The sequence below is a fragment of the Emydura macquarii genome, unplaced genomic scaffold (genome assembly GCF_026122565.2).
Source record: "Emydura macquarii macquarii isolate MOO-44397 ecotype Brisbane River unplaced genomic scaffold, CSIRO-AGI_Emac_v2 contig_2422, whole genome shotgun sequence".
NCBI lineage: Eukaryota > Metazoa > Chordata > Testudines > Chelidae > Emydura > Emydura macquarii.
This window is the reverse complement of record NW_027132559.1, coordinates 25,901,051-26,045,229: the sequence shown is the minus strand read 5'-3', so window position 1 is coordinate 26,045,229 and position 144,179 is coordinate 25,901,051. Positions and strand designations below refer to the sequence as shown.

The window sequence follows — 144,179 nt, the reverse complement described above, 5'->3', positions numbered from 1 at the left end:
GCTTGCGGAATCATTAATGATGATTTTCAAAAAGTCTTGGTGCACTGGGGAAGTTCCAGTAGACTGCAAGAAAGCTAATGTTGTGCCAATATTTTAAAAAAGTAAATGGGATGACCTGAGTAATGATAGGCCTGGCAGTCTGGGCAACATAATGAAGCAGCTGATACAGTACAGAACTGTGATACAGTACAGCACTGGATATGTAATCAGTGCTAAACACATGCAAAACAACCATTAATCAGATGCATGTTTTTTTGCCAGGGGTTAAAATACCTGCGAGTAGAAAATCCCACAATGCTCACCACTAGTTGTAAAGGCAAACAGCCCACCTTTTCTTTTGAAAGAAGAATCAAATTTTCTGCACACCTGGATTTGGCCTTTGCACAGAATCAAAGTTTTGTGCAGCAGCTCCGAGCCACCACACAGACAGATATATGGCAAAAACAGCCACCCGATTTTAGCTACAAACTCTATAAATCTTCCAGGCCTCCACGAAAGCCACCAGGAAAATTAAAGGAAGAACTGAAGAAGGTGAACAGCACAGAATCTGAAACGAAGCAACAGCTGCCAAGGATAAAGATCGGCCAGTTCCACCCTACTTTGGAAAGGAAGAAAGAGTTGCCCAAGCTCGTCACAAGGTTTCCACGTGTGGGTTCATATGAAGCGGAGATAATGTTTGTGGAGAACGGAAAATATAAGACTGGCATGTACCAAGATCCCAAACCACATGATTTTAGGCAGGTAAGATATGTAAGGGCATGTCATGGTGGTCTGTCTACACAGCATTTTGGAGTAAGTGGGAACAAGCTTTCCAGCCAAGGTCAACAGAGTTGGCCTGATGTGGCCCGTGTTGGCACTCATGCATAGAGCGCGCTGAAGCTGCAGCTTGAGCGCCGAAGCCCACTCACTTCTCTAGGCTTCAGAGTCTAGAGTTGCAACTTCAAAGCACCGTCTACACACCTATTTTGGAGTGCTAGCCCAGGTCCTGCAAACCTGAGTCATTTGACCTGGGCTGGGAGGCTTGCTCTAAAATGCTGTGTGGACATACCCTTAGACTATTTGAAGCAATTTCTCTCTCAGTAGCCAGAAAATCCATGATAATTAACTTACTAGGCCACTAGATTGACAAGGTGGGTGAGGTAATATCTTTTATGGGACCAACCTGGGTGCGAGAGACAAAGTGAAGAAGAGCTGTGTGTAAGCTTGTCTCGCTCATCAAGAGAAGTAAGTCCAATAAAAGATATTTAATAACCTCACCTACCCAGTCTCTCTAATATCCTGGGACAGACATGGTTGCAACAACACTGCATAGGTCACTAGATGTCACTCTCGCAGCAAAAACTTTGACCAAAGTGCAGTACTAAACATCCAACTTTGGTGTACGCTGGATACAAGCTATACAATCTAAAAAATAAATTAGTCTCTGAAAAGCTTTGTTGAAAGCATAGTGGTTCCCTGATGAATCGAGCTTTTTGGAGCGCTCCATAAATTTTGCATAAGTGATTTTAAATGAAAAAAAAGAACATGACTAGTTCATGACTAATTCACTCATCCTTACCTTATGATTTTTCCTCCCTCCTTACTGTGTATGGCTGCAGTGTCTGGTCTTCAAAAACACCATGCCTGGGTTGCTCAACTAGCTGGAGAGGAAAGTTATTCTCACATTTATTTTTATTTATTATTTATTTGCATCAGAATAGAAAGGGGTGAAATTTTTCAGCCAAAACTTTGCTTTTTTTTTTTTTTTTTTTTTTTGTTAAAGTCTAGGTCTACTGAAACATTTTGTAAATTCATGTCATTTTTGGCCAATTGCTTTGGTCAAAACAAAAAAAGAAAAGAACTGGAAAATGTAGAAATGAATTGTTTCAATTGTTCAGGCTAGATTTACCCTGAGATGCCAATCACAAAAGTCATTGTGGTGGTGCCAGTGACCGAATATGTACTCAAGTATTTTATACCAAGTGGAATAGCTTCAGTAGGCAAGATTAAGGCCTACTCTACACTACAAAGTTGTGTCAGCATAGCTACGTCACCTTTCAGGAGTGTGAAAAAGTCCACCAGCAAAAATGGGAGTAGTAATTTCTAAAGTGAAAAACAGCAATACACTCTCTTTCCGAAAGAAACTTTTAAACCTTTGTTATAAAACAAAGAAACCAAAAAAAGCAGCACATTGTTTTTTCTTTTTCAAGTCACATTTACCAGGAAAACAATAAATAACTTTTCCCCGTTTTCCTTCAGTCAGAGCTATAACCAGGGCCAAATTCCTTTGCCAAGTTGCTTTCACGGGAATTTATCTTCCCTATTCTTTGTTTAATGAGGTTGATTGAAAGCCCATTCTCAGGCCTATGTTAGCACTTGGAGCATTTAAGGAATACTTGTCTATTCTACCAGCAAAGTGCTCCTAGCATGGACACAACTACACCGGCAAAGCTACACTTTGTACCAGCATAGTAAAAGCACCGCTTATGAGTGAAACAAGCTAGATTGGTGAAAATACAGTTTTGCCAGAATAGCTGCATCTACCGTAGGAGCTTTGAGAATGTGTAGTGTAGACCTGGCTTCCCTCCCCTCCTATTGGCAAAGGAAAACTGTCTGTCTAAGGCTTTGACTACACTACAGAAATTTGTTGACATTCAGCTACCGCTATGGCTGATGTCCACACTGCTCTCCTTGGGTCAGTGGAGTCTGTCTTCACCAGGACCACTTCCACCAACTTAAGGGGCAGTGTGGGGGGAGCTGAGTCATCCCGGGCTCCCTGTGGGCTGACCTCCACCTATCCCAGCTGGGGTGTGGGGACTTCCCTGCTCCCAGGCTGGGAGCCGGCTGCAGCCCCCTGCGGCTTGCCTTGTACCAGCTTGTTAGGGCTGCAGCCTCCTGTGTCCTGCTGCGAGCCCAGCAGCAGCCTCCCACACCATGGCTGGAAGCTCGGGGTTCCCGGGGCTCGCAGCCAGGCAGCTGGGAGCTCTAAGAGCATGACAAGCATGACAGCTCCTCCACCACTCTAAGAGAACAGTGTCTACACTGACACTGTGTCGCCAGTCAGAGGCTCTATGCCTCTCCTCTAGGTGGTTTTATTTTGTCGACAAAACAATGGTCATCGTAGTGTGTACGCCAGAAGGGTTTTGTCAACAAAAGCTGACTTTTGTGGACAAAACTTCCTAGTGTAGACAAGGCCTAACTGAATCCTGACTCAAGGGAAATCCCCTTTTGCTTCAACACTTTCATTCTACAGGAATCCTAGTGAAAAACTGATGTCCATTAAAATCCTCAAATCCAAACTTTTCTCCTTCCACTAAAAAGTTTAGGGAGGAAGGCTTTTTCTCAAACCTCTGCCTCCCCTGCAAAACTCTACCACTGACCGAAGGAAAACGCATTCACCCTGCCACTTGGATTCCAACCTGGCACTGAGGGTTAGTTCCTGGGAGCTGCTAAGAGCTCAATAGCCTCAACACCCATTGTCTTCAGGTTCAGGCCCAGAGACAGAGAGAGGATTCGCCACCCTAACAGTCTGAGAAATACAGTAGTGAGCGTCTAAGGGTATGTTCACCCCGCAGATGGGGGCGTGATTCCTAGCTCAAGCAGATGTATGCATGCTACTACTGCTCAAGTTAGCACGCTCAAAATAGCAGTGTGACCATGGCAGCATGGTCAGTGGCTTGGGCTAGCCACCCACGTATGTGCCCAGGGGCTTGGGTGGGATTGTGCTCAGGCAGCTTGCTGGAGCCACTGTGCTGCCATGGCCCCGCACTGCTTTTTTCATGCTCTAGTTTGAGCAGAGCTAGCGTACGTGTGTGCATCCATGCTGGGAATCACCTTCCCAGCTACTGTGTAGGTGTACCCTAATTGGCTAAACTTTATCATGCCACCAGTTTCAGCCAATTGGCAAACGAACTGCATGAGTCTAGTGAGCCCTAGAAATTCTTCTGGACAGCAATGCAAGTTTGAGAGATATGAAGGGCTTATCTGCACAGGGAATTTTACTGGCATGATTATACTGACGTAATTATACCAGTAAAACCTCCATGTAGACAAGCCCTTACCTTCTCAGTCCTGGGTACACTCCTATGTCAGGACTGCTTTGTGCATTGCCATCAGTGGAAAGCCACCTTTAAGCCATGGAAGAATCACACCAGCATATAGTGGTAAAGAGCTGGTTTAGGGGTTTAAAGCCACATTTGCATCCGGTTCTCCTGAGTTGTACTGAGTTTTCCTAGAATCGAGGCAAGGATCAGGATGGCTTATGCCTTGTCCATTGATGTAGCTGCACGAGTTTGGGAATGAGTTAAGTGACACTGGTGCAAGTTACTTTTTTTTTTTTTGCAGCAGCAGCAGTGCAGTGCATCTACATTAACAATTTGCAGGGACATAGCTATCTTGGTCCCAAAGTCTTCAGCGTTGACAGGGTCTGAGACAAAAGAATGAGGTACAAAATTCAGAGGTGAGGTAAATGGTGATGCAGACTGTATAAATGGGTGTAAATGGCTTTAATTTGGTGTCATTTACACACACAGTCCAATTACCCTCACTTACATGGTGTAACTCCCATTGAAATCAGTAGGAGTTGCCCCCAGTAACTGAAGGCAGAATTGGGCCCCCTAGGATTAGAAAGGGGGGGCAGCGTATAAAGTTTAAAGAAGTACTCCTATTGGTAGCTCTTACTGCTGTCCCCCATTCAGGCCATCTAGTGTGTATGTTACACTAAATTCCATCAATCCACAGTTACGCATCTGCTTTCATCAAATTACGAGCCTGTAGTTTACACCACTAGTTCGGTGATCTCTGAATTTGTCCCTAGGACTATTTCATTGCATAAGACCTCACTATTTCCATTTTTGCATGTCCAGTTCACTCATTCACAATGTCCTCATACTTTATACAGATCATTAATCCAGACACCACTAAACCGGGTTTCTTCCAAAATACTGGATCGCTCATTTGTAATCTGACCAGGAAATTACTGCCTAGCCTCGGGTATGTTTATATCATTACAGTCTGTGGAGGTCTGAGAAAGTTGTGAATTTGGTTTGTGTTTCTAGCTAAGGCCTTGATCTACACTACAAAGTTAGATTGACGTAAGTCACCTTGCATCAACCTATGTGCACTCAAATTTGTCTCCGGCCGACATAAATGCCCTATTACGGTGATGCTGTAAAACCACTTCCGTGAATGGAGCAGAGCTATGGTCGATCTACTTAGGTCAATGCAGTGCCAGCGTAGAAACCGTGAGACCTGCATCTACCCTAACAGTCCTTCAGGAGCTGTCCCACAATGCCCCATCCCTGTGACAGTGATCACTCTGGTCCTAATGGTAAACTCTACTGCCCAGGGGTCACTGACACCAGAAGCTACCCTCCCTTTAAAGCCCCGTGTGTGAATTTTTTAAAATGTCTTTTCTAAATGCCCACCTTGGCAAGCACACCTAGCAGCTCCCCCTTGTTGTATGCTGCTGCCTGGTCAACCATGTCAGCAATTCAGCAGGCAGCAGCAGGCTACAACAAGGAACTGTTCTTATTCCCTTTCTAGCTTTGCTTTCCACAGAACTTCAAATTAGGTGAAAGGGTCACCCTAACAAAGTCTTTTTTTCCCTCCAGACTTCTAAAGCCACTTTATTAGGCCAAATCTTGTTCTATGCACAGGAGGACTCTGTTTGAAGAAAGGCTAATAGTTCAGTCAAAAGCTGCCAACCATCAGCTACCTTCATGACCTCTTGTTGCAAAATCCAGAGCATTTTATTTATTTTAAATCTGGTCTATTTTGAACCCAGAGTCCTTTTTGATAAATACATCCTTTACAATAAAGAATTTCTTTGAAGCTCCTTGGCTGCTTTGTTCCAGCATTGTTTCTAGTCAGTCTTAGTTCTCCAGCAACCAGAATCCCTTACACATGCTCACTGGAGAACAAATTGGAGCTGGGTGGGAAATAGTTTCCCGTTCTTTGAATTTTTTTGAGATTTCTGATATTTTTCCCAGTCTTTACTGGAACAAAACTAAGATATTTCACAATTTGCCATGATCAGAAATCCCATCCTGGACCTTAGAAAATTTCATCAAAACTAATACATTTCTGCAAAAAGTTTTTGGTTTCAATGAACCACATTCTTTGAGTGGAAAAAACCATTTTGTTTGAAAAGTCCCTGACCAGCTGTAGTACATGATGCCGATTCATGATGCTCCTTAGTCAACCAATTGGGGTTGATTGAAAGTGATCCTAAGTACTATTTCTGTACCGAGAGCTCATCATATTGACTCCAAGACATCCTCATCCCTAGCTGTTTTAGGACCTGGACTCCCTTCTGTGGAAAAATGCTGCACTGCTATTCATTATATTGTGGTAGTGCTTAGGAACCCCATTCACGGACCAGGACCCCCTTGTGGTAGGTGCAGTGCAAAGCGAATTTAAAAAAAAAGGCTCCTACCCGAGAGATCTTCTCTCTAGGCAACTAAACTAATGGCCAGATGTCTAGCTAGTGTAGCTCCATGGAAGTCAATGGCACTATGCCAATTTAGCTCGCTGGAGATCTAACCCTAAATTGTCTGCTTAATGAATTCTTGATATACTGGCATATCTTGCCCTTTATCGAATTTCAGCACATAAGGGCTGCACTGACTCTTGGTTTCAATATGATCACACATCTGATGTTGCTATGTTACCTTGTCTTGTGCAGTATGAAACTAACATACCGGACTTTGTGACGAGTTACCCCAGAGACCCTTTCAATTTAAAGTTCAAATCACAGCATTTAAATGCAGGTAAGTCTTTACTGACGTGCGAACTCCTTGTACTGTAGAAGTTAGCTATTGATGCAATAACTTCAGAGGGCATGAATAAGGCTGCGAGACAACTGGCTTTGTGGGAGGGTTAAGTATCCTCAAATGGAGCATAAGGCACTGAATACCAATATGTTGGGGGCAATTAGTATACAAACAGAAGTTTATTTCCCTAGTTAAAATATGGGTTTTATCTCACAGACCTGACTCATGCAAATAATCTCATTATCTCAGGATACCTCACAGGAGCAGGGTTGGGCCCTATATCACTAGATTGGGGGAGGGGAGAGAAGCATTCTTGCATGAAAGCAACAGCAGATGGAGAAATTGCTTCTAGGCATAGGTTTACTGTGGGTAGTGGTTCCTGAGTCAGCTAAATTTCATTTTGAGCCAGATTATGCATGGCCCATGTGAATGTGGGGGGGAAGGGCACAAGGGATCTTTGACTCACTTGCAGGGCCTGCATAACGGAGAGATGCAATTGCAGTCCCTGCCCTTGGGGGAGCATAGGGACTGATCCTTCTCCTCCACCCTCCTGGGGCACCCACAACCCCAGAGAGCAGTGGGGAGGCATGGCCAGGCCTCCCTGCTCATCACCAGAGGCCCTCTGAATGAGGCCTGCCCAGCAGAGGTGCAAGCTGACTTGCTGGAGACAGGGAGCTGTAGGTGTGCTTTCCTGCATGTGGGGAAGTTCAGGGAAGAATTCCCCAGGGGCACTACAGCTCCAGGCGCTCCTAATGGTGGGATGTCCCTACATGGCACAGCTGAGGCTTAGAATTTGCTATCTGTGGATTTGAACTGTTTGCGGACTCTGCCCAGTATTTGGTTGTGCTATCTTATGTTAAGCAGATGGAACATGGGAAGAGTGCTCTTACTGTAATTGCCATAGCTCTCAACTAACAGAGTCACATGTTTTTGCCAACAATTACACCGGAGTTATGGCCACAATATATTGATCCTGTACAGTAAAACATTAATATAATCAACCATGTACAGCAATAAGATGGGCAGGGAGATCACAAGGGTTATGCTATTAAGCGTATACATATTTTATGTACCGGTATTCCACTTTCTGGGACTCACTCCCAAATTTCCATCTGCTTACAGCTCTCCAAACACTGATGATCCTAGAGCACACAGGTGATAATGATGTAGGATATAACTACAGAGCACAGACTGCCTGTTTTATAGCTACTAGCTTGTTTACTTAACTTCTTCAGTTCATGGACTTCAACCATTGAAAGACAAGCAAAAGGACACCAAGCGGAGATTCATTACGTATAAGCCTCATGAATGCAAATGGGAATCCGGGCTCATTCTACCAAAGAACCCTTGGCCACCTAAGTCTGCTTCATTTACGGTTAGTTGTACCCTGAGCTAACCTCTGTGTGGTTCAAAACCGTAACTCCAATGGGCTTCAGATCATGCTATTACGGACTTCGTAGTGGTTTTGATGCAGCTAATGAGAGCATCAGACTGCTGGAGGGTTGAGAAAACTCAGTAGATGGATTGCCAGGTTCTCCCCTGTCCCCAGATGTAATTTGTACCTGGAGGGCCTAGGTGTGGGACTCCCACTGTTCATGATGGGAGTTGGAGGGATAATTACCTTGGTCTGCTTTGAAAATTAAGCCTCAATGTTAAATTATACAACACAGCACATGGCAATGACACACATCCTTACACCTTCAAACTGCCAGGGGAACCATGTAGAAGGAAATTCATTACTGGGGAAGAGGGGTCAAAATCCCTGTGCAAGACACTGTTTCAGAAGGAATATGCAGTATGTGTGGGCAGGGGAAATTGAGGGGGAATGATATTGGGATGGTTTACAAACACAAACCAAGCACTTAAAGCTAAAATTTCTCTAAACATAAAAGGATCTCTGCTCCCAAGGCATGTACTCAACTTCCATTAATGTTAATGGGCATTGAACAAGGCTATTGTATGAGTAACAGATGCATTTAGTTATGAATTTATCCTCTTGTGTAATGATGAGACATTAAATCATCGTTGTGACCCTTCCGTGCCCAGGGTAGCTACCTGAAAATGCCCAGGTCATGGCAGGCTGTAAAAGGAGAGCAGATTCTCCCAACACTGGTGGGTGACACTGAAGTCAGACTTCCCAACCAGCCACAAACAGTGCTTCTGATTCCCCACACTGGTTATCAAGAAGCCAAAATAAAAATCTACACAGCCCCCTTTACTGCATTTCAGTCTCTGGCTCCCAATCAGCCACCAGGTCCAGTAAAGAGACCAGTTATTTAAACTCTATACTCTTTACCAAAAAGGTTCCTCCTGACCCCAAAGTGTCAGCCAGAGTACCTGATCAATATAAGTTTGGATCTTACCCAAAATACCACACTGCCAGCCAGTCCTTTAGTGACTAAAAAAAGGTTTATTATAAAAAGAAAGGAACAAACAATAAGAGAAACGTGAAAGGATTAAAGCAATCAGATACATACAAATGATTTGAAAGTCCATATTTATCAGGTTTCTAGTAGAATTGTGGAGTTTGCAGGCTTGCATAATCCCTCTGGTGTACATCCAGTACCTGGATGGGTCTCAGTCCTTTGTTTCACAGCTTCAGTTCTGTTGTGGATGAGATGATCCAGAGGTAGAGAGAGACTGAAAGATAGACTGAAAATGGACAAAATGGATCCCGGGCACCTGCCTTTTATGTCCTCTGGCCCTTGTGGAATTTCACAGGAACCAAAATGGAGTCCAGAGTCACATGAGCAAGTCCTGGTAACTCATCAGGTATATCCCTGGCTTCTCCCCCTGGGCATCTTGCACCTGTGAATTTCTTAATGAGCCATCAAGCAGGATTTTGTTCTGCAGCCATCCTGTCTGGGGTGTGACCCAGACACAGCACAATTTGAAATACAGACATAGCAACCATACCCATAACTTCCATTACACATATAACACATGAACATAAACATCATCATCTCACTTTGGCTATAATGTGCTTTCTAACAGTACCTGAGATGGCATATCTCACATGAATTATTATGATTTTGACATACTGATGTAGAACAATATAATAGCCTCCCTCCCTCCCCCCCATCTAGCCAGCATGACAATCTACACCTAATCTATTTGCAGTAATAGTTTTATTTAAAAGTAATGCTTGTAACATTTGCACATGCAGATAAGGTGATTGCACATACAAACGTGCCTAGATAACTTTGGATGCCCTATTTCCTGATTCAGATGTGTAAGTATATCTGAGGTTCTGGTTCTTCCGCCCTCCCATCAAAGACCATAAGCACATTCTCATGTCCTGTGTCATTTAGTTGCTCTAATTTATCTTTACTATTCTGTTGTTAGAGGCACAGAAGGCGACGTGGTGCTCACACTGCGTTCCTAGATCGTGTGGATGAAAAGCTACGTACAATATGGCAGGAGGAAGTAGGTGGTGATCTACTGTTCCCTATGGAGCAGACCCACTGTCTCCTTAGGGTCACATGATGGTTGCTTTTGCAGTGGGTAGTCATGATACAATTACTTGCTTTCCATGAACTCAAGGAGAAAAGGGGATGCTTGTGCTGCCAGAAGCATTTCCCAGCTCAGCAGGGGGAGTGGTTGGGTAGAGTGAAGGGAGGTTAAACGTAACAAATACAAACCCCTCCTGGGGGATGGAGATGAGAGCTTCAGAAACCCTCAGGATATTTAGAATATGAGAGGTACTCCGGTACAATGGTGCACAATACAGTAGCATACTTCGACTGCTACTGGTAGTTATGTTCTCAACGCTCTACACACTGGCAGAGAAAGGGAACAGCAAGGGCTCCTGGTGACTGAATTTCCTATAATGCTCTGGGAGAATGTGAAGTGTCGTGGGAGACATTATGCTTGTTCTGTCCTACAAAGGCATGTCTCCATCCATTAACATGCATGCAAGACACCTCCTTCCCTCTTGCAGTGGCTCTCAGAACCATAAATGCGCTATTAAGAAGCTCAGCTGGGTGACCTGCTGATCAAGGTAGGTGACTTATGACCAGTCACTTGTTTTCAGCTGCAAATTCACCTTCCAGTCAAATGCATTCTTATATTTCTAGCCAGAATGATTCAGAGGAGCTGCTCTCGGTGACGAGAGAACTGCTGAAAAGAATTTTGCTTATTTACTTGCATTCCAAACTGACAAGGGGAATCGAATCCAAAAACAAGGGCATCTTTTATATCCTAAAACACTGCCAGGTACTCTTTCAAAGAGAGGGCACCTTTCTAGTGACAGTTTTTAGTATTTTTATCTAATGTTGGTTGTGATTAACTCAATTAAAATTCTTTTTTTACTATGTATTTGGGATGAAAGCTCACCCCAGTGTTGAGAGGGCCTGCAAAGCCCATATCCCACTTATGCCCTTAACATGGGTTTTCCATCGTCCATAAAGCCTTATCCAGTTCTGCTGGATAGGAGCGAATTTCACCCGGGTATATTAGTGTCCCCATTTTTGTCCTTGCAATCTCCTGAAGCTAAAGCCACGGTAACCTTGTGCCGTGCTGAATAATGAGTCAGAAATGCTGGTGGAACCATCTTGCTGATCCTTTTCACTGCAGTATCAATGCTTCAGTGATTCTCTTAAGTGCCCAAATGGCTGCACTGGAGTTGTGCTTAGCTCCACGTACATTTTTTTTGCCCTGATCAGTTAGGGTGGCATCACAGCACTTTTAAAAACAAAAATTTTGTCTCCTGAGGTATTACTCCTAGCATGCCTTCCTGCTGTGTTCCCAGTCTGGGGACCTTTCAGGAGTCCTCCCCAAGTTGTAACAAGCTGCCTGTGTCCAGCTGGTAGGCCTCCTGAGAGGAACAGAACATTCCAACACATACTTTGAATGTAGTGCTTGGGTGTTCCCACAGAGCTGTGATCATTAACATCTCAAAAGCAAATTTTTGATCTTTCAGCAGATGCAATCATAGAATCATAGACATGCAGGACTGGAAGGGACCTCAGTAGGTCATCTAGTTCAGTCCCCTGCATGGAGGCTGGACTAAGTATTACCTAGACCATCCCTGACAGGTGTTTGTCTAACCTGCTCTTAAAAACCTCCAGTGGTGGAGATCCCATAACCTCCTTTGTAATTAGTTCCAGTGCTCAACTACCCTTACAGTTAGGAAATTTTTCCTAATGTCTAACCTAAATCTTCCTCACTGCAATTTAAGCCCATTATTTCTTGTCCTGTCCTCAGTGTGTAAGAACAATTTATCACCTTCCTTTTTATAACAACCTTTTATATACTTGAAACATGTCCCCTCTTGGTTTTTTTCTTCTCCAGATTAAACAAACTCAATTTTTTTCACTCTTTCCTCATAGGTCATGTTTTCTAGACATTTAATCATTTTTGTTGCTCTTTTCTGGACTTTCTCCAATTTTTCCATATCTTTCCCAAAGTGTGGTGCCCAAAATTGGGCACAGTACTCCAGTTGAGACCTTATCAGTGCTGAGTAGAGTGAAAGAATTATTTCTCATGCCTTAATTACTACACTCCTGCTAAAACATCCTAGAATGATGATCACTTTCTTTCCTATAGGATTACATTGTTGACTCATACTTAGTTTGTGATCCACTAGAACACTCAAGTGCTTTTCTCCAGTTCTTCTTCATAGGTAGTTGTTTCCCACTCTTTATTTGTGCAATAGATTATTCCTTCTGAAGTGAGTGCTTTGCATTTGTCCTTATTAAATTTCATCCTAGCTATATCAGACCAGTTTCTCCAGTTTGTCAAGATCATTTTGAATTCTAATCCTGTCCTCCAAAGCACTTGCAACCCCACCCAGTTTGGAATTATCCACAAATTTTGTAAGTGTACTCTCTGCCATTATCCAAATCATTTTTTAAGATATTGAATAGAACTGGATCCAGGACAGATTCCTGCAGGACTCCACTTATTATGCCCTTCCATCTTGACTGTGAATCAGTGATGATTACTCTGAGTACAGTTTTCCAACCAGTTGTGTACCCACCTTATAGTAGGTTCATGTAGGCTATAGTTTCCTAGCTTGTGTATAAGATCATGTTAGACGGTATCAAAAGCCTTACTAAAATCAAAATATATCACATCTACTATTTTTTCCCAATCCACAGGTTTGTTACCCTGTCAAAGAAGTATATTAGGTTGGTTTCGCATAATGTGTTCTTGACAAATCCACGTTGACTGTTGATTATCACCTTAATATCTTCTAGGTGCTTATAAATTGATTGTTTAATTATTTGCTCCATTATCTATCGTTCCATTCCTTCGTATTTGTTCCAAAGGTACTGAAGTCAAGGTGACTAGTCTATAATTCTCAGGTTGTCCTTATTCCCCTTTTTATAGATTAGTCCTTTGTAAATATTCCATTCTGCCTTTGCTTTCAATTTCATGAGGTCTAATGCAAAGCTGATGCAGCTTTATATTTGTATATTTCATTAAAAATAATATATTAATTTCACAGGCATGCCAGTCCAAATAGCAGGAAGAGGAAAAAGCAAAGCAATGGAAGTTTTCTAGCAGGATCCAAGTCAATGTACCAAGTCCAGTCCTATGAAATGTATAAATCTCAGCAAATCCTGTAAAAGATGCTAGTGGTGCTTAGTTGCATTTCTTGTATGTTCTGTTGTGTTGGATGTCAAATTTTTGAGAAATCTGACCTGGAGTAACAAATGAAGGCCAGATCCTGAGCTGCTCTAAATTGGCATAGATATAACTCCATTGCATCTGGATCTGGAATATCTTTAGCACAATACAGCAGATATAACTTTAAAATGATACTGGTATAAAATGGAAATACTAAATGTACTCCAGTTTTGCTAAGCTTTGTCTCCTACGATCTTTATAAATGAACATGGGAACTTTCTTCCTTATGGTGTTTTTATTCCTGAAGGAATGAAGTGGGTGATACTATGACTTTCTCTTCCCTAAGAATGTCTTTTTTTTTTTTTTTTTTTTCCCTTCCTCCTCTAACTCCTCAGTCTCTTTCCCTTCTCACTAACCCACATTCCACTAATATTTACTTCCCACATTTTCCCAACAAATACTCACTCTTCTCTCTATCCAGACTTTCCTTTTTTTATTGCCTGTCCAAATTATTCTCCTTTTGTGAAAGGGGATGAAGGCAGAGAGCACACAGTCCCTTCTGTTGTCTGCCTATGGCACTCAATAGTTTAATCTCCTTGGGTTTGTTATATTTTGGTCTAAGTTCAGATGTGGGGTTTAGTGGATGGGTGCTGGGTGGTGTTGACAGCCTGTGATGCATATGAGGTCAGACTAGATGATCTGGCCTTAAACTCTTGACTGTCTCTGACCCCTGGTGCGAGCCAGAATGCCCCGTAGTAACTTATCTTCTGCAACCCTCTCCAAAGTGAAAAGTTTGGAATCCATGCCCTGTACCAAAGTGATCCCACAATCCCTTCCTATCTTCACCCATTGGAAAGAGTGGAAGTTTTGACACTGACTCCCATGGGAGGAGAATCAAGCCCGGAGGACTGGATGCTGTGATGGGGGTTCAATTCTCTTTTAAGTTGGTGATCAGCACTTCAGAGGGTCAGGCTCTCTGACTGTGAATTTCTGAGGGGTGGGGCTTGTCTCTTTAAAAGGCTTTAAAGGCACCAGGAGAAGAACAGTTGCAGCAACCTATAAATAACACTGTGACAATCCTGCATTTGTCACTTTGACATATTCTGGAGGCAGTGGTGTTTGGTAGGCAATGTTGTAATATTGGAAGATTTATGAGTTAGGTAAAATATTAAAAAAGAAAGGATGCCCCGATGGATTCCACAGGAGTTCTAGCTGAAACATTCTAACTTCTCTTTTAAACCAGCTGTCACAGTTTAGGGCAAGGGCACCTGTGTTCCCTCTCTGCATCCAACAAGGGCACCCACTCTAGGCACTCGGCTCTTCAGCTGTCATCTCTTGTGGGCAGAGACCTGCATCTCTCTCCCTCCTGACTGGGGTTACTCCAGGCTGCATGGTTCTGTGCCTACAGCGTGATATCCCCAGCAGACAGGTCCTCTTCTCAGGATGAAGCTTAAAAAGGCTGAGGACACTGTTTCAAATAGTCCTATGAAGCTCCTAACACTGCCCAGGGTTTACATTAGGCATGTATTGCAGCTAGAGATGTTACAGACAATCCCCCAATATACATAAACATTTGCATTTTTAATACAATGAACTTCTAAAATACTTAAACATAATGCAACAAGGTTTGTCCAGGATATTTCAGGAAATGGCCATATCTGTCACACCTGCTTCTCACAGCGGGATTTGCAGCGGACTATTGATCTTGACTCAGAAATAGACTAAAGCCATAAGTAATCAGTGTAGGATGAGATACACCAAAGGTGATTTAGTATGAGAAAATTGCATTCTGGATTGAATTGCACTTTCCGGATGATGGCAATGCACATGATGCTTTGGAAAGCTGGAAACCCTCATTTAACTCCCATCAATGATTCTCCCCTGTGCAATGATCTCATAGCTCTGCATGTATTGCTGTCTCATTAAGCATCTCTCCAATACTTCCCAGATGCACAAGTGTGTATTAAATGACCTTTTACATATTAAATACTATCCTCTTCCTTCAGATAATACTGGGCAGGAAGACAATTCATTACATCTCCAGACCCTGGTCTGGTTTGAAATGTGGAATTCACTGGTTAACTTTCAAGAGTTGAATCTGGACTCGGGATGAACCATATTCCAGGCATGTTTGGGATTTCTCTTCCTCTCTGTGTGCTAAATAAGCACAATGCCATTCATTTTTTTCAATTTGCTTTGTATAGTTCTTGCACCGCACTACAAGGCCTTGGTAAAAACTGAGTCAGGACCTCAGGATTTGACTTCATGCTTGTAAATATAATAAAACTTAGCACTCATATTCCACTTGGCAAATGTTAAGTGGGCCTTCTCAAACCCTGTGAACTAAGAAAATAATATAGAGTAGTTGTGGTGTGCCTAGCACTCCTCCAGCATTATAATCACTCATTTACAGATGGGGAAACAGGCACAGAGGCATTAAATGACTTGCCCATGGCCACAGAAAGAATCCATTTCAGATCCTGGATTAGAAAGTTCTCAGCTGTCAAAGTGATGCTCGGTCCATTAAACCATAGTGCTCTTGCATAATGTATACCTTATAACAGACCTCTAAGAAATAAGACTGAGATTTGGACACCTATCTCCATTACATGCCTTTGGGAAAATGCAGCTCAAATCCTGTTCTTGCTGTGTTCTTGCTTTGATATAATTACAATATGCGAGGGGGGGTAGGGGAAGCACCTGTTTCTGTTAAGAACACACTAGAAAAAAGATACAGAACTCAAACTTTCTGTTTTTTCCCCCGAGTTCCAACACCAGCACTGCTATGCAACAACTGTGAGCTTCAAGAGAGCTCTGGATGTCCACAGGCCAGTAAACACACCAAATCATTCACTTAGTATCCAAATTTTCATATCAATAGAGCCAGAATGAATGGCTTTTGAAATGGAGCAGGAGTTACCAAGGCCAGGTGTCCAGCCATGAACACATCTAACTCTGCAGGCCTCATCAGTATAATACAATAACTTGATCTGGAGGATGGGAGTGGTATGTTACAACATATGACCCAAACACTCTGGTGCTAATTGGAAAGAGCCTTCCACAATTACAATTTGTAAAGTGCAGATAGAAGAACATGGTGCTCCCTCATGTTTAGCAGACCACAGAAAAAAGCAAGCGTTTCAGAAGGTTTTCGCTGCTTTCTCATACACACAGGAAAACCACTGAAAAGAAAAAACTGCAAAATGCAAAAACCACTGAAAAGGAAAAAATGCAAAGAACTGTCAGCTGTTAGCGGCGTCACTGAAACACTTTGTCCTTGTATTCCATGTCTGTATCCACTCGTAACACAAAGGATCCTGTGATACCACCTCAAAGATGTTTGCCACTCAGACTGGCCTCCATCTCCAGTGACATGCTTCACAAGCCTTTAAACCTCAAAGTGCAGTATGTTTTGTGTAGCAAGCACTGACTAGTGCATGTTGTTCTTATGTCTCAACAAGTGTTGGTACTGGAGATTCTAGCAAAACCTTGTAATCCTTTTTTACTTTTTCATTCTCACTGAGCAAGTGTAAATGCACTGTAAATCTTGCTGACAGCTAGGCCCATTCTGGGATGTAGTCAGCTGCAGTGTGGATACCTTTTTGCACAATTTAGGAAGAACAGTCACTATCCATTACTGTTCCAGTACTCTCTGGAAATAGGGCCTGATCCAAAGTCCATTGCCGTCAGCGAGTCTTTCCATTGACTTTAATGGGCTGTGGATTAGGCTCACAGAAGATGAATTTACTCCTTTGATTTGTTTGGGACGGTACCGGTATTATCCACATGGCATAAATCTGAGATGAGTTGCATTTTCTGATATTTTGACACAGTGCTTTTATACAAACCTCTGCAGCCTCATAATTCATAATCATATATGTAGAGTACATCTGAAAAGTCTTGTTTTGGGTCTGTTTTAAAAGATTGAAGTAAAGTAACTTCCAGACACGTGAATTAATTTTATATGATATGAGCTGAAACCAGAGTGCTGACAAGAGTATGGGTAAATCTGCCATCCAAGAAAACTTCCCATTTAAAAGGAAAAATCAGCAGGCTCGTGATCTTACTAATACTTGCCAGTTAGATAGTACTTTTTCTGTAGATCTTCATGTACTGCACAAATCTTTAATAACTCCATTCTAGAGACAGGAAAACAGAGGAGGAGAGATTTTAAGGCCTCATTTCAGGAAAACATCCCTATTTAGGACAGTCCTTAAGCAGATGTTTAAAGTAAAGCATGCGCTTAAATGCTGTCCTAATCAGGGCTGGACATAAGAATGTGTTTAAGTGCTTTCTTGAATTGGGGCATAAGGCCCAAAGCCTTAAAGATATTTAGGCACCTAACTTCCGTTGATATGTGACTTGCCCAAGATAACAAAGCATGTTGGTGTCCGGGCCTAGATCAGAACCTAGGTGTCTTAACTCCCAGTTCATATTGGATTCAATTTAACCATTTGTACTATATCAGTTTTCATATGTAACAGACATCTAGGATCACTTGAAAGAGACAGGCATAGTCTCCACCCATCTCAACCATTTGATATTTAAAAATCAAAACACATGTAAAATTCTGTTTCTCTATTGCTAACTACCAACGTCAGTTTTGGTCTGTTTTTGACTATTGTGAATTTGTTTTTGTCTGTTCCGTCCCAGAGGACGTGCTGGCTGATCTCTCGAGATTGCATCTCTGTCCTAACACAGGAGAAGCGACAGCCTGTGTAACCATCTTGGGCACAGCTAAGGCTGCAGTCTTCCCTCTTGAACAGGGCCAGGAAAGGACATGGGAGAATCGCTGTGAGCACAGTGGCCCACATCCTTAAAAGTATGCGTGTCTAACTCTTATTTACGTCAATGGAAGTTACATATTTATTTTTGAGGATCTGAGTTAAACAGATTAACCACCTGGTAGCTCAAGAAGCCACCATAGTTTTTAATTATATGATTTAGATGAGTTAAATAGCTAGCTCCTTATGATTAGGAATCCTGAGGACTTAATTTGCCAACACTTACAATATTTATTGCAGATTTTCTTGGGCGGAGGGCCTATGTGGCATGTTCTAAATCTGCATTTACTTTGAGTGAATAATACTGTAATAGTGACTGTTTTGTTGCCTGTCACTATGCTAGAATAGAAAATACCATTTGTATCTTTCTGTGCTGTACACTACTGGTGGTGGTGGTGGTGGTTTTTGTTGTTTTCTTAAAAATTAACTTGTATCTCACACACGTACGCCAGATGCTTCCTATAAGACAGAAAGGGAGATCCCTGCCTCAAAGACTTTACTGTCAGAGGCCTATTCCTGCACTGAGAACCACAGAGGCACGGTGCAGAGCTCAACGCAGGGTTGGGGGCCTAAGGAAGAAATGCTTTGGGCCTAAGCCTCCTTTCACTTACAAGTTTTACACCCTATAACAACATGGACTTAAGTGGAGCTATTTACCAGAGCTGAGAACTGGGTCTTTTAAGACCCTCATCCCTAGGGCAGTCAGTAGGTACTGGAAATACTCTTGCTGAATTGTACATGTCTACATTGCAGAGGACCTGCACTGCAGCCACTTAACGCAGAAAGATTTATAAATAGACAAGTGCTGTGTTTCTTAAGAAAATACTGAATCTTCTTAGCGTGAAAAATATAACAAGGAAATGTCGGTCATGTAGGTTGTACTAAAATTATACTCTGTCCAAGGCACTTCAGCGTGTGCACTCGTTGACTTTTGTTAACTGATCATCTTTGACTTTCTAAATTGAAACTGCTGCAGTTTCTTTTCAATGTGCATCCTTGGTTAACCCAAGAGAATTGTATCTGAGCAATGGTTTTATACTCTGTTTCCTTGTTTGCAAATGGTTAGGAACACAACAATCCCATGGCTCACAGTGCAGTAAACATATGTTCTGGTGCATATTTTTCCAGAGGAAAAGTCCCTCCTGTTGACAGTTATACATTTTTTGGAAGAAAGATCACTGTTAATAGTCAAGCCTAATTACAACCAGACGTATTCTTTGGCTTTAACATTTTTTTTTTTTCTCAAATAAGAAAATTGTCTGGCCTTGTGAAAGAGACCAAGTAAAAGGAAAAATAGTGGTCTGATTTATCCTAAAGTACCAGGAAGTTTGTGTACAATATCCACGATCACTCCTGTAGAATATGGCTGATATGTTATACATACAACATGAGGCTAGATACAGGTCTTGGGGGAGGCAGGAGGGTTGTGCAATATTTTACTAGTCCATTAACTAGTTCTTCTTGCATCAAAGTCTGTGGAAGAACTTCTATTAAATTCAATAAGAATTAGATCAAGTCCTAGGGCAGCGTTAGCCACATGACTTGGGCCTAAGACACAGTCCATCCTCATGGTGCTGTGTTGTAGTTTAAGCATTGTTCAAAAATACTATATAAATCTAACAAGTGTATTTATTGAATTTGTTGGGCTCCTGTTTTTACTACCTATTTCTATAGTCATTAGCACTGTACCAGAGCATGTTGGGCCCTGTCAGAGTGTACACCAGCAACCTGGCATTAGTGGGGATTTGGCTCTCCACGGTGGAGGAGTACTGGGAAATGCCATCCTAGAGGGAAGTCAGAAACTTCTGCAATTCTGTGTAAAGCAAGCATGAGGCTCCATTTAAAAGTGGTTTTGCTGGAGGTAAAATTTAGGGTTGGTCGCTTTGCAGTGGCTAGGCAGGAAGGCTTGAGGAATGGACCCTGGGGAGCTAAGGTAGGATTAAGAAAGACTCCTGGAATGGATAATGAGAGAAGAAAAAGACCCTGAAAGGAGAGTGCAGGGTGTCTTCAGGCATGAGTTGATACTTTCATTCACTTAGAGGCCCAGGACATGGCCGCTGGTGAGGATGAGAGAAAGTCCCTCTTCTCTGGCATCCTGAACAAACAGGGCAAATGAGCTGCTGAGCCAGGGAAAAGATCTACATGTACTACTCAGATCTAGTCTACGCTTAAAACTTAGTGGCACCACTATATTTGTACAACTGTGCTGCTGTAAGAGCGCTTGGGTAGCCGCATCATGTCAACGGAAGAGAGCTCTCCCGCCAACACAATAAAACCACCAAAACAAGCAGCGGTAGCTATGTCAGTGGGAGACACTCTCCTGCCGACATAGCTCTGTACACACAAGCGCTTTTGCCGGCAAAACTTATGTCGCTCAGGGGAGTGGTTTTTTTCACACCCCTGAGTGACGAAAATTTTGCCCACATAAGTGTTAATGTAGACAATGCCTGAGTGTGGACAGGAGCTGAAGAGACTATTGTAGCCTGGAGAAGGCACAAAGAGGAGCTGCAATCTGAGGAGGACGCACTCTTTGACGACAGGAGTGAAGAACTACTGATGCCTGAGAGGCAGATTGATGGTGTTGGGCTTTTGCTGAACTCTGGAAGTGGTGGATGCTTTGGGCTTTTGACCAGAGGCCTATTAGCCCATGGAAGATTGAAAATGAGGGAAGGGAAAATGAGGTGCAGGTATGTGATGGATACTGTAGACATAAGTCCCTTGCTTACATCCACAAATTATTAATTCTGGTGCCTGGGCACAGTGCTAGTCAAGAAGGCTGTGTTTCATAGAATACTAGGGTTGGAAGGGTCCACAGGAGGTCATCTATCCAACCCCCTGCTCAAAGCAGGACCAACTCCAACTAAATCATCCCAGTCAGGGCTTTGTCAAGCTGGCCCTTAAAAACCTCTAAGGATGGAGATTCCACCACCTCCCCAGGTAACTCATTCCAGTGCTTCACCACCCTCCTACTGAAAAAGGTTTCCTAATATCCTACCTAGACCTTCCCCACTGCAACTTGAGACCATTACTCCTAGTTCTGTCATCTACTACCACTGAGTACAGCCTAGCTCCATCCACCCTGGAACCTCCTTTTAAATAGTTAAAGGCTGCTATCAAATTCCCCCTCATTCTTCTCAGCTGCAGACTAAACAAACCTACTTCCTTCAGCGTCTCTTCATAAGTCATGTACTCCAGCCCCCTAATAATTTTTGTTGCCCTCCTCTGGACTCTCTGCAATTTGTCCACATCCTTTATGTAGAGAGGGGCCCAAAACTGGACACACTATTCCAAATGAGGCCTCATCAGTGCCAAATAGAGGGGAATAATCACTTCCCTCAATCTGCTGGCAATGCTCCTACTAATGCAGCCCAATATGCCATTAGCCTTCTTGTCAATGAGGGCACACTGTTAACTCATATTCAGCTCCTTGTCCACTGTAACCCCCAGGTCCTTTCTGCAGAACTGCTGCCTAGCCAGTCGGTCCCCAGGCTGTAGCACTGCTTGAGATTCTTCCCTCCTAAGTGCAGGACTCTGCACTTGTCCTTGTTGAATCTTATCAGATTTTTTTTTTTTGGTCCAACCCTACAATTTGTCTATATCCTATCCCTACCCTCCAGTATATCTACCAATCCACCCATCTTAGTGTCATCTGCACACTTGCTGTGGGTACAATCCATCCAATCATCCAGATAATTTAATGAAGATGTTGAACAAAACTGGTCCCAGCACCGACCTCTAAGGCACTCCGCTGGTTACTGACTGCCAACTAGACATTGAGCCGTTGATCACTACCCGTTGAGCCCGATGATCTAACCAGCTTTCTATACATCTTATAGTCCATTCATCCAACCCATACTTCTTTAACTTGCTGATAAAAATATTGTGGGAGACCATAACAAAAGCTTTGCTGAAGTCAAGGTATATTAGGTCCACCGCTTTCCCCCACATCCACAGAGCCCGTCATCTCACCGTACCATTTGTATCACTGGAAAAGCCTTCACATCAGGGCTGTGCACAGGAGAGCAGGGAACATTCCAGAAGGTATGTCTCTGTGTTGTGTTATTAAGCATTCTGATATTTGTACCTGTTGGCTGGTTATCAGCATACACAGTGAAATAGAAAGGGGACAGTCAGAACAAAGGAATTGGCTGAAAAGACACATTTATGCACCAGAGGGTTTGTCTTCGGTAGAAAATTAGGTTGTGCTAGAACATGAGCTTAAGGAGATGCATCCACTAACATGATGCTAACTGTATGACCTTGCAACCAGCGCAGATAAGGCCAAGTTGGGTTTAATATTTTATCAGCTGGTACTGGATAAACTGTGATTCCAGTAGAATTGACCTACGAATGGCTGACAGTATTAAACATGACCGCAAGACTATGCTGAACATACTGTTGTCCCTAATTTATAGGTTTTATTATTTAATTCTGGTACATGGGTCTGGAGTACAGGATGGATGCATTATGAAACCTACAAATCAAAAGAAGCCCTCTTAACATGCCGTGATATATCCCGGTGACCCCACTTGTCATTTAAGCCTGTGCAATAAACTTGAAAAGGGTTTTATTTTGACAATGTGCCTTCCAACATGAGAGCACCTTCCCCATGCTTCTGAGTGTGACAGTCAAAAAAGGGACAGGAAAAAATGTGTCTTTTTCCACTAAATGTGTTTATCAGTATCTGGAAACAGGAACCAATCCCCAGTTTTGATTTAAAATAGAACTTCCTCTGGGTTAAAGTGTTTGCCTTCACTATATCCTGTCAATAGGCTTGGAAGAATTAGATTTTTATCAGTAAATGTCCATTTCATTGTACACATCCAAATGAAGGAAAAAATATCTCCATTGATGATGATCAAAAATTTACAGATAAGCCAAAGTCAGAAAAATCCTGCTATTAGAGTTTGATTTTAAAATATTTACTTTGTATATTTTTACATGTTATGTTGACAATTTGGGTTTGAATGGTTATATAAAGCTTTAACTTTTTTGTTTCAATGCTGTCTGTCATTACATGATTATCTGACACCCCTTTTCCCCCATTGTTTCCAGCAAATGTGAAAAATTTAAATCAATAAAACGATAAAAATGCTTAAAAATAAACACCTGTCGAAATTATAAAATAAATAAAAATGGACTTCTGCCACACCTGCCTATCTTAGAATCATGGAATGGACCTAAGGAGGTCATCTAGTCCAAACCCCTCCTCAAAACTGGCCCAACCTCAACTAACTCATCCCAGCCAGGTCTTTGTCAAGCCGGACCTTAAGGACCTTTAACGGTGGAGATTCCACCATCTCCCTAGGTGTAACCCATTCCAGTGCTTCACCACCTTCCTAGTGAAAATGTTTTTCCTAATATCCAACCTAGACCTCTCCTGTCAATAGAGGTTTGCTTCAGAAGCTGCTCCGAGCAGCTCTAGAGCACGCCAAGCAGTTCTGCAGAAGAAAACCACTGTTTTATTGTGCCCACAGAGGGACAGGAGGGGCAGTTTCCCTCCAAATTATATTTCAGGCTGATTTAGTCTGGAAATAGAAATGTCCATCTCTAGTCTGGCGGATTGTGTGGACCACTTTTGGGCCTGACTCAAAGCCCATTGAATGCAATGGAAGGACTCGCGTTAACTTCAGCAGGCTCTGAATCAGATCCTTAAAAGGGGAGGCTGATTAGTGGGACTGAGTTCATTTCCTGTCTCATTCCAAGTGGAATCAAAATAACCCAAAACTCAATGTGTCTATTCATGCTAAGAGGCTCTCTGTTAGGAGAGCAGTGCTCAGCAGAGCTCCTCTCAACCAGCTGTCAGCATTCTGTGCGTCTATAACTAACTTGGCTGTTAACATTCATTTCCAGGCTGACACTTAGCATCAAAGTTCACAATTCATCTCTACATTTTTAAAACAGTATTTTTTACGTGTCATTTGAAACCATTTTGACCTTTATTAGTTGAAGATGGCCAAAAACACAATAGTATTTTAGCGAAACAAATGTGAGTCTGAAACTAGCTTCTTTAAATGCTGGGTGTAAGAATTCTGATGCCTTAAGCAAACTGTAGGACTGATCGGAGGAACATTTTCCAGTCACCCGCACATTATAAAGAGCTTCTAAGTAACTTCTGCCCACGCTCTCTAGTCGCAGTTCACAAACTTTTACACAAACTTACTTACTGCACCGACACCCCTGGAGTCTGGAGTTACAATGGTATGTGAGTGATCACTCAGCCCATGTTGTTTGTGTTTCTAGAAAGATCTGCAAAAATGTAACAGAAGCTCCTAAATTTCAGAAAGGGTCATATTAAATGTTTACAACATACCAAGTACTAAACCCACGTACTTCATATTGTCCAGAAAATAAAATCTCTCCCCTGCCAGGGAGTGGTGTAGGTTTCATCATGACACATGCTGTTTTCTTGTTGGCCTTTTTACATAAAAGGATGGAATTTATTCATTGTGTGAAATAAAATTCTCAATGGAACAATAACTTTGAAGCCTCCATGGATTATTATAAAATAGAACGATCTGTAAACTGATGTTTCTAATTTGCTAGTTTAAGACTCATACAAATGTTACAAGGGCTAAAAAGAAGAGAACAAAGGCCGTGGAGAAAAGCTAAGTGTAAAATTAAATACGATGAAACCAAAAGTTAGTTGAAATGATTTTTTGAGGTTAACGTGAACATTTGTCGACATCAGCTAGCAAGGACCTAGCTATGTGTTTAAAGGGCCAGATACACCATTCCATTACACAATGGCTGCTTTCGGGTGATGCAAAACAGTTGAACACCCGGTTTACCTGGCCAGTTAACTAAGCTTACAGTTGCTTTGCATCACCAGACCATACTGGTGAATCTAACTCAGATTTTTTAAACTGACCTTTCTTTCCAATTGCAAATAAACTAACACAAACAAGCTTGTTTCTTGTATCAGTGCCTTGGACCTAAATGATGAATAGTGAAAAACATACTTCATGTACCTTTCATTCAAATGTGTGCAGACATTGATCTAGCACCTTCTGCCAGAAGGATGCTGAAACATTTCACAGAAAGTAAATAGGATTAATCCAGCTATTTCTGAAATGTAGCCACCTCTAGGGAACATCAACACACCTGAGTTTGAGAAGAGAAAGTGAAGAACAGTTTCTTCATTTGAAAATAAAAAGCTGTGTTGGCATTCTCAGTGGCTATTAGCATTGACACTAATAAGTATTGTTCCCCAGCACTTTGGGTTATTGTTGAAGTAAGAAATCTGATATTTCTTTCATAGTAAAGCAATTAGATTCCTATTTTCCAGTAACCTCCATAACTGTTAATCTACACTGCAGCATTTTGCAATTTTATAACATAGTGGTGAATCTTGGATTACTCCTGTGTAAGACTGTATATTATTTTTAATCACATGAAAAAGCTTTGACAGAGAAGGCGCTACACAAGAGAGCTTATAATTATTATTTTCATACAGCAAAACTAGATAAAATTAGGATATTTTTCTGTAATTGTCTCTTTAATGCCATCATGTGGCTATATCTCAAGAACTACAGTATTGCTGATTGGAATAAACTAGAGTTCATGAGCTGTTGCAGAATATGAAGCAAGCTGCTTAGTGCTGGATGAAAACTTTTTGTCAGAAATAGGGGTTTGTTGAAAACGAACTTTTTTCAGGAAAATGAATTTTTCCATTTATTCAAAAGAGAAATTTTAAGAAAAGAATCTTCAAAAACTAAAATGTTTTGTTTTGAAATAGATCTTTTCCCCACTTTCCCACACTTTACTATTTTTCAACTTTTGTCAGTTGAGTAAACAATTACAAAGTGTTGGGAAAGTGCAGGGAAAACCTGCTTTTCACATCTTTTTACTGATTTAATTAAACAGTAAAAGGAGTGAACACTGAAGTTTTCTCTATTTTCTCACATTTCCCCTTCCTTTTTCCAGTTGAGAGAAAGTAAAAATAAAGGCACCTCCAAACTTAAAAAAAAAAAATTTAATTTAAAAAAAATGAAATTAAATGGCATGGGAAATCTACATGAACCTTTTTGTTGGTTGGTTTGTTAAACAAATTTGTCATTTTATTTTGAAATTATGCATAGAAAGTTGAAATTTTTTGTTTAAAAATATGTGGCTGGGGAAACTTTTCCCACAGGAAAAAATCAGGGCAAAAAAAGCCTGTTTTTTCAACTTGCTCTACAGCTGCTAAAAAACGCCCAAGAAAATAGTATTGAATCTGTTCATTTGTTCCAGGATTTACTTCCTACTCTAAGACAGAATAGTACTGGAATATAAGATCCTTGGACAGAAGTTCCCTTCTTAATATTTTGAGATTCATTGTCTCTGATGATTTAAAACTCCATTAGGGCTGGAGAAGCTTGTTTCTTTTTTTTCCTATTTAATGCTTGCATCATTACCAGAACAGAGTAAAGGCTGTTTTTAGTGGACAGTTGATTTGAGTCAGATGGATGTGTCATTGAATAGGTCTGGAAGAAGACTGTACTTTATATAAATTGTTGTTGATTGTTATGTATTGTGTTTGCTAGAACTTCATTATATTTCTTGGGGTTAGTCTTTAAAGTGCTACAGGACTCTCGTTGTTTTATGGTAGTTCTTTTACAACAACGAGTTTGTGTTGAAATGTTTATAAAAAGCAGAGCACTGTGACAATTTCCCCATGTCTAAGTCTCGAGACTAGAGAAGTAGAAAGAGAAATAACCAAATTTGCATAAAACCTATATAGATAGATAGATAGAAATGGGGAACTTCAATAGCACATAACCCCTCTGGAAAACTTATGCCAGACAAAAGTCTGTAACAGTCATATACAAACTCTGGGACCTAGAAATGATACTGGAAATCAGTCTGCTCCAACTGTTTCTGGAAATTATCCTAGACATTATTCTTAGACTGAGAATGGATATTCACTCAAGAAACACAGAAATCTGGCCCTGATTCCCCACTGCTCTGCAACCTGTGAAGTCATTTTCTCCTGTGCATAGAGGAAATAAAATATTGCCAGTCTGATTTGGTATTTGCAGTGTTGTAACTGTGTTGATCCCAGGATATTAGAGACAAGGTGGATGAGGTGATATCTTTTACTGGATCAACTTCTGTTGGTGAAAGAGACAGGCTTTCAAGCTCTTCTTCAGAGCTCTGTGTAGCTTGAAAGCTTGTCTCTTTCACCAACAGAAGTTGGTCCAGTAAAAGATGTCACCTCATCTACCTTGTCCATCTTATTTGATGATGTATTACACACACCTGGAAAAGTAGATTAATAATTAATGGAGTCAATGGCTACAGGTCCCTGCTATGTAAGCCTGACCCACATCATGTGACCAGGCACTAAGGATCAGTCTCTTACTTGATCTCTTATCTGTTGCACCCTTATTATTCAAGACATTAGAAAATAAGGCCCCAGGTGACACTTTGGTCAACAAACGAAGGGGAAGGAAGGCCTGTAATAATGGACCAAATCCTAAGCAGATGTAAATTGTTTTAGCTCCACTGATGTCAATGCAAATATGCTGAATTACACAAGATGAGGATCTGGCCTAGTGCCCTGAATCTTTCTCAAATCAGACCAATTAATTTTCCATTTTTCTTTATTTCCTGTCTTTCCTCCAAGTTTCATGTTAAGAAACGCTATCTCACTGTAAGCTTGATCTTCCCTGTGGCAAAGATCTCCTGGCTTTTCCAATAGAACTTGGGACAGCTGTGTCATATGCAAACAAGCAAACTCCACACCTGCTGGGATGCTTTTGGTGAAATGTTTTTAAACTAACTGCAGTTAACACCATATCTCAATGCAGCATTTAGTACTATGATAGGACAACTGAGCTGGAAACCTGTATGATGTGATAACTTACTGCAGTGACCATAACCAGATTTCTCTGGTTTGTAAACAGGTTGTCCAAGAATATTTGTAAACAGGTTGTCCAAGAATGTTTCCTGTTATCTAATGTCTTGTGACCACATAATGAAAGACTCTGTTGTAACACATAAAAGCAAGGGAGGCAGATATATGGGGAGGAGAACAGTGACCAAGGCAATTCTCTGATTCCTTATCTCTGACCTCCTGTGTTTTTAAATATTGGTCTTAACAGTCAATTACATTTGTTTTTATGAGTTGGGTTGAACATATAATTGTAATTTATTAACCAAACTATTAATGAAGAAAAGTCTTCAGGGGTAAAACCAACCCACACCAAAACAATTCCTTGGAACTGGAGGAAATTGAGGCATTGTTACCAGACTTGCCCATCACCTTGGGGTATGCTCATTTATTAGAGTTATCTGCCTGGAAGGGGTGTGTGTGTGATTCTGTTAATGTACTGCTTGTGTTACTTATGTGTTCATATGGCTACACGTCCCCTCCCACTGGAGCTATCCTGCAGGACCTAAGGTTTTCAGGACTGGGTTCCTCCAGCCCCAGATTCAAATAAACCCCCCACAGCTACGCGCACACATTCCAGATTAACCGAGTGCGTCTGAGCGGACCGGGCTATCAGCACTCTCAGCTGACCCCTTATATGTCCCTGAACTCAGCAGGCTGGGTGACACTACACTTTCAGCGGCCACCCTTATATGCCCCTTTGCACCGCAACAGAATAGAGTGCACTTCTGAGCAGGCTGGGTTCAAACAGCACTTTTCAGCTGCCCCCCTTATTTGCCCCTGGACTCAATCAGGCTGGGTCAAACAGCACTTTCAGCTGCCATCCTTATATGCCCCTGGACTCCATAGGCTAGGCAGAGCCAAACTTCTCAGCTGCCTTCCCCCTCACTCTACAATTATTCTAGCAGTAACCCCCTGGATGAGCAAACCCCATAAGATTTTTGGGCACTCCAGGGATCTTTGGCTTAGGTAAAAGAAGTGTTGCTGCAGAGCAAGATAGGGAAGTCAAGAACACAAGGGAGTAAATGAAGTTGGGAGAGAGAGAGACTGGCAACCAGCTTGATTATAACAGTTAGTTTATTGCCAGGTATATAAAACTTATGATACTAACAGTGATACCATGCAAGGAGAGAAAAACAATCAAGCGCTTACAATGCTACACAATTACAGTTGGGGTATTGGAGAAAGCTATCCCAGGTTTGATTATAAAAGTAGAAAGTTATGCCTGGACTAACAGAGAGAGAGAGCGAGAGAGAGAGTGTGTGTTGGGGGGGAGATGGAGGGGGTCTCACCACTCCGTGCAGCTCAGAGGTTCCCAGGAGACAGGCTGTTCAGCTTCAGGTCCGGAGCGCTTGAGATAGGCAGAGCCCCCAACACGATCAGTCACGGAAAGGGGGAAGTTCCAGTGGAACTGATGCAGAATTTCGATTCAGGCATCAGAACAGGGTTTGAACTTGGGTAGGGGTTTTTGTAGACACCAGGTTTATTTATGGGTAAGCAATGTCTCAAAAAAGTATCCCAGAGTGGTTTTCTTTATGCTGGACAAAAGGAGCTGATCATTCTGGCTATGGGCAGTGTTCCTTGAGGGAGCTCACAATGCAAGCAGGAAGATTCAGTGTTTTGCATATCAATAACTAGAATGGTCTGATAACTGCTGAGCCGGATGTGTACAGGTATGGGTTCATTTACATCAGGTGCAGAGATCTCCCATCATGCAGTGCATCCCTGCTTTGCCAATCCCAGAGTTCAGTGCAGTCCCTGCTTTGGAGCTTGGTTCTCCATTCGCTATGCTAATTCTTGTTCCATCTTCGATGTAGATGAGGCTAGGGGAGTTGTCTTAATCCTATTGTTACCCTTGTTTGGAGGGTTTTAGGTATGTCTTCCACTGCCTTTTCATATTGAGATGGCTTTGGTTTCTGGTTCAAGCAGGGGCTGGTGGGGGATTCAGGGGAGCCAGAGAGAGTAGGGGTTTTGCTCCCTGGTTCCCCAAGAACACAGAGCTGCCAGGTAACAGCATTGATATACCATACTCAAATCCTGACATTTCACTCCCTCTGTTATAGTCCAGACTTCTAGACTTAGATTAAAATGGTCAAATAATTCATATTTTAGTGGCAATTGACATTGTTCAAATTAGATGTAGTTTAAGATCTGATCATGGACAGCTTTTTTTTTTTTTTTAACTTTAAAGAATTGCATATACAGATTAAGGCTCAAATTCATTTTTCATTAAATATTAAGTAGCTCTTATATAGCACTTTTGATGAGTTGATCTCAAAGTGCTTTACAAAAGAGGTCAGTATCATTATCACTATTTTACAGATTAGGAGATTGCAGCTGAAGAAAGGAAAGTGACTTGTCCAAGGTCACTTAGCAGGCCAGCAGCAGAGCTGGGACTATCACCCAGGTCTCCTCACTCCCAGTCCAGCATGCTGTCTGCTGGGCTGCAGTACCCCTAATGCACATCATGGAAATCTCTGACTATTACATTGGAAAGGAGAATTTGGCCCATCCATTTCTGAACCAGCATTTTCTCTTTATACTGGTGTAAATCCAGAGTAACTCCATTGACTTCCAGGGAATTACCTTGGATTGACAGCAGTGTAACTGAGAGCAGAAATTGACCTGTGTGTTTTGTGTTTGGCCAACTTCACGCCTTTACCTGAGTAAATATGTGTAACTGTAAAGGAGAACCAGTGGTCAAAATGGGAAGACAAAGGAGGAAGTTCATGAATGTCCTCTCACAACTCAGATTTGGAACTATGGAGCAGAGTACAGGCAATATGTGGTGAAGTAGAACAGAGCTCTGCAGACCTTTGAATGACCTCTGTCTTAACCTCTCTTTTTCTTGCCTTCAGTTATTTACTTTTACCTTCTTGGTTCATCCAGTGAATTCTTCCTCCTTGTTCAGTAGAAAAACAAAATGACTACCTATCAAAACAAAGCTTGAGGTGCTTGAGATACTTGGCTTCTGCTGGGGAAGGTGCTAGCGTTGAGTTCCTGCTCACTTTGGGCACTAGCACGTCTAGAACACTCTACAACAAAGCAAGATTTTGTTTCCACCTTGGCACCTATAAAGCTTAGTGTGCAATAACAGCACTTCAAGGAGAAATGGTCCTTCTGAAGATGCAACATACGGATTGGGAAAACAAAGCTTCAGGAAAGAAAAAGGCAAATTCTATAAAGTTAAATTAAGCCCCGGTGTAATGCCATTGACTTCAATGCTGTTGCACCTATTTATGAATTTGGCCCATAATGTCTCAGTTGGAATTCTCAGAATTGTAAAATGTCTAAGGGTTTGCTTGTCCCTTGAACTAGGCCCTTGTGCAGGGCCTACGAGGGGTAAACAAGCCCTCTTACATTTCTGTGTAGGCTAATCTGATATTGGGTGTGGGTGCACAGGAGAAAGCAGGTACTGCATAATTACTACATCCCAATGAGCAGGGAACACTTGAATCCTTGGCCGCTTCCCCACTGTGCCAGTTCCATACCATAAGCCACTTACTACACCTAACCTCACCCTGAAGAAAGAGGAAGCAGGGAGTGAGGCACAGTTCCTTCCCTTTGCTGCTCTTGGGACACTGCAGTTCTACATAACCCCTCACACGCAACTTGTGACAATGTCAAAATTTAGCCCTATATGACAAAATATAATCTTTGGGTACAGCCACTACAGTGGCACAGCTGCAGCTGTGCTTCCATAGCACTGTACAGTAGATCCTTCTACATGAATGGATGGGGTTGTTTCCCACTGATGTTGTTAATCCATCTTTTCGAGATGTGGTAGGTAGGTTGGTTGATGGAATAATTCTTCTGCCAACCTAGCCACATCTACACTGGAGGTTAGGTCGACCTAATTACAGTGCTCAGGGAACAACATTTTTCATATCCCTGAACAACATAGCTAGGTCAATCTAATTTTGAAGTGTAAACCTGGCTTTTCTCTTGAACAAGCTAGAATGGACTTTCTTATGTAATTTGGAAAATAGTAATGCAATTGCTAATGAGTAAAGTGAGCATGATGTGACCCATGATTTCTAGAAAATGAAAGCTGATGCTATAAATTATATATCCTCCCACATTGTTGGTGGCACGAATTGCCAAACAACTATTTGTCTTTTGTGGCATAGATGTTTAGATCACTATATAAAGCATTAAGGCAAGTGCATATTGAAGCTAAAATGTAACATTTCTGCTAACTTTACATTAATGACAAGTTCAAGTATAATCCCTGTTATTTAAAGATGGACACTTGCTCCAAAATTTCATTTCATTTGTCTGGAGCATAAGCCTGTTTCAAAATATAAAAGATTTCACAACTCGTGGTTTGGGCTAATGACATCTAATTTTAGCAAAGCCAGTGCTCAATTTTGCAAAAAGAAGACTGTGTGAATTAAATTTAAATGACCAAAGAGTAGTGGCACTAAGGTCCAAATTTAGATGCCTAACTCACATTGAAATTGATGGGAGATAACACCTTTGAGGCTCTGGGCCTAAGACTATAATCAAATGACAGGTATATATGATAGAAGGTTTATTGCAAAAGGCCAGCCAAAAGGACTGAAAATAACGGTGGATATTTAGAATTTAGAGTGTGCTGTAAGTAATCAAATAAATACAGTTGGCAATTGGGCTAAAAGCACTAATAGTTCCTTTCCTAATAAACTAATCGATAGCAGGTTTAAATATCAGATAATTAGTTAAGGCAAATTTCTGTAAATGAACTAAAGGTCATATTCTGCCACCCTGAGCAATATCTTACTGTGTAAGTAGTCCCATTGACTTCAGTCTTAGGTCAATCAGATGTAAGAGTTGATTTCAACTAAGTTAGGGAATTCTACTGACCCAGAGAATCTTTGTGAGTATAAACACCTTTATCTCTAAAGTATATACAGAATGAAGTAGAAGAGCTGTGGGTCTGTACTAGAGTAGACTGGTTTGCTTTTCACCTTTGGGCAAAGACACTTCCAGTGTAATTGCAGCCAAGAGATTAAATCCATTTATATGTGGAGAATGCAGCAAGTAATGCCAACACTAGTACAGATTAACTAATATGAAAAAAGTGCTTTACTAACTTCCTTAGCACAGGTAAATCAGTGGAAGTGCAAGGAAGAATTGATCTAGACAGGAAGTGGACAAATTTAGTGGGACCTAGATAAGCTTGAAGCATTGATAAAAACTTTATAGGATGTCATACTGAAACTGGACTTGGTTGTGTCTGTTGGCCTAATAGTCCTAAAACTTTTTTTCTGTTTTCACCTTATTTCAAATGGTTTGGTGTCCCTTGTGAACTGCACAGTGAAGGAAATGGTGAGATGATTTATAGTCAAGAGGAAAACACTTTATTCTGTAAGTCATGGTGTGGGTTTACTCCCCAAAGAGAGACTTTCAGGTGGTGCATTGGGCAGAGTTGAATCAAGACCTGCACTGAACTGACTGTTGACAACGTTGAAGAAGAGGGGACTAGAGACGGTTCTGCCAGTCCAAGTCGCTAGGGTTGGCAGAATGAGGGATCAAGAGTTTATTTTGAGGTGATGGTGCCAACCGCTGAAGAGGTGTTGAGTAACCCCCAACCCTCAGGATGACCATAAAGAACTCATCTCTGGGTGTGGGCGGGGGGGTAGAATAGAGTGTCTATCCGTAGATATGACAAGTCAATACTAAGGTTTAGAAGTAATTGAAAGTCTTTTGATGGACAAAAATACAGCACATTTTGGAACAAATGTTTTTTGGGGGGTGGGAGCAGTGTAATGGGTTTCCCTTTCCTTATGAGCTAGGTTGTAGATGGGAAGGTTTAGAAAGATGGCAGAGGAATGAAAAGTAAAAGTGTTTTGGGGTGTGTGATGCTTGTAACTAGCTCTTGGGGAGATAATCACTTATGTGAGGGCTCTAGCTTCATTAAAAGACTGTTGGATTTAAAGACAGTGCGGTCCCACCTCAACCATTCAGGCCATGTCTTCTCTAAAGACTCTGGTTGATGTAAGTTATATTGGTGTACAGCTGCAGAAGTTTGTATATCACTTGGGTGCATGCATACTTGGCCTCTTGCATCAGCACTGCATGCACTCACCAGAAGTGCTTGTGTCAATGAGAAGTGTACGGTAACATGAGTAGGTATCCCACTATGCCACATGCCACTGTGAAGCACAACGCCTTTTGGGAAATTTTTGCAATGTGTTGTGGGATAGAAATGACTCTCCTATAGATCTCTGGAAGCTAGCAGTCAAGTCCCCAGCATGCAACTTTCTCCATCCCATAATATCACATTTGTCTTTTTTTTTTTTTTTAAATCCCACAAACCCACATGGCCCTCTTCGCTGTCTGCTATCTTTGAAACACTATGGAGCCTGCACAGCTCTGCACTGTGCTTATGAATAGCCCAAGAAGGTAGCACTTATAGGTACAATTTCACATTTTTCCTTTTTTAACTCAAATGCCTGACTTCTCAAACTGGTACAAGGCTTCTTGAAGTCACTCAGCAAATTCAACCTCAGATGATCCCATAATCAGGCTGTCATCAGAATTTGGTATGGTGTCTGGAATTTTGGAAAGTAGAGTTTCCATGAAGCACTGGAAAGTTTTCGGTGCAACAGAAATTCTCAACTGGAGACACTTGATTCGAAATGCTCCTTGATGAGTGATAATCGTCAGTGCATCTGCAGCATCTTCACCAACAATTAATTGTTGGTACACTTGCACATGGTTATGTTTTGCAAAGACTCTTCTTCCAGCAAGAACAGTGAGCAGTTGGTTAACAGCAGGCATAGTGTAAAGGTACTGTTTGAGTGCCTTATTCAAAGTGCACTTATAATCTCCACACATTTACACATTGCCATTTGGCTTCAGTATGGGTACGATTGGTGAACCCATTTTATATGTGTAATTTGCTCAAGGATTACCTGTGCAATGAGCTATTCTAGGTCTGCGTCGATCTTTGAATGTAGGGCAAAAGGTACATTCTTGACCTTCATGTGGATCAGTACAACTGTCAAATCCAGTTGGAACGACTTTGGTGGTCTCTTGGAAGCCCCCAATTCCTCAGAAAACAATTGAAAGAATTTATCAACAATCTCTCTTAGTTGCTCTTCTTTGATGGCATGAATGCTTTGGATGCTGATTCCTAAAGGTGTGAACCAGTTCCTGCCTAAGAGGTTTTTACATTGACCCTTTATGATGAGAAGCAATCTAACATAGAAAGAGCTGAGGCACACACTGTGTCCGGTGAGGGTGACGTTCTGTCCATTGCAGTCTCAAAGACTTGGGAGGGTGATGCGAAAAAAAAAGACAGTGTGTGAAGGGATGGACTAGGTCTGGAGGCTCCTGCTGGAGACCTCATGGCCCTGCCTCACCCTGCCCCAGAAAAGAGCAAAGGAGAAGTCATCCAAGTGGCCTAGAGTGTCTGCAGGAGAAGCAGCCAATCAGAGGAGCTGTTGGAACAGTCAGTGAGGGGCCAGGAGGACCATATAAAAGTAGGCATCAGAGCCAGTGCAGTCAGTTGCTGCCTGTAGCAGGAAGAAGGAAGATTAGGTTCCTAGCTGGCTGGAAGAGCAGCAAGACCAGGGACAGGTCAATGCAGGCAGGACTGAGCCCTGGGAAGGCTGCTGAAGACCAGGGGAGTGAAGAAGGAGCTCCTGGCTGGCTGCGGGGCAAAGCAAGGAGTGAGCCCTGAGCCTAGCTAAGCAAGGGTACTGTGATGGGCACGGTCTGGTTAGAGACTGAGCCCAGGGAAGGCTACTGAAAAAGACAGACCAACTGAGAGTACCACAATGGGCAACAATAGCTTGGTTGCCGCTCTACAAACCTGCCAGTTTTACAATGAACTGCATGCCATACTTGGTGGAGACCTCACCAGCACTTCACAAACTACCATGGATTTCCAATTCCAATTTCCCACTGACCAGTAGCAATCAGGTGTTGCAGACTTCGAATGTGAGCACCACTCCCTTCTCCACCATCAATGAAGCTCTTATTCTGATGCTCTGGGCTGGGGAGAGCTCACAGATCCAGGAATGTGGCCTTTCACATGCAAATATTCTGCAGCCACTGCTCATGGTCCCAAGAGGGGCTGGCCAGCTGGCAGACTGTCCGGGGTGTTCAAGCCATTTTCAAACTGTCAACATGAGCTTTCTGCCCATAAAGGATGCTTCTCATGGGGTCATCTTGCCATTATTCAGAGGTAGCTGAATCATCTTGGCTATGTTACACACAACACATCCAGGAATTGTGCACATGAAGCTATATCTCGTGGCCCAGAATTGACGCCAATATTGAAAAAATTGTAAACGAGTGTAGCACATTTCATGCTACTTGACATAACCCATCAAAAGCCCCAACGTTTTCCTGGAAAGTGACTAAGCAACCATGGTCAAGAATCCATTTTGACTTTGCAGGGCCCGTTCATGGAAAGAACTTTCTGATCATAGTAGACTCTTTTTCGAAGTGATCTTAGTCTCATCACAGATGTGTACTGCAATGATCACCGCTTTACATCACCTGTTTGTGGTTTACTGAATACTGTCATGTCCAATAATGGAACTGCTTTTACCTCTGATGAGTAAAAGGACTGTGCCAAAAGCAACCTCATTTGAGCTGTCACTGTTGTGCCAGGCCATTTGCAAGCCAATGGTCAGGCCAAACAGATGGTGCAGACAACCAAAGATACCATAATGAGAATCAGCAAGGGAGACTGACCAACAGGTGTGAGGTGAACTCACAGTCATACCAGGGCTGCTCGCTCAGCTGCTGTGGTGAGTCAGCCCCTAGGCATGCAAGCAACCTATCACTGAGCAGAGTCAAGTGGCTCCAGGCTCAGGTATTTCCACAACCCCAAAAGAGCTGCAGATCAGTCTAAGCAACAGTGCTACCCAGCCAGGAACTCTCCTGCTGTCTCGCAGTGCACCAAACTCCAGAGACTCCCAGCTTGCTCCTGACCCAGCTTTGCCTGAGCCCTGTCCCAGCATTGTCCTTGCCCTGCACTAGCCTCGCTCCAGCCTTGTCACTAACCTGCTTCAGCCTTGTCTTTGCTTCCTGATTCATCCTCCACCTCCCAACCCTCAGACTATATCTGGTTTCGACGTTTGGCGCGTATCTGGACTCCGGCTTTGGCTTTTCTTTAGATTCTGACCACCCAGCTTCAACCTCTGGCCTGTACCTGGCCTCTGGCTACAGCTCTGATTCTGGTTTGGTTACAGACTCTGATCTCGGTTTTCATCCCCGGCCTGTCCCTGGATCTCTGTTCAAGGACCAATCGTATGCCTAACTGGGATCCATATTCTAACTACTAGGCCTGATTATCAGAGGCAGTGCCTGATGACAAGGCTTGCCAGGTTCCTCACCGCTGAACATGTGACTCCCTGCCTGACTTCCAGAATTAGCCCAGCAGAACTAGTCACAGGACAATGGCTTAAGACATGCCTTGACTGTTTCAACACTGACCTATCTGAGGAATTGCAACACAAACAAGATCAGGCTTTGGATTCATCCCTGTCGTCATCCACCCTGCGTTACTTCACACCACAAGAACATGTATTCACTAAAAGTTACAGAGCTGGACCAAGGAGGGTTTCTTCAACAATCATGGCGGTCACTGGACCCATCTCATATAAGATCCCGAGTGCCAAAGGAAAAGTGTGGTGTCACCATGTCTACTAGGTGGGAAGGCATTCACCTCTGAGCACCATTACTCCAGAGGAGCCTTCAGATGCACCTGCTCTGGAACCATTGATTCTTTATCATCCATACTGCCTCCAGTCTCTGACACCCTGAGCTCCCTGAAGTCGATCCCTGAAGGGGACAATGCTCCTGTCTCACTAGGGGTTCATGTTGGATCAGTCACCAAAGCCACCTGCCCTGCGAGTGTCAGAGAGAGAGACCACAATGCAGGTGAGGGCCCCGTGATGGCTGAGTGATTATGTTGCCTAAGGAGGCAGGGGTGTTTGTATGTATGTGGAGTGCAGTAGATTTTTCTGTGGGTGAAGGCACTCTCACCCAGGATGCTGCTATTAGAATTGCTGTCTCGAGGGGTGGGGGTGGAATTCACTCCATTTAATCCTTACGGCTCCTCCTCCATGGTAGCAGACAGTCTGTGGTTTTCCTGTTAATTCTTCCTTCCCCTTCCCTTCCCCCCCAACCAACAAGAGTTCATTGTTTTCTCAGCCTACAGTGTGATTAGATGTGTTCCTTCACACAAATATAACCATTTTAAAACAATTTTTCTTGAGCTTCTGTGAGAAACCTTTGCCCCCGAAGAAATCTCTCAACCCTGCTGAACAAACACAATAAAGTGATATAATGGTGGAAAGATAGCGGTGAGCTGCCTTCTAGGGATGTAGAAAAACATTGTGAAAAACCCAAGCCCTGCAGCAAGAGAAAGCTGTAAGAACTCCATGAGCTCAGATAAGAGTTGCTCACAAAAACAAGCCAGCTGGGAGATTATATAGGCAACCAGAGCAGCATGGTAACACCTATGATTGAATGGCCCAAGTTGCATTTTGTTTCCCGTGCTTCTTTTTTATTTTATTGCCGTTTGATTTAGAGTAAAGGCAGTGCCCCTACACGACTGCGTGCTATGGGAATTAACCATCTGTCTCGCAGTTTGGGTTTGTAACTTAGTGCCTTCCTGGGCCTTCCTGGTTGTTTCTTTGCCCCTAACTAGGCCCTGCGGCAGCTGGCTCAGAAGAACCCAAGCCTTCACTGCTGCTCCGTGTGACATTAGCACGAGGCCTGGCAGATTCATCCCCACGCTCTTGAACAAGCTGCCGACAAGCCGCTCGTTTTTCTGTTGCAGAGCCCTCACCTGCCAGCCATGCAAGGTGCGACGTTACAACTCAGGATGGGCCCAGGATCACCAGAGCGCGTTGTTGTGAGTAGGCTGCAGCCTCCCCGCAGACAAAAAGTGAAATCCTCCCGCTCTCAGCAACAGCCCCTCCCGTCCAAAAAACAAACAAAAAAGGCGCAAAAAGCCAGGCCAGGCCTGCATTGCCCTCGGTGACTAAAGCAGCAGCAACAGCAGCAGCAGCAGCACCTCCGGCGGGACGGGCCGAGGCAGGCTCAGGCTGGGAGCGAGAGCAGGGTTAGCGCTGGAGGCCGGCTGAAAGCCTCCCCCGGGTTCCGGCACAAGCAGCCTTTGCCCAGCACTAACCCGCAGGGGGAGGAGGCAGCTGGCTGCGGAGGCACCGCGCCGTAACTTTCCCCTGCAGCCGGCTGCGCTGAGCCGGGACCCGGTCACTCCCTCTCCCCCACAGCTGGGGAGTGTCGCGGGCGGATCAGCTGCGCCGGGGCTGGGCGGGGATGGGGAGGTGGCAATCGGAGTCGGAGGCCGCGCCTCTGTGCCGGCGGAGTTCACTTCATAAAGCCGGAGGCTCGCCTGGCCCGCCAGCTGGGGCTCAGGCAGGAGTGGAGTTGGACTTGGACTTTCTCTGGGTCACTTGGAGCCCCGCGGTGCATCGCCTCTGCCTCTCTCTCTCTGTCTCTCTCGGCCCCCTTTGGCGTTGCCTGTCGGACCATGGCCCCTGAGCTGTACCACAAGGAGTTCGCCAACGCTGGCCAGACGGCTGGCTTGCAGATCTGGAGGATCGAGAAGCTGGACCTGGTGCCGGTGCCTGAGAACTTGCATGGCAATTTCTACGTGGGGGACGCGTACCTGGTGCTCCACACCCTGAAAAGGAACAACGCCACCTTCTACAAACTGCACTACTGGCTAGGTGAGGAGGTGGCGGAGGTCTGGGACAGGGAGAGGGGCTCGCCCCTGGTAGTTTCCAGGTTCACAGGTCGCCTTCTGAGTCTCGCCCAGGATCGGAGCCGCAGGTCACTTAAATGCCCTGTGAGCGCAGCTCTCAGCTGGGAAATGTCCGAGCAGAAGCCTACGAACACGCTTGCAAACCGCGGACGGAGGGGAAGTTGCATTTGTACTTCGCTCAGGTGCTGAAACTGGGGAGGGGTGTGCTGCCGAAAGCTAGCGGGGTGGATGCGGCAGGTCGTGCAGGTGCCAGGATGTCTTTGGGTGCAGATTGTGTATTTGGTGGAGCAGGAGAAGTAGCACTTGCTGGTTGTTTCAATACTGCCCTTGGTAGGTTTGTGCCAGACCTTGGCAGGATCCAGATGCCCTAAGGTGGTCTAGTTTTTTTCAAGGTGGAGCTGGAGCAGCTAAACATGTTCTCTGCTTAAGTAGTGAAACTGGGACCAAAAACAAGCAAGATCTGCTAGTGCCACGTCTGGCGCTTTGTAGTGCTGATAGGCCAGCACACCTTGGGATCTAGATTGCTTTAGTGTAAGAAGAGTTTACGATTTGTGGAGTGGGAAAGAGGGGTGATGAGGTCGAAAGTTGGTTGGATCTAGTAGACTCCAGGAGTGAAATCTTTGCCCTATTGAAGTTAATGGAGTTTTGCCTTCAGCTTCAATGTGGGCAGTTTTCATCCCGGGTGCTGGATCAGGGGGTTGCAGTGCAGCTGCACTGGGTTGTGCCAAGGTCTAGAAATGTTTGTAGTAGAGCCAATAGACTTGTTTTCTATCTTAAAGGTTCAATTTGGAGGAGCTTGGATGCAAAAAAATAGCGGGATGTGGCCAGTGTTTCATTTGTAATGAAAGAGGTGCCAGGGCTCAAGCAATTAGGTGCTGGGGCTCAAGCAATTTTTTTACTTTCATAACTAATGTGGTAAGCCCAGAGGTGCTGGGGCTGTGAACTGCCCAGCCTAGAGGTGCTGGGGCTCAGCCCTGGCAAGCCCTGGCACAAATTAAGCATTAGATGTTGCTAGATCTCACTCTTCCCCAGATTCTTCCCCCTCTCTGTGTTAGCAAATCTGCAATCCAAAAACAATTTTTTCCTGGAGCAAGTGGAACTGCTGGGATTCATGTCTGTCAACTCCATCTACCGTCTCTTCCAGCAAAGTGTTTAGAATGAAAATAGGAGCCTAACATATGGATGCTGGGATGAAGACATGTTTTTTGTGTTCAGGGTATTAAGACTTCCCCCGTCTTGGCCATCAAAGGGTCATTTACCTTTTCAGGTTACTTGTGTTGCTGTATGAAAAGTTTTGCTTTGTTTCCCACAATCCCAAGTTTTGTGTCTGTGTGAATTCAGAGACTGCTACATGCAGACATGTCAAATTAGTTTTAATAATATTAATACTATTATCAAGAATTAATAACAGTTTAGTTTGAAGCTTCATTTCCCATGGATTCTAAGTGCAATGAGCACATATGAGATAAAACAATATTATGATTTATCAGCAGGTATTCTGGATATGTTGGATCTATGACTCCTTGGGAGGAAATTCCAGAGCAAAGTGGTGGAGCTTGGGTTATACATGTTTGCCTTTGTGGAGATCATAATTGGCCCACCCAGATTAATTCTTTTCCAATCAGAAATGAGAAGTGTTGTCTGCATGGGGTATTGAAAACAGCTGTCTGAGTGCCAGGGGTGGGAGCTGAGTGAATAACTGATTTTTTTCAGTTAAAAAAAAATTGGTTTGTTCTGAACCAAACCTGAATTTTTATTTATTTATTTATTTCTTGGTTTATCTCGCCGAAATGAAAAACTGAAAAAAATGTTATTTTGGTCAAACAAAATGTTTCAACATTGCCAGTAAAAAATCAGGATATTTTTGGGCTGTAACTATTTTTGGGATTTGCCCCAAATTCACAAATAGTTCTGGTGTCCCCAAAAATGCATTTTTGGCAAACATACTATTTGCCAAATTTATTTTTTTGCCCTGCTCTAGTTAGACAGGAGTGCATTTTGGCTGATCTTCATTTATGCTTAAGGCACTAAAGGTTGTTGGAGGCTGTGGCAACTAACACCTTTACCAGGTAACTCAGTATTTTGTATTACTTTATCATTGATATGGTGGCCAAAGTGTAGCAGGCACTTTCTGGTTAAAGATGCAGAAAAAGTTCTTTCCTCCTTAAGGCTTACAATTTAAATAAGAACTGACGTCCTAAATACTACTAGAACTAATTCAAAACTAACCATTTGTGTTTTGTTTGTCAAACGTCAACAAATGTAGGAAGCAAAGGCTATGAAAAAAGAGTGGAGACCATTTTATTTTCTATTAAAATGGAAAACAAATTGACATTTAACACAAATACATGTTGCTGTTCTTCTTGTAAGTGGTTAAAAGCTAGTAACCCTGCTAACAAGCATGCTGACAGCCATATGCTCTAGAAATGACTTTTCAAGTAGTGTAGATGTACTTCATTTATGCAAAGGAACATTGGACAGCAGCGTATAGTTAAGTTTTAGTTTCTCCTCTTCCCCCAGCTATTTTGAGTTTCTTGACAACAGGAAATGTTCTCCTGAGGAATGACTAGAAAAAATCCATTTTAATAGCAACAGAAGACCTTTGGGAGATCTTCAAAGACCAAATGATAGTAAAGTGCTTAAATTCCTTGACTTTCAACGCACTTAATGCCATTTATACCTTTGAGAATTCCTCCCTCAATATTATCAGCAAATTAATGGGATATTGCAAGTAGAAAAGGCTACTGGTAAACAAAAGGATGGGTGCACATGGAGGAAGCAGGCAGAAATAACTCTTTATGCGAGTTACTGGAGCTGCATCTTTCAAGCCGGGATGATATGGATGGTATTGGTATTCAGTAAAATATTTCCTGTTAAATTCATGTTCCCTTTTAAAAAATATCTTTCCTGTATAGTAAATATGCACGTTATGCTTGCTTTTAGATCTAATAGAGTTTATCTGTCAATGGTATAAAGCAACAAAAAGAACCTGGTTAACTCTGACACTAGTTTATCTTAAAATTGTATCTTAAAATCATACAGATAATGAGCAAGTGGCTCACTTGATCAGTTGTTTGAATAAAAGGCAGCCTGCTTATAATTTAGCTTTAATATTCTTGGTTTTCAAATGTTTGAGGTGTTTCCATTTTTCATATTTTTTGTATTTACTTATCAGTATTTTCAAGGTAGGCCTCAGGCAGGCCCAATGAGTGCTCCTCCACCAACCAAAAGAAATCAATTTACAAACACAAAACAAAGGGGGATACCTTTCCCTTCCCTGCTCTGGGGGTGTTGTCCTGTTGTTAGCCCTGGGGTGTCAGTCCTTCCCACAGGGTTGCCACTTTTCTAATGTCTGGTAGCTGGACCCTGCATGCTACGTGCCTCCATGAGCAGCCTGGCCCCAAAAGTGGCGCTGGTGGCTGCTGCTGCTGCGCTGCCTCTTTCCTTCCTCTTTGGGTCACCACACAGATCAAAAAAGCCAGATATCTGGCTGCACTTCTCCCTGCACCTGTTCATCTACGCACACCCCATCCATGGCCACACAAAGTCACCGGACCTCCTCGTCAACCTCCTCTTGGCCCTGGCCAAAATGGCCATCTACAAGACCAGGGAGAGGAGGTTGGCAGGGGGGACGCTCTGCGACTGTGGGGCCTACTTCCATTCCCTTGTGCACTCACGCATCTGGGCAGAGTTCCTCTGGGCAGTGTCTGCTGGCTCCCTTGACACCTTCCGGGAGCAGTGGGCGCTGTCCGGGGTTCTCTGCTCAGTGTCCCATTCTGTTTTTTTTCGTTTGTCCCTGTGACCCCCACACCCCTTCCTGTTCTTTCATTCGTTATCCCCTGTACTCAGTTGTATCCCAAGCTCAGTGACTCCTCCCCTTAGGCTGGAGGAGGGGCCTGTAGCAATGGCTAGTCCCCACCCACTCTCTGGTTTACAAATAGACCACTCTCTTGCAGTGCATGCCAGTGATCCACACGCTCCATTTTCTCGCCCTCAGGTCCTGCCTGACACCAAGTGGTGAGACCTTTTACCACCTGCAAGGGTGAGGAACCCCAGGGGGCCAGTCTGTATTCCACTTTGTTTCCATGGCCTACCAGGGATATTAGCTGGTGACTCCTGCAGGGAGCTGTAAGCATGGGCATCTACCTGGCACAGTTCACCCCTGTCCTGACACCTATCCATTCTGCAGCATAAAGGAGACCCTGATGCGCGTTAACCTGGAGTGTACCAGGTTGCAGCCCCTGTTCCGGCTCCTCCAGAACCTCCTCCTGAAGTTCTGACTGCACTTCTCCCCACACCTCTTACTGTATGCACATCCCATCTGTGGCCCCACAAAATTGTGGGACCTTCTTGTCAACCTCCTTCTAGCACTGGCCAAGGTAGCCATTTTTAATATTAGGGCTGTATTGTGTTGGCTGAGGAGGTGCTCTGCAACTTGGGGCTTATTTCCATTCCTCTGTCCAGTCACGCATCTGAGCAGAGTTCCTCTGGGCCACATCTGCTGGCTCCTTGTATACTTTCGAGTAGGCACTGTCTGCGGTTCTCTGCTCAGTGTCCCCTTCAGGTTCACTCTGTTTATCCCTTTGACCGTCACACCTATTCCTGTTTTCTCATTTGCTGTCCCCTGAACTTAATTGAGTCGCAGGCTCCGTAGCTCCTCCCCTTAGGCTGGGGTAGGGGCTTTTGGCTGTAGGCGGGCTTGCTCATGCCCACCTCCCAGAACCCAATAGGACCACTCTCTTGCAGCTGCCCAGCCTGACTTTGTCACAATTGGGGTGTGGAGGACAGTCCGGAATAAATACTATCTGGTCCTCTATAATCCTTTATAATTAAGAATTAAAAAATGAACATAAACCAAAATAACTCTTCTAAAATCCACAAAACCAGAAATTATAAATTAGAAAAAAAATTCCCTAACCGTAATTGTTTCTCCTTAGGGACTGGACGTTTTCATCCTCCCAGCCATAAATGTTGTTCAGTGTCTTAAGCTATGTCTTCACTGACGGTGGCAAATTCGACTTCTCTGGATCGACTGAGCGGTCAGTGAAGACCCGCTCAGTCGATCCAGAAATCGACGTATTAAGGCCACCTTCTCAAGTGGCGTAGCGCTGCATCGATGGGAACGCAGTTCCCGTTGGCGCAGTTCAGTGAAGATGGCACGCAGAACAGAAGCAGAGAAGTCAACGGGAGTTATGCAAGTTTTTTGCGTAGCTTGCGTAACTCCAGTCGACTGCTGCCAAATCTCTGAGGTAAGTGAAGAAAAGCCCATAGTCTCAATTATGGTGAAACTGATCATTGGTACTCTTGTGTTACTTGTGTCTGGTCAATGAATGTCACTGGCACTAACAGAAGGTAAAGAATTGCTAAATCTTGAACCACTTCTGGGCTTAGCCCTGTGTTCACTGTACTCTCAAAACTCCCACTCATACCAACATTTTCAATACACCAGGAATGCAGCACCAGGTCCTCTTAAACTTAAGATGGGATTTTCAGAAGTGCTTAAGAATACAAGACTCACTAGTATCAGTGAGACTTGTGCTGCTAAGTCACCTAAGCTCTTTTGTGAATTCCACTCTTAGTCACAAAGGCCCAGATCCCCAAAGGTATTTAGATGCCTAACTCCCACTAACATCAAAATAACTATTTTTTCCCCCTCAAATCTCACCTTTGTTTCAGGGTCTGTCTTGAATCACATAATGATGATGCAGATAGACCTGATGTTCTTAAACATTCCTTTACCAAAAATCTCTGAAATGGTTAAATGTTTCTTTCCCTCAGTGTGTGAATAAAGTGCTAAGAGTTTGCTTTCTTATTGCACTTTTGCATCTTGGCTGTCCATGAAAACTCAGATGCCAGATATCCTGTCGTTCCAAAATATTTTGTCTAAGTTTTATCTTCTGAGTATAGCATAATGCAGTTTTCAAAGCTCGGATGCCAAATCCTTTTGTCATTTCACTTACTGAAGGTTGTTCTTTATTAACTTCATATGCTGGAATAGTAGGGTTTGATTTTTATTTCTTAACCCGGTGCATTTCAGGGTTTCTTCTAAACAATCTTATATGTGATTAAACGTCAGTGTGTTAAAATTGAGATCCGTACGTGCAGTCACTTAGCTTTGTTTAGAGTTAGACTGGTTCGTTAATGAAGAAATGTTGACCGACATTCTCTCACTAATGTTATTGTTTTAATATTGTTCTTGTTTCTGGCAATTTTTCGTAATAGCAATATTGTCTCTCAACAAAGCATCTAATTTATAGTGGTTTGGAGACTAACAAAATAGCAAGAGGCAAACCTATTTGCCAATCAATAGAGCATTGTGGATTTAAGCTAATTATACTGCCACAAATATTAGCTAGTAGATCTGAGATGCAGCCAAACTTTTTGTCCTTCACAGAAAAATGATGGTTTTCCCTTTTAACATTGATTAATCTAGGTGAATAAGAGGGCCTTATTTCACTAGGATGACTTGCTCAATAAGTGTAATATTTTACCTTTATTTCAGGAAAAGAATGCAGCCAGGATGAAAGCACAGCTGCGGCAATCTTCACTGTTCAGATGGATGACTATCTAGGTGGGAAACCTGTTCAGAATAGAGAAATTCAAGGATACGAGTCTACTGACTTTGTTGGATATTTCAAAAGAGGGATTAAGTACAAGGTAAACAGCCAGCTGTGAAAATGTTTCTCCAAAACAAACACAACTTTTTTCCCCCATAAAGGTTAAAACAAATCTTTGTTGGATTCTGGAAAATGTTCTGCTTCCTACCTACCTTTAATACATTGCAATCATATTAACACAATTAATGCCTATTAGAATTTTTGAAAAATCAAACAATTTATTGAAAATGTTTACTGGTATTAAAAAGAAAAAAAAAAAAGAAACATCTTTGCCTGTTGTAATAACTATATAGGAATACATTCTACCATGCTTATTCATATAGACTAGTACCTTTGTCTGAAAGTAGCATTTATTTCAATGGGAATATTCTCAGTTGAAGGTATTAGTTGATGTGAGTGGCAGAATCTGCCCACTAAAAAGTAGGCATGAAACGGAATGTTTAATGGAGTACATGAAAAGATTTGAAGGCCTCTGTCTAAGGGCGTCCCAGTTCATAAAAAGGGTGCCTGCCCACTATTGCACATGCCTCCTGATGATGGGGGAAACTATTCCAACAGTTCTGTTCAAATAAGCTCTCAGCTTCTTAAGATTGCAAAACGGGGCTGGTTAAACCTCATGTGAGCCTGCAATCTTGGCACTCTTGATGCTGTCTGCTTCTGGGTAAGCTGTCAGTACCAGAGGAATGACCTCTACCTCATTGATTTAGGGCTCCTCTGCTTTTGGCCTCATACAGAACCCAGTGTTTGGAGGTGTACAAAAAAGAACCACGTGGAAGATACCTGGAATCTTCTTTGGTGTTTGCTTCCAAAAGTTTGGTTTCCAACCTATATGGAGTGGTTTGCCTACACCTATTCCAGTGGAGCTTTTTATGTGTAGTAGAGCTGGCTGAAAAACAGCAAGCATTTTTCATGAAACTTTAATTGAAATTTCAAAAAGTTGAAAATTTCAACCATCACCAATGTCTACCCCATTTCCAGATGTAGCGCTTCCAACAGTGGTAACTTACTATCTGTGGTGTTGCCTGAGACATTAACTCTGCAATAGGTTGTCAGACCAGCTGCTACAGAGATTCTCCCGGGCAGCAGTTGCTAATTAGTATGGAATGGAAACATCTCTGGGCATTAAAAATATTGTTTTATTAATTCAACTGCTGCTTACTGAGAAATAAATAGTCCGTGCCTTTAGGCCCAGCCCTGAGCAAGGGCTGTTGTGTGAACTGCACAGATCCAGGAGTAGCCCCACGACTTGTAACTCAGTCATAATTCTTCCTTTGCTTCCTCCTTGCACTGGAGACTAGTAACTCGCTGCTGTTCTGATCTATCCAATCAGTTACTACTGCAGTCTGTGCTGCCTCAGATACAATGGCTACTGAGCAGAGGAGCTGACGCCAAGGTTTCAGTCATTCCCCACTTCTCCTTGACCATTTGCTTCAGGAAGGGAGTAGATGGGTGCCGGGGCCCAAGGTCTGGGACCCCTCGTTAGGGGTCGCAAGTGCTTATTCCCTTGTGCAGGCACATAGGCCAAGTCAGTCTAACCCCAAAGGAATAAATTTAAACTCATGAAAGCTCAAACCAGTGTTTTGGTTTTCCCGTCTGGCCAGCACACTGAATCAGATCACTTCCTAAGTGGCAAACATCCACTTCAGGATAGGAAGCTTTACTCACAAAATTACCTTGGAATTGTCCCTCCTTCCCAACCAGAACTGCATCTTGAAACCAGGAAAATTGAGGGGAGGGGCAGGAAACCATTTAGGTTAAACTGAAAATGAATTTTTTCAAAGATTTTGGGGAATTGAAAAGTAAAATATGTTTTTGTTCGTTCTGTGTCAAACAGAATGTTTTGATTTTGACCATTTTTAAACATTTTGATTTAAAAAAAAAAAGAAATTGGAAACAAAAAGTTAACTAAAAAAAAAAATTCAAACGTTGTGTTTCAACTTTCTAAACACTTATTTTAGATTTCTTTATCCTGAAAAAATTGACCAAAATCAACATGAACTCTCAAATCATTTCAGTGTTTCCAAAACTACATTTTTTCACCTGCTGGGAGGAGTTTTGCCCATCTCTAGTAATCTGTGCAGAGGCCATATGCCTCCATTTTTCCTCCTAGCCCCTATGGGCTCCCCTATTGCCCCGACACCTGGGTCAGCATTACCTTTTGCTTGGATTCTTCACCTGGTTGTGAGGAAGGGTGATGGAGAGAACAGCTGGTGCCATTTTCTCCTTCCCTCATTCATAGGGTCCCCCATAGGAACTCAGCAGGAAGGGACATAATGATATAGACACCCATCACTTCTGTGGTAGTTCCACGCATTGGCGTATCTGAATTACAACTGCATCCCCTCTATTCACAGAAGTGCAGGGGTTGATCTTGACCCATTATCTCTGTTCTTCTGATCTGTGGTCAGTGTTGGTAATCCCAAACCGCATACCACGTATCTCTCATTTCGTACATGTCCGAGGTCCGGTTTCTCAAGTAATGTGATAGAAAGAAAAGCAAGTTCCCAGAAACTAAACTTAACCAAAGTTTCTATATTTGTTTTTTATATTTAGGCAGGAGGTGTTGCATCTGGATTTAACCACGTAGTCACTAATGACCTGAGTGCCCAAAGACTTCTGCATATTAAGGGCCGGAGGGTAGTGAGAGCTACAGAAGTTCCTCTCTGCTGGGCCAGTTTCAACAAAGGAGATTGTTTCATTATTGACCTCGGAACTGTAAGTCTTTATAGAACTAAGGCTTTGAAAAAGAGCAGCAACATCCCTGCTAAAGTGGGAATGATACAATGAACTGTATAACCAATCTGGTTACTGTCCCATGAACTGAAAGACCCACTGCTTCAGAAAGCTGATGTAGTATCACAGGAGGATTTAAAGGTCCTGTGATAAAGGACTCACAAAGGCTAACATTGGACAGTTAGTTTTACTTTCTTTAGTAATATCAGAGTGTTGTCTAAGCAGATTCTGATTTAGGACCCAATCTTTCTAGTCACTGAAGGCTCTGGGAGTATACATCTTGATGTCCATGAGAGCAGGATTTTATTTAAGTCTTTATTGAGTTGTCCACAATGACACCTGGGTCCCTTTCTGACTTTCCTGTCTTGCCAGAGTTATACATTTAAAGTGACATTCTCCAAACTGTGTGGTGGATTTGATCTCCTGTGTTCTGTTCTCCCTCTTCACAATGCCTATTGATAAGTTTTTTCTTTACCCAAATGAGGGGCAACGTATTGGAGTTGAAATCTGTGTGGAATGGTGAAGCAGCTCAATATTCATCATCCCTTTATATTTATCCTCTATGCACAATTTACTTGAAAAATAACAGTGAAATGAATTGTTGTCATAACCAGCTTACAGTGTAACTTAAACCAGTGGTCCCCCAACTTTTTAGGTCACGCCCCTCCCTTACCCCTGTCCATACCCGCCCTCCGCCCCCACCTTCCTCTAGCTGAGGCTGGGAGTGGGGCCATGGTCAGGACTGGGGCTGCGGCCAGGAGCGGGGCCCGCAGTGGCCAGGAGCTGAGTTGGGAACAGCAGCCTGGGGTGGGCACCGCAGCACTGGGCATTGGGAGCAGGACCAGGGCCAACCCAGGGAACCATGGCCAGCAGCCTGGGCTGGGAGTTGAGGCCAGGAGCCAAGGCCAGAGCCATGGTTGGGGGGTGAGGCCGGAGCAGAGCTTGGGGCAGAGCAAGGCAATGCTCTTTCCCCACCCCCACCACGAGGGCTGGCCTGTGCCCTGCTGCACCCCCCCTAATGTTTCTCCATGCCCTCTAGGGGGGCGTGCCCCACAGATTGAAGACCTCTGTCTTAAACAATGATAGGCTTGCTGTAGAACTGTTTAGATGGTCTGAGACCAATTATATTTCATAAGACTCTTGTAAACAATGTTCGTTTAGGGTTGAGAATATTTAAACCTTTAAACATGATCCTTTGAAGAGACAGGAGATGGGGATTATGAGAAACAATCCCCTACCTGGAGGCTTTTGAGTGTAAATACATAGACTGATTTATAGCATATGTCTTCCTCTTTATTGAAGATAACGTTTAAAAAGTTATGGTACAGAGTTTAAACGGAATAGTTTCTGGACATCCAGGCATAATGTACAGTTTATCAGCAGGTACAGAGTTTGGTTGGGAGTCAGGGAGTACAATGAAAGGATAATCTGTGGTATCCTGGATGTGGGGGTAATAGGTATGACGGTTAACAGTAGAAGCGATCGGTAATTCGGGAACATCACTTATTGCAGGGATTACATAGGATGCGGTTAATGGGGAGTAGGTATGTCTGTAATAGTGGATTGTCCCTCATTGAGTCAGGTAAGTGGTTAAGTTAGTCCATTAAGCTATAAATTTCTCGTGGTGGTGCTCCGACTTACTAGTCCCGGTACTGTCTGTGTCCGGTGATGTGCTAAATGTCTATTGACCACTGGATTGCGTCGGACACCATGAGGCGCCTCATCAGCTGGGTGTAGCACCGACCAACACCGCAGGCCCACAGCACGCACTTGTTGCAGGGATCCCAAGCACCCAGGGCTCCAACGATCAGGGCGTGGGTCTGTACCTCATAGCCCTTTGCTCTCAGGGGTCGGTACATAATTGCACATCCATACACAAGTTTGCCAGCGCAGATCAAATCTGGAAGCACTCGTATAATGTTGTCTTCATGGAGTTAATGTCTAAATTGTAATTTAATGTTTTTATATTAAAACATTCCTGGGAGGTAATCCATACTAGTTAGCCATTACATTAAGGCATGAGAACACATGAAAGAAAATAACTGGAGTCTCCTATTTGCAGCTGATCTCGAGTCTTAATGTTATCTTCTTAAAGCAAAGTGGTCAGCAACTGAAGCAGAATTTGAGACATAAGAACTCTTTAAACTAGTGAAAAGGATCCACTCCAAACTCACATTATAAACCTGACTGATTCTTTACTTTGAAAGAGAATCCGACATCTCTTTCTAGAATGCAGCTTGGGTTATATAATATAGATCTTACTCTTTTGGAGGATGCTAGCATAGGCCCTGATCTGGAGAGGTCGTTTGGTTTATGCTTCGTATGGTTTCTTCCATTTCTTACTCAAGGAAGATGTTGGAGTGTATTGCCCTCTATTGATTGTCTTGTATTTAAAAGTGTTCAGGGGCCTTTGGCTGTGATGCCTTTACAGCTGCTGGTGCCACCCGGAGAGCATGTCCTTCAAGTATTATATACTATGATGAGCACTATGTGATAGTGACATAGATATTCCCAGAATGCACTGAGACAATTGTTAGGCAGCATAGTATGTGAGAAACATCCATCCATATATAGGAGGCACATGACTGTTGTTTCCAGAATATAAGAGTGACCATATTGCATCAAACCCAATGGTCCATCAGGCCCAATATCCTGTCTTCCAAGAATTGCCAGTGCTAAATGCTTCTGAGGGAATAAACCGAACAGGGCAATTTCCCAGTGATCCATCTCTTGTCAACCAGTCCCAGTTTCTGGTATTCAGAGACACCCAGAACATGGGGCTGCATCCCCGACTATCTTGGCTAATAGCCTTTGATGGACCTATCCTCCATGAATTTATCTAATTATTTTTTAACCCACTTATACCTTTAGCCTTCCCAGCATCCCCACAACGACTTCCACAGGCTGACTGTGAATTGTGTGAAGAAGTACTTCCTTATGTTTGTTTTAAAGATCTTGTATTATGTGAAGGAGCAAATAACACTTTCTTATTCACTTTCTCCACACCATTCATGACTTTATAGACCTCTATCTTATTCTCCCTCCCCCCAGTCATCTCTTTTCTAAGATGAACTGTTCCAGTCTTTTTAATCTCTCCTCATATGGAAGCTGTTTCACACCCCTAAACACTTTTGTTGCCCTTCTCTGTACTTTTTCCAATTCTAATATATCTTTTTTGAGATCGGATGATCAGAACTGCACATAATATTCAAGGTATGAGCATATCATGGATTTATATAGTGGCATTATTATATTTTCTGTCGTCTTATCTGTCCCTTTCCTAATGGTTCCTAACGTTTGTTTTTTTTGAGGAGCTTTCTATTTTTTATGCCGCTGCACACTGAGCAGATTTTTTCAGAGAACTATCCATGATGACTCAGATCTTTCTTGAGTGGTAACAGCTAATTTAGACTCCATCATTATGTATGTATAGCTGGGATAATGTTTTCCAATGTGCATTACTTGGCACATTGTCCATGTTTTTCATAACAGCTGTATTTGTTCCAACTGCATCAGATGGGAGTATCATAAATGGGTTAAAAAGACCAATGATTGTAATTGTAATATAGACAGGACCCCAGTGCCTTTCAGACATCATTCTGATTGAATGAATTCACAGTTTCCTTTGCAACTCGCAGAGTTTTGATAATTCAAATGTTCATTGTGTCATGGGCTCAATGGAACTAAAAAAGATAGATTTAACTATTTTGTGATAGGATTTTTCTCTCATTCTCAGTACCCAGAATTAAACAGTTTAGACAAAAATAAGCATTGACAATACAGCTGGAACTCAAAAGTTTACACCGAAATTAAACACCTCCATATCCCAAGCACCATGAGCCTGAGTCAGCTGGCATGGGCCAGCCATAGATGTTTAATTGCAGTGTAGACATACCCTGATTGCCCAACCCTGCCTCCCCCATTCAAAAAAACCCCCTAACACCTAGCATAATCTTATGTGATTTATTTTATTACCTAGGCTTTGAAGTCAATGGGGATTTCATTGGTGAAACAAAAAACCGAATTTAAATTGAATTCTCTGTATATCCGTGAATGAACAACAGTTTTATGAGTGCATATATCTACTGAGAAGCAAAACTGGAATCTGGATCCAAACTTCCCCAAAGTCTGGGGCTGTCTATACCTGGGGCTTTGGTTTGGGGCTGTTTTTACTTCAGCATCTGACTTCAAAGAGGAAGCACCAAGGCATTAATGTTCTGTTTTCTATGTAAGTGCTCAGAACGTCTGAATTCTGAGTTTCCAGCATATGATTACTGAACAATCTATAGTTTAAGGAACAAGATATATGGTAATAGTACTTACACAGGCAGAGTATACAGGGAAAGGCAGCTAGTTAAACTGTTTGTTCAATGTATTCAGCTCCTTCTTGCAAAGTTCTCACAGTGCTTAATTCTCTTCATATAAAGAACACAGGTTTTCTCCCCACATCCTCCACAGCTTGAGTTATTTAAACTCTAATTTCAAAGTCTTTAAAAGGCACAGTTTAAAGAAGCCATGAAAGATACTGTCATGTGTTTTTCTATACAGTATATTGTATCTGTTTTTGCTACAAGTTATCAGGCAGCTGCTGAAACTACTGAAATGTGGAGTGTAATGTGCTCAGTGGTCTGTCATTTGTAGGGGAGAAAGTACCTATTGCTGACTAGCATGTGATCAGTGCAAGATTGAGAGTAAAACAGGCTCGATAGATATTAGGAACTTGGAGAAACAAATTATGAAACAAAATATTTGTATACCAGTCCGTGGATGCTCTTGCTGTGAAATTACTTTAGTTAGCCAAAAACAAGTGCCATAAAAATTCTACTTTCTTAGCTCTTCTCTTTTTAGCCCTGGCTAAAGTTTTATAGTGCATGGACAGGACATAATTTTCATTTGCCTTTAGAACAGGGTGCCAGTTGAATACAAAGTGCACTCTGTGAAGAAAGAAGGAAAAAAAACTTTTCATACCAAACCTCCTCTGAATGGAGCAAGTGTTTTTGCCTGCACTTTTATTAATAGCTCCACATCCACTTCAGAGACAGAAATGGATGCAGGGGGTTGTGCTTTCAGAATCTCTCTTTAATAATTCCTTGCATCATTCATTTTAAGATCGGAGTTTTTTGCGAACAGCAAGTGTAATCAAGCCTCAAAATACTTTTGTTTAGCAGATAAGTATTGTTATATCATTTTTTCAAATGGCACAGAGAACTCATGTCACTCCGCATGCCACTAGCCGTCAGGAGCAGAGCCGAGGACTACTGATTCCTAGTTGTGTACTGTACCCAGAAGATCAAACTATAGTGTCCCTTCTACACCAATATGTTGAAAAGGGAGAATTTTTCTTAGGGTAGATGCAGACGTGTAGAGGCAGACATGTATTTCATGTAGGTGTGCACACACCCAGCTCACCAAAGCTGGGGAACTTTGCCTACCATACACATGGGGGGGGAGGGGAATTCATGCCATGTGGGTTCTAGCCCCTACTCTGGCTATATAAGAGCAGCACTACCCTGACCCCCCCTCCTTAGTTCCTTCTCACCGTCCATGGCTAGAGTCAGAGCTTGGTGTGGTGTTTTCACCTCACATTTTTAGTCTGTTTTCTGAAAGTTCCCCCCCCCCCCCTAATAGTTGGTTAGTAGTACCTTTATGTTTAGTTGAATGTTAGTATAGTGTTGGAGTAGTTGGCTGTCCTGTGTGATGTCCTCACCAGGGTTCAAGAATTGCCCGTTGTGTGGGGAGCCATTCCCAATAGTGATCCCCACAAGAGGTGCTTGTTGTATCTTGGTGATTGACACACTAAGGAATAGTGCTCCATCTGTAAGTCACTCAAAAAGAGGACTCGGGGTGAGAGACTTATAGCTGAAGCAGCACATTCTGAAGCAGGCCATGAGGCCTGCTTTGGCACCAAGGCTCTCATGTAATTGGCAGCATGTAATTGGCACACCGCCCATGTCCCAGGGATTGAGGCTGATGCTGTGTCTGGTACATGGATGCACCTGTTGGCACACTCATTGACCTAGCTGCAGATCCCATCATGGAGCTCGGTGCCATCCCTGCATCATGCCGACACTTCCTCTGGTCCCAGGTGGGAACATCTCTCATTCGGTACTGCTGATGCTGATTCCCTATTCATCTTTGGCACTGATGCCAACTCCATGTTGGGCCTCAGATGAGTCTCATTGTTTGTTTGTTCGTTCACCCTGTCGGGACTGGCTCCTTGTTGTCATCAGAAAATCTCTGGGGTCCAAGTCCGGATCATCCTCCCCTTCCTCATCACCCAATAGATGCCAGAGACTATCCTCAGATCACCATCAGTACTAAGCTCATCATCATTCAGACACTCTTTCCTGTAAGACTACCTCATCAAGAGGCCAAGGTCCTCTGATTCTGGATTTAGCAAGCTGGTACGTCCTCTCCCTGCATCCAGCCAGCAAGCACCCATTTTGACTTGTGTGTCTAGGGCAACAATCCAGTGGTCACCTCTCCATCTCTATTCCCCCACTTTGGGGACAGGTTGTCTTGTTTTTACAGTGCTTGGGATTCAGTTACCATAGACAGATGGTTCCTAAGCACTGTTCGATTGTGTTATACACTTCCTATCCATCTCTCCTCCCTGTCCTGCTTCAAGGACCCCTTGCATGAGACATTGCTTCTGGAGCAGGTTCAGTCCCTACTTGCTTTGGGGGCTGTAGTGGAAGTTTCCTATCAGCATCACAGACAGGCATTTTACTCTCAGTATTTCCTGGTTCCCAAACCCAAGGGAGAGAGGAGACCTATCCTTGACCTCCACAACCTCAATAAATACATCAGGTACATCAGATTCTGGATGGTCACCCTAGCATCTATCCTCCCTACATGAAATCACTATGACTAGTTTCCTGCCCTGGACTTTCAGGATGTTTATTTTCTTGTAGCAATTCTCCCAAGCCACAGGAGGTTTCTCTGGTTTGTCATGGCGAACCGGCTCTATCAGTACACCATGCTCTCTTTTGGTCTGTCCTCTACTCCCTGGGTTTTTACCAAATGCATGGTTGTAGTGACAGCGTTACTCAGGAAGAGAGGAATTCATATCTTCCCATATCTGGACAATTAATTACTGAGGGGCAAGTCCAGAGAAGTCCTCTGTCATGTTCAGTTCACATTACAATTACCCAACAGCCTAGGTGTTATCCTAAGCAGAGGATAACCAACACTGGTCCAAATCGAGATCATTGGGACCTTGATAGCCTGATTTCAAGAGCATTTCTACCGACCCACTGATTCCATGCAATTCACCACCTATGTCTGGAACTGCAGTCTCAACCTTCAAACACAGCCCGAGTATGCCTGAGGTGTAGACTACTCATGGCCTACACAGATAGTCCAATTTGCCAGATTGCACCTTTATTCTCTTCAAATGTGGCTGAAGTCACTATCATCTGAATTGTCATCCTTTGGACAGACTGATCTGGCTTCCTCTGTCAATCCTGGACTCCTTACAGTGGTGGATGGTTCATGTACCAGGGAGCTCCCTTTGCTAAGTCCCCATCGACCAGGACTGTTATCACTGGATGCCTCCTTAATAGGTTGGAGAATGCTTTTGGGGATGCTGAAAGTTCAATGCCTGTGGCTGGAACAAGAAGCTTCTCTGCATATCAATGTCCTGGAGCTTTGTGCCATCTACAGTGCCCGTCAGTCCTTTCAAGATCACATCCTGGACTTGGTGGTAAACACCCTTACCGACAATACCACCGTAATGGCTTATGTGAACACATGGAGGGAGCATACTGCAACATGCTGTATCAGGAGGTGTCCTACAGTCCATCTTTGTGGTCTGGGGCATTCCAGTGATCGACCTGTGTGCCATGAGAGACTACAAGAAATGCCAGTTGTTTTGTTCTCCGGGGGTCAGTCTGGGCTTCCCAACTGATGCTTTCACCTGAGCTAGGAGTCAGCATTCCTGTATGCTTGCCCTCCAATTCTGATCATCCCACAGGTCATTCTCAAGGTGAAATTGGATCATGCAAGGCTCATTCTCGTTGCTCCAGCATGGCTGAGACCGTGCCAGTTCTCTGACCGCCTCATGTTATCAGTTTGACACATATCCCTTCCTCTTCACCCTGACCTCTTGTCTCTGCATCATGGTCAGATTTTGCATCCAGCACTCAGCTCCCTGCATCTTATGGTGTGGCTGCTGCATGGTTAGATGAAGAGAAGGAACAATGTTTGGAGGTGGTCTGGCAAATCTTGCTTAATAGTAGAAAACCAGAGCAGCCTATTTGACCAAATGGAAGTGGTTCTCAATGTGGTCATTAGTCTGGGGAGTTCAACTGCAGCAGACTGGTATCCAGGACATCTTGGAGTATCTGTTACACCTTTTGTCTTCTGGGCTTGCACTTTATTAGTTGAGAGTGCAACTGCTGGTGATTTTACCTTTTCGTCCAGCCCTCCTCAGGAAGTCCAATATTTTCTAACTCCATGATGGCAAGGTTCTTGAAAGGAATCACTCATCTCTACCTGCTGGTAAAAAAAATTGGTTCCTTTATGGGATATTAATACTGTCTTAGTGGCTCTTATGGGACCTCTGTTTGAGTCTCTGGCAACTTATTTCTCTCTTCTGTGTCAGAAAACTGCTTTCCTGGTGACAATAACATCTGAAAGGAGATTGTGATTTGCAGGCTTTGATGGCAGAGCCTCCTTACGTGCAGTTTTCCAAAGAGAAAGTAATCCTGTGGGTGCACCCTAAATTTTTATCTAAAGTGGTTTCTCAGTTTCATTTGAACCAAGTTATATATTATATAGTTCTTCCTTAAACCACATTCAGCCCCTGAGAAGCAGCATCTTCACATGTTGGATGTTTGACTTTTTACCTGGATATGACTATACCTTTCCATTCTTCATTTCATCTCTTTGTTTCATATGCGGACCAAGCAGTCTCTTCACAGATGATCTCCAGGTGGATAACTTCCTGTATCGTGACAGCATACGAAATACCTCAGATTGCATCTGCTCAAAGGGCATGAGCTCTTCCTGTGAAGGCCCTGGCAACATCGATGGCGTTTTTAAATGATGTTTCTATATTGGGCATTTGCAGGGCTGCCACTTGGTCCTCTGTACATGTTTACAAACCACTGTGCCATTACTGCTGCATCCAGATCAGATGCAAACTTTTGGGAAGGCCTAATCCTGCAGTCCTTGTGTAAACAGAGCCATACATCCTGCGAGTACTGCTTGTGAGCCATCTACATGGAATACATGGCTGCATCTAGTCGAAGAAACAATGGCTACTTACCTGTGTTGTAACTATTGTTCTTCCAGCTGTAGATGTGATGCTCCGTCCCCTTTGCACTGAAGTCCTTACTCTTCATCTTTGGTGCAGAGGAATTGAGGGGTGATGGGGGCAACACCACCCTTATATAGCCAGTGGAGGGATTAGGCCACAGGACATGAGTGCTGTCCATATGGGTACCACTAGGCAAAGTTCTGTGGTTTCGGGGCACTGGGGGCGCACATACCTACATGGTATACATGTGTGCATCCAGAGACAATGCGTATCTGCTGATAACGGTGGGGGCATGTGACCAGTGTGGGCCCCCCACACACACACGCGTCGCCTTTGTGTGCATCACATCTGAAAGAACAACCGTTACAATATAGGTGAGTAACTCTTATTTTGAGGAGCTAGATGTTTCCTTCACAAACAAGGAACAGGACAGAGACACCACTAGAAATGTGGACCTGTTACTATGCCCGTTTGTACACTGCAGCTCCAATGGGGAAAGGTCTATGAGCAATTGTCTGTGCCCAGACACACATCAGTCAGTTAGTGCATACACTGCAGTCAACAGTGCATGGAAAATGTGACTCACCTGCACCTTAAAGACTTGAAAACCATAAAGCAAATAAAATCCAACTTTTTTTTTTCAAATCATGATTTTTAAAGTCAGTCCTGATTTTTTGGGGGGCCTGACTCAAACTTTTGAACTCTGAGGCTTGGCAGTAGTCTAATCCTGTCCTCACTGGTAGGATTGTGGCAGGAGATGTAACATTGAACAGCATCCATGCACCTCCTACCTGTATCAGCCAGGGCACGATTTGAATCTCTTATTATTTTAACGTATCATCTCCATACACACATTGGTAACCAGTTATGCACACAAGTAGTCCCATAGACTTGAATTCAGTGAAACTACTCATGTGAATAGCTGCTCACCAGTGTGAGGAAGGAGATAATTTGTCCTACAGTGACATTGGGAGTATATAATAGAGATGGATATAAAGCACCATACATACCAGTAACAAAACACAGCTCTGTAACATACATAGTTACTCTGTTTCCTCTCAAGCTGACTGTTAATATCGTTTCAGAAAGGGACTTCTGAAAAATAAACAAGGTTTAGCACAGGAATTACTCATGAATGAAGGTGCTGTTTTGAGAAGAGTAAGCATTTGAAAGCTAGTCTCACGCCAATGGATATTTGATTTGTCAGCCTTCCAATTCAGATTAATGCTCGTAAAGTAAGACTTAAAATAGTTTAACGCATGGTGCCATTATGGAATTGTGACAGAACTGAGTGAATTCAAGATAAATGTGATGTATTGCGGTCCCTGTTCAGCAAGATCATTTAAGTACGTGAATAAACCCATTTATGTTTAAACACTCAAATGTTAGTTAAAGCACATGCTTAAATACCTTTCTGAATCTGTGTCTGGTAGATCAAAGATATAATGATCAGCGGTGGCCAGAAAAGATTATATATAAATTCTCCTGTTTAAATTGTTAAAAACCAAAAGCTGACTAGAGATTGTGTCAATTACATTAGACAATATAGAATTTATAAAGGTGATTTATAAATCACTCTCCCCCGGCCGAAATATTTTTTTTAATCAGGAGGTCTCTTTACATGCTTTTTAAATAATGAAATTTTCATTTTTTGAATATGTTCAGATTTTTTTTTAATTCCAGAATAAAATGATTTTGGCAAGGTTTCTGAAAGCTTATGGCACCCAGTGCTTTGGTCATTTATTTATTAGAAAATCTTGTGTTAAATGTAGTAAAAATAAAAATATATTTTTCTCTTCACCATGTCTCAAATTGACATGGAAAGACTTTGTCACTGCTCCCTGCTATTAAATTATATATCCTATACCTGACGTTCAGCATGTAATATTTTTCCTATAAACAATATTTTGTACTGCATACATTTTTAATGTGCATTCTAATTCTGCAGCTCAGATGAAGATAGTAAAAATAATACTTTGAACTTATAGCACTGAAAACCAAATCAGTGGTTGACACACGACTTAATTCTCACAACACTTCTATGTGATAGGCACAGTATGCATCATCAGGGCCCAAGCATAGTTTTTTGGGGCCCAGTACAAACTTGTAACACGGGCTCCCTCCCCCACACATACCACAATCCCTCATCCCATACATACAATCTCATGAGCCATGAAAAAAGTTTGAATTCTGAAATTACTGTTACATATTCTACATTTCTGAAAAATGCCCTCCCCCCGTACCCCACTATTTTTGTTTAACATAACACCCAGCCTGGGCATCCTACAAGTTTACTGACTATTTTTTTAACTTTTTGGCCATTATAAAGGTATTATATCCTGAGATTTTTTTATTCTAATGGACCAGTGTGACTGCAACCATTTTATAATCAGGCCAATTAACTTTAAAGCTTTATTTTTCTAGCCTTTTTCATTGCAAAATCATGAATTATCCCCCCCAAGTTAATTTCTCTTGCAAGTTCACACTCAGTAGACAAGATAGCTAGGTAGCTTACCCGTTCTTTTCAGGCCACAAGCTTTGTGGCTTTTCAGGACACAAGCCTGGATCTTTGAAAAGACAAGAATCAGATAGTGTAGCACTGCTCTCTCCTGCTTCTTGTAAACCTTCTCAATGTGGTGGTGCTAATGGTGATACTACCTGGCTATCTTCAAGCATTAGATTGGAGTTATATGATGCATGTTCTGGCAGCTTTTCATTGTCATCAATTGCCAGTGCCACAGACACAGTCTCTATATTGAAATAATTTTCATTTTGATTTTGTTCATCTGCTTCCCTAGTTAGTATATTGCCTGACTGCAGAAAGGCCTTGTCTGATTTGAAAAACTGGAGGATAGATTGGTGTCCGTTAGCGTCTTTTAGTTCCCTTTCTTTTACCTCTAACACTGCTTCTGATTGGCTCCAGCAAATCTCACAAGATCTGGACAATAGCTACATAGATACAGGGAAATATGTTTCTATAAATATCCTCAAGCATGATCTACAATTTAGTCTCAATTTTTTCCTCATGGTAATGGGGGTTGCAGCCTGTATAGGGCTCCCCAGGGCCTCTGGGCCCCAGTAAAGTGTACCCTTCTCCCCACCCCCATATGGGGGCTCTGTGCATCATACAGTATGTATCATCCATTTGACAGATGACTAACTTGCTTAAGGTTGTATAGCTAGCCACTTAAAGGCCAAGAATAAAACCCAGGAACCCTGACTATCTACTGCATTAGCTGCTACATCATGCTCAGTTCCTAAAGTAAACATTTCCTGTGTGAATCCCCTCCCCTCTTCCTGGGGTTTCTCACTTGATTAAGAACTTTCTAAAAATTGATTGATAGTCTAGGATTAACTCTTGATGGTAATATTGTTTTCTTCCACAAATTTCAAATTGAATCACATAGTTTTGTGTAAAATTGGATTGTTGCAAAACCTGTTTACATGTTTTTGTATGCTTTCTTGCAATCATTTTTTTTCCTAAATAAATTGAAATTAAATTGGAGTATGCTGGTCCATGTGGACTGTGGCCGTATAGTGATTGTTAATAATGGAAATTGTAAAGGCCTACTTAAATTGCTGTACATAGGCAACAGACTTAAAAATTACAATTAAAATATAAATATAGATATGAATATATGTACACAAAAATTAGACTGGAAGCCCAGGTGTATAATATCCTGGATAACATTTTTATCTTTGATCTAGTAGAGACAGTGGACCATATCCTCACCTGATGTAAATGGCAGGTTCCACTGAGGTCAACGGAGTTATACTAATTTATAGCAGCTGAGGATCTGGTATCGGACCCTGGCTCCAAACCTCAGCTTCAATTCCTGACACACCCACCCTGTGAGCTGAGGTGGGGGAAGGGGGACTCAGCCACAGGCCCAGTCCCAGTCCAACAGCTCCTGGAGCAGGCACCTAAAGCACCCTCAGCAGCAGCTGCTGTCACACAATCTTCATCCCTCTCTCTTGGGAGCAGACGGAAGGGGGTCAGCAGCACCATGGCCAGACTCCGCAGCAGGCCCTGGAGGCTTGCGCAGCAGCAAGGAGGGCAGCAGCACCCTCTCAGTTCCTGCAGCTGCCACCCAGGTGACTTTTTGTGGCTCTGGGAGCAAGCCACATCAACCCCCACCTCCGCATGGTGTGCTGTGCTGTGCTGCCTGCTTGAAGACCAGGAGTGCAGCCCTTGTGGCAGGACAGAGACCCCCCCTTCTGCCAGGGTGCAACCCCACAAACAGGAAGGGGGGGGGGTCCCAGAGCTCCTACTTTCCTCTCCACATGCTGCATCTCTTAGGTGCAGAAGCTGCCTCCATTCTTCCTTGTCCTGGCATCCTGGAGCTGGGAACCCAAAAAGTAACCCAGCTGCTGCTCCCCTCCTCCCCATGTTCCAGGCTAGGGTTTAAATTGATGAAAGGGGAAGGGGGAGAGACCAATCGCTTCCCTCCTTCCCCAGCTGGCCAATGGGTGGATAGAGCGTCTGGAGCCCCCCCTCCCCTCCACAGCCTCCAGTGAATGCTCCCCTCCCCTTCCTTTTGGGGCTGTCCTAGTCTCTTCCTGTCTGATCCAGTTTTCCACCCATTCATGCAGGTGCATGCAGATGAACAGGATATCTGTGCAGATGGAGCTAGCCTCTTAGGGTGTGTCTACCCTGCAATTAAACATCTGCAGCTGACCTCTGTCAACTGAGGTGAGCTTGTGGGGCTGTAAAATTGCAGTGGAGATGTTTATGCTCCTCCTGGAGCCTGGGCTCCCGGACCTTGTGCGGGGTGTGTTCCAGAGCCCGGGATTCCAGCCTGAGCATAGACATCTACACTGCGAATACAGCCCTACAGCCTGAGCCCCATGAGCCTGAGTCAGCTGACACCGAGCCAGCTGCCAATGTTTAATTACAGTGTAGATAGAGCCCTGGTGATTTCCCAGGATCTGCCATGCTTTGGGCTGGGTGGAAGTTTGCAAATATCATGCCTGCCCTAATGGGGGTGATCTGAGAGGATCTAGATGTGATCTCCTTGTGGAGATTTTCTCCCACAAAACCCCCTCCCACAGGCTTAATAGGAGGAGTGATCAAACCATTGTGTCCTGCTTTTAAAAAAAAATACCTTTCCTCGGCTCACCATGTCTAGATCACGTTTAATTCCACTGTGAATAAAAACCAAAATAACTCATAGAATCATAGACTCATAGAGTTGGAAGGGACCTCAGGAGGTCATCTAGTCCAACCCCCTGCTCAAAGCAGGACTAACCTCAGCTATATCATCCCAGCGAGGGCTTTGTCAAGCCTCAGCTTAAAAACCTCTAAAGATGGAGATTCCACCACCTCCCTAGGTAACCCATTCCAGTGCTTCACCACTCTCCTAGTGAAAAACGTTTTTCTAATGTCCAACCTAGACCTCCCCCCCTGCAACTTGAGACCGTTGCTCCTTGTTCTGTCATCTGGCACCACCGAGAACAGCCTAGCCCCATCCTCCCTGGAACCCCCTTTCAGGTAGTTAAAGGCCGCTATCAAATCCCCCTCATTCTTCTCTTTTGCAGACTAAACAAGCCCAGTTCCCTTAGCCTCTCCTCATAAGTCCTGTGCTCCAGCCCCCTAATCATTTTTGTTGCCCTCCGCTGTACTCTCTCCAACTTGTCCACATCCTTTTTGTAGTGGGGGGCCCAAAACTGGACACAGTATTCTAAATGCAGCCTTACCAATGCCGAATAGAGGGGAATAATCACTTCCTGTGACCTGCTGGCAATGCCCCTCCTAATGCAGCCCAATATGCCATTAGCCTTCTTGACAACCAGCTTTTTATCCACTATTACCCCCAGGTCCTTTTCTGCAGAGCTGCTGCCTAGCTCGTCGGTCCCCAGTCTATAACTGTGCATGGGATTCTTCCTTCCTAAGTGGAGGACTCTGCACTTTTCTTTGTTGAACCTCATTAGATTACTTTTGGCCCAATCCTCCAGTTTGTTTAGGTCACTCTGTATCCTATCCCTACCTTCCAGGGTATCTACCACTCCCCCAGCTTAGTGTCATCCACAAACTTGCTGAGGGTACAATCTACCCCATCCTCCAGATCATTAATGAAGATGTTGAACAAAACCGGCCCCAGGACCGACCCCTGGGGCACTCTGCTTGTGACCGGTTGCCAGCTAGACATGGAGCCATTGATCACTACTCGTTGAGCCCTATGCTCTAGCCAGTTCTCTATCCATTTTATAGTCCATTCATCCAACCCATACTTCTTTAACTTGCTGATAAGAATACTGTGAGAGACAGTATCAAAAACTTTGCTAAAGTCAGGGTATATCACATCCACCGCCTTCCCTACATCCACAGAGCCAGTCACCTCATCATAGAAAGCAATCAGGTTGGTCAGGCATGACTTTCCCTTGGTGAATCCGTGTTGACTGTTCCTGATCACCTTCCTCTCTTCCAAGTGCCTTAAAATGGATTCCTTAAGGACCTGCTCCATGATTTTTCCAGGGATTGAAGTGAGGCTGACCGGTCTGTAGTTCCCTGGATCCTCTTTTCTCCTTTTTTTGAAGATGGGCACTATATTTCCTTTTTCCAGACCTCAGGGACCTCCCCCTGTTGCCACGAGCTTTCAAAGATAATAGCCAATGGCTCTGAAATCACCCCAGCCAACTCCCTCAGCACCCTCGGGTGCATTGCATCCAGCCCCATGGACCTGTGTATGTCTAATCCTTCTAAATAGTCTTGGACCCGTTCCTTCAGCACTGAGGGATGTTTGCCTCCTTCCCATTCTGTGCCACCCAGTACAGTAGTCTGGGAGCTGATCTTGTCTGTGAAGACAGAGGCAAAAAAGGCATTGAGTACCTCAGCTTTCTCCACATCCTCCGTCACTAGGTCGCCATGTTAATCCCACTGTAGAAAACTGGGACTAAGATGTAGTCACTAGTGATTTTAGGTACCTTGATTTTTGGGTGTCCAACCTGAAACACCTTAAAGGGGCTTGATTTTCAGAAAGTGCTGAGAACGAGGTCCCCTTAAGATGTATCAAGATGGGACCCCAACACTTCTAATAATCTTGGCCTTAATTTTTTAAATGCAAATGACAGATCAGTGTCAGTATTGTTAATATTGTAGTGTATATTTATAGAGCCATGATCAGGGTCCAAACAGCTAGGCAATGTTTATTTAAGGAACAGAGTCAAGGTGCAAAGAATATTACTCATGCAGTTGAAAACTGGTGAACTTTTAACCTTAATTAAATACAGGAGAGAGATTTTTTCAATTTGCAAAGCACACGGTGATAAGGCAAGATTTCCCTAATCTCTTGAATTAATTTTGTAGACATAAAGAAAACATATTTTGTTTCTCTTCCTTGTTGCTTCTATATCTTGTGAGATATAACAAACTCTTATTTATTGCTGATATATCTTCAGTGGTCCCAGCATTTCTCATAGATGTTTGAAATCAGCTAAATTGGAAGCTAAAGTAAAAAAAGCCAAGATGGGAATGAAAAGTAAGCCTGAAACATATGTGTTTGAGTGTTTAACTTCTGCAGAAGTGTAATATGAACAAAACAGAAAGTCTTTGAGAATTTAGGAAGTCATTGAAAAAAATAAAATGTGACTATATCTAAGAAATAGATGGAGAAAAATAGTTTGGATAAAATGATAACCCCCTTGACTTTCACTTAAACTTAAAGAATACCTTTACTGAAGTTTCAAAAAGCTTGTTCCTTTTTTTTCTCTTATTACCTTGACCTCCATGATTCAGCCTCTTGTGAGAAAACCAGAAGTATAATGAGACTATTTTTTTCAGTGTTTGCAGTCTAAATCCAAGTACTAACAACAATCTTGCAGATAAAGAGGTGAACTTCTGAGTGCTTCACAGAACTGAATTCTAAGTCTTTTGAGATGTGTCCGTCATTAAGGCCTTGTTTATAAATGGATCAAACTAACTGGCAAAGCTATTGCAAAATAAACTATCCCACAATAGTTATTTTATAATAATTCCCCTGTGCGTACACTATTCCAGAATAAAAATGACTATTCCATGGTAATTACTCCATTCACAAAGCCAAGTAATTATTCTGAAATAAAATCAATTTTATTTTTAAAAAGAGTTTCCACATGGAATGGTTACAGTGGAATAGCTGTACCAATCAATTTCCTCTGTGTAGATGAGACCGAAAATAAATGTGATTTTAGGAATAAAATAAGAAGCTGAATGGAATTATAGATGTGAGAAGGATTTCTGAGAAGAGACATCTTGTTTATAACTCCGCTCTCTCCCTCCTCTGTTCAATGAATAATAAAATAACACTAAACACTATATCTGAGATCTCCCGCTATCTTCATATGGGTTGTTGTATTTGTTTACAAAGAGAGTTAATTTTATGCAGTATGATTACAAAGGAAAATATTTGTTTCGCAGTATTGGTTTATTACCTTATGCTTCACTAAGTCCCAATGTCTTTTCTCTATCATTCATTACACACACCTTATTTGTTCAGTATTTATTTTCAATACATCCTTATAATATTTTTGGCTTTGATAAATGTTTTGTCTACATTTGTTGAGTGGGTTAAATAAGGTGATGTTACATGGTCTTCCTAAAACATCTCTGATTTCCTAATCTCATCCTTAGTTTTGTGGTCGGACTTGATTGTTTTTTGAATAAAAATATATAGTAAATGAGACAGGATTTACAATGGTTTTTACTCTATACTTAGGTTTGGCAGAAATCAATTTTTTGAATCATTTTGATGGATAATATGGCTTGCCTAACTTTAAATTTTGATTATTAGTGATGGAAATATTTTTTTCCATTGGTTTCTTTGTGTACAGTGAAATTGACGTTTACTGAAGTTTACCAATAAAAACATAATTCTTCCAAGCCTACCTATACTCGTGTAGCACAATAACATGTGTAAGTTCTAAACAATAACTTTATCTGACTTCTCTTGATACAGATCTAGAATACTTCATGACAAAATCTTGTTTTAAAGATGGGTCAAGAAGGCACTATTTGAATGAGATTAGATTTATCCAAATTTGAAGCCAAGATTTTGGCTCTGGATTGTGCATATCTCACAAGGTACACTGGCCTTGTAAGTTCAAACACATCCAAACCAGAATGGGGAAAACTGGCCCCTCTGCTTTTGACTCAGACCCAAGATCAAAATGATAAAGGCAGGTTCAAAGATATAGGGATTCAAAAATGAACCCCCTGAAATTTGAAGGGATTCAGATTTGCACTTCTGGTTGTAGCTTACCTCTAGTCTTGATAAAAGTCTACAACAGTTTGTTGGGGACAGATTCTTAAAATGGGTAACCACTTGGTGGGGAATGGACTAGACTGTGAGATCAAATGGGTTTTATTCCATATGTTTGAGTTTCCTTAAATCAGTCGAAACCAGCTTTGAGTAGGTTACCTGCTGCCTGTTCTAGACATAGCAAGCTAGCTACCATTTGCAAGTAGGTGCTCTCATTGACTTGCACAGCCAAGCAGTATTTCATAACCCACTTGTCTGAAAGTGAAACTTCAGTGACTATAACACTTCCATAGGAATTTTGGAGGCAGTCTGCAAGGAAGAGTTTAAAAATTGTGATTCAGAATTTGGGCTACATTATTTTTTATTCCATTGATCAAAACTTTACACATCAGTTATTTACCTGTGAAGCTACTGAGAAACCATGCTCCTCCTACTATCTGTACCATATCCAGAGATACAAACCAGTTCAGCCAGTTGTTTAACCTCCTTTTTTAAAGATGAAAATATTAATTATTTAGTGACAATCCTGGTTGTTAAAAATGTGGTGTGTATATTGTGTAGCTTTTGCCATTGCTACTATATCTGAGTCCCTGCAGAATTATGCAAAAAATATTTCAAATTAACACTGTCCAAAAAAAAAAAAAAAAAAGTAACTAGAAATATTAGCTGACCAGTTCCCTTTAGACTAACTCCTTCCAGTTCAACCTCCAGAATTTCTTCGTCCTCTTCTGCTCTGCCTATGTTTTCAGCAAGTGCTACAAAGACCAAAATCTGTTTTCTTTACCCCGACACATATTCTGCAACGAGGATGGATTATCTGTTTTGTGAAACATTTCACCTGCTCTCAACAAACTTTAGTCATTGTGACACTGTCAACAGAAGGATCTCCATGGTGATAACTAGAGCTTGGAAGGGCCTACCTAGGACCTGACCCAGATTCAATGAAATCTTTGCATGGACTTCACATGGTTTTAGATCAGACCCCTGGTGAGCAAACACTCCAATTCAGAAGAGCTTTATTGAAGGCGAATATAGATTTGCTCTCTTGGAAGTTCCTTTGAGTGTCCCTGATTGTAGTGACGTGTCAAAGCAGGAGTGGGCCTACATGAAAATGACAGTCTAAAATGAAGGGTCCTCAAAATAGGAATTAGCAGACCAATTTGAAGGACCTTTGTCCCATTTTTGAGAACCAGACTCAAAATTCTGAAATGTTTGGGTGAGGTTTCTTTGGTTCTGGTTTCTGACAGGATTCAGAAGTGGAACTGTCTAAGTTCCATAAAAGGGGCTGAGCTCTGAGTGTTACTCATTGGAGAGGAAGTGCCAGAAATGTCATGACTGAGATTGGGTAAGACGTTTCTCATGAAGAAACTCAAGCGGTTCAGCTTGTTTAGACAGGCTAGATATTTTGCAGTTCTGAACCAATCCCAAGCCCTAGTGCACTAGACACTATGGTGAGAGAGGCTATATGAATACTTTAGTTATAGCCCCACTCTAAATGACATGGAAATAATCTTTTGAGACAGATCCTCAGCTGGTCTAATTTGGGGTAACTCCATTACATTCAATGATGCTATGCTGATTTACACAACCTGACAGTCTGGCCCTTTGTGTTTTAAAGTTCTAAAGTATTTCATAATTCTGCCCTATGCTGATTCTGATGGCTGAAGTATCTGTACTAATTTATTTTAGGAAATTTACCAGTGGAGTGGCTCGACATGCAATAAATATGAGCGTCTGAAGGCTAATCAAGTTGCTGTTGGCATTCGGGACAATGAGAGGAATGGAAGATCTCAGTTACATGTTATAGAAGAAGGAAGTGAGCCGAGAGAACTTATAAAGGTATTGTAAATGTGTTGTCAGTTCAAATACATCCAAACTGCTGGGCATGTCTTGCTGCCATACTGCTTCACCTCAGGATATGTCATCCGATCTCATAATCTAAGCAGGACTGGATCCAGTCTTTACATAGAAGAGATCCTCACTGGCTACCCAGCAGCTTCATTGCTCTGTGGTAAGAGGGCAGTGAACACAACAGCTGCTAGGCACTCTTCCCCCTGAGTTAAGACTGAGCTAGTGCCTGAGCATAGTGCTACAAGATGATTTACCCCCTTTAAGTGCTGTCTTTCATGGCCCTTTTGGAAAGGTAAGAATGTTAGCCCTTGGGTCCTGAACAAATCCCAACTGAGGAATTACATTCTACAGGCATAAAATCATCCCTCAGTTTTCCTAGCAATGTTATTCATTTCCTCTCCTACCTAATACTCTCATAGGGCTTGGTCTTATGCTTTTTGAAGTCAATGGCAAAGTTCCCTCAATGGTACAGGATCAGGCTATACAAAATTGAGGGGGAGGTGGATGAAGGAGAGAGATGGGTGGGGGGAGTGCCCTGAAAAGCTTGGGAGTGAACTTGTGAAGGGAGTGTAACAAACAAAATGAAGGAGTTGGGAGGGAGGACAAAGGTCCTCGTGCATTGTTTTGGGACATCACAGCTATTAGAAGCACACTTTGCTATGGAGCTAACCCATGGGGACTGAGTAAGTTCCTTTTCATCATATATGGCAAAATTATTTTTCATACACAGAAATATTTAAAATAACAACAGGAGACTTTCAAAACCGTCATGTGAAAAGAATGTCACTTAGCTGAGTCAGGCCATGTCTACACTATGGGGATGATACAGCGCTGTAGCTGTGCTAGCATAACCCCATAGAGTAGACACAGCTTACACCAACAGAAAAGATCGTTCTGTCAGTGTAGTGCTGTCACCTCCCCGAATGACATTAGCTAGGTTGATGGAAGCATTCTTCTGTTGACCCAGCAGCGTCTACACTGGGAGTTAGGCTGGCATAGTTACTTTGCTCTGTGGTTTGGATTTTTCATACCCCTGAGTGATGTACCTTTGTCAACCTAAATTTTCAGTATAGACCGGGCCTCAGGGCTTCTCTATACTTGAAACGCTACGGCAGCCCAACTGCAGTGCTGCAGCTGTGCTGCTGTAGCGCTTCAGTGTAGACACTGCCTCTGCCAATGAGAGAGGTTCTCCCATTGGTGTAGGCAATCCACCTCCCCAAGAGGTGATAGCTAGGTCAGTGGAAGAATTCTTCTGTTGACCTCGCACTGTCTATGCTGGCAGTTAGGTCGGCTTAATTACATCACTCATGGGTTTTTTTTCACACCCTTGAGTGACATTGCTGGGCTGACCTAACATTTTAGTGTAAATCAGGCCCCAATCTTTTTCATTTAAGCTCTGAAAGTGCTTTCCATTATGGACTGGCTCCATGCTGCAGCAGAGTTTTCTAGTAGCTGGGATATCACAGACTTACGCGTTCCTGGGCATCACGGAGGGGCAGGTAGATGACACATCATCAGGGACCTCAGCACCTTAATGATGAACGGGTGTAACTTTTTGTCATTTATAATATGTACTATGTAGTGAGACCGGAGCTAGCTGAGAAAGGGACGTGTGTGTGGGAGCTGGGGGTGGGTGGGATGGGGTAGGATTGCTTAAGGGATGGGAACCCTTTTTAAAAAAAATAAATTTAGTCAATTTCAGCCAGCTCTAGAGTAGATCAAAAAATGGGGGGAGGGGGAGATTTGTGATTTTTCTTTTGGAAATGCAATCCCTCTCTACTCCTCCCCGTCCCGTTTTCTGAATCTTCAGTGGCTGAAAAATGTTGATCACCACCAATTTGTGATCTGGTTACAGTCCACATACTAACCTCCTAACATACTTGGTATTTATTAATGTTTCTAAACCAATTTTTCCATCCATTCTTTTTTTTAAAAATGGGAAAGAAGCAAAAAGTTGAACATAAAATAATCCTTCAGCAAAATGGCATATGGACATTTAATTTCTGGTTTGGATTATTATTGCACACCCCTCTTATTTTCATGAATCAATACTAATGGAGTATGCATGAAGACTGTGTTTCTGTTGCACCACTGTTTTGTTGTGCTGATTGTAACAAATAATTGTTTAAGCAATAGAGCATGACAGGTGCTGTGTCTCTAGCCCCAGAGGCATGTTAAGGATATTGTCTCCTTCACGTGATTCATTAGTGCTGTAGTAAAAGTCTTAGCTGCGGTTAATGTTGTGTGTTTGCTCCTGAGTGGAAGTGCTAGAGGTAGGCAGTGTAGGTAGTTTCAGTTGAACTATACACTTTACAAAGCAAAAAACTTTAGGATTTAAGGCCAGGGCTACACTAAAGAATTAGTTCGATATAACTACATTGTTCAGGGGGTTGAAAAATCCACACCTCTGCGCGACATAGTTATACCGACCTAAGCACCGGTGTAGATAGTGCTAAGTTGGAGGGAGAGCTTCCCCCATCAGCATAGCTACCACCTCTCATGAAGGTGGATTAACTATGGCCTGGTCTACACTAAAGAGTTTTATCGACAAAAGTCAGCTTTTGTTGACAAAAGAATGCTGGTGTACACACTGCAATCACCCTCTTCACCCCCCCTACAACCGCCAAACCAACAAAACTGCCCTGTTTTTTTGAGAAAATAGAACCACCTCGATAAGAGGTGTAGGGCTTTTGTAGGCATAACTAGGGTGACACAGTGTCTGTGAAGACATTGCGTACCCTTGCAGCAGTGGTGGGGATGTCATACTTGCTGGAGCGGTGAAATTGACAAGAAAGACAGGGCGGGGTTCCTGCTCCCAGCTAGGAGTGGAGCGAGAAGCCCTGGCTACTGCAAGCCGCTCACAGCAGGGAGCTGGGACCGGGCAAGCTGTGGGCGAATCTTGGCTGGGACCAGGAGTGGTAGCCCAAAGGGAGCCCAGGAGCCTGTGGTTTCCTGGTAGGGAGCTGAGAGATGGGTCTCTCAGGTCTCCCCATGTGACCCGTCCCTTGCCCAGGGTGGCCACCTGAAAATGCCAAGGTCAGGCAGGCTGTAAAAAGGGAGCAGATTCTCCCAGCACTGGTGGGTGGCACTGAAGCCAGATTTCCCAGCCAGCCACAAACTGTGCTTCTGAATCCCCACAGAAGCCAGTACACAAATGCATACAGCCCTCTTTACTGCATTTCAGCTCCTGGCTCCCAAATCAGCACTGGGTCCAGTAAAGAGACCCCAAGGGTCTCTGACCCCAAGGGGTCAGCCATAGTACCAGTTCAATATAAGTTTGGCTCTTACCTAAAATACCACGCTACCAGCCAATCCTTTAGTAACTAAACTAAAGGTTTATTGCAAAAAGAAAGAAAGAAACCATAAGAGAAATGTTAAGCGTCAAAGCAAATCAGATACATACAAATGATTGAAAGTCCATATACATGAGGTTTCCAGAAGAATTGTGGAGTTGCAGGCTTGTATAGTTCCTCTGATATACATCCAGTAACTGGATGGGCCTCAGTCCTTTGTTCACAGCTTCAGTTGCAGATGATTTGATTCAGAGGTAGATAGGTGTTTGAAGCTGAGTCCTGACTGAAAGATTGGTGACTGAAGACAAAATGGATTCCCCAGACCTCTGCCTTATATACCGTCTGGCCCTGGCCATGTGGTTTGTAGGGTTTTACAGGAACCAAAATGGAGTTCAGAGTCACATGGGCAAGTCCTGGTGCCTCATCAGGTGAATCTCTGACTTCTTCCCCTGGGCCCCTTGCACCTGGGGATATCTTAATGGGCCATTAAGCAGGCTATTGTTCTGCAGCCATCCTGTCTGAGTCGTTACTCAGACAGCACCATTTGAAATACAGATATACAAATATACCTATAACTTCCATTTCACATATCACACATGAACATAAGTATTATCATCTTACGTAGCATATTACAACCTTTCTAACAGTACCTGACATGGCATATCTCACATGAATTAATATGATTTTGACATATTGATGTCAAACAATATCACAAATGCTCTTCTCCCCTCCCCCCACCCCCATGTACCCAGCATGACATCCCACACTGCCCGTTAGGTCAGTAGAAATGCTTCTGGTGAGGACGCACTCCACTGACTCAAGGACAGCAGTGTGGACATCAGCCACCACTGTAATAATGGTGGTGGCTGGAAGTCGACGTATAGTATGTCAACTTATTTTTCTAGTGTAGAGAAGGCTACGTCTCCTGTCAGCATAGAGCTCTCCATCAGCGTAGTGTGTCTTCATTAAAGTGCTACAGTGGTGCAGCTGCAACAGTACAGTTGTGCTGATGCAGCATTTTCTGTGTATACCTGCCCTAAGTAGCCACTGGTGTCCCATTCCTAAGCGTTATCTGATTTTTAATGCCAATGTAAATTATTTTAGGGGCATGTTTTCAAGGTGGCTGAGGTCTGGCCTCCCTTTCTGAAGGTGCATTGCATGTACAAGTGGAAAATGAATTGCTAGTCCACATCACAACACTTGGACCTCTCATTACCTGATTTACAGCTAGTTAGAGGGGCTAGTGTTCAGATATCCACCCACCTGCAAAAAGAAGGTTCCCCTTTCTTTCTCTCTCTCTCTCTCACAGCTCCAAAAGGAAGTAGATATAAAGAAGTCCATGGGGTTGTGTAGGTGGCAGAAATCTTACAAGCCAGGACCTGGATCTCTTCACAAGACCCTCATTCATCTGTGTGCTGCTATTAATTTATGTAAAGTTACTGGAACCTGTACTGACCTAGACAAATAATTAAAAGGACAGGGAAATGCCAAGGTTGTACTTTGATTTCCCAGCATATTGTTACTGTTTTGGAAAATATTAGTGAATAATGATTTTCATTACTTGCCCAGCAATGATAGAGGGAAAGTTTCAGTTTTTCCTGTCTTAATAAGGTAAATATAAAGGGTGAAGACTATTGGGCAGTTAAGAGAACAGTGTTTATTGCTCTGATTGCTCACCACTGTGGTAAATCTTCTCCTGTGACCAGCAATACCAGGGAAGTTCTATGGGCAGTACTTCAGGTGGCAGGGGTGGGGGAGTTGTCTCTATAAAGAAATACAGGGCTGCAGTGCCGCCAAAGTTCTCCCAGTCATTGCAAGCTTTAGGGGAAGGTGATGCCATACAGCTCTCTTCTTTCCTTAAGTATCTATCGCCTATTGTCTTGCTCTTGTTTTGCCCTTGCTTCCCATGAAAGATGGTCCCTATGTGTCTGCTGAGAACACTTTCCTAACGCTGCTCGTGAGATCAGAAGCATCATTATATTTGTTCACTCTGGTGCTAGAGAAGTGGCATGAGCTGGAACAGAGGAAGGTGCCACCCATTTCCCTAAAAGATAAATTATAAAATGAGTGAGTGGGGGAAAAGCAGGATTCCCATAATCCCATATCAAAATGAAACTTCTGGGTGGTTTCTCCCTTGCATGTGGGCAGATGATTCTTCCTGTCCTGGTGAACACTCGCAAATAGATCATACTCTGGTGTGCAGGTTTCTCACTGATAAGATGCCTGGCTGCTGCTACATAAATACATGTTTGCAGTGCAAATAGATCAAGAATTCACAACAGAATTGCTGCCTGGGATTGGTTGTTAAGACACGCCCTGCATTTTGTTATATATGGTTTTGGCTTAATGCACAAGTGTAGTGTTTTGTAGTTTGCAGAAATCTCTGCACGTCTAAACTTCAGTTGTGTGTCAGGGAAACTGCTTCTCCCCAACCTCAAAAAACTTTCAAGGGGCTTTTAGTGGGGATTTGTTCTTCTAAGCCCTTAGGAACCTTTGAAAATCTTAGTGATTGAGTTTACTAGCACTATTGTCTGTTGGGAGGCAAATTTTACTATTCATTCTGGAAGAGCTTGTGCTTCTACTTGTACCACGTGACTTAGTTGACCAATCACAACTAAGCATCAATATTTTAAATTGGTGCTGTGCTGATCAATCTACAGAGTAAAAAACTGAACATTGAATTGGGAAAAGTAGGGTAAGGCTGATCTGCACTTAAAATGTATGTCAATGTAACTATGTTGCAGAGTTGTGAAAAATCCACACGCCTGAGTTCTATACCAATGCTACCTAATCCCCAGTGTAGATGCAGCAAGGTCAATGGAAGAATGCTTCCATCAGTGCTTCCCTGGGGAGGTGATGTTCCTGTCCTGACATAAAAACCCCGTTCGTCGTTGTAGGTTGTGTCTATACTATGGAGTTATATTGGCATAGCTGTGGTGCCATAGCTATGCTGCTAGAGAAGCAGCTGCTTTCCTGTTGGCAAGACATGGCCTGCATTAACTACATTGTTCACTGTGAGTTATTCATTTGGTTCTATGGTTGTAACTGATTCTCAGCTGCTGCTGGGGTGGTCAGAGACCGGAAGAGACACCCTACTCTTTCATCTCTAACAGCCCTATCTGCAGTAGATGATTTAATCTGTTGGCTGTATTACACCAGTCACACAGTGCTTTCTCTTCCCAGCATTGGCCCTGGGAGGAGCAGCAGAAAGAAACTCTGGTATTGTCAGTTTCAGTCTGTTTCTGCTCTTACTGGTACTGCTAAAGGAAACTGTACAAACTGGGTTCTCTGATGATGTAGGCTGGAAAAGCGCCACTGAAATCAATGGAGCTACGGTAGTGACAATTTTATACAACAAATATAGTGGCCTTTTGTGACCAACTGCAGGGGTGCAATGCTCTGTCTTGGAGGTTCTGCTGGAGGAACTCTAAAAACGTAAGAGAGGTGTCTGGCGAAACGTGGGATTACCATGATCTCACACAGAAGTTAACCAGTGTTCCCATCTCTCATGGTTTTATCATGAGTTTCATGATATTTGACACTTAAGTGTCAAACAGAATGTAATTTTCTAGCCCTCATGATTGCAGGGAAAACATGAAGCCTATCATCTCAAAACCCAAAGGGCAGATAAAAAGAACCCAAAATTGATTAGTTTAATAATCTCATCATTTGCGGGAGGCGTGTTGACTCATATTTGAACTTGGAGTTGGCAATAATGTGAATGGAATTTACACATCCAACTTCCATAGATATGGGTTATAACCTCATTGTTCAGTTCTTTGGAAGGAGAGTCTCATCTTTCAAATGAACAGCTTTATTTTGCCAGTTGGCATCTTTTCCAAGTGAGAGTAAATTCTCTGTAGATTCCACCCAGCTGTAAATGTCAGGAAAATTGATTCCCCTGTCAGTTAATTTGTTGACAGGGTGGTTAAACATGCTTGTTGTGTGGCAGTGTTAGAAAAGAAGCAGTCACTTGTCACAAATTCACATGTGTAAATATATATAGTAAACACTGTAGGCTGATACTGATCTCCTCTATTGTTCACCAGTGTAGTCATCTTCAGTTACAATCCAGAACTCAATATGGAGAACAGTTACAACAAATGTTCTTTTATGAACTGTTGTAGCTTCAATATCTTTTCCTGTCCCATTAAAAAATATTAGGAATGAAACTTTAGCTGCTGCTTTTTCTAAACATGTTCACATCAGGTTTTTTAAGATGAACCCTATTTAAATAATCTCACACAGTTTCTTTTGAGCTGTGATGTTTTTGTGCCTGTGGAGAATAGTTGGTGAGTATGTTCTTTTGATTCCTGCTATGCATTTAATAGAATCATGGAAATATAGGGCTGGAAGGGACATTGAAGGTATGTCTACACTGCAATTAAAAACCCGCAGCTGGCCCTTGCCAGCTGACTCAGGCTTGCAGGGCTTGGGCTGAGGGGCTGTTTAATTGCACGGTATACGCTCGGGCTCAGGCTGGACCCTAGGAGGGTCCTGGAGCTCAGGCCGCAGCCCGAGCCTGAATGGCTACACTGCAGTTAAACAGCCCCTAAGCCTGAGCCCTAGGAGCCTGAGTTAACTGGCACAGGCGAGCTGCAGGTGTCTAACTGCAGTGTTAGACATACCCGGAGAAGTCATACATTTCAGGTCCCTGTGCTGAGGCAGGACCAACTATACCTAGACCATCAGATTAGGGCTTTTATTGTCATACATCTTTTATACTTTTAAAGAGTTTCAATTAAAGCATTAAACACTAATAGTTATATTATCAGAAACTGTCCCTATATTAAGAGTTTCTTGGTAGAAAACTAAGGTCTTGTCTACATAGGGAAAATTTTCTGGCACTGCTATGGATATTCTGGTATGTGGACACTCTATTCTACAATAAAACTGATTTTATTCAGGAACAGAATCTCTTCTCAGGGGAGTTTTACTAATATAACAATTCCACTACAGCTGTGCTGGGAAATTGCCCTGTGTAGACAAGGCCTAATATTTCTTGTACACCAGGTTAAGGGTATGTCTACACTACAAGTGCTGCAGCTACCCCGCTGTAGGGTAGATACTTGCTACAGTGACAGAAGAGGTTTTTCATCACTGTAATAAATCCACCCCTCTGAGAGGCAGTAGCTAGGTCCACAGAATCCATCGACCTAACGGTGTCTACGCAGGGGCTTAGGTCATCTTAACTACCACTCTCATAGGAGTGAATTTTTCACATCCCTGAGCCATGTAACTAGGTCAGCCTAAGTTTTAGGAATAGCCTATGCCTAAATAACTATACTGACTGCATCTCTTCTCTGAGCCTATTAAGCAAGGGTCTGTTGTAGAGAGACACTGTTTAGGAAGATACTTGAGCACTTGCACATGGGTACCTGAATGGGATTCCTCATGTTCTTAAGGACTGTGCTCAATCCCAGGGCCTGAGTGGCAAGTTCAGTATTTGCAGCAATCTTTAACTGAACTCCATAGAACCAATCCAAGGACAGGCTTTACAAATACCTACTCCTGGGCAGTCACATTAGGGCTAATCAGATGGCTGAAGGAGGCTTTTCTAAGTGAAGACGTTAAACTGGACTAGGATGTAAGCGATCTGTGTTCATTTCCCAGCACTGCTGCTGACTTGCTGTGCGACTTTGGGCAAATTACTTAATCACTTTGACTGGTTAACTCTCCCACCCTTTGGCTCTTCAGATTGTTAGTCTCTCAGGGCAGTCTCTTGCACATTGTGTTTGTATGACACTTAACACAACTGGCCCGTGATCTTAGTTAGGCCTCTAGATGCTACTATACTTTAAATTAGTTCTATCCAATTCTGACACATATTGCAAAACACTGGACTTGCTTATTAGCTGTGGTCAGATGAGATATGGTATTTTCTGAAAATCATGGGTTGAATATCAGATATAATTTTCTCTAGGGAAAAGCCTGGGAATATCTGGCAAAGTAAATAAGTTATTAAAAATTGCCTCATAGCTGATCTGTTTCTCTTCAGTGCCATTTTGATCTTTTATCTACCAACCCTGTTTAACTGATTAGCATGTGGTTTATTGAGTGGGTGAAGTACAGTGGTTTCTGTCTCCACTGAAGTTATTTTATTGCACAGTTTTTGGCACCTGAAAGTATATGCTCTCACTTTCTCTTCATAGCATGCTGGCTGCATTATAAACTGTAAATATAGATAAATTAGTTATTTAGTTGACCTGACTTTCATGCAGTTTCTACTCAGTGGAGTGGTTGAAGTTATTAACTGTAGTGTAGGAAGTGTGCATAAATATACATACAGGGCTCAGTCATGTCTCAGCTGAGCTCAGTGGGGGAGAATGCAAACCACCCATGCTGCAATGCATGATGATTATTTCTGTATAAGCCTCAAAAACCAAAAGGCAAATAAAAAGAGCCCAAATTTATTATTATTTTAATATATCATGATTTATAGGCTAATCTCACGATGTTTGGAGACCCAACTCAGGAATCATCAGCGCTTGGTGTTGGTATTATTGGTTTTATTAAAACGCTAGTAACCTCCCAGCAAATTCTGGCACTAATACTCGGTTTTCTCCTGTGTGAACCCAATTCTCATGAAGGGCTGTTTGGGAATTATTTAAGAACTGGCTTGTTTTGCTGCTTTCAGAGTTCGGTAATAAAAAGAACATGGGCGACATTTTTGTTAGTCCCTTGCCCATAAAGGTTAATGGTGTTTTTTTCCCCTTTCTCTGAGACACCTTAATAAGGAAGTATGTCCTGAAAAGCCCAGAACTCCTACAACAAGCTTTGTTAATCAGGTGTCACTGTACTTCATAAACCTCAGGAAAGTTTGGCTGACTGACCTGTGAATAAATATTAGAAATGAAGGACATAGTTGGATCATTCCCCACAGCCAGATTTTTTAACTGGAGACACTCTATAGCCATGTCTATACTGACGGCGGCAAATTCGCTGCCGCCAGATTGATCTTTCTGGATCGATTGAGTGGTCAGTGTAGACCCGCTCAATCGATCAGGAAGTCAACGCTGGTAAACTACGTCCTCAAGTAGCGTAGCGTGTTCCCGTTTGCGTGGTGCAATGAAGACACCGCGCAGAACGGTAGCACAGCAGTTGACATGAGTTACGCAAGCTACTCTGCATAGTTTGTGTAACTCCCGTCGACTGCCGCTGAATCTCCAGGTAAGTGTAGACCAGGGCTCTGTCATGCACTTGCCAAGTAAAAGTCACAGTAAATGTTGATCAAGACAGTGCTGTGGATCAAATGTCATGCAAATAATGGTAATGGTAATGATAATAATGGTAAAGGTAATGATGCGTTACCTAGGTTCTATTCTTTAATAAAGACAGCTTTGGAGACTAGTTCCCAAGGGACTCAAATACTGTAAACACCGTTTTCAGTGTTTGCTGAAGCCTAAAAAATGTCCTAACCACCAGGCTACGGAGTCGCATTCTCTCATGCTCTGTGGCCCAAGGGCTCACTCTAAGTATTTATGCAAAGTGGAACAGCTTCAGCAGGAGAGAGTGAAGGAGCCCACCCTCCCTCTTCATGCATCAGGGTTGCCCTAGCTCAGTGATTAGTGCATCTTCTGAGAGATGGGAGATCCCTGTTCAATTCCTGACTCCTGCTGCGGCAGAAGGAGGAATTGTAAGTGGGTCTCTCACATCGCAGGCGAGTGCTCTAACTACTGGGCCATAAGGTGGGCTCCTCCTCTGGTTTTATGTGGCATGAGGCAGGCACCTAACTCATTTGCACAGAAAGTGACGTAAGCACCTAAGCCGCCTGGGTTCAGGAGAATGATTCCTGGTTGTGGAATGCAAACAGAGATGGGTGCCTTCCGGCGCCTGGGATTTAGGTGACTATCTTTGTGAGGGGGCAGGGCTTACGAAACACCTGTCTCGTCGGCATCTGCGATGGGACTGCTTCCCGCTCAGTGTGCTGGCTTTTGTGGGTAACCTGCTTAGGTGCCTCTCTCTTCCCATTCATTGCATAAGGAGCCTGAGCACCACCTAACACTCTGTGGATTGCAGTGAAGTTCCTGACACCTGAAAGTTTGGTGTTGCAGCGCTCAAGGGTCCTTTGTGGATCTGAGCCTTTCTCTCTAACTCGTATATCCTGAGCTCAGAGGTTTATCAAGAACTTGCTTCTTCCCTTTAGGGAAACATGACACAGTTGCTGCCATCACAGCACTGAGAAAGCAACAATTTCTAATACCTCCCTTAAAATATCTTTATTTCCACTAGCAATATAAAAAAGGGGATTACCTGGACTAGAAATGGCATATAAACAGTTATCTTGAGAGACTTCATTCCTGTTCCTGAACAACGTGTAGCATCTTAGACCCTTCAAAACTTTCACCAGGTGCCCTAGAGTGTGAATACCTTATAGACATAGCCCAATACAACAAACCAGATAGCAAGGAACTCATCTAAGTACAGATACCTTAAAGAAATCATTTGACCGTATCAAATTATGACAGGGGGATAAGTAACCATGAAAACAAGTTGCTTCCCTGCAGGAACAGCCCCCTATCAAAGAGACAATGAGAACAAACATTTGCAAAGGAGAACTGAGATCTCATTAACCAAAGGGTATGAGGGATGGATGGAAACAATGAAAATCACACCAGCTCCTTTTGAGACTACTTATATGCAGCCAAATATAAGCAAGCAGGGACCAAGGGGAAATTAAACTTTCATGAGAATGTGAAGACTTTAGAAGATCAGTCATACATGCATGAAAACTACTGACAACTAAGTATATGCAATAAAGGGCATGAAAATGATACTTAATGCTTATGAGTTACTATTAGAGTGGTCACCTATGATGATACACTGTGCAGTTAGACCACACCTAGTGTAAAAGGTGAACTGATAAGCATTTCACCTTCCAAGATTCCAGTTCGGAATGTCAAGTTTGTGCTTGCATTCCTCATTTTGGTTTTTGGCATTATTGATGGTGATCTAGTGTTGCAAGAGAAACACAGAACTCTGAACTAAGTAAGGCCTTGTCAGTTAGTGATGGAAAAACTGATTCTAAATCATTTTTATTTCAAATATACTCCATAAACTCCAACCCCAAGTAAGAAATCAGTTTGTCTGAGTTTTCAGTTTCATGATTTTAAAATGCATTTCAGCTCTTTATAACCATTTGACTGCTACAGGTACTGTCTATCCATCTGAATGCACCTGCTATGCTGCACGATGCATCAGGCACACCCATACTTACATTCCACTAATTTAAATTAAGCTAAATGTACAACGGTAGCACAGCAGGTGTTGTGGAAGACCAATGATAAAACTGTTAATCTATCAAACTGTTGACCAGTGAACTGATGGCTATTATCAAAGACTGCCATTAAAGATTTTAAAAGTGCAAGTTCTATTTTGCAGAGAATTATTTTTCAAAGATCTAAATGTAATGAAACTTGATCTTATCTTGGAATGTAAAATAATCTGTAGGAATATTATGATAAATTAGATGAATGTGCCTTATTTTTAATAGTAACTTTTTAACAACAAAAATCCAGTGAAAATTAAACCATAAAAAAATACATTAAAAAATAGGGTAGACTGAATATCAGCTTACAAGAACCATGAAATTCTGAATGTGAAAAATCAACTACCTCCGATTTTCAGACAAATGTAGGAATCTAACACCAAGATATCAAGCCTTTCTTAAACACAGATGGGACGGGAGAAATACCAGGAAGACAATTTCTTGTTTGATGCAAATAGGTGCAGCCCCTTTGATTTCAGTGGAAAGTTGTCTGTTTACGTATGCTGAAAACTTGGCCCAGAGTTTCAACCACTGGTAACTCTGAATTTCCCTGTTTTCTATGTGTTTAAAGGCAGATCTCTAATACTATCTGAACACATATTTGGGTGTTCATGAATATGGAAGTAGAAAAGGTTGTTGCATTATACCCTTGGCTGCCCCAATTAACTCTCTGAAAAACAGAGTCCTTAGGGTGCTTACTAACAGAGTAACATTCATAATGGGAAAATGCATACTTTAAAAAGAATCAATAGGATGCTTATTTAGAGTGCATTGCCTTCAACCAAACAGTTATCATTCAGCAGTACTGTCCAGTATATATCAGATATATCTGTGGGCTTGCATTGTGGGCCATGCAGAACTACACACCCTAGCAGGACTTCTGGAATGGATTGTGCCTCAGTAGGGAACCATATGTGGGGTCAGGAAGGACTTTTCCTCAGGTCATATTGGCGATATCCTTGGGGAGCAGGAGTTGAGTTGAGTGCTGGGATCATCTGTGTGTATCTCACTTAATGAAGTCCCTGCTATTGCAGGGGCCTTGGGCATTGGTATACCTCAGTCTCCCCTAGTCTCCAAAGGCCTGTAATCCTGTAGTACTTTGATCTAATTCTGATTGTTGCTTGTTGGGTTTAGTGTGCGGGTTTAGTGTGCTGGGAGGTGTTGGTGGCCTGTGATGCATAGGAGGTCAGACTAGCTGATCTGGTGGTCCCGTCTGGCCTCAAACCCTTTGACTAGGTCTTACCGGTGCTAGGCTGCAAACATTTTAACTAGGGGTCCCGCAAGTAGTTTCCACCTCAGTAGAGGATACAAATGACATTCCTGGGTAGAATCCTCTAACATTCCCCTGCCAAATCCCTCAGTCCTTCCAGCTCCTTTACTGAATCTATTGAGGCAGCAATCCCCACCCTCTCTCAATTTATCTTGTTTTCCCTTCCCCTCTGGGGAACTCTTCCTCACAGCAGCAGTGGAGGCAGGCGAGTGTCCAGAAGCTTTGCTGGCAGTATAATTGTTATTTTTATTGTGGTAGTGTGTAGGCGCCCCAGTCATGGACCATTGTGCTGGGTGCTGTACAGGCAGAGAGGAAAAAGATGGTCCCTGCCCCCAAAAGTTCACAAACTATGGAATCCCAAGCAGGTGATCCTGGGAGTGGGTGGGTGAGGAGCAGGTCCTCTCTGAGGGTGGGCTGTGTGGTTAGTTGGGAACTCCAGATCCCTGAGATGTGATTATAGCCGCCTGCTGTGGACTATTTGGTTATAATTCATTTCCTATAGCACTTGGCTATCAAAATAGCTTGCAGAAGAGTAATGCACACTTTAAACATGTGTCTAGACCGTGGCATTGCTTATTGCATTTTTCTGTGTTTGAGTTATAATTTTCTCTTTCTATTCTTCTGATAAAATGGTAAATCTTGATACTGTAGCAGTCATTTGCCTCGACTATAGTTAATGAAAGTCGATTTAAGTGACTGACACTAAATCGAACCAATATAAAAAGCAGACCCTCCTCCCAAAAATCCTTTAAAAGATGCTTTTCTGGCTTCTTTTATATTTCAAAAAGGAGTTGAAAAAGAGAGACCTCCAAGGTTTAAAAAAAAAGAAAAAGCTCCTAGAAGGCCATTCAAAATCTCCCAGAAGCCACTGCTTCAGAGAGCTGTGCCAGGAATTTGAGCTAGGCCAGTAATACTCAGACTGAGGCTTGTGAGCTGTAAGTGGCTCTGTAATGTGTGTCTTTAAAGCACATGATATTAAAACACTGATTTAATTTTTAACCAATCAGGATACTTTTACTATGTTATTAACCAATTATAGTTGATAAAATAATAATATTTGGTCAGTCGTTTTGCTGTGAGAATAATAGAGCGAGAGATTATAACTAACTAACTATATATAATTTTAGTTTAGTTATATCAATATAAAAACTAAATATTTCCCCATCATCCTGTTTAAATATGAATTTAAATGAACTATATATGTGATTTATGTAATGCTTTGTTTCCAATATTTCTGCTTGCTATCATTTGCATCTCTTTTCCTTGTCAAAAACACTTCTGTTCGTTTCCACTATAAACTAATCTAAGTGCGATGAGCTAAGCAGAGCTGTGGACTGAGAGGTGACTGGTGAGCTGTGGTGCACCGAGCCTTTGAGAAGAGCTCAGCTGACAATTCTGTGGTTCAGTGGGTTAGCGGCTGGACACTGCAGGGGGATATTTGCGGGTTGGTGTGTGCCTCCTGCTAACCTGTATAGATAGATCGCAGGCTGTGGAGGCCTGGAGGGCGATGCTTGTGTTGCTAATAGCTGGGGGTTTCAGGGAACTGACCAACGGCAGGCACAGACAGCGCTTCTTCATGCTAAGGGCAGGTGGTAGCGAGGTGCCGCACAGCCCAGTGACCCTGGGAAGTGTCACTCTCCCCTGTGGTGCTGTCAGCTCAGCAGACTGTGATGAGGTGGAAGGGTGCAGGGCTCATCTCTCTGCCATTAAGTTATCTGTGTCCCCAGGAGGCCACACTTGGATTTTTATTGTGTCCTGCTCCTGGCATTGGTAGGAAACATAATCTGACCCTAATTAATTCTGTGGTCAGGTGGGGGAAGAGAGGGGGAAAATTTCCTGCTCTACTGCAGATTGATATGAGCTCGGTTCTCTGATGTAAAATGTTTTGAACTTTCCTTGCAATTCTGAGCAAATAATCCCCAAGAGGATGGAAAATATTTTGGTATCAGAGGTCTTAATTTCTCTCCTGTGCTCCCTTTTCTCCTCTTAGGAGCTTTGATACGACACCCAGGCTATGAGCTATTACCAACTGGAGCATCTAAGGTGACCAGATATCCTGATTTTATAGGGACAGCCCTGTTATTTCGGGATTTTTCTTATATAGGTGCCTATTACCCCCACCTCTGTCCCATTTTTTCACACTTGCTCACCCTAGGAGCATCCCACATTGGCATAAACGGTGAACATAAATATTTGCAATGTGATTAGCTGGAACAGAACAAGAACAGCTGAGTGCCAAGATAAAACTTTCTTCCGTGAGAATTTAAAAAGAGTGCAGGCATGACAAAGGAGTCCCTAAGTGTGGTTATTTGAGAGCAGAGAAAAACAAAGGAAGTTGCATGCATTCAAGGAAATGGTAGGGCTATCTCAAAAAAAAAAAAAAAGCTTTGGTTTATTATCTGCGCATTATTGCTTTAAAACTGAGCATCCACTTATCACTAAATAAAGAAAAATTTATTTTTAAGTAACTAGGGGGATAATTTTCAAAGGTGCCTTAAGTTCCATTTGAAAAAGGGACTTAGGGTCAGATTTTAAAAAGGTATATTTATGTGCTTAAAGATGCCTAGTGGGATTTTCAAAAGTGCCCAGATGCCTATCTGCCTATTTTCAAAAGTACCTAGATGCCTATTTAAGTATGTAAATACCTTTAAAAATCTTTCCCTAAGTCACTTCTGAAAACGATACTTAGGATCCTAAGTCACTTAGTTGTTTTTGAAAATGTTACCTGAGGTCTGTTTTTAGAGTATTTTGCAAACTAATTATAATATGTTTTACCACTTCAGAACAATAAAGGCTTTATATTCAATTTACCCTGTACAATATGTTTGCCAAGCTGTAAAGTATTGTTTGATGGAAAGCTGCCAAAGCAGAGTGCCCCACTTTTAGGAAGTGAAGCATAGCACTATAAATCTAATTATGATTTATGTTTGAAATATGTAAAAATGTAGCATGTAATTTAAATATCAGAAATCCTTTTTATATTTCCTTCCCCTTATTCTCAACCTCCAGTAAGGTTGATGGGAGGTCTCTGGTGTCCTGGTAGAGGTGCAGACCTGAGGAAGTCTGCTGCTGCTGTGATTACCACTGATACATAATTGCAATCAGAACTTGATATCTATGAGGCGGTTTAGCAAAGCTTGCTTACCTTGAGCCTGCCTCCCTTTCTCCAAGGACATGAATCTATTTGCAGTCCCAATGACTGTAACTTTCTCAGTGGATAACCAGTCAAACAGACTTATACTGCTATTCCTGACTTGACCATCCAATGTCAAAAGAGGTTTTCGTTGGTATCAAAACATTTCCCTGCTGTGTTTCTGCTAATGCCTGAGAACTAGAAAGTGAAAATGACTCCAAGTGAGCACACTGTCCGTCATTGCTGCAATGCAGTCCTACAGCCACTCAACCCGGTCCCCCTCTGGGCAGTAAATGATGGCAGCAGCAGCAATAGTGGCCACATTTGGAAGTGCTGCCTGACAAGGGATGGAGGTAGTTGGGAGAAAAAGGGCTTCTTGCTTTCTTCTGTCGTCTTTGGCCCTTAAAACTTGGTGCTACTTTGTGATCTTTAAGCATTTCCTATGGATCTTTAGGACCTTGGCCCTTATAGTGGCACATCCATGAGTGGCACTGTAGCTCATCCCCAAACATGGTAGGCTCCTGGCATGCTTCTTTCATTCTTTCTTAGCCTGCATCTGCTACAAGCAGGTGAATGGGGGAGGGCGGGGGAGAGAGGCAGGTGGTGGGAGGAGCCTGGGCTATGCTCCCCTACTCACTGGCCAGAGTAGCCCAGAAATTTACACACTGCTCCCTTAGAACAAGTTGGCAGCAGAGGAAAAATTGTGACTGCGGCTTATTTCCTTTCCAGATCTGCTTCTGGGGCAGTGCAGCTAACTACTCTCCTGCCCCCTTACTCTGGGCTGAGCCTAATGGCTCAACTAGCCCTTTAACAGAGGAGAGCAGTTTCCCTCTGATTTGTGTGCAAAGGGACACCTTAGTCATGGAAATAGAGTGAGTTATTTATTATTACTTTTGTACTGGTCCAGTGTCCCTGTGCTGACCCCAGAGACCTGAAGGAATAGTGACTCAGGATCACCATTTCGCCCCTGCTTCCTCTTTGCTCTGGAGCGGGTGGAGGGGGAGGTAAGTTACCACATCCCTTTTTGGGAAGAAGCCATGGCTGAACCCCCTCTCCGCATTACCTCACCTCTTGGTTTGCAGTAGGGGCAAAAGAGCATAGGACAAGCCATCTCTCCTCTGCTCCCAGGCTCAGAGTTGTAATCTGGGCAGCCTTAGGGCTGATCTACACTACAAAGTGAGGTCGACATAAGCTGCCTAATGTCAGTGTCTACACTACAGCCTTCCTCCGCCAATATAATAACTCCACCTCCACAAGAAACATAAGGCTTAGGTAGGTGTAGTTAGGGTGATGCAGTATCTGTGTAGACACTGCATCCCCTACAGGAGCAGGAGCCTTGAAATTGACAAGAAATCTGGACAGCTAGAGCCCGGTGGCCTCCCGCTCCCCTGGAGAACTGGGCAGCTGGGTCCCGCTCCCATCTGGGAGCCCGGGTGAAAAACCCGGGTGACTTCAGAGCCCTCTCCCATCTAGGAGCTAGTGCAAGAAGCCTGGGAGGCTGAGACCGGGCTCTCAGCTCCCCACACTGCCTCTCTTAGATCAATAGAAGTGCTTCTGGTGAGGATGTGCACCACGGATCCAAGGAGGGTAGAGTGGACACTGCGGACGCTATATTAGGTCGACTTATGTTTCTAGTGTAGACAAACCCTTAGTCTGGTCACACAGGGAAAGGGGTAGAGTTCTTACTCCCCTCAGTGGCCATGTTAGAGATAGGAACCATCTAGCCCTGAGCAATTATTCATTGTAGCAGGTGTGGGTTCACTGCAATGAGGGTTTGTCTCAATGGCAAGTGCTGGAGTTGAATTGAGATTTGAGGTGATTTTTATTGTAGAGAGACATTCTCTGTAACAGGCCTCCTCTCTATTTAGGAGATTAACACACAACCCTGTGAGTGCTGATGAGTTCACACAGAGACTGGGAAATGGCAGTAACTCCTTGTGTCAGCGAGTTAGGCAAGAAAATAAACTCAACTCCTCCTGTTTGTTTTCAAAAGGCATAAAGCAGTAAAACCATCATCAAAACCATGAGACAAATATGCAAATTATCTGGCTTCTTTTTCTTTATCTTGCTCTTTGGATAGTAAATTAATTTCTACATGTAAGAATGGAATTTGGGTTTTCTGAGATATGGTACTTTGGCTCACAGCCATAACAAACAGCTCAGCTTCAGCCCCAGAACACCTGCCTGATTATCAGTAGTAAAAAGAAACACGAATATTGTTATAGTGCTAGTGTAATCAAATTCAGCAACACAAGACTGATTTGGCCATTGCAGATTGCCCTAAATTAACCTTTGCCTGACATATTGTTTCAGGTGATTCTTACTTCCTTGTTTATCTGTCCTATCCTTCAATTGTAAATTCCTTTCTATGTTACCGCAAAAAGAGTGAAGAGTTAGTGAATTCCACTGTAGGTGTGGTGTCAGGTAAGGATTATGGGGCTTCAGTTCCAACAATAAGGCCCAATCTTGCAAAGGTCAGCAGGACTGCTTGTGTAAGAGTTTGCTGTCACAGGTTTCACGACAAAATCGGAAACATGCGTAAACCGAGGCCATAAAAAATTCCCCACTTACTTCAGTGACTTCACTGGGGAGCTCTGCTGAAAGATCAATGGCCTGAGATAGCCCTTTCCCTGCAGCTGGTATAACCTCAGTGGCATGACTAGTTTTCCTTTTAATGTACATCACAGAGAGTACAGCTACAAAAAGGCAAAGAATGATGTGGAATAGCACTCTAGCCAACCATATGCAAATATAATTATATAAGAATTCTGACTAACCTGTTATCTCTGGTACACCAACATTCAGTACAGGCTTTGTTATTTTAGTGATAATTTTATCATTTTTATAACATCATATTAAATGATTCCCACTCAGCTGACTTTGCAAAGGATTTTTTCCTTCCATTTTCAGTTCCCTGGAGCAATAAAGGAGATGATTGGGGGCAGGCACTGTATGGCTCTGTCAACACCAGACGTTAACCCTGTTAGGGAGCTAGGTCCTGTGAACCTGATATAAACATGGTTCATCTAATTATTGTAGACCAAGTAAAACGTTATAAAGTTGTTTTGGGTCTGGTCTCCATATAGATTTTGTATCAATATAACTGTTTTGGTTGGGGGGGGGTGATTTTTTTTTTTTTTTTTTTTTTAAGCCAAAATATTTATAATATTATAATCTATAGCATGGACATAGGTATAGCATGATAAAGACCTTATACTGGTCATAGATTATAAAGCAAGAAGGGACCACTGTGATCATCTAATCTGACTTCCTGTATAGCACAGGCCAGATGATTTCCCTGAATTAATTCCAATTTGAACTAGAGTATATATTTTAGAAAAACATCCACTCATGGTTTAAAAATTGCCAATGATGGAGAATACACCACAACCATTGCTAAATTGTTCCAATGGTTAATTACCCTCACTATTATTTGCATGTTATTTCTAGGCTGAATTTGTCTTGCTTCAGCTTCCAGCCACTGGTTCTTGTTCTTTGTCTGCTAGATTGAAGAGCCCTTTATTATCAAATTTCAGTGGGTAGAAGGAAATTTTATTAATATGAGTACTTCATCCTCTAGATCTTCATAGACATATCAATATTATATAGCCTCGAATATACCCCATATCTGCTTAAATAAAGAAAAGTACCTACTGTCAGGGTGTTGTCTGACCTTTCTATAAAAAAGCCAATGGTCATAGTCTGTTGGGGCTTTGTACCTTGAATGGCTACAACTTAATTTGAAAGCACATGATAGGGAGCATTTTCAAAGCAATTCTTTGGGTTGTTGCCGTATATTCTGATTGACTATAATGAATCATTCAGCTACATGGCCTTTACACCAATCTGAAAATTTACTCATAATTACCTTAAATATAATTAAATCTGCAGCCAGTGTAAATGCATAGCGTGAACGCTATTAGCTGTTGAAACACTAATGGGAACATCTCTCTTAAATGTTGAGGGCATTGTTTTCTTGGTTTTTACCAAGTTAGAAGTGAACTACTTGAGGTTAACCTGGAACCATCACATCCAGTTTACCTGATATTGACAAGCTAGGAACTCCCTCAGATGGCTGACAATTTTTATTAAACATTTAAGGTATATTTTCCTCTGAACTCTTTGCAATTGTGTGCTTCGTGTCACGTCCCTGTAATCAAATATTTACAGTGTTTTAACATGGGACTGTATGGCTCTATGCAAATCTACTCTGTAAACAGAGAAGTTTTCTACTGATCTCATATTTGATATTAAGCCAGATCCTGGTGCCCGGAAAGACAAAATCCTGTTGAAATTTGCATGAATAAGGCTTGCTGGATTTGGCCATATGTGAATCAAAAAGGAAAAATCTTATCATTAAAATGAGGATTTTTAGGAAGAGGGTCTGACAATCCATTAAAAAGCCTGTTAATACCTGTAGTGTAGTTGTAGCCATGTTGGTCCCAGGATATGAGAGAGACAAGGTAGGTGAGGTAATAATGTTTATTGGATCAGCTTCTGTTGGTACAAAGTACAAGCTTTTGAGCTTCACAGAGCTTTTCTTCAGGTCTGGGGACCTTCCAAAGCTTGTACCTTCCACCAACAGAAGGTGGTCCAGTAAAAGATATTACCTCACCTACCTTGTGTCTCTCATATTCTGGGACCAACATGGTTACAACAATCCCAGACCTGAAGAAGAATTCTGTGAAGTTCAAAAGCTTGTACCTTCTACCAACAGAAGTGGGTCCAATAAAAGACATTACCTCACCTGTCTTGTTTCTCTCAGTTAATACCTTGACATTTAACTTTTAATGTAGCATTGTGAATTTGTTTTAATGTCAAATTAGTGTAAAGCTATCTCCAGTATAAAACTGGCCACTTAAAAGTACTTGTGGTCAGCTGGATAATAGAGCTGGTTGGGTAACAGGTTTCTCATCCCGTGAGAGCATTTGAGATTTTGAAATTTTGAATCCATCCTAAAATAGGACAAAAAATGAAATCTTGAAAGTTTTCACAAACTAATAATCTGAAAAATAATTGGATCAATTGAAACATTTTGTTTAGATAATTTCAAAATGTTTTGTTTCAGTTTTGGCCTTTTTAAATTTTTGTAACCCTTCTTAGTACAAATTAACTAGAATTTTGCAATGAAAAGTCATTTTGACTTGAAAAATGAAGCTTTCTTTTGGAAAATGTTGAAACAAGAAATTTGAAGGTTTTTTTTAAAATTTAATTAATTAATTTTTTTTTGCCCCCCAAAATTCTTTGAATCGGAGATTCATTGAAACTGACTCTTTCTCACAAATATTTTTTGTTTCAACGAATCTACGTTTTCTGATTTAAAAAAAAAACCCCAAGCATTTAATTGGGAAATTCTCAACTAGCTCTATTGACATGACCTGTCTCAGACCCTCCCCATCCCCAAATACTAGGGTCTCCTCAGTGCCTGGCAATGCCAAAGCATGAATGACAAAAACAGAAATGTAGGGAAACAAACAGAAAGCAGCAAGAATGTCAAAAATGAAGTTGTGTCTTAATTATTTTGTGGCGTGGCTCTTTGAATGAATCCACTTCCCAAGGTATCCGAAACCAAGGAACTGGCATGTAGGAAAGACGGCACGTAGCAGTGTACCATAGTGCTGCAAATCTGGCACAGTTGCTTGAACATACCTATATGTCTGCAAATAAGCCAGCCAACAGATGGGATTTATATTTGTGCATAATAATGTATCGAGGTGATCCAGTCTAATTGCTGAATTACCAGACATTAAAAATATGTAAGTATCTTTACTAAGCAACCCATGTTGCCTTTGCAGTGAACTTGTTTTTCTTCTGGTGTGCAGGTTTTAGGGACTAAGACGCTACTTCGTGAGAGTGATGATCATGATGATGAGGCAGCTGATATCACAAACAGGAGAATAGCTAAACTGTACATGGTATGCACTGAATCTTTCTAGTTCTTTGTAGCTAGATATACTGAAAAGAGTGACATTCAGACATGCAATATCCCCTGTATGCTAAACTCGTTTTTTAGGCTGTAGACACCTGTTATTTCCATTAGCTTACTGTCACTCTTATAAGTCAATATAGCTCAGTTAAATTCAATAGAGCTATAATGATTAACAGTAGCCAAGGATTTGGTCTAGGAAATTTTTTTTAACCATGCTATTCAAAACTGTGGCTCTGTTAGGGAGGGTCTTTAAGTCAGTCTCACTTTTTGAACCTGCAAGTAAGTGATTGTACCTGCAGTTAGTTGTGGGCACACATTGTGGGTGTGAATTAGTAGCTAGATCAGGCTTTAAATGACTAATTCCCATTGCATAAGAGTAATTCATGTGTAGGTGTTTTAGCCACAATTATCAATTATGAAGGATCTGCATATTTTAATTATATAAGGTATTCCTAGAACATGGATTTGAGCAGGGGTGGGGTAGAAAGTGATTTATTAACAAGATTGTGAGAAAGGAAGCAAATAAAAAACACAAAGCTAATAGCGTAGCTCCCTCTGTTGGACGTAAAGTGAAATGAAACAATTTTTTAAAAAGTTCTCATTAGCTGTCACAGCTTTCCAGTAATGTACAGAATATATGAAGTCATTTATACAGGACTGGTAAAGCAATAGCTAATGTAGTTTGGGGAGAGGAAACTGATCTGAGTGTGAAAGCTGGGGTTGATCTAGATTTGAAATTGCTGCTTTTTCAGGTGTCAGATGCAAGTGGGTCCATGAAGGTGTCAGTGGTTGCAGAGGAAAACCCCTTCTTGAGGGCTATGCTTTTGTCTGAAGAGTGTTTCATTTTGGACAATGGTGCTGCAAGAAAGATCTTTGTGTGGAAAGGTAAGAGAAGAGACCCTCACTGCTTCTCAGTGATGAGGGGAATTTGCACATGAACCAATGCTGCCACAACTTGGGGAATGCACACAGCACATATGGGTAAGTAGAAGGGCTACGTACTGTCTGTGCACAGCATCCTACAAAGTCTTTCTCACCTGTCCTTTCTCAGTCCTTTCTCAGTTTGGTCGGTGGAAAAGGACTGCTCACATGAGTACGGGTTTGCAAGGATTGGGTCCAGCCTATATACTTTGGGTGTTTATCAACTTGGTGCCTAAGATCTGAACAGCAGTTATGAAGAAAGCATAAAGAATCCTGCAGAGCCTTGTTTGTGGGCAGCAAATCATCATGATCAGGGACAAAGAGGCTGAATCCTTACTAATGAATTTAAAGCTGTACCTCGCACTCACATACACAGTATTGTTAAATATGGGTGGGAGGTTGTAAGGCCAGCACTGCATAGAATAGCAGCATGTTACGCATCATTAAAAGCATGTGTTTATCATTACTTCAGTGCTTCTTTGTTTGTTTTAAACATTTCTACGTGCCAGCGTAGGTGCTTGCATCAGTGTCTGGAGCTACGATGACAGCACATTTCCCTGTAATAGAATAGTATTGGAAAATCAAGAAAACGTGAACTCCTTGTAGCTGGGCAGATTTCAGAGCTCCCATTAGACCCAGTAGAAAGTGTGCTCTGCTCTTTGACGGAGCACAATTCTTAATAAAATTGCTTTTGAAATAATACATTTTTTTAAATAGAGAACATTTGGGAAGCAGCAAATGTCTCCTTAGGTGTGCTGGTGCTGCTTTGAGCTTCCTCTCTTTGTTGCCTTATGTTAGCAACACAATAAGTTATAACCCTTATTAGCCAGTGAGTCTGTTATTGTCTCAGTCCTCACCCTTGTGCTGGGGGAGAGATTACCTTCTGTAAAGATGCAGGCAGTCACTTGCAGCCTGCTGTGGTGCTTCGGGTGTGTCCCACCTGCAATTTCTGAAATACAACAGCAGTAGATTCCACTGTAACAGCCCAGAGGCAAGGGGAAGTCAATACACATTAACTTTTGCTAAGGCTTCAGCCCAGGGACAATTAGAGCAAAGAGTACAAGAAGTCAGGGATCTTTACAACAGAGTCCCTCAGTCCAAGAATCATTAAAATAATCATTTCCCAGAATCCCAAACTTACAGTTCACACCCAACTCTCTGAATCAGGGTAGGGTGGTTTCCAGGTGCCTCAGGGAGCAACTGCCACCCCTGCAGTTGCTCTCTGGCTTCTACTTCTCTCTCTATTTCTGTAGGCTCCAGCCTGGCTCTTAAAGAGAGAGCACCCTTTTCCCCATGCACTCTTTCACACCTTCTCTCTTGCAAAAGCTGCATTCAGAGGAGATGGCTTTAAAGCAGTGCTATACAGATTGCTTCAGCAACTGTCTCATTCAAAATCAAATGTATTGAGGCTCTAGCAGAACAGCTCAGTAGACTCAGATATGAGCATTAGAGTGCAATTATTGATGTCACTGTGGGGAACAGAATCAGGATACATTGCCGTTCCAGAGCGTGTTTCAGGGACTTCGAAAATCTTTGGAACCCTGTAAGAAACAATGTGAAGAACCGTGATGGCATGTGACAGGGTCAAAGTCTGGCTAACTGGGAGTTTCATTTAATCCAGTTATGGGACAGGGGGGCTGATGACTAAAGGGCTTGGCCGTTGTGGAAAGCAGCCTAATTTAACACCGCACCCCCACACCCCAGAAATGCAAGTAGCCAGTGAGCTTTTGCAAGATGTCTTTCCAAAGACAGCCTCAGTCTTTCTAAACACATCATACCTCATGATAGTTGATTATTTTGACCCAAGCCATCAGTGCAAACAAATACATTTTTTTTAAAAAAGTGAGCAAATTATTTGTATTCATTTTCAAAATCAGTAGAAATCCAATTTTTTGCAGTTTTACGTGGTATGAATCTTTTTGCCTAGCTCTGTTAGCAGACTTTAGTTCTGTAATTGTGTAACCCTGAGGCAAACCAAGTGTAAGACTGAATTATGCGGAAGGATACCTCATTCACTTGCAACTCCTTCCCGTGAGTTTACTTTTACACCTTTTGAGAGAATATTCCCTTTCCCCTGCTGAAATCTTATCCTGTTTATTTTAATCAGGCAAAGATGCTAATCCACATGAGAGAAAGGCAGCCATGAAGACTGCTGAACAATTCATACAACAAATGAACTACCCTGCCAACACCCAGGTGCAGTATGTTTGTGAGATAAATAATGCAAGAGATGCTGCTTTTTAAAAAAAAAAATATTGGTGAATTGTTGAAAGTGCATGTGGTTCTATTAATCAGTTTGACCACTTGTTTTGTTATGGTCTGGGTTGTGTTTTTTTTTTTGTAGTTGATCAAAATAAATCTCTTAACATTGCCTATAAATAGTGATGGGTGAATCTTCTCCAAAAATTTGGAGATTCAGTAAAAGGGATCAGTAATGGAGAAAATTTCTTATTCATTCATTTGAAGAAAAACAATTTGTACAAACCTTGCTCATTCAGTGCCTGGCTTCAGTTCCACCCTTCATTTTTTTAGATTACCAAGAACAGCAGCAAAAAATGTATCTTATATGGAATGCCCCATAATAGGATCCTAGCTCTCCACTCTCTCCCCCCAGCACAGCTTCTTGCCTGAAGGATCTGACTCCAAGTGGAGTCAGGCATCTTCATCCCTCCCTATAGAAAAACTCCTCTGTGAAGAAAGAGATCATGCATCATACCTTAAAAGCTTACTTCACAGCTGTAAGACCTCTGCCAAGAAAGCTCTGTCCCTGGACCTTGCAAAGTAGACCCTCGGTTCTGTCAGCTACTGTGCCCAGTTGATTATAGTAGTTATCTTCCTGATTTGTGCAACAAGGCCCAGTCCATATAGGACTTTGTAAATTAGAAGTAGTTTGAATTGGGTTTGGAAAGGGATAGTCAGCCAATATTTAGTGCTTAGAGCTGGTGTGATATGTTCTCAATGCTCTGTCTTGATCAGCACGTGTATTGCTCCATGCAATGCTAGCTTTAATTTCTGGATAGACTCTTTTGCTACCTGCAGAGAGAGAACATTACCAATAATCCTAAACTGGAGGTAAGAAAAGCTTGCATCATGGTGGCCACGTGTCATTTGAGAAGGTCTCAAAACTGGCCACAAAAAAACCCCAAAACAATTTGTAACCAATGAACCATCATCGGCCACCCAAAATAGTCCACTTTCCTCCACTAAAGTCAGAGTATTAATACCATTCTGGCTTTCCACTCCCCCATTTCTTGTTTAACTGCAGATTCAAGTTCTTCCAGAAGGAGGGGAAACACCAATCTTCAAACAGTTCTTCAGAGACTGGAAGGATAAATATCAAAGTGAAGGCTTCGGGAAAGTTTGTGTCACTGAGAGAGTGGCTAAAATTGATCAGGTTGAATTTGATGCTACCAAGTTACATGAATCTCCACAAAGGGCTGTCCAGCACAATATGATTGATGATGGTTCGGGGGAAGTGGAGGTAATTTTATAATTTTAAAATAAATATATTTCAACTATCTAATTTCTTTTGTTACTTTTACTTGAAAAGTTATTATTTTGCAGGTTGTGTTGTTGCAAAATCTGCAGCTTCACATCTCAAGAGCCTTTTGGTGGAGAGGGAATGAATCCCCGAGTCATCTGTGTGCTATACAGTTTGTTCTTCAGTAAAGTGCTTTGATACCCATGAAAAATACTATATTAACCACTCTGAACAAATAACAAAGTAGAACTGCTCTTACTCTGAACTTACTCTTATGTAATTAGGCTTAGTGGAATTTGATGATTTTTTTTTAAATCATTTTAATGAATATCACTGTTTCTTTTTAAGCATTTCAAATTTTTATCTATTTTAATGTTTATAGTTGCCAAGAATATTGGGTTTTAATAACTTTTTTCATTTTTATCTATTTAAATTGTCACAATTGCTGGAAATTATTGTGGAGGGTTGGATAATTATTTGATAACGGTAGATGTGGAGATTAAAAAAGTTAAAGTTTTGTATAACCTGTTAAAACACAAATTATCAGCATTACATGTCAAAACATACAGCATAATAGCCTTAAATCAAACTCTAATAATTTCTTAAGCATCATGTTTCTTACTTTGCCTATCTGTAAATGTCAATAATAATTGACAGAAATGTTTTGACAGTTTGTGTGCATATGGTTAAATCGACTGGCTACTGATAAAAATCTGATCCTTCCAAACCTATACATAATATGTTTAAAAGAAATACTTTAAATATGACACTTATTCTAAAGTGACACTTCTCCCTTTCCTCCACTTGACAACTGCCTGTTAAAGGATATGGTGAAATCCTGACCCACAGAAGTCAATGAGAATTTTACCCATTCACTCTATATCTGTAAGTCCTCCATATACCACCTTTGTTCTCTGGAGGCAGTCTTCCCTTCATGGCTACAGAGCTCCCTCGCAGCAGCAGAATCACTGGGTTCCATTGCCCAGTCATGGGGCCTGGACTGGGAGAGGGCAAGATGTGCACAGTGCGGGGGCTCCATACATGACTGTGCAAATCCTCCAGTCCTTGCCCCCATGGTGAGGATACGTTGGAGAAACAGAGGGCTATTTTAGCCATTGAGCTGATATAACGGAATAGCTCTGCAGCTTGTGGGGAGTATTCCCCTGATTCCTTATGTGAATACTCAGTGTACTGCCTGCTGTTTGAGGTGGCCACTGGGGCCCTGGGTTTGGCCCCTGCTGAATAGCTCTCTTAGCTTCCAGCAATTTAGGTCATGAGCGTTAATCGTATAAAGGAAGCAATATATTTCAAGAGAACCATTCTATACAGAGAATCGAACTATACAGGATCAAGTGGAGGATAATGTATGCAGCAGTGAGTACTTGTCTGGAGTGCAGTGTACCTTTCCCTGTTAGTTCTATTGCTACATATCATTCTATTTCATTAATGTTGTATCATTAACCTATGATGGGAAAGAAAAGAGCTTGAATGGATTAGTGTAAGTGACATTACATGATGTGCCATCAAAATGTCAAGATGGAAGCACAATATTTTCTAACTGACTTCCCACTACCATTCATTTAGTCGGCAGTGCTGGGCCCAGCGCATTGCGAGCTAGTTCAGTCGCCTTCATTTAGAATCACCTGATCTTGTCTGATGACAATTAGGTTGACATAGTTTTTGGAGCCAGAAAACAGGTGTTGCTCAAGAAGGTAACTCAGTGAGTCACTTGACCACTTCCCTGGCAATCAGTTTCAAGACTAATGCTGATGAATTCCGGTATTTTTCAATGATGTCTGTGCTTTCCTAGATCTGGCGCGTCGAAAGTAATGGCAGAATCCCAGTGGAGCCTGAGACATATGGAGAATTTTTTGGTGGTGACTGCTATATTATACTTTATACTTATCCTAAAGGACAGATCATCTACACATGGTATGTTTGGTCCACATTGATCTTCAGCTCATGGATGTTGTATTATATGCTGACTTTATATGCTGAAACCAGTGGTCTGACTCACATGTATTGGGAGATGGGGAGGGGAGGGTCCAAGGGTCCCAGGGTTGGGGAAGAGGTCTCGGGTCCCAGCCACATGTCCTTGCACAAACACCAATCCTCCCTCCTAGGGGGTCAGAGTTAACTCCTGGAATAAGCACCATACTTAACAATAGAACAACACTTTTTATGTAACCCAGGCAGAGCCAGGAATAGATGCAGGTCAGGATCTCTAGCAGGGATAGAGAGACTCCCTTTTCCTGGCACAGCATTCAGCAAAACAGTGCCCTCCATGCCCAGCTAGACACACAGACTCTCTGGCCTGTGCCAATGCAAACCTCCCACGCCCAACCCCCCAGTCATTCCAACTTGTCCATGCACTCTGATACTGGCACCTGCATCGAGAGCCTAGATAAGTGAGTCTTGTGGTGTGGTCTAAACTGTCCTGTTGGCTTCAGGTTGTGTACATGTAAGAATCCCCTTTTGGAAGCAGCTGGCTCCCCTCCAAGACACTTCTAGTGTAACCTCTGCACTCTGGGGGTGTCTCAGTCTCAGTCTCTGCTGCTCACCGCTACTGCTTCTCCTCTGCCCTTTCTTTACAGTCCCATACATGCATAAAGGCTGTTGGATCTGACTTACGTATTGTGTGGTTTGCTTGAAATATATAGCCTGGATCATTTTGAAACTGGACTTCAGCTTTGTTTCTTTCTTCTTCACTTTCAGGCAAGGAGCACATGCAACAAAAGACGAGCTGACTGCATCAGCATTCCTGACAGTTCAGCTCGATCGGTCACTAAATGGACAGGCAGTCCAGGTTTGTGTCTTTCTCAAGAACAGATGTGACCTAGTTTTCCTTTAAAACATCATCATTTTTCTCACCAGGGGAAGTGAAGCTGTGGAGCACATTTTAGGACTCTGTTAATATATTGGCCTTTTTTTCCCCTAGAAACCTGTGATCAGATCACAGGTAAAAAGGAATTCAGATTCTCCACAATCCTGAATGAAAGGGCTTGTTTTCTTTGCCCTTTAGTTTTTCATACCTGCTTTGTCAATAGCACAGATCACTTTGTAACAGAATTCTCCAGCATAAAGTCAAAGAATTCCTCCTTCCAGCCCATCCCAGTCCGTCCATTTTAGCCATTCTAAACCTCTTCATCATGTACCTGCTGTTCTACTGGAGGTTTCCTTGCCTAGAAGCTCACTTTGAGCCTTTCTATTTACTAAGGGCATAAGAGTGTTTCCCCCAGCCACCTTCAAGCCATTTTTGCAGTTGCTGCGAATGGCTAACCCTAGGGAGCTGCTCTTTGTCAGACCTGATGACTTGCTAGGGGCCAAATTGTGTCACTCAGGTACTGCCATACATTGGTGGGATACAGAGACTTACCACCACTGGCAGAGCACCATGAAGCATTGTGCCTCAAGGTCTCATTTATTCCTGTCATTTGTACGGGAGGTAACTTGTGCCTTTCCTCCCTTGTGCACCTGCACAAAGGCCAGTCACAGTCTGGCCCTAAGATAGTGATCCCATCTATGGAAGAGCAGGATGAAATATCAGATACAACTGCTTATCTGAAGGATTGTGGTGTGCAGGAGAGGACAGAGGCTGCTAAGAGATGTGGCTGGGGCAAGGGCAATTCTGATGTGACCCACTTTTCCCCTGCTAAAAATACCCCCTTCTCCTCTGGCCTTCTCTCATTCTATCCTGCCTTCTGTCTCCCACTGGTCCCTACCTCAGAACCCAGAAACAGTTCTGTGCTGAAGAGGTGACTAACAGGGAAAGCACAGCAGGTGGGAGCGTTAGATCTGCTGCCCACTGGGACAGGGTTTCACTTCCATCAGGTGATAGGTGATTCCATCAGGCCCAGGAAGTGGGAGGGCTCTCCTTTGAGAGTGAGGGTGGAGGAGGAGGGCTATGGAGGGAAAGGGGGTAACTAGCCAGGGGATGAGAGCAGGAAAGTGTTTGACTCCTATTCCTTAATTATAAGTGCTAAGGTCCCTCCTTTTTCTCATGTTTATAATTCATTTAGATTGCAGAGGATAGTTTTATACGATAAATCAATAGCAGTTTATTATTGACCTCATACTAAGTGAGGGTTAAAATCTCTCCATGTGATTACTTAGTTGAAACCTCCCTAAAATACATTTTAAATAGGCTAACTACAGAATAATTGATTAACTCTTTTATTAGGCTAATAGAGAGCCATCTAATTGCAATGACTGTAATATTTAAAAGCTAATTACTTTCAACAGATATATGCTAAAGCTTATTATGTAAGATGATATTTAGCATAATTTGTAGCATTTTCCAGTGTAACCATCTTTTTGGACATTAGATGGCACCACAGCCCATATTACACTAAAGAGAGTCACGGAAACTTCAGTTACAGCCACATATTTCCTAATAAAAACAATGAGAGTCCTGTAGCACCTTAAAGACTAACAAATTTCTGCGGGCATAAGCTTTAGTGGGCTGCAACCCACTTCGTCAGACTAACAGACTACAGACTAACACGCTACCCCTCTGGAATGTTTCCTAATAGTGTCTCTTTGCCATGTTAGGTTCTTTGGGTCATATTTTTAAAGTGTGGCCTCTCTTTTTGCACCTGCAGCTAATTGCCACGATTTTTAATCCACAAATAGCAGCAGGTGCAATTGATTTCATTCAGTCATCTCACTGTCCGGTAGGGAATGGGATCATGCCCACCATTACTGCCACCTGCAACAGTGGGAGCAAAAGGAAAATAAGGGATCAAAATGTTTCTCCAGTTTATTCCTGGTTGTTAAAATGATTGCCTTGGGTTGGACTGTAATCCCACAATCCAGCCAGAGTAAGGGGTTCACTGCCCCAATCCTGTCACAATCTGCTTCTTGCTTCCCCCGGACTCCTAGCTCTTTTGCTGGCACAGATGACTTCCCTCGCTCCGATGCACTCACTGATCTGCCCGTTCCCCATCCTTTCCTGTCCTCTCCCCACTCATCTGCACAGGAGAAGCAGCAGCCTGGCAGTGGCTCTGCTCCTCTCCTGCTCAAGCTTGGGTGCTGTGGGTAGCCCACACAAGCAGCCCCTTGCTCTTCTGCGCTGACTTGCAGCCACACACACTATCCGGCAGACAGTTCTCAGCCACACAGTGCATCAACACATGCTCTTCTCACACAGGCTCCTCACCAACACCTCACAGGCTCTTCTCCCAGAGTCCGAGTGCCAGGCTCCCCTCAGCCGCCGCCAGCTCTTCCTCATCTGCCTTTCCTCCAACCAGTGGTGCTGAGTGGTTTGCTTCTTTGCTGCTACTGGAGGCAGTGATGGGGGTTGTGCTGGGCTGGTATTGAGGCTCTTTCCCGCTCCCCTTCTTTCAACAACTTTCCCTTCCCTGGGCTCCTCCTTTACCTCCCTCTCTTCCTTTTCTGGGATGAGGGGAAGCCATGGAGTAGCTGTCGGGGGAAGGCAGGGAATCTGACATCTGGCCCAAATGGCAGAGAACCCATCTTGTAGGCTGAGGCACCAGGGTTCAAAGCAGAAGGCTCAGGCCAAGAACTAGAGGTTAGGGTAGTGGTCCCCAAACTGTGTGGCACGGCCTCCTGGGGGGCACGGAGGAACTTTCGGGGGGACATGACAGCCAGGACCAGCCCCCGCAGGGGGCAGGGAGGGAGTACCACCTAGCACCTGTCTGCCCCCAGCTCCGCCCTGGCTCTGGCCTGTGCCCCCAGCTCCTGGCCCTGCTCCCAGCCGCGGCCCCAGCTGCAGCTCTGGCCCTGGCTCCCGGCTCCGGCTCCAGCCCCGGTCATGGCTTCACTCCCAACTGAAGCTCCCAGCCCTGACTCCTGAACAGAGCTCTGGTCCCATTCCCACCCCCGGCCCCGCTCCCAGCCCCAGCTCCCAACCATGGTGCCTGGAAAGACACATCCCTGGCAAGAGGGATGCGCGTCCAAAAATGTTTGGGGACCTTTGGGTTGGGGAGCTGTTTCTGTGTACATTGCAATCTCTGAGGGAATGTGTCAGACCTGCTCATGGGCATATAAACTTCCACTGCTGGCTAAGCTAGTTTCTCAGCACATTCACAACACCAAGTAGATGTGTTTCTGGCATCTGAAGTATTGCGTTTTCTTCCCCATGCCACCTGCACCAAGTAGTCTCCTTTGCTGTTTTCTCTCCCCTCATCTCCCTCTTCTCTTCTGCAGTGCTCTTTTTTTAAAGAAAGAGTTTATCCAGTTCCCTGTTCCCCACCCTTTTCTTTACTCCTTCCTTCTCTTCTGTCCTCCATCATGCATTCCTTTGATGCATACTTGATACATATGTGGTATACTTCAAACCATGCTTAATGTATACTTCTCTTGTATACTGCAAGAGGGAAAGAAAACAGAAAAACGTCTCTGGGCAGAATGTAGCCTTTAGTTGTCATCTTTTTGTTTCTTCCAAAGTGAAGAAACAGAGAATTCTGCTGTACAGTAATAAATGTTATTTTTATATTAGGTTGCCCTGAAAATCAGAGACATTTGCCAGTTCAGTTTTAAATACCATTTTTTTCCATATACACTGGAAGTTTATGTTGTCAGCCTAGTTATGCATCACTAGGTGGATTTATGCTTCTTTTTTCATCCTCATGCAGATATACAGGCCTAGAAATAATGATTATGATGAGAAATCCTTTTTTCCTACTTCATTTAGATACAAATCCCCTAAACTCCAGAACCAGAGTCTTCCAGGAGAATTAAATGCCTACATAAAACCTCTGTAAAATAGCAATGTTTTTCAAAAAGGAACAGTTTTCTTATTAAAGTAGATGTCAACCGTCAGAATTTTAAGCACTTAGAAAATAAATCTACAAATCCCAATCTCAATGTTATGTTAGAAATATTAGTCTGACTGTGAATGAGTATTAGCATGAGTGGCAAAACAGTTCGTGAATGCTGCAGTTTCAATGCCTCTGAAGCCATGTGTGCTTAGATCAACTGAGACAGCTTACCATTAGTAATTGTTGCTAACCTATTTACACTGTTAGCCATTGTCACCTGTGCTCTTCAGTCATGCCAAAAATAATATAAAATCCTTTAATTTCTTTTCCTATATTGCATTCTAAAATTTGTACAGATCCGGGTCTCCCAAGGAAAAGAGCCTCCGCATTTGCTGAGTTTGTTTAAAAAGAAACCACTCATTGTCTACAAGGATGGAACATCCAAGAAAGGAGGTCAGAAACCCTCTTCCCCCAAACGTCTCTTTCAGATTCGCAGGAACCTGTCATCCATCACCAGGATTGTGGAGGTAAAAATCACCTGTTCAGTACAACATTCCCCATGTAACAAGTACAGTGGCAGTGGGTACCAGACTGGCAAGCGTGTTAAAATCACTTCTGTTTGATGGTTATAGTATGAATAGGAACATAAGAGATCCCATTCTGGATTGGATCAGATGCCATTCCAGGTCTAGTCCAGTATGATGTCTCTGACAGTGGCCAGTATTAGATTCTTCAGAGACAGTTGCAAGAAACCCCATAGATAATTTAAAGAATAAGCTGAGCATATGGAAAGTTTCTTCCTAACCAGAACCCAGACCTGAAGAAGAGCTCTTTGTAAGATTGAAAGCTTGTCTCTCTCACAAACAGAAGCTGGTCCACTAAAAGATATTACCTGACCCACCTTGTCTTCCTTACCCTAAGCAGCTAGTTAAAATTCTTCTCTCAGGCTAATTATCAATTTCAAGTGAAATCTAAGGGTACATCTGTGCTGGAGCTGGAGGTGTAATTTTTTGGGTAGCAATATGCATATTGATCAAACTAGTGCACTAAAAATAGCAGTATAGCTGCAGCAGGACAGGCTAGCTGCCCGAGGGTGGCTAGCCTGCGCCACCATGGCTACACTGCTATATAGATGGATAAAAACTAGTGTTCTTATGTCTAACCAGGATGGAAGTTACAGCTCCAGCTCCAGTGTAGAGTACACCGAGCTACAGCAGTGTAAATCTAGAGAAACACCACAGCAGACAGTGCGGTTACTCTGGATTTACACCAGTATTACAGCTTTACGTCAGCATGCAGAAAGGTGAATATGTGGGTTATTTAAAAATCAGAAGAATGAAACAATCTCACTCTTGATCTAGGTTGATGTTGATGCAACTTCATTGAACTCCAATGATGTTTTTGTTTTGAAACTGCCAACAAACTCCGGCTACACCTGGGTAGGAAAAGGAGCAAGCACAGAAGAGGAAAAAGGAGCTCAGTATGTAGCCAATGTTCTGAAATGTCAAACGACTGGGATTGTGGAAGGCCAGGAACCAGGTGTGTAATGGGCGATCTGGCTGCTTAGTGGGAACTGGGGGTGCACAGTACCACATAGGATTGAGTCCCAAATGTGCATACAAATGAGGTTTTTGCAGATACACACTTCTGTGGACTAACCATTTCCTTGAAAATTTGAATTTGAAAATCTGGCTCAATGTTTTGCAATAAGGATCTTTGTCCAGAATCTGAACTGATTTAAAAGTGATGCTACCCTATAGAAGTCAATTGAGTTGCAGTGAGTGCAACAGAATTTGGCCCTTTCCGTATAGTGAGTGACTAAAACAAACAGAGAGAGAGAAAGGTGTGATTGGGTGTAAGCACATGAATATCTGCATGGACTTTTATAAACAATGGGAAGAACTGTACTAATAAAGAAAAACACATGCATTATGGACAGGGCAAAGGGTGTATTGTTTGGGGACTTTTGAAACAATATCCATCAAGTTAAAGAAGAAAAACATAAAACCCTTTGCCAAATAGTTTATATAATGTATATTCCAGAGGAATTCTGGAGAGCCCTTGGTGGTAAGAAAAAATACCAGACTTCAGCACAGCTGCTAACTGAGTCTGAAGACCACCCTCCTCGTCTCTATGGCTGTTCCAATAAGACTGGCAGGTTTATTGTAAGTATATGATGGATACTTTCTCCTCTGTTAATTCTATACTCTGACACATTGGGGAGCAATAGACACTAAATGAAACACTTCCTGAGGCCTCCATTGACACAGTATGGTACCTTTGTGAATTACTAGTCTACTGTCCCAATACTTACTAAACAGCACAAAATAAAAATGGTGCAGCATGTCTGTGTTAACCTTGTAGGGTTACAAACCGGTGACTGCTGAAGGGCAATAAAAGTTCAAGACTATTTTCTTCTCATTTCATTATATGCAGATCAGTGTGGTGGGAGAAAAAAAATGTCTGATGGAAAAGATGAATGTGTCAACACTAGACTTGCTCATTAGTAGGTGTATTTAAGAATTAAAAATCACAGCCTATCCTGCTGCTCTCTGCAGTGGTGGTGGTGGCAGCAGCAGACGGAAAGCTAGAGGGGATGAGTGATGCTCTGAAGACATAGGGCAGACACAGGCATGAATGCTTTAGGAAGTTCTGGGGAGAGCCCTGCTTCTGAAGGAAGTAGCCTCTACTCCTACCAGTGTCTGCTACCTGAAACTAGAAGGTGCACTGACAGGTAAAAGGCCTCCTTGACCAAACTCCCCTCGCCATGTTTTCATGGAGCGCCGGAGAATTGCCAGATATGCTAGCTCAGCGCACAGAAAGTTGTTCAAGAAAGTGCTAGATCTATAGTGTGCCTGGGTCCTTCAAGTGTGTGTTAGTGGTGGTGGGGAAAGAGAAGTTCCCTGAACCCTTGTTAACCCATAATGCCGGTGGCAGCTGGAGGTTTTCCCTAGAAGCTATAATTGTGCCTTTAAGGTGCAGCTCAGTATTGAGGGAGGTGAGGAAGCATGCTTCCCCGGCAGGCATTTCCAAAGCCGGTTTGTGTGACTGAGGCACACTGATTCACGGAGCTGAGAGCACAGGCACTGCACCACACTTGGCAAGGATGCACTCTCTCCTGGGCAAACCCTGGTGACTAGCATGGAGGCAGTGGAGCTTCTCCCTGCTCATGCCCTTGTGGAAAAGTCCCATCCAACTTAAAAGAGATGAAACCAATAAGGTTCTCTGAAAAGGACCAAGGTCTTATAAAATGTAATAGAGAAGTGTGTCCTTCCTGCAGCCTTTCAGAGTCTCCCATGGAATTCCACAGAGGAATAGAATTGTCTGTGAAGGTTTATAAAATGATTTAAAAAAACAAACAAACCCTACAGCCAAAGTTACCATTTTCTGTTAAATGGCCTGGCCTCACTGTTAGTGCTCACCTTCCCGAGTCTTTGCACTCAAGACAGCACAAGGAGCTGATTATTCCCAGCTCCTGCACGCACTCATAAGAAAGGGGAGTGAGAGAAGTAGGTTCTTTGGACCTTTGGCCCCTTCCTTCCTTCCTTCAGCACTGCCCCCGGGCCAAACACAGGCAAGCCCTTCAATCGCATCATACAAAGGCAGCCTGACCCCTAGCTGAACTATTACCTATCCTGCTTGATCCAAACCAAAATGGAACTGCTTTCCTACTTGCCTGCAAGTCAGCTGAAGAAGTTAGCCTGTGATTCTATTGGGGCCCAGCCCTGAATTCCTTAGTCAAGCAAAAGGTCCCATTTTTTAAGTCAGTGGGAGTTCCGCCACTTCAGGACTGAGCCCCTGGTCTGCACATCAGAGCTATTATCTTCCTTCACTTATTCAGTGTTGTGGTACCTGGTGAGTTTTAACGCCCAAGAACATACAAGCTGAAAGCTTGGCCCAGTCCAGGCATTTAGTGTAGGTAGGCACAAAGCAGATTTCCCTGCCTCTGTCTGCCTGTGCATCTCAGTCCTGATTTGCAACACTCACTGTTACTATTTGAAATCTGTGCCTCTCCTGAGCATAGACGACTCCCAATTGTGCCGAATGGAAAGATGTTTTTATAAAGTAGCCAGATGTCTGATTTGCTCCCACTAGTCTACTGCATTTCACTCATTGGTCAAAATCAGTTTTGAACCTGCTTGTGCAGAAGACAAAAAGCAAATGCATGACTGTTTTTAGATACATCCCTTTTAAAAGTCTCATCTTTGTCCAAGCTCAGGAACGATGGAAAACATTGAATGGTTCTACAATACCAATTTTATTATTCGTTTTAGATTGAGGAGGTCCCAGGAGAATTCACTCAGGATGATTTAGCTGAAGATGATGTCATGTTGTTAGATACTTGGGAGCAGGTAAGCTATGTACTTTACAATACTTTATGTGCTGACAAAAAGGATTACTCATAACAACAATTTATGGATGGACAACCAGCGAGAAGACAGTAAGGGAATTATCAAAAACGTTGGAGGAAGAGTAGAGGGGTAAAGATAGTTACATAGAAAAAATAACATGTTATGATGCTAGAAGGGATTCTGCTTTCTTGAAGTTATAACTGAGGAAGAAAATAGAACTATGTTTTCTCTTGAGCTATTTGACATGCTAATATGCACATCCACGACGTTTTCAAAGCACCATGCGAGATTATAGTGGAATTTCCCATTAATGCTAACGGAGCTGCTTGACTATAAGCCACCGCAATGCCAGCCCATCAATGTTTTGGCCTTTATCACTCAAGTCAGTTTAATCTCTTCGCAATTCTTTTTGCACAAAAGCCTTTCCAAACTCACAGAAGCCTCCAGAAGAACATACCTGCACCCTAACCCCCATCCACACTGCTGTGAAGAGTTGTTATGGAGCACAGCTTCACGGTATATAGGGAGTCAGAAATCGCCTGCATAGCAGAACCGGGGCTGGATTTGGCCCAATAAACATAAACACTAAGCTGTTTCTCGTAGTTTTTTACCATACGCTGCAAAACTCTGATTATTAGTAACACATGCAGAACACACTGCCCTGGTTTGTGATCTATACAAGCTGGGGTTTATAATAATGAGCCTGATTCCCCCATTCCTTCTATCTGTGCAAAGTAAGTGTACAGTGCTACCCAGAGTTTTGTTTGGTTATGTTTTTCACTCATTTTGCATGACTACACAATGTGCAAGGCAGAGGAAAATCTGTAACCTGAAAAACTGGTGTAAATAAGATCAGAATCTGAGCCATTCCCCACAACAATATGACAACTAAACTTTTTAACCTTCTATTTACAGTTGTTTGTCTGGATTGGTAAAGATGCTAATGAAACTGAGCGAAATGAATCTCTGAAATCTGGTAAGAAATGTGTTTGACAAAATGCTGAATGAAATAGATTCAGTGGTGGTTAAATGAATGAAAGAGAAGATGTGAAATGGACAACACTTTAATTATACTACGCATGGTATTTAAAAGAGTTAGTGAGCTTGGGTAGCAATTAATTCTGAAGATTTCATGATTAGATTATTCCTTCTTTGTGTGCCATTTTAAACAATGCAATGGTCACCAAATACTCAACTGTATTCTTCTCAAATGTAACTTTCTATCAAGAATGAAATTCATCAACATGGTGCTATTAGGCAGCAAAATATCATTAAAAGGTATGAAGGATCAGTGTCTGTAGCCACTCCATGCACAGAACCTGAATTGGGAATTTTGTATGTGGAGTGACTCTAGAATTTGACCCTAAACCATGTATAGCCAGAGAAATAAATAAATAAAGCTTCCAAGTCTGTTCATTGTTGCCCTTCTCTAATTCAATCATAATGGACTAAATTCTGCTTCCAGAGTTTGCCTGGGTGCAAATCCGTTGTGTGCCCTAAACTACTTGAGCAGTCAGAAATTTATTTTTTTTAAAATGCCCCCTCTCGTAACATGCCAGCTGCAATGTGAATTAACACAGCTGAGCTATCATATCAAGGTTTACACTAAAAATGCTGGCACACCCTTACCTACTGCAGCCACAGTTACCTAGCTTGTTTTCAGACATTTACTAGCATCACTTAGTGATACTGAGGCAAACCTTTGGATTCAGCCATAAGGCTCTTCCTTGGAAAAACCATGAGTGAAGCGTCTACATTCCAGCAGCAGTACCTGAGGCCTTCACTAGTTCTAGAGCTAAAGAGCTATGATATGGTAGGACCCAAAAGATCAGGGTAAAGACCACTATGCTTGTACCTTGTTTTTTAAAAGGACATCTGAGATGAAAATTGTGAAACTTTCACTGGCAGCTGAGAGAAAGCAAGAGCTATTTAATTGTTTTGATGTAATTAAGCCAATTCAGTGTAATAACAGCCTGGTTTATTTTGCTGAGGATTTTAATTCTTTATCCCACGTAAATGAACTAACACTTTATATTGTTTACTATTACCTCTTTAGCCAAACGCTATATTGAGACAGATCCTTCTGGAAGAGATAAAGGAACTCCACTTGTTATTGTGAAGCAAGGACACGAGCCTCCTACATTCACAGGCTGGTTCCTGGCCTGGGATTCCAACAAATGGAAAAACTGATCTATCGGTTAAGGCCTCTGCTACAGACAGAACAGCAATCAGAAGATAACTATTCTCTAGCATTTTTAAGCATGAGCTTGAAAAATAATATTGATGCAGCTGTTGTCACCCATTCCCCAACATTCATATAATCCTCTGAGTAAATTAGCATTTCTTTGCATTGGAAAGGTTAAATGAGATGATAAAGTAGTAACATAACTTCTTGGTGGTGGGTTGGGTTTTTTACACAGTAACTATGTGGAGTGATACCATAGGTTTGGTTCTAAAATGCCTTTTTCAAAGAAAAACTAGATTTGGTTTCAATTTATAAGTTAAAATACATCAGTGGGCCAATTTCTGCTTTTTTACACCAGTATAACAGAGCAGAATTTGGCCCAACAAGGACCCACTGAAGCTGAGAGGAAAGAGTCCCAGAAGCAGGATTGAGCACTAATTTACCTACAGTGTCAGAATCCTGGAGGAGTCCTTAATACAAACTTTCACTGCAGTCTGCATCAGGAGTGGGAGCTCTGTCCTGCAGAGTGTGGATGAGGATTCTGAGGGTGCCAATATGAAAATGATCCACATGGTCCAATAAATGGATATAATCTGAGCAGAGAAGGCGCTATAGGCTTGAATGAATGTGATGTGAACATACATCATCATGAGGCCCAGCACAGTTGGCTGTGACAGACGCTGTTTCTATAGAGCCCTCAGATACTACCAGCTGCATGCTATCCCTGTTCTCAAGTGTTCTTTAAGCGAGCTAGTGCTCCTGAATGGCAGCAGGAATCACTGACGCTCTTAAAAATGCCTTAACACACATCATTTCATTCACCTGACTGTAAGCACACACTGTATATCCCAGCCGCAAATTAACTCAGGCTCATATTTCCCCTACTCATCATCAGTCCTCAGTTCTGTGCAGGTGTAGAGATTTGCTCATATTGTCAAATGTGTTATATGTTTTTCCTCAATGTGCAGAAGACTGGGCCTCTTCATGCAGGTTCTGAGCAAACTTTGAATGTGCTGTGCCAATGCTTTGGTGAACCACTTTTCTTTCAGCAGCACTGAGTAGCCTGGGAAGATGGAGCTGAGTAAGAATCTGACTCCCTCTCTCTCTTTCTCTCTCAAAAATCGCAAAGAATCACATAGTCACACAACTCCTCATAAAGTTAGCTGGGCCCATTCAGCTTCAAACCCGTAGCAATGCTTTGAACATTTATCCTATAGTGTTCATTTTAATGACAGTGTACAATGATAAAGCAAATGGACTCAGGGCCAACGTGGATTTTAAATTGTGCCTAATTGTGTTTTTTACTTGTACTTTTAAATGGGTTTGAAAATGGAATTTTAAACTTGCTTTTTGTATTTTTTTCTACGTAGCTAATGGTGAATTTGAAGTTCAATAAAGCCAAAGGAGTGAAAGCAGTCTCAGCTTCATAGTCAATATTTATTGAACAAAGTTGCATGGCTGGGTAACTGAACCTTAAGAACCAGGGAATACTGCACAACATTTAAATCAGAATTTAAGTCTAATTTTAAAGGGTTGGGAGGGTGGAGAGGGTGAATTCTGGACGTTTATTAGCTTTGTTTGTTTAAATCTATATTAATGCAACTTGGCTGTATTTGGATGTATCATTTCATGTAAAAAATACAAAACACAGTATTATAACTATTTGTGGAAATCTGTTGTTTTTTCTGCTGAAATATTCTTGTTTATTTTGTGTTCCTGTTGATTCAACAGATCATACCCAGTAAAAGAATGGCAAACACTCACTTCCTTTTTAGGGGGCAATTTAATTAGCCAGTAATTAATCCTCTGCTGGTGTAAACTGGAGCTATGCCAATTTACACCCACAGAGATTTGACCCATCATACCAGCTCATACAGAGACATTACAAAGTTATACAAAACATGCTTCAACTAATGTATGAGCAGCCAAGAGGCACATGCTTATCAACATAGTATTTCATCTTTAAGGAAAATTAATAACATTGTGATCAAATTATTATCAATTTCCTCTTTCTAGCCCTGTCCAGGACACACTATGGGGAACATGTGTAAAGGATCATTTTATGAAAAGGAAACGGTATGTTTTGAAAAAAGGATGTCTTCTTCACTTTTCTGAGATTACAAGAAATGAGACTAAAAGAAGGAATATTAAAAATATTTTACAACTTCAATTGACCAATTAGTGGGGTTTTACACAGACTATGAACAATCAGAAACCTGCCACCCACTCCTGACTTTAGCAGTCTTTGCCATGTCAGAAGATTATATTATAAAATATAAGTGCCTTAATTGTGTTATAAACAGGATTTGTTTCACTCATATAGATGGGATCAAAATCAAACTATGTTTTAACTGTGTTACTGAACAATGTTACAGCTCTGCTCTTTACAGGGTTCTGTCAATATATTCCAAAACACATGTAAAAGAAAGTTTTTGCTCACATAGGGTGACCAGATGTCTTGATTTTATAGGGAGAGTCCTGATATTCGGGGCTCTGGCTTATATAGGAACCTATTATCCCCCCTCCCCCGTCCTGACGTTTCACACTTGCTATCTGGTCACCCTAGGCTCATGTGCAAGATAAACTGTGTTATAACTTGGGCAGGGCACTATGGTATTACAACAAGTTCTCCTGACACAGTGATTACTGCTGAGTAGGTGGGCATTAGGGCCGTATGACTGAAACAATGTTATCAATTGTGTTTAAGCACAATGGTCACTAGCACGATTCCACAGCATTTCTCAGACCAGTGAGGGTTTAAAAAAAATTATCTGTTATAAGTTCCTTAAAAAAAGAAAAACATCTTTGTCCACATTGGTCAGCAAAGCTGTGCTCAGTTCTATTTACGTGCCTCACTCTAGGCACCCATATATGGAAATTGTGTTTGATTTATCTCTAGCAATGCCCGCAGCGTGGTAGGTGCTATACAGCCAGGATTTTCATTTTCTTCTGCAGCATCAGATATATTGGACACTGATTAAGGCAGGTCCCCAGACATCAATGACAGTCTAATGTGGCAAATCCTATAACCAAAGTATGTATTATCAATGAGAGCTGTGAGTGCTCAGTACCTTTGAAAAGAAGGCTACTTTTATTTAAAGGTGTAAGCACCTAGCTTTAAGGTCCCACATAGGAAACACATCTGACTTGTTGCACAGAGGTTAGAAAGGAAAAATGTGGGTATATAAACACTCAGAATTGCACCCAAGGATGAGCTATATCTTGTTTTATTACCAAACAGTAGAGGGCACTCTTTGTCCATTTATAATAGCAAATTATTGCACTAGTGTTACCTTCTCTAGAAGACCACTCTAAATCTCTAGTGATATAAAATAGTTAGTGATCATATGTGCTGCTGGTGGTAAATATATTATCATAACTCACTCAATTTAATTGAATTTAATTGAAATTGAAAGATGACAACTGAAATCCTAAGACCCAATAAGCCATTTTAGGATTATAAATGTCATTAGTAATTTAGATCTATAATAACCTGCCCAGTTTCACAATCTCAGCAAACATTACACATGGGAGAGGAGCCTACCTCCAGCATCAGACAAGCATATTTCAAATATACACTTTGCCTTATAGCATTCTGCGATATCTAGCTGCAGTTCTGCTCTGAAAGGTGACTATAAAAAAGGGTGGGTTTTTACTCAACAGTCTGTTTGGTGTGTATGTGTGTTTCAGAATTATGTGTGTGACTAGAAACTAGAAACATCAAGAGCCAAACCAGCTTTAGGAGTAGGGCTAGCTTCTCCTCTTTCTCTCACATCATCGACAAAATTGTTGTCAACATTCCTGCTGCAGAATCAGAGAGCATAGAGGAGGTGGGACCCTGGCCCTGCCTTCTATCCGTCAGCAGAACTGAGGAGGCACACAGCGTGGGGGTAATTTGCACTGTGGATGGTGGCAGCAGGTGTACTCTCCTTACATACCTGAAAGAGAGTCTGCATCCCCCAAGCTGAATACTTCCCAGAGCTCTCTCTGGAGCAGTGCAGCTCCCTGCCATTCTCAATGTGGGGCTGTGTCTTTAAGGCAAGCTTGAGTCTAAGGTGAGCAAATACATTATGGAAATCACCAGTAGCCTAGAAAAATACACCACACTTTTAATAATCACACTTCCAAGCAGCAGTGCACTGCAAGACTTCCATTACAGGAGTCTGTAACAGGTTCCATTTGACACGACGTGTCTCACTCTGAGCCCAACAGTCCTCCCCAAAACACGTTGGCTCTCTTTTTTCTTAGGGTGTGAACCCAACGCCACTAAAATCAGTGGGATTTCTGACTTCAGTGGGAGCAAGATCAGAGCCCGAGTCCTCCCCAGTTACCTCATAGCGCATCATACTCCCCTTTCTATTCTGTGTTGGTTCGTTAACCATGCTCATCACCACAGTACCTGTGTGCCTTCCAGTCGCACAGTAAGACATGTGACCTCTGTCACATTTGTTCTCTCAGCCTCTCTCCAGGGGGAGGTGTGTGTGCAATGAAGCTTCTTTTTTGGATAGGATTTTTTTTTTTATAGCTGTGTGTTTGGTAGAGAAGGCAAGGTCAAAGCAACGTGTCTTCAACGTGTCATGGTAACGTGTAAGGTTTGTGATGGTCCGTTGTGCTAAAGGAACAGAGTTGTCGATTACAGTCTTTGTCCAAGAGCGTAAGATGATTTTTTTAGATATCCTGAGCCCAGGCCGTAGAGCACTTTGAAGCTAAGGACTGAGATGGTAAACTTGATTTGAAATTCAATGGGAAGCAAGTGTAGCCAACGGAGGACAGATGTGATGTGCTCACAGAAGTTTGTGTCACTGAGAAAATGTGCTGCAGCTTTCTGTACTAGTTGGAGTTCTGCAGAGCTGAGCTGGCCCCGCCTGTGCTATCAACATGTTGATCTTACACCAGCCAGTGAATTGCACTCACTTGAAGCTATGTTTCCATTGTAGGTTGCTGGAAGGCCCCAGGATCAGCAGATACCTATTTTGACCCTGTTGCTCTTGCACTACCGTTCCCAAGCCTTATGCGCCTGCTATCCTCATGCATGCCTGCTTTAGAAAAACACTCTGTCCCCGTCCTATAACTGCATCTGTCCTATAAACTCTAAATTAAAAATGTGCTGGCTGGGGTTTCGCCAATTTACTTTCATTTTTCCTCTAAAATAATTAGAAGCTTAGTGATCCTTCAGCAGATAAGTAGCTGGGATTACAAAATCATCCCATGCAAAGCTACTTCTCAATTAAATAAATCAATCCCTGCTACAAAAAGATACTATAGGGAAAGTGAGATTAAAAAAAAAATGGATGCCCTCTTTCCCTCCACCCCAACACACACACACACACAAATTCCAGATTTGACTAGAGAGCCATGTGGGATTCATGGCATATAAAAAAAAAAAAAAAAAAAAAAAAAAAAAAAAAAAAAAAAAAAAAAAAAAAAAAAAAACCCGAAGGGCATATCCTCCTCCAAGAAATTATTAACCAATATTTTTAAAATTTATTCCTTTGCTACCATTACAAGCATTATTCAATAGATAGGCAGATGTCTCATAATCTACTTCCACCCGGATGATTTTCTGAACCAGATCAATTCTGGTATAAACTGGTGTTGTGAGGACATGTGTAATGGAGCCAAGGGGCTGGGACAGGATCTCGGCAGATGTCCTACAGTGAAGCAGAACGACTGAGTAGTAATACCGTTTTCTTTATTCTAATGAAGTTCCATGTTCAGTATGGAAAGAAAGCTACTCGTTCTATGAAATTTTACCATTATTACATAACTGGTGTGACTCAGCAATTTCCCAGGAATTGCACCTGTTTATGCCAAGGCTGAATTTGACCATCTGACTGAGATGATTTAACCAAAAAACCTAAAACAGTTCTGTGCTGCTGTTAGGTCTTTTCTATGCTACTATTAGAAGTGTATTAACCACAACTGTGTTTAAACTAGATCATTGCTAGTTGGTGTCGAACAGTGTTTCCCTCTGGGCAGGGATTTTTTACAGAGCTGCCGAGGGGAATAGTGTATCAACTATAAAATGAAGTTTATGGTTATATGCAAATTATTTCCTTCCACAAAATTTCCCTTCATTGGTGCCACTGGGTTGAACTCCATCGGTCGGAGCAATGATGGAAGCACTGAAGCATGCAGAGGTCTAGGTGATGTATGAGGGGGTAATGTGAGGTCTTGTGGTTAAAGTACAGGATGACAACTCTGCAGATCTGCCACAGTCTCCTTGTGTGACTTTATGTAAATCACTTAATCTCTCAGTTCCCAGTCTATAGAATAAGGATAATAATTCATTGCTCCCACCTTCTGTCTGTCCATTTAGCCTATAAGCTCCTGTAGCTAGGGTCTGTCTTTTACAATGTGCTTGCACGAGGCTTTGATCTCAGTCCGTCCTCTAGGTGTTACTGTCATATAAATACTAATCATATTCCAGACAGCTGCTAGGGTTGCTAGTGGCATGTCAAGTCTAACCCTGTTGACAGCAGGTCTACAACTCAGCATTTAAAACACCTGCAACTGCCTGAAGACTTTTCTACACTGTGCTAACACTGGTTCAGCTTCACTGGTGACAGCAAGTGTGGAAAACTTTATAAGGGAAAAAAAGGCTAGTGTCAGCTTGGCTGGGTAGACAAGAGCACGGTTTTGTGACATGACACAGTTCTAATGAGAAAAATCCCTGTTAGCACTATTCAGGGTAACTTTGCTAGAGAACTGCGCTAGCAATGACTAGGTGCCTCTGCATTAGATAATGTTGTTCCCCTTTTCAACAACAGAGCAGCTGCACTTATGAAAGCAAGCACTCAGGTAGACAAGACCATCTGGTCATGAAAACCTGCAAGGTCATCTCTACTTAGGACCCAGTATACTCTCTTTCAGTATGCCAGCCCTCCTCCCTCCCCCAAGGCCTGTATACACCAGTGCTCACACCATTGCTGGAAAAATGAGATTCAGATTTTCTCGCATGGACAAGGACTGTGTTTAAATGCATCAGTTGCTGTCATGGTTCAAATATTGAACAGTTTTGATCCTTTTTTAACCACCTCCATTACATGGGTTAGCAAACATATGTTTATGTGGTTTCAATACATTGATCTAATGTGGCATGGGGTCCTGTATACTGCAAAATTTGTGAGCTGAAGGGAACATTGAACTCATGCTGATCACCGACGGTAGGATCAATATAATTGATGAGCATCCTATTCATTTGGATGCTCTCTGCTTTTGCATTTGTACTGGCCTTTCCCTGCTGAATATTGCTCTGTTTCACATAGTGTTGTAACAGCGAAAGACTGAAGCTGGGGAATCTAGAGTTGCTGGGAATTTTTGTTTGTTTAAATCTTCAGCTATCAGGGATTAAGAAACGCTAAAAGAGACATTGAGAACTGCCTGTGCTAGACTGTTGGGCCCTGAATCACTTCACAACAGGGGATCAGAGACCAGTAATGTTAGGGGAGTCCAAAGGATGCTCCCTTAAAAGCCTTTGTGTGGAGTGGTACTGAGCTGAAAGAATGTGCTGTAAACGAGAAGTCTAGGGTCTGAGCTACAGCCCAGCATGTAGGATCTGCACAGATTTCAAGCTGACAGTTCCAGGGTTTCACCAGCAAGCCCTAGAACGAGGCCTTCGGATGTTAATGTAGGGAGGGAAATGGTGGCCACAACTGTCCCTTTGTCACGAAAAGCTCTGTAGCGCCCTCTCGGGGCTCAGATTGGACCTGTATGTCACCATCTGCTGTACCAGCAGCTTTCTGAGATGTCGACCATCTCACCCTGCCTCAGTTCTGCCATTAGCCCATCAGAGGCCAGAGGCCAAAATTCAAGTGTTGTTGCATGAGACTGGGGTAGGAAAGCCTCAGATCAGGTATCTGATTTGCCATCAGCAGGAACACCCTCCCGCTCCATTGCCCCCCAGCCTCTACAGAGGCAGGAGAGCAGGCGGTACAGCTAATAGAGTTCTCTCTCCGCATGCAGGCCTGGGGCAACAGGACAGCATCTGCCAGCCCTCAAGCTACCAGGAGTTGGTTCAAGGAGCTGCTGTGCTAGAAGAGAAGCACCTTCCTGCAGGCTCCTCAGCAGCAGTGTACTGGCTCTGCAGCTAGAGAGGAGACACAGCCACTTAGGAGCAGTAATCAGGAAGGGGAGACTGGGCCAAGATCAACACAGCTCCATTAGCAGCCAAGGAGAGGAGCTTTCACCCCAGCACAGGGAATCTGAGTCCACACAGAGGGACGGGCAATTTTAGTTTTCTATCCTGCCTCTAATGGGTGAAATCCATCTATTCTGTCTATGGACACGTTTACACTGCAACCAAGAGCATGCTTCCCATCTTGAGCAGGTAGATGTGCTAGCTCTGCTTGAACTAGAAATAAAATAGCACTAAACATAGCAGTGCCACCAGGGGTAGCACGGGAGGTGGCTCAGGCTAGCTGCCCAAAGGAGGACCATGGGTCTGGGACAGTTTCTCCTTAGACAGCTAGCCCAGGTTGGCACCTGTGCTACCCCCAGCTACACTGCTATTTTTAACACTCTAGTTCCAGGAGAGCTAGCGCATGTCTGTCTGCCTGAGCTGGGAAGCATGCTCCTCGGCACAGTGTAGACATACCGTATGTGTTGATGTGGTGCCCGTTTTGCTGGCATCTGCTCCTTTACCTATTATCTCAGAATATTAGTAGGCGGAGCTTTGGTGCTGAGCGGAGCTTGGGACTATCACCTGGTTTTTTTCCACCGTTGACCCTGCCCTGCGCTCTATCTCTGGCATGGGTAGGCAGCACTCCCCCACAGTTCTCTCTCCCGGGCACAGTTTTAATCCTTAGAGCTAGAGATGGGCCTGACCTGGACCATCAACTGCAAAATCCCTTTAACTCTCTGAATTTTGGAGAAGTTCAGATCCAAACTTCTCAGCTTTGATTTATTTCCATACAAGATGGATTTGCATTAGTATGTGGGATCTAAACCTCTTTGAACTTTGTTGGAATCCGGACCTGATCTTTCTGGCCCAGGTTCCACTTACTTAGAAGGCGGAGGATTAGTTTTCTTGTTAGTACTGCAAGCGGTCTCACTTTTCTCCCCACGTAAAGTTCTGACTCCCTTCCATGAACACCAGGAACCCCCTACTACACACACATGGGTCAATTTCTTTACACTCCCTGCCCATTTTTTAACCATCATCCCCACTTCCTGTTCAGAGCTGCTCTAATGCTCTATGCTGGTTCTTCATGGAACCAATCTTATTTTTCAGTGTGATCTATCTCTCACTCACTAATTCCAGCAGCTGGGAGGATGCATCATATAGGAAGCACAGGCTGGAGCAGAAGAGGATCCTGGCTTGGGAGGACACAGGCTAGGATTGTTCTTCCTTAGACTCCAGATCTGCTCCAGCAGCCAAAATCCCTCTCTTCTCCTGCTATAGAAGCCACCTACGATCTAAGAACAATATCTAGATGCCAGCTATCATCCCCACAGAGATTAGCTAGTTTTCTATTTTATTCTGGTAGCCGCTAGAATCCAATGACATGATTGCAGGATAGCACAATTTGTTGAATTTTTCAATTTGCACCCAAAATATACAGAACAAATAGCGCTGGAAGTCTCACTTCCCCATCATAGAAGGAAATGGCTTGCACAGTTTAAGTGTTGGAGGTCACCTTTCAGACACTAACATGCTTTTCTAAAATTTTGTTATAAGAAAAGAATGAAAGGACTGATTGCATTATACAAGGAAATTGCTAATCAGTAAAAGGTAAATCAAAGGCATTTCTATTTTTTCCCCTCAGTAAGCAATTTACATTGTGCTCTGCTTTTACTGATGCTGACGTCAAAAGCAGCTGAAGACTAAGAATTGCCAACATCAGATCCTTATTAAAATGTAGCTCTGGTGGGCATAATTAACTATGATATGTGTGTGTTCTGTTAAGTCTCCATCACCCCAGGGAAAACGCATTTGTACCACTCTTCTATTTAGTGATAAATATGTTGCAGCCGTAACAATTCTGTGGCTGAATATAATTCTTCAATTTTACATACATTATTAGAAATACTATGATGTTTCAAGAGACCAAATTCAGTGCTGAAATAACGGATGTGACATCATTAAAACTATGGGAATAGAAAAAGTTGTTATTAAATAGTACAATGATTGTATCAAACATGAAAACAAAGAGCTGCCTACATCCTCGCTATTATTCAGGGTGATATGTGCAATAAATATATAGGACGTATTTAGTGTTTTAACATTCACTTTCAGTTTAGCTTTCATTTTCTATTTCACTCACAATTTGAAATAATTCTCCTGGTATCATTGAAAATCTGTGTAGCCACAGCTGTGATTATCTAACAACTTTGCCCACATTATTGGAAGTTAAATTGTAATTTCCTCTCTTCAAATAGCAAATTCTTGGCAATGTTTTTCTCAGAGTACCATTAGTTTAACGTAGTCTCCACTTTATTAGAATGTACAGTATTTGGAATCTACAGATTCTCCTTGTGCCCCTATTTTGTATTAGGTTTTATGTGGGGTTTTTTTGGAAAATGTTAAACTGAGCAATTTTGTCTATAATATATAGAATACAACAAATAGTAGGAGACATACTGTAATCATGCCCTTGCTATTAATCTGTCATCCCTGCAACACCAAATTTATTTAGGGCGTACCATGTAGAATTTAGAGACTAGGATCAGGACTCTTACTTTCTAGTCCAGCTTCAGCTCTTGATCCACTGTGACATGGGTCAAGACATTACACCTCAGTTCACTCACCTGTATTATAATAATGCTTTGCATTTATATAATCCTTTTCTTCTAAGAGTCTCGATCAGGTTTAAGAAATTCTTTCCTAGGAGGTGTTCTTGGCCTTAATTACTCAGCGTTTGTGAAATGCTTTGAGTTCCATGGATGAGTCAATAACAAAGAACCTCAGAAAGTCGCTTTCTAACATCTATTCTATACTTAAAAGATTTGTGTACATAGCTATGTCAGTTAAGGGGTTGCTTTTCTGTAACGTAGCTATGGCAACTAAACCTCCAGTGTAGACAAGGCATAAGACAGAAAAAGGTACTTAACTGTAATAAATAAAAAAGTATTATCATTAAAGCTACTTTAATTCTAGCCAGGCATACATTAAAAAAGGCACAATCCTGACCAACATAGCTATGCCAGCAAAATGCCCCATGTAGGTGTAGCTTATACCAGCAAAACAACTCCTTTTGCTAGTATATGCTGCACTGGCACAAGGGGATCTTTGCTGGTGCAGCTATTCCAGTATAGCTTTAACAGAAAAACCTTTGTAATGTAGACTAGCCCCCCCTCTCTCTCTCGCTGGCTGCCTAGAATCATTCCCAGTCCCACTGCTGCTTCCCTTCCTGCTCCAGATTTAGGGTGAGTTCTTCAAAGGGACAAAAGGCAGTTAGGTGCCTAACTCTCACTGAAAACAGTTTTGCCAATGGTTTCCATTTTATCTCCAGCTCCTGGAGTCATGTGAATACACATGAATTTTAGCTTGCCTTTTTTTTTTTTTTTTTTTTTTAAAGACGTTTCTAATCCTCATGGCTGCAGAGAAAAGCTGAGAAGGGGAACAATGTGACCCCAGGGTAGTCTAAAAATCTCAAAAACAGAATGCAAATTTAGGCCCAAATTCATTATTTTACAGATTTCATTATGTTTGCGAAGGGGAGTGGGCAACTGACTGGTAATTTTTGAATGTTTGGGGTTGGCAATACTGTGAAAGAGACGAAAACTTGGGTGCCAAACTTCCTTTTGGACTTTTGAAAATGTCCCCTTTAAAGGGACCCTGCACAAATCCTCACAGAATGAAAGATGCTATATGCATGCAAATAACTTACCCATTTCCTTCATCCAGACGAGCACTTAAAAACCTAAGGGCTTGCATCCATGAGAAAATTTTTCCAATATAGATTTTTTCACTATTTTTTCACCTATTTAAAGAAATGGTGCATCCACATCACTTTGTTTAAATTGGCTTAAGCTGCTTTCCTTGTGAGTCATTGCATCCATATAGCTCTGCTCTTTTTGAAAGTAATAACACAGCATTCTGGGCCGGTATCCTATCGTGCAATGTTCCACCACTAGGCTCAATGCACTCTGGGATTTTTCTCACAGTGTATTGTATTATATCTACTGGAACCTACTGGAATTTAGGGACAAACTCCCATGGTTCCTTTCCTGGTATTTCCAAATTCATCTGGGTTTAGTAGTTAAGTGTCATTTTCAAATTGCTTATAGGCAGTTTGAAGAAAGCACTGCTGAGCACCACAGTCCTGTCTATTACTATGAGTAGGGTGCTCTAGATGTATTGGCAATCATGCAGACAAGTGGCTTTGGATGAGTTGGCCAAGGATCACTGGTTCGATGTTGGGCATGTAGAAGAGACCTTGGCTGTCCAGGGAAACCTCCTCGCTTGGGTTCCTGGTTGAATGGCTGTCTTTCAATGCCATGGACAAATTGATTAGCAGATATTGGGGTTCCATGATTACCTCCCTGGCAGGTCCTTATAGTGAGTGTGTGTACTGGGAGCACTGTTGGAAGTCCTGGTTTTTTGTAATTCTGCCTGTGCTCCTTGGCTTTTGAGTAGCATTGGTTCGAGGCCTCAAGTGGCCCCTTCTTCTGCATTTACTGCGATAGCTGCTCATCAATTTTCATGTTCCAGTGAATCCTGTTACAATGGGACTGGGCATTCTCCTCTCCCCAGAGGGCAAGGAAGTCCAGCTCCTGATAGGATGATGCAAGAGCACAGGGCATGGCTGCTACAGTGGACTACAGGTATGTGAATTTGCCATGAGCTGGAATGACAAAGGGATGCATGTGAGTGAGTGCCAGTACTTAAACAAGACAGTAACATCTGGTCAAGATGACCCTAGAGCAGTAGATTGTAGCAGTAGTAGTAGTAGTAGAGCATTGATAACCAAACAGGTTCATGCAGGTGTGAAGCAATGCAGTATGGGGTAGCATAGAGAGGACTGCCTGAAGCAGTATAGTTAATTTGAAATGGGGATGTGTCCATACGAATCTCACAGCAGTATAACTCATTCCAGAATAGAGTACTATCACTTTCAAAACAGATTAATTAAAGCAGGATAAGATTCCAGATAAAGAAACTTGTGTGTGTGGCCACAAGGCAGGTTATGTCAAAAAGCTAGTTATACTGAAAAAGCTTTCCTGGGAAGATAAACACTAACTTGATACAAATACTGTAATCTTGACTAGGCAACAAGGAACCTATCCACAATCCATAGTGTGTGAGCCTAACAGGCCAGAACCTCAGATGGGTAAGTGTGCATAACTCAGTTAGTTATACCAATATATGTCATGTGAGAATCTACTTCTATGTTTTTATTATGTTTTTTATATTTGTATCACCTTTAGAAATGTGTTTAAAATGATCCCTGCTGTGATGGTGTTGACACATAGCTCAAAAATCAGCACAATCTTCCTGTACCGACCCTCAGTAAAAACAAAATAAATTTCACTGATGTCACTTTTTTTTGGTTAAAGCTACTGACAGGCTTAAGATTTCGGTTAACTTTATTTTTTCAATGTTCAAAAATCTCAGCTGTGTTTGGTCTATCCAAACAATTCCTGCCTACATTGGTTCTCTTCCACTAATTGGTTTTTTCTTTAAAAAAAAAAAGGGGGGGGGGGGGAGATTCAGAAATGCAAGCCACATTCAGCAGGGTGGATCATCAAAGGCATCAATACCAAAACCCCAGGAGAATATCTGTATCTTTCCACCAGGTGACTAGACAAGGCATCAACATAAGACATCAATACATTCAGATTGGTTTTACTTTTGTGGAAACAGCTGCCAAAACTGGGATTTTTAACTCCAGTGGCAAAAGCTGATAATTGCTGGATTCACTGGATTACTCGTCCTCTTCGCTGAAACCTTGAAACTGCAATGTATGTGTTTTTAAAAAAAATCATGTTATCTGTGAGCTGAAAAAAAATAATGTCGAGTGCATATAGCCCACTGTAGCAGGTTCACGCAGGGCCCCCTCTCCTGAGGTCCGCTGCACCCACAAACCACTCACAGACATCAGCTTCGTGCTCCCAACAGTGCTCTTCATTTACAATTTCTTACCCACCATCATCTATCCATACACAGCCCCAGGGACCTCACTGTTCCAGCCACTGTTCAAGGGAAGCTCACCCTCCTCCTGGGGCTTCTCCCTATGCTGGCTGTTTGCCTGCACTTCCTACCCGGGAGCCTTTATAGCACCTCGCTAGCCCGGCAGCTGCTCCTTATCAGCTTACTCTGTGCAGGGTTATTCAGCCTGTTCCAATTCTCCTCAGTTAAGGCTCCCTAACACCCTTCTATTCAAACAAAGAAATGTGCTATAATGGCCTGAATCCTGCACCCATTAAAGCCAATAGATATTTTGCAATTGACTACAATGGAACTAATTTGGCATATTTTTTTTTTGGTATAATTCTGCTTAATTTTGCATTGGTGTTATTTTTGTGGAATAAGAACATAAGAATGGCTATACTGAGTCAGACCAATGGTCCATCTAGCCCAGGCTCCTATCTTCCAACAGTGGCCAGTTCCAGATTATGCAGCAAGAATGAACAGAACAGGGCAATTATCAAGTGAAACATCCCCTGCCATCCAGTCCTAGCTTCTGGCATGAATACAACATATATTTACACAGTCTCCCAATCTCTGAAAGTGCATAAGGGCTGAAAAGCAACAGAGCAGATGCAATATTGCTGCACAGGAAAATAGGTCTTGAAGAGCTCATGCAGGTACCCCAGAGCTGTGCTCCTAAATCACACTAAGAGTGGAAGGGAGTGTAACAGGGTTCACTCACTGCTAGGTTGCCTCCTCCTTGCTGTTCTGGGGAATAGCTCCTTTCAGGTCCAACACACCCTTCTGTCACTCATCCTTGTGCCCTGCCGCATTTCTGCAACTAAGGGTGCTCTCTCTTTGTGGCTTGACCCTGTGGCCAGATCATTGTGTGTTTTTTCCCTTCCAGGGTTATTAAAGGCTCTTATCAAAATAACAGTCTTCTCCCTCACTCCGTGTATGGTAGGACAAGCTAGGCCCATGCTCTACTCTGGGTTCCTGCTCAGGGACCTTCTAATCAGCAAACCAAGGTCTACAGTATCCCATCTTGCTGTCATTTCCCTGAGCCTTAGCCTACTCTACCTCTCTCAGGTGTTTGCTCCACCATCCTGCTGGGTTAACCTTTCAGTCAGGGCCTAGATCCCCAAGGGTTTCCTTTCTTCCCTCACTAATATCCAGTGAATGGCCATGGGATCCCTCACTGCAGTTCCCTTCTGCTGCCAGCTTCCTGGCTTTATACTAGCCCTACCTGTTCCTTCTCAGCTGGGCTCCATCATCAATCACCCTTTCAATCCCTGACTTTACTCCAGGTCCAGTCTACCAGGTTAATTAACCTAATTTAACCTGCTCTGCCTTGGATGGGGTAGACACCCAATCACAGAGAGTGATCGCTCTGGTGAAGCGCGTAGTGAGTGTTGGGCAGGACACAGCTAGTTGATCTGCAACTATGTGACTCCACCACATTCACATTTGGGGAATTACAATGGTTTTGGAGCATGACTTAAGGGAAAGTTTCCATTTCTCCAACCCCTGTGGAAAGTTCCTATTCAAAGTCTAATGACTCAGGTTTATGCAGGGAGGGAGGCTATCTTTCATCATTTCTACTTATGTATTGTTCTTGAAACATCAAGTTAATCTATATGAAAAAGTGTGTGCTGTGGTTTTTATTTTGAAGAAGATAATCTATTAATTGGCATATTCAAAAAATTACAACTGTGCTTGAGCTAGAGTTAACTGACTAATATTCAAAATACACTGATTCCACCTTTAACATTAACTGAAAAAATAGTATACCTAACAAGCCAGTGGTTTTTTTCTTTCCCCAGTCAGTAGACCACAGCATAAGAGAGATCCTTTCATCAACCCACTTTCCGAACTTCTACTTCACTTCTTGGGTCTCAATATTTTTATTCTGTATACCACCAAGAAGCGTTCTATAGCCCATTAGTTGTCCAAGGGCTACTAGTTTGAGAACCACTATAATAACTATTCTTACTCCACTTACTTCAGTGCCTCTGTAGTGATTTCTATCAGCTATTCAATTCCAGCTGAAAACCAGCCTCAAGAAGCTGTAACATTATCAGTATATTACCTACAGCATTGTACATCGGAGCAGAAAGGTTGAGATTTTCAAATATCTCATGAGAATATAGACATATCTCCCAATAAAATGATATATCCATATAATGCAATCTCTATATAATCTTTTCTGTTTCTACTCTCTTTTATTTTCAGATGAGATGAACATGAATACCATGTTCCAGGGGAGCACTTATGAGTAATTTACACAAAGTTGTTATTACAACCTAACAATTTACTCACTTTTACAATTGACACTGCATATGTGGCAAGTGTCTTTGTTCAGCTGTTGTCCACAATGATGGCTATGTCATTTTCCCAAAAAGACTACAATTAATTCAGAAGCCATCTATGTGTACAAGACTGGAGGCACAAAATTCCTGCCTTTGCAGACTGTGGGCAGGGGGATCATGGGTATCCATGGGCATTATCCAATATGAACTTTGGAGATCCTCAAGCCTTTCTCCCTTAAGACGGTGTGTTCTTCTAGAAGCAGGGAGAATCAGGTTCCAGTTAAATGTATTTAACGCTCACATCCACATCATGGATTAAACCAGATTCAGTGTCTTACTCAGTGAACCTCTAAACATTGCATGTCTCCTTGGCTCTTTCCAGCTAACTTCCTCCTCTTTTTGCCCTTCCTGTTAGATACACAAAGTGACCACAAGATGGCACCATGGCACAACATATTTAGCAGGAAAGTATAAACTGAACCTTGCAGAGATTTTTCTGTCCTTCTAGCCCATTCCTGGTCTGTGAGAGGGAGCAATCTGGACTTAGGTTTTTTTAATGCATCACAGGACTTTATGTTTCAGAATTTCTTTTCCATATTTCCAAATTAGTCTTTAGTAGGAGACTATTGACAGCAAGTTGGAAGTCTAAATAAACTGTATCCACACTTTCCTCTTTATTCAGTATTCTGTTGGTTATTACAGAGAATTCTAAGAAGTAAAAGAATATGATTTACACTTACAACAGTCATGCTGGTTTAGTCCCTGCCCTATCTTACCTACTGTCATGGGACCAGGATGCTGGCGGTTTTGTCTAGTGGTCAGAGCAGGACTCAGGCCTAATGATTAGAACAGGAGTTGGTTACCACAAATCAGAGCCAGAGTCAGAGGCCAGGTGCCAGAACCAAGGGTCACAGCCAAAGTCAAAGCCAGGAGTCAGAACCGGCATTATAGGCCAGATGTCAGATCCAAGGGTCAGAGCTGGGGTAGGAAGTCTTGAATCTAAGCCAAGGATCAGAGATGGGTTACCTGGAGTCAGACAAAGCAGGAGCAGGGCTGGAGCAAAATAGACACAGAAGATATCACAGCCTTAAGTGAATGCTTTTGGCAGCCTCTGAAGAAGAAGAAAAAGAACTTCATCTTCATCTGTATGGTAAAGCAGACTCACCTATTGAGTCTATAACCACCACCATCTATGTTCCTCATACATTCATACAACTACACTTTCTTACCCTGCTCTATATCCTTAAAAAAATGTAACGGAACTTAGCCACTGACCTACTTGCTGCTGCTGGGCTTAAGAGCCAGTCTGCCGACTCTTCCAACCAATCAGGCAACATGGCCAATCAGGCAGCCTACTGCAGGCCAGCTACACTTGTTATCTGGGAACTGGTTCTGCTCCAGGCCTGGATTCTTGACACCTACAGTAAATTAGTTCTTCTTCAAGTGCTGGTCCCTATATGGATTCCATACATGGGTGCACATGAGCACCATGCACCAGAACTGTTTGAAGTAGTATTTGTTGACCCATGTGTGCATCATGCGTCGGCCACATGCTGCATCCGAGGTCTTATGAGGTTGCCTGGGCTAATGCCTCTCTGGTTTCATCTTACCACCACATGGCCAGCGTTGGAATCCCTCTTCCTCCTCGTTCTTCTGAATTGTGTAGCTTAAGACTGTTTCTATTTTGTTGTATATAGTTCTTTTATTAGTAGCTGATAGTAGTCAAGTTCATAGTACAGTTAGCTTCCCATTTGTTTACCCCGTGCAGGTTGCTTCTGCCTGCTGCAACACGGATCACTCAGGATCATTACCATCACCAGTGGACAAACCGTTGCTCTTCTGTCAACTGCCGGCCCTGCAGTCTGGGATATCATTGCAGGCCTTATCCACACCGCCAGCTCTGCCAACCCCGACAGCACCACCACTCCCGGACCAGCCCTCCTCCGCCGAATGGTCCTCAGAACTGGACCCCGCCTTTTCACCAGCATGTTCGTATAGACCAGAGCTGGAATGCCTGCCCTACGCACCTGTATAAACATTTCCTATGGAGCCTGAGTTCTGATACCCCCATGGGCTACTGGTGCATGAAGACCCACATGCCTGGTCCTACTGGTACCACTGGGACCCCTATCGTGGCCACGGAGCACCACCATTTCCTCATCATCGGCCTTCGCCCATTTACACTGCCCCTTCCTTGGTCTATGAGGAACTCTGGGACACCATCATGCCCCCTGCACCATTGGCACCACAGGAACCATCAGAATCAACAATCCCAACAGGAGCTTCTTCATTCCCGAGTGTGGCACTCATCCCACCTTCTCTTCCCTTCTGAGTGACCATGGTCAGTACCAGGACTTCCTGTGTCAGATGGCAACAGCCCTCAACTTTCTGGCTAAGGATGTGAAGGATCCCCAGGATGAGTTCCTAGACATTCTGCAACCAGATGGGCCTTCACATACCGCACTCCCTATTCACAGTGTATTCCTTCAACCTGCTCAGCTGTCTAGTATGGTCCGGCATCCTGTGCTCTGACACTCAAATGGGCAGAAAGGTGCTATTTTGTCCCCCTCAAGGGCACAGTCTTCCTTTTCACACACCCACCACCAAAGTCTCTCATGGTACAAGCAGCAATGGAGTGCACCCAACACCAGCATTTTAGGATCACTCCTCCAGATCGAGTGACCAAAAAGTTTGATCTGATCGGGTGCAGTTTATTCATCGGCAGGCCTACAATTCCATATCGCTGGTTACCAAGCTTCACTGGCGATGTACAACTTCCGATCATACTCTAAATTAGTGACGTTTCAGGCTTCACTCCCAGAGAATAAACAAACGGAAGTCCCTCATTGACAAGGATAAACTAGTGCCAATGTCTCCCTCCAAGCGGCAGTTGATACGTCAGACACGGCATCATGCTCCCTGGAATCAGGTGAAGTTCTTCACAGGGACTTCTGGCTCCAGACTTCTGCTTTCCCTACGGAGGTCCAGACCACTGTTGAGGACTTCCCCTTTGATAACCAGAAGCTTTTATAAGCAGTGATAAGACCAAAGAGAGTCTTCACTCACCCAAAGACTCTCGTGTCATGCTTCGGTCTTTGGGCTTTTACACTCCAGCTCCAACTCACCACCAGCACCAGGTTTCCTTCCAACCTAGATATCCACCTGACCTACCTACCAACCCTACCCTCCATGCCAGCAGGAACAGCTCCGCCGCTGCCAATGCACCCAACGACCTGGATGTTCAGCCACCTCCACCTCCTCTGCTTTCCCACAATGCCCCTCCAAACAACCTTTTGACTCTTCCCTGGAGACCTGTGAACGTTTTTCCACTCCTTCAGTCTCTCCGGTTATCTTCAGGAGCTGTCTTGCTCTTTTTGCACACAAGTGGAGCAAGATTACCACCTATTGTTAGGTACTAGACATCATCCACCGGGGTTACCTCAGAGAGTTCCTGTCTTTCTCTCCTCATCACCCTCCTCATGAGGGCTCAGAGACCCATCTCAACATGACTTTCTCTAAAAAGTGTACATCCTCCTCCAAAGGTCACCATAGAACATATTCCATGCCACTACTGTGGCCATGGATTCTAATTCCCCTATTTCCTTATACCAAAAAAAGGGGGTGGCCTTCACCCCATTCTTGATCTACAGGCTTTAAACCAGTTTATCCACAAGTTCCTTTTCCAAATGGTCACTGTACCCCAAATCATCCTCTCCCTTCCCCCCGGAACCTGGTTTGCAGCTCTTGATGTGAAGGATGCGTACTTGCATGTGGACATCCATCCCACCCACCCATCCTACACTTCATGGTGGGACACACCCATTACCAATTTCAAGTCCTTCCTTTCAGGATTGCCATTGCTCCTCCCATTTCACAAAGGTCTTCACAGTCATTGCAGCCTATATGCGACTCCTTAGCCACTCACTGTTTCCATACCTGGATGATTAGCTCCTGGTTGTGCCTTTGCATGAACACTTCCTCCTCACCATCCGTACCCTGTGGTACCTCCTCACCAAATTGGGGATCAGCATCAACGAGGACAAATCTACCCTTGTGCCTACCTGTGGCCTCATTTTTATAGGAGTGTGCTTGGACTCCCTTGCAGGACGGACCTTCCTCCTGACAGACTGCTTCACTACCCTCACTTCCCTTATCGCGCAACTGCAGCATCATCCCTGCACACACCTCTGACAGTGCCTTTCACTTCTGGGACGTATGGAGACATGCACCTCCGTCACTCCGTATGTCTGCCTCTCAAGAAGCTTCATCTGAAAAAATCTATGGAAAAAAGAGCTCAGTGCTACATCAGCTATTGGCACATGTGATGCCTTCAACTGTGGCTTTCCTTTGTGTATGATCCACAGATGGACTACCTCAACAAACAAGTCCTACTCCCTCTCTCAGTTTTGACCTCCTTCTCATGGTGGTGCAACCCATCCAAGGTCATGGCAGGTATCCCTTTCAACCCTGATAAATCCCACACCATCCTCACCACAGACATGTCACTCATGGCTTGGGGCGCTCGCATAGAGGTCCCCACAGGCCAAGGCCTCTGGTCCCCTAGAAAGGTAAGGATGCACATCAACAGCCTAGAACGACAAGCTATCCAGCACACATGCCAAGCACTTCTTCCTTTCATCTGCTTCAGACATGTGCAAATCCTCTCACACAACATGACAGCCATAGTATATATATAAACAAACAAGGGGGAGCCAGATCTTTGACCCTTTATCTGAAGGCAATCCAACTGTGGAACTGGTGCCTACACCACAACATCATATTTCATGCCATTTATCTACCAGGTACCGACAATAACCTTGTGGACACTCTCAGCCACTCCCTTCATTGCAACCATGAGTGGGAACTCCATGACCCCACTTGTTCTCCATCTTCCGTCAATGGGGTATGTGCCACACTAGGACCTTTTCACAACAGCTACCAACCACAAGCTTCCCCTTTTCTACTCCAGGGGTGCTCTCAGGCAGGGTTCTTATGGGGATGCGCTTCTCCTTCCCTGGACACCAGAACAATGTTACGCCTTCCTGCCCATACTGTTCCTCCCACAAGTGCTCCGCAAAGTGAGGCAGGATCGAGCAGTCCTCATCCTCATAGCCCCTTTTGGCTGTGCCAATATTGGTTCACCGACCTCCTTCACCTCTCAACTTGCCCTTCAGTCCACCTCCCCTCTCTCCCAAATATCCTCATGCAGACACACGGTCAGATCCACAACCCCAGCCTGGACCCTCTTCACCTCACAGCCTCGTATTTGGATGGGGCTTACGAGTAGACAATGTGTACTCCACACCAATGAATGACGTTGTCACACATAGCAGACACCCATCTACCAGAACATGCTACCAAGCCAAAAGGAGATGCTTCACAGCATGGGCATCTCGCCACCATCACCCTGTGGACACCGTGGCCATACTAACCATCCTTGAATACCTACTTCACCTTCAACTTTCAGGCCTTGCCCACTCCTCCATTCAAGTCCACCTGGCAGCACTCAGTGTTTTCCTCCCGCTTGTTAATAGCTTCTCTGCCTTCAGCCACCCAACCAACCACACCACCGCTCAATTCCTTCAAGATTTCTTCAATACCTTCCGTTTGGTCCAAAAGCCCACTCCCCGTTGAGATCTTAACCTTGTGCTTTGAGTCCTCTACTAGGCCACACTTTGAACCCCTGGCCACCTGCTCCCTCACCCACCTCTCCATGAAGGTGATCTTTTTAGTGGCCATCACCTCTGCTTGATGGGTTAGTGAACTGGCAGCCATGATGGCTGACCCATCCTTTACCATGTTCCAGTACAACAAGTTCTCCCTACAACTCCATCCCAAGTTTCTCCCTAAGGTGGCCTCTCCATTCCACCTCAATCAAGTCATTCACCTACCAGCTTTCTACCCTAAACCACACACCTCTCTCAGAGTGCCTGCGCTGGCTTTTTATCTCCGATGCACCCGCGCTTTCTGAGCTGCACCCTGACTCTTCCTCACTATAGAGGAACACTGCCAAGGCCAAGCCCTTTCCTCCCAATGCGTTTCTAAATGGATCTCCCACTGCATCATGGAGTGTTACTCCGTTTCCCAAGTTTCTCCGCTACCTGGCATCACTGCCCACTCCATGAGAGCGCAAGCCAACACATCCGCCCTCCTCGCAGACATCCCATGGCAGGATATTTATAAAGCAGCAATATGGTCCTCCATCCCACTTTCACCACTCACTATGCCATAGTTCAGTCGGCAGTGACAGATGCAGCAGTCGGCTGTGCAGTCCTATGAACTCTCACTTCTCTGAGTCCTCGCTTCCACCTCCACACTGAATACTGCTCATTATGCTACCTGTGTATGGAATCCACATGGGGACTAGCACTCGAAGAAGAAATGGAGGCTACTTACTGTAAATGGAAGTTCTTCGAGATGTGTGGTCCTTATCTGGATTCCAATCCCACCTCTTAGCTCCTCTACTATGAGCTCTGTGCCTATTGGTAAGAGGGACCTGGAGGGTGTCAATCCACGCAGCCTCATAAGACCTCAGACGCACCACATGGCTGATGCACAATGCACATGCAGGTCAATGGATACTATTTCAAATAGTTTCAGCTCCGGTGCATGGCATGCATGCACACCCACATATGGAATCCACATAGGGACCACACATCTCGAAGAACCTCCAGCTACAATAAGTAACCTCAATTTTTCCGAATAGTAAAATACTATTTTCAGGATCACTTTCATTATATTTTTTAAAGTTGGGAACATTGTTTTGCTCATTCATTGTTTCACCCATTCACTGATTTTAATAATAAATACAGATTGCAGAACATGATCTGAAATCATCAATTTGTATATTCCTTTGGCTGATTGGAATCTTTTAAAAGTTTGTTGTAACTTTTACCATACTTTTTATATTTCTAAATGACATTTACTTTTTAAATTTCTTTTTATGACATCAGAAATGATTTAAAAGATGGGGGCAATGATATGTAATATGTCATCTACAATATTTTAGGAACTGCTTGTATAGACTGGATAATTATATGCTTATCCCAAGATAATTTCATTTAAAGAAATTAAATATTTTGAGTCTCATAATTCACCCTAGGAAGTAGTTGTCTCATAATAAATAACCTCTCTGTTGTACATTATTGCTTAACAAAGTTAACAGATTAACATACATAATAAACATTGTCAGCTGGGTTTGTAATTAAAATGGTCAGGACTATACAAGAAAAGGTTTTGTTTCCTTGGTGAGGAGATAATATTAACTCAGCAGTGTAGCTCTCTATATACACTACTGAATATCACACAAATGTAAAACACTGTCTGGGTCAGATATCATGACATTAACTCTTTGCAAGGCTAGCACTTCTTATGTCCATACGTCAACCTGCTGAGGCCCAATGTGGGACACACTGTATTTGACAAAATGAGGGACACAAAAAATTATTCATGCAGAGGAGACTTTAAATGCTATCAGACTTTCTTCCTTAAGTGTAAATTACCCTATTACCTCAGTTTCATAATTCTTTATTTTTGGTGTAAATAATTTTCAGTGATAAAAGTGAGGGAGACACTACATTTGTGTGGGATGTAGGTAAGTTTGCCATCTAAAGACTTGATGATACACAATTCAAGTCAGTGAGAGTTTTTCCATTGACTTGTTAGTACAGGATCGAGCACTAAATGACTGATGTCTCTCAAAATGAGAGGCATTTGAGTGGTATGCATAAAACACTTTCAAACCCTCAAAATTATCATCAGCACCATGGCAAATCCTAAAGCCACATGGCTTCCTTGCAGATCAAGCACAACCCAGATCAATTTCAAGGTAGGTCCATAAGACATTCTGGAGGGATATTCAGTTTATGTCCATCACTGGCAATCTTATCATGCCACTGAAACTTTTGGGGCCCAAGTGATTGCCAGCTGTATAGTGGCATTCCTTGGTACCCGTACTTCGGAAGCCCTCAAAATAGGGCACCTTAAGTGGCATGTAGGCCTTGTACTGGCCCTCTGCATAGGCTTTTTTGATTAAGTAGCCAAAATTTGGTTCTAAAAATATGTGAATGACAAATCACCAACTCATGGGGGAAGACGGGCACCATAAACCTCAACTGCCCCTAACAGATAGCAACATATCACTCTACTCTACTTTGTAACCACATTAAACTTTTAAGGGTTTTTGGATTCAGTTTGTGTTAAAGACATGATACAAAAAGAAATTAAATTATATTTGTCCACTGGTAACACTGCATTTTGGAGGATCAACCTAGGCAATGACATCCTACTTCTGAAAATGGCCAGCTTCAGATTCTTTAGATTGAAAAAGGTACAAGAAGCTCCGGGGTGGACAATTATGGAATAATCTGCTGAGAGAGAGATTTCTTCTTACCACCTATAAGTTAGTAGTTGGCTTATGTTCTGAAGAGTGAGGACTTATATCCTTTTTTTAATCCTATCCAGTGTAACTGTGGATGGTCTCAGCCAAATAAATATTTCTTTGAATTCTCTGAATCTCTTGGCTTCAATGCTATATTGTGGCAATGATTTCCACAGGTTAACTATATAATATTTTTAAAGTATTTATTTTTCTAAATTTTGATTTAGTTGTCTTTCAACTTCATTCAATGTCACTTTGTACATACAATATAAGAGAGCACACAGAAGTGTCGGATTTACCTTGGACATACCCGTTATTCTGAAAAGGAGAAAATAGCTGCCAATATTAGGTAGGATTGTACAATAACAAGATAAAATAGATACCTTTGGGGCATTATTGCACTTGTATTTGAAACAGTAGTGCCTTAATCAGCTTGAAAGCTACTTCCAATGTATAAAGGAAAAGCAGTATCTTTTAAAAATATGCAACCTTGTTCAAAAGATGTATTGTAAAAGGACCATAATTTAAAAATTATAGCAAGCTGAGGTTTCATTTTAAGCGGCTTAGAATAACTCTGGCATGCAATCAAGCTTCAAAGTAATAACATTCCAGAAAAAGTATTGAAACAAATATTTTTTCTCAAAAGGCTTTTGAGGACCAGTAACTGAAAGGATTTCAGCATGGTAAAATTGAGGGGTATTACATTCCCAGCAAAAATACATCTAGCTCAACACAGCAGTTCAGAAAAATATAAATGTCACATTAAGTTATAGAGAAACCCATATCTATTTGGAGGATTTAAGCACAAATTTGTTTTATCAATAGAAAAAAATGCTAAGGAAAAGTATGAAAAATGCAAGATAAAAATATATTTTATAAAGGGGATTGATTTCTTAAATATTCCTTGGTAAAAATCTCAGTGCAAGTATAGCATGATTAACTTGAAAGCAAGCTTTTCATTTATTAGCAAAGGCATCCTTACTGAATGTGCAGTGATGGATAGGAGCAGGGAGGATCTGAAAATGAGATATTCCAACAATTTGTATTTTCTATGAGTACTTAAGGTGAAGCCCAAGTTCAATCTTTCCTCATTTTTATGTGTCGTGTGTCTGGCTATGTTTTTGACGGTATATTCTTTGTGATGTAAGAACATTGTATTCTGGCTTTCAAACCCTTTCCATAATTCAAGCCCCAAATTATTAGGAAGATGAAAAGAACATACCAAAGGTCTATTATCTCCTGAGTTCAAAAGGAAGTTTACTTTAAAAACTGTAGTATAGAGAGAGAGAGCCTGGAGCAGGGGGCCTGGTGCAAAATCTAAGGCCAGAAGCAAAGGCTGTGAAACAAAGTCAGGCCATGTATTAAAGCAGATACTTACAAGTCCACTATCCAATACGTGAACTTGGCAAAGTTGTTGCTAATGTACTAAGCACTAGATAGTTATGTAAATATATTCCAGCTAGTACAGCTACATCCCAATCTAGTACAAGGTAAGATGGCTTGACAAAACAATAGGGATGTTTTGTCCAAGATATCAGGAATAAGAGGAGGTAGCAAATAAATGCCATGAAATATATAAGGTGGGATGTAAGTTGTGTATGTTAGTTGTGTGTCTTAGCCTATAAATGTCGACATACTTCGCCTTAATTCTTTATTCGACTGAGGGGGCAATGGAAAGTCCCGTCGCTGACTGAGCCGTTCCATGCCACAGGGCACTCGTGTTAGTGTACTTGTAATCACAGAGCTAGGCACTAGGACTGTGTCTTGATGGCAATAAACCTGGCCAAGTACCTTTGTCACTGAACCATGCCTGTGGTCTTTCTTTATGAGTAACATCAAGGTCTGCTGAATTAACATGCTGCACTATCTACTAATAACATTAAAGCTTCAAGGACAGAAGCACTGAGCAGACTAAACCGAGCTGCTGAGGCAACAACAATCCAGCCTTCAGCACTTAACAACACTGGGTGGTATTATTGAAATCTGCTGAGCCAGCTATCTGCACAGAGCTAGACAGCGTACTGAAAGAGTACGCACGCGCACACACACAAGCCAATTGACATCAACAACTTAATTTTTTAAAAATGTTTGAATTGTCTTAAACTTTTCATGTTGTGCCAACAGTATTTTACTTTCTCTATGGATCAGCTTTGTAGTGTTACCTTAATATCTTGCACTTGTATCTTAAGATCCTGTTTCATGTGCAGGACACTGATGACTACCTTCAGGAGGAAGATTTAGGAAATAAGGCTCAGATCCTCAAAGGAACTTAGGCTCCTATCTTTCATGTAGGAGCCTAAATATTTTTGAGGATTTGCGCCTGATGACTCATCAGTGGACAGGGAGAATGCTGTGACTTGGGCTGATTTACAAATATGGATATTTGATTACTGAGGGACATGTGTGGGACATCTTCTGTGGGAATCCAAACTTTGTCCAACTGAGGATAGCATGGTAATATATATCAGGTTGCCCCTAATTTATAAAACCTGGAACAGATTGTCACCATTCTCATCTTTAATACACAGACACTGCCAATGGAGACTACAGGTCCCAACATACAGTGTTCCATCTTGATCTGAACAGATGCTATGTTCTACATGATTTGCAAGTATGATTTAACATCACAACTTGGAACTTATACTCCCTGCCAGCGTAACCTCTGTATTAAAGATAAAGGCAACCAAATTCCATAGTATGATTCATAGATTCCAAGGCCAGAAGAGACCATTGTGATCATCTAGTCTGACCTTCTGTATTAAACAGGCCATAGAACTTCCGTATAGCATATTGTTTAGAAAAATATCCAATCTTGATTTAAAAATTGTCAGTAAGGGAGAATCCACCACAATCCGTGGTAAATTGTTCAAATGGTTAGTTACTCTCACCATTAAAAATCAATGCCTTATTTCCTTCTGAATGTGTCTAACTTCAACTTCCAGTCCTTGGATCATGTTATAACTTTATCTGCTAGACTGAAGAGCCCACTCTATCTATATGTTCCCCTGTAGGTATTTATAGATTGTAATCAAGTCATCACTTAAGCTTCTATTTGTTAAGATAATGGATGGAACATAGCAGGGGTAGGTAGGGGGAAGATGTCACATTTGTCCTACACTTTAACCACTCCTGGACTAAATATTGGAGTTATAAATTAATGTTCCAACTCTCCTCATCTAATGCTACTGAGCAACACAAAAGCTTAATGCTATAACTCAGTGCAACTTGTAAATAAAAGCTCTATAAATGAACAAAGCATTTTGTTTGTTAAAGAGTTATGTGGTATAAGAGGATTTTATGAAAATGAAAGCAATAAAATATAAATGTGAGGCTTAAAGTGAAGGTGCATGTGATACAAGAAAATAGGCTTAATCAACTAATCCCATCAGAAAAGAAACTTTAACCATAATATATAGCAAATTCCATCTCCTACTGCTCATAAGCTTTGTTATTTACTGGAGGAAAGTAAATTAGATTTTTCTATCACCCTCTACTTTATTAATATCTAAACAAAATAACTCATGCAGCATGTAAGTTATCAGAGAAGTATTCAGCAGATATGACAGAGATGATAAAAGGCTTCTTTGTATAAAATATTTTGAATGTTGATTTGATTGTGAGGTTTTAAGAGCAAAATATGTTATGGTTTGTCAGCATTTTCATTATAACCGCTCATTTTCATGAGATTATCAAGGTCCAATCCTTCTCCAGTGGAAGTCAAAGGTGAAGCTCCATGATAAATCTGCTGTTTCTTAGGCAGAAACTTGACTTCTTTTAACAAGAGAATGAATTATTCTCTAAGAAAAGTTGGTGATCTAGGTAGTTCTAATCTAAGAATTAAGTTATAAGGTATGTGAAATTGCTTTCTGTTTTTGAAATGCTCATCTGAGTTATATTTTTAACCATTCTCTCACACCGTGGCCCAGCACTTCCATGTTATTATTCAGAACTACAATTGATTTTTCCACACACTGCATCAAATTCTGCCTAGGGAGAGGCCCTAGAAAGTGGGCTTTCTTGCTGTGGAGAAGGCTGCCACATCTCCTTCATGAAGAGAGCTCCATCAGTAATCAGATCACTAGGGAACCATCTGGCCTATTGTTCGTTACCATTATAATAACTCTACCCTCATTCCTTCACTCATTTTATGTTTTAAAACTACTTCAACTCCATGATGCAACTAGTTTGTGCCTCTTGCTTGCAGATTAACTGCATCCCCTCGAGCTGTATTCCTCCTTTTGTTTACAGTAGTCTTAGCCACACCCTCCATGTCTGTAGTGTGTTTTTTGTCTGCAAAGTGACATGCACTCCTAGGATGCTGTACATAAAATAAATAATGATAATAATTAATCATGAACAAAGTCTGGCTATTGGGGTTACTAGCAATTTGCTTCATTCCATTCTAAAGAAAATAGGCACTCAACGAGGACAAAAGGAATTTTGTGTCTATTGGATCAATGGAAGTCAAGCCAATCACTTTCCTTTGGAGATAGGCTCTAGCCTCCTTTGCCTTGACATTCAAAGTGGTCATATAGCAAACTCTCTGGAGATCAGAATGGCTGGTCATTGGGGCTAATGGCAGTAAACTCTAAGAGGTGTCACAACTGTGTAGTGTGGCTGATGTAATAGAAGGTGTAGCACCACCTGCTACCACTGGGGGACTCTTGATAGGCTTGGAGCAGCTGCAGTACACCTGATGCCAATGGAGAGCTTCTGGCCCTGCAGCCAGCAGAGAGAGAAGGCAGAGAGCAGAACGCAGGCTGCTGTGGGAATATTGCAGATCGCATGTTGCTGTCTTGGCGCCTGCTTACCCAGACACAGCAGCAGTTAAGAATACCCCAAAAGACGAAGTCACTACCAAAGTTGCACCATTCTTTTTTTAAAAAGTATAAAGGGGTTTCAAATGAAGCTTCTGAGTCTCAGAGCAGTGGGTGTCACATAAGAAGGGGAAGAGTTCTGAGCCTGAAGGTGTTTTTCTGCTCCAGAAGTGTCAGGTAGAGGACTCAGAGTTACAGGGGGTTGTTCTGAACTGTAGAGAGGTTAGATCGGTAGAGAGGGAGTTTGGCCTTGGGGACAGGTGTTTTGTGTGGAGTGTTTCTGAGCGGGAGTGTGTTGATAGGAGTTTGTGGGCAGGAGGGGAGAGGAAGAATGGATGGAGGTGGCAGAGTTAAATGCATAAGGAAATGGAGTCAATTGGCGACGAAGGTGTGGGCGAACTGAAAGTGTGTGTGTATGTTGGAGATACAGGGGAGATTGCCTGGCAGAACTAGATTAGACAGGGAGTGGTTGGGACTGAGAGAGAACAGTAAGGGGCTCACAGAGAAACAAATACTGCTTTTTCTCCCCAGAATAATCATTACTGTGCTTTTTAAATCTATTTAGACAGTAGCTCTTTGAGGAACTGATGGTTCCCTGCTACAAGTTTTTACAGTGCCTATCAAATAGAGTTTCAGTGAAAAGACAATCCCTACCCCGAAGAAACACACAATATAGGACAACAAGACAGAACAGGTGGAGAAAACAAACTGTAGGAAGACAGGAGAGTACGATAACACTAGAGCAAGCATAATACCATGTATTACCATACCATAGGTCTCACCTCCCTACCTAATTAGCCATTTTTGTCAGCATGACAAAAATGGAGCATAAACTTTTTTAGTTGTTAAAAGTATTTTGCCTGTAAAGGATGGGTATTTTGCAGTCACAGGGTGAGACTGCAACACAGACAGACTTTAATCCAGCTAGCTCAGGTACCAGAGCCCTGAAACTGTGTCAGTGCATGCTTCAGCACAGGCTGTACAAGCTCATCTAGCTCCCTGGGTAATTACTTGCAGGCTACCCCTTATGGAATAGTGCACTGCTGCAGCTTTACTGCTCCAGTACTCTGTCTAGCTAGATTAAAGCTAATTTGGGTAGGTCTACTTGAACTGCAGTCATGCCTGTGATTGCAGTACGGACATACCCTATGAATGATATTAATTTATTTCGCCACTGGTAATCTTCTAAAGAGCTCCCTAAATCTGAAAAACTCCTCCACTTTGGGAGACAGACAATTTCACAAGCCATTCCTAGAGGGTCTGATGTGCTGTATTCTAGAAAATCATCACTGGTATGTCTGTCAGCTTCCAATGGCAACAAAACCCTTTCCTATGTACAGATTCCTTTTGTTAAATCAGCCTTTTTGTTCTAATCTGTCAAAAACAATATCTGCAGCAAAAGTATTAGCTAGCCCTTGCTCCTGAGTGGGGAATTAACTTCAAAGTACAGTCATTTCAAAGCTGTATTTAAGTAAAAATTGATCTTAGTAGCAAGCATATTTAGGGTTAGACTATGCTAATATTTTTTAGACTTTTTTCCCATAGAAAAAAGGAATGTCAATTTTGCATATGGAGATAAAGATCAACTTGATTTACTTCATCTTGTCAAGATTTCTGAATATATTTATTTGGTAGCAATATTTTTTTACAAGGTATTTCTACCTGGTTTCCACAAATTTTAAATTACTTGGAAATCTTAGCTAGGATAATTAGGCCTTGTCTACACTACAAAGTTCTGTCACCAAAAGTCATCTTTCATTGACATAATAGGGGAGGTGTACACACTACAATGCTCCTCCTGCAGATTTAACTCTCCTGCAATGCCTACAAAATAAAACCACCTCCACAAGAGGCATAGAGCTTTTTGCAACAAAGTTGGAGGAACGAAATGTCAGTGCAGGCACTGTGCTTGCTTATGTTACAGTATATGGCCTCCAGGAGGTTTCCCACGATGCCCATCCTGACCGCTCTGGTCAGCAGTTTGAACTCTGCTGCCCTGCAGCCAGGTTAACAGGCATATACCCTTTCAAGGCCCAGGAATTTTTGAAATTCCTCTTCCTGTTTGCTTGGCATGGAGAACTCAAATCACATCTTCTCAGCTGACTATGCTGGCTCCCTGCAACCAACGTGTTCCTGCCTGGACTACACTGGAGTTGTTAGATCTGCTAGATCTGTCAGGAGAGGAGGCTGTGCAGTCCCAGCTCTGCTCCAGCCAGTAGGAACGTCAATACTATGGGCAGATTGCTCATGGCATGTTGAGAAGGGCCACAAATGGGACACACATCAATGTTCTTCAAAGATCAAGAAGCCGAGGCAAGTGCAGCAGAAGGCAAGGGAAGCAAACCGTCGCTCTGGTGCGGCGCTGAAGATCTAATGCTTCTACAAGGAGCTGCATGCCATTCTCGGCAGCAAGCCCACTTCCAGCCCATAGCTTTGTGGATACTTCGGTGGGCTGGAGTCAGTGGCCAGCGGAGTCAACCCTGAGTACAAAGTAGTGGATGAGGAAGGGTTGTCCACTACTGTGGTGAGCCAGGACCTCTTTTCGACTCTGGAGAGTTCGAGCCAGTCCCAGCATTCCAGTTCTGGCGCACGTGATGCAAGAGAGGGGAGCTCTGGTAAGTGCTCATTTTGATTTGATACTGCACAATTACATGAGGTAGAGCTGTCCTTTATTTTGTTATATGTTAGAAGTGGGTTAAGGGATAGAAATCTACAAGACTAGCCCTATTTGCATCTGCTTCTCATTCCCCTATGCAGCTACGCAGTCAGGGTCCTGCAGAAAAGTTTGTTAATGAACACCAAGATTTCAGGGGAATCATCCAGAGAGATCTCTGGGAAACTTTCCTGCAATTACTTGTCAATCCTCTGCCAAAGGTTTCTTGGCAGAATTGCTTTGTTTCTTCCTTCACTGTAGGAAACTTTTGCCATGGCAAATAACAATTGTTTCTGCAGGAACCAAAGCAGCACCCAGGTGAGCAGCATATGGACCAGGTTGAAGCCACACACATTCAGGAGATGAACCCTTGAGTCCTCAGTTACCCTCAGAAGTGAGATATCAGCTATGATCATCTCCATCTGTGGAAAATGGTGTTAGAATTTACACTAGTGTCCCTGGGCTTTTGCAGTGATCCCCTTTGGAAATCACCCAGACCCTTTGCCCCATCTTGGCCCTTCTCCCCTGAGCCATGTTTAGGGCACTTGGTGAGTTGTGTGCTTGCCAAGGGAGAGTGAAAAAGAGATGGATTTAACTATTATGATTCAAGGCTGTGAGTGCATTCACAATACTGACTCTTTTTCTTGTGCTTCTGCAGATATGCCTTTGAAGGCCACCCACTACACACTGGCAGAATGCCTCCATCAGATAAGGAGGCGAATCAGGGGGAGTAAGGAGGATATGTTTAGAGATGCGCTACAATCATCTAATGCTGCAAATAACAATCACAGGGCATGAAGACAGACAATAAACAAAAAATTAAAAATGGATAACCAGAAGAGGAAACAAGAGCAGGAGTGTATTTTAGAGGGCCAAAAGCAGATGACCAAACAGAGATGCTGAGGTCCCTGATTGCACTGTAGTCAGAACATGTGCATGCTTGCCTCCCCCTGCAACCCATGCAGAACTGCATTCCATGCTCTTCCCAAACTCCCCCCACATGTTCCTGGCCCATCACAGTACCCCTTGCACTCCAACCCTTCTGACAGGTTCTATAATGACAGCTGCACTTACACACAGCTATGAGAGCCTCAGTTAAGAGAGTGTTCCTCAGGATCATGTCCCTTGCAATAAATTGAAATATGTGTTTTGCTGTTTAATAAAAATGTACTCACAGAAAGAAAATGAATCTTTATTTTTGTCCTACACACGGTGGTTGCGGCTGGTATTCATAGACAGTGGCAATTGGCACATTTACAGACTACAATTCATGCTTGGAAAGCAATCATTACAAAGGTCATTCTAGGCAGCAAGTAAACAAAGTCTGGCTTGAATGCATTACAAAAAGACACATTAGTGGGGCTCATTGTCAAAATGCTGCTTCAAAGCTTCCCTGATTCAAATAGCCCCTCTAATAGCCTGGTATCTGGCTGCTCAAAATCAGCCACCAGGTGCTCCACCTCATGCTCCACACCTGTGGAAACTTTTCACTCTAGTGTCACAAATGTTATGCAGAGCACAGCAGGCTGCTATGACCATGGGAATATTATCCTCACTGAGATCTAACCTAACAAAAAAAGGCAGCGCCAGCAATCCTTTAATCTGCCAAATGCACATTCAACCGTCATTCTGCACCTGCTGAGTCTCTTGTTGAAGGACTCCTTGCTGCTATCAAGGTTTCCAGTGTAAGGCTTCATGAGCTATGGGAATAAGGGGGAGGCCGGGTCTCCCAGTATCACTATGGGCATTTCAACATCCCCCTGGAATCTTCTGGTCTGGAAAGAAATTCCCTGCTTCTAGCTTTCTATATAGGCCAGTATTCCTGAAGATGCATGTGTCATGCACCTTCCCTGTCCACCACAAGTTGATATCAGTGAAATGACCACAATGATCCCCACAACACATGCAATACCATAAAGTAGCCCTTTCTATTGATGTACTCTGTTGCAAGATGGTCTGTGGCCAAAATTGGG

General features: G+C 42.6%; 2 protein-coding genes across 7 annotated transcripts in view; both read left to right on the top strand.

Annotated features, from left to right (window-relative positions):
* Positions 1-13,605, top strand: part of CUNH7orf78 (chromosome unknown C7orf78 homolog) — a 14,519-nt gene extending 914 nt beyond the window's left edge. Inside the window, exons 2-7 of one of the 6 annotated variants that reach the window (XM_067561684.1) lie at positions 486-741; positions 6,665-6,749; positions 7,988-8,127; positions 10,098-10,178; positions 10,833-10,967; positions 13,204-13,605. In XM_067561684.1, coding sequence (XP_067417785.1) covers positions 673-741; positions 6,665-6,749; positions 7,988-8,127; positions 10,098-10,178; positions 10,833-10,967; positions 13,204-13,221 — 528 coding nt within the window. In that variant the 5' untranslated portion in view covers positions 486-672 and the 3' untranslated portion in view covers positions 13,222-13,605. Of the gene's footprint in view, positions 1-261; positions 742-6,664; positions 6,750-7,987; positions 8,128-10,097; positions 10,179-10,692; positions 10,753-10,828; positions 10,968-12,853; positions 13,182-13,203 lie in introns of those variants that run through there. The other 5 variants (XM_067561679.1, XM_067561682.1, XM_067561681.1 and 2 more) reach the window with 5 other exon arrangements.
* A 25,764-nt stretch (positions 13,606-39,369) lies between these two features.
* SCIN (scinderin) lies at positions 39,370-111,632 on the top strand. Its single transcript, XM_067562125.1, has 16 exons — positions 39,370-39,685; positions 46,223-46,377; positions 48,891-49,052; positions 69,258-69,407; positions 92,206-92,298; positions 93,065-93,197; positions 95,341-95,429; positions 96,499-96,714; positions 98,525-98,646; positions 99,430-99,520; positions 103,793-103,963; positions 104,798-104,975; positions 105,480-105,601; positions 107,711-107,788; positions 108,704-108,764; positions 109,845-111,632. The coding sequence occupies exons 1-16, from the start codon at positions 39,487-39,489 to the stop codon at positions 109,976-109,978; spliced, it is 2,154 nt and encodes a 717-aa protein (XP_067418226.1). The 5' UTR covers positions 39,370-39,486; the 3' UTR covers positions 109,979-111,632.
* The last annotated feature ends 32,547 nt before the right edge of the window (positions 111,633-144,179 follow it).

Coding starts and splice junctions, on each gene's coding strand:
- SCIN (XM_067562125.1), top strand. CDS start 39,487: ATGGCCCCTGAGCTGTACCACAAGGAGTTCGCCAACGCTGGCCAGACG. Junction 103,964..104,797: donor CCATCACCAGGATTGTGGAG/GTAAAAATCACC, acceptor CTCTTGATCTAG/GTTGATGTTGATGCAACTTC. Junction 104,976..105,479: donor TGTGGAAGGCCAGGAACCAG/GTGTGTAATGGG, acceptor TGTATATTCCAG/AGGAATTCTGGAGAGCCCTT.